The sequence below is a fragment of the Vanessa tameamea genome, chromosome 24 (genome assembly GCF_037043105.1).
Source record: "Vanessa tameamea isolate UH-Manoa-2023 chromosome 24, ilVanTame1 primary haplotype, whole genome shotgun sequence".
Classification (NCBI taxonomy): domain Eukaryota; kingdom Metazoa; phylum Arthropoda; class Insecta; order Lepidoptera; family Nymphalidae; genus Vanessa; species Vanessa tameamea.
This window is the reverse complement of record NC_087332.1, coordinates 5,803,981-5,948,159: the sequence shown is the minus strand read 5'-3', so window position 1 is coordinate 5,948,159 and position 144,179 is coordinate 5,803,981. Positions and strand designations below refer to the sequence as shown.

Below are 144,179 nucleotides of genomic sequence, written 5' to 3'. Positions count from 1 at the left end.
GCCGCTGTCGGCCCGAAAGACTCACGCTTCGTTTAAAGGAACCCGAATTTCTGCCAGCGTCTTTTGTGGTCATCTTGTTTCGGTTGTTTTGAAATAAGTTTCTAGTTGTTAACATTTTAGGAGAGCTGATAAAACGGTTATATTTTTAAAATAATCTGCAGGACAAGTTTCATAACGATTTTTTTTTGTTTTGAAGGCATTTTTGTGGAAAAAAAAAATTGAATGATATCTTTTTCCGTCTCGCATTTTTAAATTTGGACCGATAATTATTGTTTTAATATTGACAAATAACCAGTGTTTATTCGTTTTTATAAATGAGAAGAAAAAAATAGATTTTAATTGATACTTTTTTTTAAATAAATTTTTGAAGTTGCATTTTTGACTTATTTAAAAAAAATCTAAAAAACGTGATAACTCAAAAATGGTTCACTTTTGCATTATGCATATGGGGGTTAAAATTATCGCAAATAATCACCCCTATCACCACCTAACGGGAATACGTCGAATTACCAATAACCCTGTATATACAAAAGAGTATTTATTGTTTTCAAATAATATATATTCTTTTTGTAATTGATAATTTTACAAATATAATTTATATAAATTCTAAACTATAATATAATAAAATGTATCGTGTACAATACTTTTATGAATCATTAATTATACATTCTAGCACCCACATTTTAATACCAAAACAAGATTTATATTTATAAAAGACCGTTTATTTTTAAATAATATTTACGGACATAGAAATATTGAATCTGATATTGAAAATTACCACGTGAATGTAAGTAAAGTGTAATCATACTAATACACATGCACAAGCATGCACATATACACGCATCACGTATGTGTTTAGCATATACAACGCACACTTAAACGCACACACCCAAATGAATACGTTAAATTTTAATTTAATTAACTTCTTTAGGTTTTTTTTCTTTTATTTAATCTTAATTTTTGCGAAGGGTCCACACTTTAAATAACATCATTATCATATCATTATTTACTTATATCAATTTATATTGTGGATTTTGTTCAATAACGCTCAAATAAATTATGGTTCCTTTTTAAAATAAATAAAATACTTGAAATTCACTATTTAAGCAGTTAAAACGAACTCATAACTCACCAGAACCTATAGTGAAATAATAAAAATTTATAACGTGCAAAAGTATCTATAATAAGATAATTTTAACATTCGACGGATACGCACATCAAAATTGCGTATGATCAAAAGTTATGAATATTAATCTCGAGTGAGAAACGAGGTGAATTCGTACGAAATACTGGATTACAGATTCACTTCGGCTATATTATGTCTTTGTTATAGACAGATTGCTATCCGGTTGAAATCGTTCAATTAGAAATAATTCAATTTAAATCCAATTAGAAATCATTCCATGTAAATTATTTTTTAACAAGTGTTTTCTCTGCTTTATATCAAAATCCGATTGATGGTCTCATTAGAACGTTATTAACGTTATTTTATATAACTCGTTAGAATAAGTTTCCTATTATGAAGATTGTAATCAGCAGCGTGATTGGTTGACAACTCAAGTAGTGTTAGACGAAACGGATTTTTTGACTACCTACATTGAGAGTAGACGTCGTCTACACTATGCAATATTATCCTCTTTTAAATTGTGCTATCGATTTTTTTAAAAGATTATATTTTTCATGCAAAAAAACATCAATTTATTTACATAAGAATTATTAACATTAAGTCCTTAAAATGTATACAAATATGAATTAAAAAATTATCGTATAAAACCTCTATCATAAAATCAAACTTCAAAGTAAACTCTGATCATCACGGAAAATTCGGAGAAGATTACGCGGGTTTCAACCTGCAATTTTTGAATCACAAACAGATGTTCTAAGTCTTTATAAGTCAATTAGACTTATAAAGAAACCAAGTAGGGCCGACTATATTTTCTAACTAGAAAAAAGGCTATTGTTTTCTTATTAATCAATATAAATTGTACACAAATAAATATACGTTGATTAAATAACTTTGGTGTTTTATTATTAATAACAGACTATACTATCCAATAAGAATAAACCATTCGTCTTACTCGAACTCTTTCCAAAAACAATCTACGCATCATTTTCTTCACATAGTTTAAATTAAATGTATATTAGAAAATCAGAATTAAATAGAGATCACTGTAGTTTTATTTAGGGTGTTATTTTATATGAATAAATAAATAGATGTTTGTGTTACACCTGTGTAATAATTACAAGTAATAAACACTAATTAAAAATTAAAAGTGTTCCGTCTTAAAAGATTATATAGGGGTAAAAATCATATACCATAGAAAATCAACTCTAAATGTTGGTCACACACAAATTCGATCAATTTCAAATGCGAAACATATTGAATTTAAAATGTACATTAGTATGGGTTTATATATCGTGGTACGACACGTGACAGGTCACTCACACGCCGAAAATGACGCGGTATCCGGCCAAGTGACAAAGGTACTCGTATAAATCATCAACCAGAAGTAATCTGGGTCTTTCTGATTTCCTACCATTAAATGACATTAGAATAGGGACGTTATACATTCAATATTTCAGCGTTCTGTATTATACATTATATACTGAAGTTATAATGCATTATACGGTAAAATACAAGAGGTACACATTACAGGAGAACATGAGTATGTGGTTCACTCTCCGAGTTTGTACAAGCTTTTCAGATCTGATCAAGCTATGGCATTTGAGTTTGAATTCAAATTTCAAAGAAAATGGAATGAAATCTTTTTAAATCTTTTCTTTTCTTACAGTGCTATTGTCTATGGTTGGGAGTGACTTACCATCAGGTGGTCCACATTAAAGAAGAATTTCCTTGAAGAGAAGGTTTGGAGCATATTCCACCACGCTGTTCCAATGCGGGTTGGTGGATAATCAGGTGGTCCATTTGTGTGTAAACATATATATATTTGTTTATAAATAGGCTATTGTTGAAATGAAAAATATTCTCGTTGGAAAAACATTCAAAATTAATTAATTTTCAAATTTAAATTTGAATTTCAGCATTACCCAAGCCCCCTCAGCGTGTACCTTAAAGCGGCACTGAAAAGAATCTATTCATTGTTCAATAATGCATTATTGTTGTACATCATTTATAAATTCAAATAAGTGAAATCATGAAATGCAACCGTATTAAGTCAAACGGTCGTTACCTGAATCGCTAACGGTGTTTGTGAACATCCCGATCACGTGGACGAAAATGTGCTACAGAAGTTTCGACATCTTAGATTCCTTTTTGAGAAAACTTTATATTACTTTATAACTGATTGCTTAGAATGCATATATATTGTGACACGTGATTTTATATATATAATTAGTATATTTTTTTATTTATACCAGATAGACAAAGAGTCTAAATTAAAATGTTAATGCGTCCACAGTTATTTTAAAATAGGTCGATTAAAAAATTTAAAGCTCATGTCAATAAAAATATTGATAAATAAGGTATATTACTCAACACAAGACATATTTATGTATATAAATTTTATTGTACTTTATTGACATACTCGGTTATTACAATGATGGAAAAGAGTTCAGTCAGTAACTACTGAGTTTCATGCCGGTTCTTCTCAGTAGAAGTATTTTCCGAACAGGTAGCATTACCATTAAATCAACACAGTAACATGACGATTCAAGAGTACTCTACTTGAATAAATAATAATTAAAAGATTAAGAAAATTAAACCAGGAACCTTCTTGGATGTTTGCAGAAAAAATCCGTCAATTTTATCAATAGCGGAAAAATGGTTTAGGAACGCATAGACGACAGACATATTTCTCCTTTATATAGATAGATAGATGAAGATAAAGATATAGGTATATATCTATATTACATGCATGTACGGCTCGTAATGGTAATAAAAGTGTTTTTACTGAATATAAGTACATTTTCACGCGGATTGATTCGCTTGTACCTATTTGATGACTATATACATAGGATTTTTGTTTGTTGCCGGATAAAGTACAAGGAAAAGTCAGTAAGTAGGTAATCTGTATATAATCACATGGCCTAATAATTTTGTTTTTTGTATATATATATATATTTATATAATACTACCACATGATTAAAAATTTAATAGATAATTATTATGATTGCCTTCTCCACTTCCAAGATTCCTTATAATGTTTTTTTGCACCCGTATGAGATACATTATTAACTTAAGCCCAAATTAATAATTATAAAATTAATTGTGCTTGCCAGAGTTTGAACTTGCAATCCTAAGTTAAGGTTCACGTGCTCTAATCATCGGGTCATCTCGGCTCATATGAATATACATACACGAATATAGAAAAAAGTCAATAGAGAAAAAATGATTTCAAAAGGCCTTCCTTACTTATAAAATTTATATACCGGATAAATAGCTTTACAACGATTCACCTCTTTCTCTCGTAAGTAATTTGATATTGGAAAGAAAAAGACAAAGCCCTGTTTGTACACAACCACTATACAAAGTTTATTAATGAGAGGGTATATATCTATGTTCGCTGAAAATTCATATGAATGAGTGATCTTAATGTTTAGAAAAAAATATAAAAAAAGTGTTTTGAATATTTAAAAGAGACAATCGATTGCAAAAAAATTCTAAAGTTAAAGGTCACAAACTTTGAACCTTGCTCTAGATACGGATTTTATCGTGAATCATTAAGGTTACGATGCGCGTGAGCGAACTGCCCCCATTTCCTAACAAATTAGCAGACCAATCGTCTAATTGATATGAGACCGACCAGGAAGTATCTCCCGCCTAACCATGTCTGCCGACCGCGCCCTCGATAATGTACTCACTTCCAACGGAGTAAAACTCAAATTCCACTATCAAATAATAATCAACTTAGAACGTTTTACATTATTATATTAAATTGCTCCAAGCTCAATGATCCCACTTCCGTATTGTTTCGATTTGCGATTTTATTACATTCGTATAAGATATGTTTCCGTTTGGCAGGGACAAGTGTATATATGTCATTTTATGTGTATATTTTATGGTCTTGCAAAGTTCGACGGCCGTCCTAGCCCCCTCCTTATGGCACCTGCCAACCGGCAACGACTGCTTTTGGTAATTAGTGATAAAAAACAGTAATTATTAAGTGCATCACTCGAGGAAACAATCAAAGGCTAGTTGCCTAATTATACTTGGGTATTTTTTATTCCCGAAACACCTTGGTAATTAGTTTTTAATTTTTTGTGGGAATGATCTTCGATCCGAACGATTGACAATTTATTCACGCATATTAAACCGCTTGTAATATATAAGTACTTTATGCGTGTATATAATACATTTAAAAAACGCATAGCAAAACAATATTTAGTTGCAATGATTTAATTAGCATTATGTCCTTAGGATAACAATAACTTTTAACGTTTAAGTTAACATTTGAACAATGTAATATAACAATCAAAAGAAACTTAGATTACGTATAAACAATTCCAGTATTAGAAAATTATTTTGTAGAAAGTCAAAGCGAGGTGCGTATTTCGAATGAACACTGATTTATTTTTCTAGACATCAATTATCAATTCTATCGTCGTACCGACCAAAAACTAAAAGGTCGTTCAACCTGACACCCCTATTCTGAATTTCATTCGCATTCGCTTATCGTAGGAATCGCCTTTACATCGACTCGAGCATGTAATGGACGGATTATTCAGTTTAATATTGACACTTAGTTTTAATTTTTCACAATTATAATTGAATAACATTGTATAATAATAAGCAATATCTGTGAAAAAAATTACGTGCTGGTGTTACAATTTAATTTCGAAGTAATACATTTTTGTAATATGAAATATACATACACAGACAAATGTAGAAAATTACTTCATGTTTCTTTTTCAATTTTCCTTTTATAGAATGTTCCGTATAAATATTAGGTTTTAGTTATTACGTATTTTTCAGAATAAGGTTGTCAAATTTGTAATGCGAATCCCGACCAGTCAATAAAATAAACAAGATAATGCTCTCCTCTTAACTCGAGCAATTTAATTGCTTTATTATGACGAAACACTGAATATTATTTGAACTAAAGTACATTTTTTTTAAACTCACTACTCGAAGATAGATGGCGTTGTATTTTGTTGCGTTCAAAGATTTTTTTTGAATTAAAAATATTAATAATAGTTTGTTATGATCACCAAAAACAATAAAACAATGAAATTAATTAAAAATAATTCGTAATACAACCAATAAAAGATATATGTTACATATTTTAATTAATTTTACTCGATACTGAATAATATAATACTAATGTAAAACCAATACTATATAACAACATAATAAAACATTTTCTAATAATAATAATATAACGAATTGAGTTCATATTTAATTCCCCTTTCTTTAGGCGACAGTAAGGTATTGTACATTAAAACTGCATATAAATATAATAGTTAATTACATTAAATAATAATAGTTCTAGACAAATGCGACTAATCCCCGCGACTTCATTCGCATCAAATCTATTTTATCCAGTAGACTCCGTAACTTATCTCTATCATGTCTAGGTCCCAAGCTGTCTACATATTTAATTTCATCATAATCGGTTCAGTAATTTAGTCACGAGGAGGAAGGAGAGACACAGACTCATTTTTTCATCAATAATGATAATGATAATAACGTAAAGAAGATTTCATATATAAAAAAAAAATGTGACCAAAAGCTTACGTGACGGCTGTCACATTCGATTCTCGGAAGCGCCTACGCCTCTGGAAAAAAAAACAATTAATTCTGATTTTATTTTTATCGAACAATATTAGAATATCCCTTACATCCTTTGCGATCCTGGTACCTTTTTGCACGACATTTTGGTTTTGTCTTGATTTTTTTTTCCTGTGACAAAATATTTGGTTTCGATTTATGAAAAAGTTTTTGTTTCATATTTCAAATTAGACTCATATAGGTTCCGACGGGATAATTATGTTTTATTAATGTATCAAGATAGTTGGAGAAACTCCAGTAAATATATTTACATTTTATAATAATAAATTTAGTTAATAAACATTTTATTCCTTTATTTTTTATACTGAAGATTCAAATATTACTTATTAAATTCAACTAATGTCAGTTTTAATAAAAAATGATAATAGATAATCTTTTAACTTTGATACATAGAATTAACTGCTTGATTTAAAAAAAATATATATAATTTAAGACTTGAATAGAATACATATATAAATTATTTTCAACCTCATCATAAAGAAAGAAACGTAATGAAAGCAGCAGCTATTTATTAATTAAACGTCAGTGACAGTGTCATACAATATTCTAGATATATAATATACATCTGAGTTTACTAGGCCATAAGTTGAACGAACCTCAAGCTCGTCTCAGCGCACACACACAGGGCCAACGAGATAACACTCACACATAGACACGCACACTAATGGAAACTGAGCGTGAGAAATGTTGATAACTCACTTGCGTTAGTGAGCTCAATCGTCACTTCCGAGTTGCTTAGAAATGAAACATTTACCAGCTAAGATTACCATAAATATTTCATTAATACAAAGTAATAGAGTCCGTAACGATTTCATAAAACATAAAATTATAAATATTATATATTAATATTATAAATATTATTTAAGTCTTTTGGTAGCGAATATACAAGATGATTTTGTGAGGTCAAAAAGGCATTTAGAAAGAGATAGATTAACAATTAAATTATTTCTTAGTGTGAGTGACGTTTGCACGTATGTATTTAATGAGTGTAGCAGATGCAACTTGTATGACTGGGCTGACTTCTTCGTCTCATGTATTCCTGGTACTTCAAATCTCGTTTGCGCATACATTTTACTACAAGTTTTTTTTTACAAGCAGTTTTAAAATAAACACAACCGGACTGACGAGACCATTTCTTAAATCTTTGCATTTCCGCGTCAAGAAAAGTAAAAAAGGTCATTCGCGCTTAAAAACTACCTTGACTGGAATACAAATCCCCGGTTGGTTTTGACTTCTGAAGTTCTGAATACATTTACAATGAATTAAATTGTAAACTTTAACGCTTGTGTATGCGGAGCGTTGATTTTGCTCAGCTTACGTGATCGGCTTTCATGGTATCATATCAAATTAGTAGCTACAGAACTAAGATTACCTACGATAAGAAAATTAATTCTAAGATTTCCTACTTACTAGGCATGTACGAGTATACTCGTGTACAAGAGAGAGACCTGAAGATTGTTTACGGAAGTGAACACTTACACTGACTCCGCCGATTTCTATTAGCCAAAGGGCACTGTGAATATGAATTAACCAAGATAATAACTACAGGGGTCAATTCTAGGTCCTTTTCTATTTTTGATATATGTGTCGCAGTGTCATAATTATCAACTTATTCGATTGGACGATAATTTGTCAGTTACTCGGCGAAATTTATTATTTATTTATTTAACGAAACAATAAGAATACACTTTGTCACTACAATGACCACGAAAGATTAAATTGAATGTAATAAAAGCAATTTTCTTTATTGTAACTTGATTCGGGGACATGGCCACCGTTAAAAGCGTTGTAGAGGTTCGAAAAGCAAAATGGCTGAGCTGCAGCAGAAACGCTTATTGATGGACTTGTCCCTTTTATTTTTATATTGTTAATAACTGTATGATTAAGTAAACATAACATAGTTTAATTTTCATTTCTTATTATTCCAAATCACGCATGACCCAATGTGATAGAAAAGTCATTATGAGAATAAATCAGAAGTTGGAATATTCCGATAATTGACAAAACACTACCAATCTATTAATGTATATAAAATTAAAAATCTACTAACAATATTAATAATCAAATTTCGAAAATAAAATTTTCCAAAATTGATATAAGCTGTTGAATGTGTAATCATTCGTTATTATTTTATTACCCAATTATAGTTTAACCCAACGAATATATGCAACTGTAGGTTTCTTGTGCGACTGGACGGAGTGAGTTCGCTCATGTTCGTATTGATAAATATTTGGTTTGTAAGGTTTCTAGGCGACGATGAACAAAACCTCAAATCGAGACTGTCTGTCTGCTTCGGGACCTTACGCATCAAGGAGCAATCTTTCAAGTGGGGCCGTCAAAAGGCAGTTCATGTTTAGACCAGCAGCAGCCTTAGTTAAATAATACATTAATCTAAATTCAATATGAGGGAATATAATAATGAACGGATATTATTATTTCTAGAACGTTCGAATTATTAATCTTACTTTTCGATACTCAGTATAATGCAACTTTGAGGAATTCTATAAATTCAAAATACAAGTATGTCATCACAACTATCAGAAATGCGATTTTATTTAAAATACAGATATATTTATTACTTTTACATAAAAACATCAAGGAGGCAGAGTTTTTCATAAAACGCTGGGTCTGAATTTTAGACAAATGATTTGTACTTTATTTTAGGAATAGTTAGGCTAACTAAAGCTATATTAACTAACATTGAATAGACATAATAACTCATTTTCTTTTCGAAATGCCTAATGTTCGAAATGTAAAATAATTTCGTCACTTACGAAAATCTGTGAACTGTAATAACAGTTTATTTCCATTTACACGATAACTATTTTTAAGTGGTTTTAAGTAATATATTCTTCGATGTGTTTCAATTAAAAATTATTATTTATTACAACTAGCAAGTCTAGACCGCACCTTTAAATAAAATACATATATGGAAATCACACATAATTTAATGTATTTATTTTTATGCATCATCATCATCAGCTTGCATTCATCCACTGCTGAACATAGGCCTCTCCAAATGCACGCCACTGTGGTCTTTCTTCGGCAACTCGCATCCAGCTCCTGCCAGCCGTCCTGCGCAAATCGTCACTTCACCGTGCCTGAGGACGTCCTACACTACGTTTGCCGTGACGCGGTCTCCACTCTAGAACACGTTTTCCCCAACGGTTATCGGTTCTACGACAAATATGGCCGGCCCACTGCCACTTCAGCTTACTAATCCGGTGGGCTATGTCAATGACTTTGGTTCTCTGACGGATCACCTCATTTCTGATGCGATCTCTCAGAGATACTCCGAGTATAGCCCTTTCCATAGCACGCTGAGCGACTTTAACCCGGTGGACCAGCTTTGTCGTGAGTGTCCACGTTTCGGCTCCGTATGTCATGACGCGTAGGACGCACTGGTTGAAGACTTTCGTCTTAAGGCACTGTGAGATCGACGATGTGAAGATTCGTCGTAACTTCCCAAATGCTGCCCAACCTAGCTGAATTCTTCTATTCAACTCGTCTGTATGGATGCACTGTGTGGATGTGGTCTATGGTGCCGTATTCGCTCCGAAACCCGGCTTGTTCCGGGGGTTGGAATTCGTCGAATCTTCGCGCAAGACGGTTCGTGATCACTGTTGAAAACAGCTTATAGACGTGGCTCATTAGGGATATGGGTCGATAGTTCTTCAGCAGGGTCTTGTCTCCCTTTTTGAAGAACAAGACGACTACACTCTTACTCCACGCCTCCGGAGTTCTCCCTTCGAAGAGGACAGAGTTATAAAGCTTCTGGAGCTTTCTGGAGCTCCCTCAGTACGGGTTTACCTCCTGCTTTCAATAGGTGAAATGGCGTGTTAATGTAGCTCTAGGATCCTTATTTTCGGGATCAGGTCGAGATGCATGCGATGCGTATAACCGGCCGTAGAAAACCTCTACTTCCGAAAGAACTGCCGGCTTGGAAGAAACGACTTCTCCACTTGCTGTAGTCAACTTTGTCAGGTGGCTCCTTCCAAGAGATTGTACGAACACCTTAGACCCCCGATTCTGCTCGATGGCTCTTTCAATCGTAAGAGTATTGGAGCACCGAATGTCGTGTCGTACGCGCTTGCTGATCTCTTGGTTTAGTTGCCGTTTTTCTGACGAAGTGACAGGTGGGTTTTCACGTCGTTTCTTCATTAGCCTTAAAGTCTCTTCCGAAAGTTTGGACTTTCTACCCTTACGCTGCATGCTACAAAATCTCGTGCCTTCTTCCCTGAGAATTCTAACTACATTTTCGAGGTTCTGGTTTACGTCTGTTGTGGTTTTCACGGCAGCGAATCCGTTCTCCAGGTTTGACTGGAACGTTTCAGATCCCGCAATGGTTTGGAGTAGGGTTGGTCGGAGTGTAGACTTCATAAGTCGAACGCGCTCGGCCTTAAAATTAATATTCAGAGAGCTTCGGATAAGTCGGTGATCACTACCGGTATTGAACCTGTTGAGCACTGAGACGTCTCTGAATATGTGCCTTTTGTCCGTTATGATGAAATCGATCTCATTTTTGGTCATAGTGTCGGGGTATTGCCGCGTCCACTTCCTTTGGGGCTACTTCTTGAAGAAGGAGTTCACCAAGAAGAGGCCCTTCAATTCGAGGAAGTTGACAAGCATTTGCCCCCTATGATTTCTGCTTCCAAATCCATGGGGTCCTACTACCGATTCGCTACAATTCTCTACTCCCACTTTAGCGTTGAAGTCCCCCATGACAACGTTGTAGTGGGTTTTCGTGGTGGAGTGGAGGGGGTAGTGGGGGGATATGTCATCGGGGGCCGTGTCTTACGTATTTTCACCATTTGAAGGTATTGTCCATAATCGCCACGATGGACAGACGGGTTGGCGATCGCAGGACGCAACTTCTCGCACCGGTGACGCTGCTGCCCGTCACCGGCCTGTTCTATTTAGCTACTCCTATTTTTTTTTTATGGTTACACCGCCATCAGTCGATCACCAGAGCCTCGTTTGCTGGTCGGCAGGATGCACCACGGGCAGGTGAGGTTGGCTTGGGGCGCTAAGGTGTAGTTTGCGCCCCCTTACATCCATTTTATGCAATCGTACTTAATATATCAAAATATTAAATTATGCACAGAATAAAAAAAATTAAAAAAAAATTTTTTTTTTATTTTGCAACCGCAAGTCAGGTCACGCCCGACTACATTCGATAATTCACGTTTCATTATTATATTATATAATAAGGATTTTCTTACGTTTTTCATCGAGGAATACTCGATATGTTTCAGGAAGAGTGTACACTTTCCTTCCATTATCTCATCTTATCACTGCATTTACATATATACATAGATACATTTTTATTAAAAGTACTCGATAATTATTATTAAATCGTTTTAAAAGTTGCAACTCACCGATCATTTTATCTAAAATATGTTAATCGCGTAAATAATATCGCGTATGTAAATATAAACAGGTGGAAATGATCGGAAACTAGTTAACATAAATATTGAATGCATAAACATAACTTATTATCATACAAACCGGATTAACATGTGTTTTAAAATAAACATGCACATTTTGTAACATAAGATATACGACAATTTTTTTAATTTTATCAATAATAATCTTCGATTGCATTAAACACACACAGAACTACTGCAGATATCACGATGTGATTTTAAATTTCTTATCATGCTAATATAACTCACACCTCGATGTATATCAATTTATAATTAATCTATATTGAATAGACTAAACCTTACTAGTAAACATAGCAGGCACTACTGAGTTATCTCAATCCTAATTTAAGTAGTAATAAAACTTCTGACACGGCGCCATGATTATATTTTATTTACTTTAGGCCATGTCAATCACTAATGTCTGACATTATTTATTTTTAAACCTTATATAAGATTAGCTGTTACCCGCGGCTTTGCTCGCGTGGAAATTGATTATATTACAGAATAATTTATAATATTACGTTAATTTAAGACCTCATTTGTGGTTCGACATTCGTGGGCTAGATACACCAGACTGCTTACAGAGCTCACTCTCGAACATTTAGAACATTTTGAACTGATGATATCTACCCCGGCCATTTTAGAAATATGACCTTGTGCTTTATTAATTGTCATGGTGCAGCGAACTGTACTCTTTGGAAATTTAAGGGGTATTCTGATGGTATCAAATATATTCGTGGAATATACACTATTGCTCCTTTAGTACATTCAGTGATAACTGTAACCTATGACATTACGATAGAGAACCCTTACTATTAGTCTGGTACCGTTGCATAATTTAATTCCTAAGTAACATTATTGGCACGCCAATCTTTTGACATAAAAAAATGACGGGCTTCAAAAATAACCTATATATGAAATTTCAACCCCTATTTCAACCGTGAGGGGTAGAATATCTAGAAACGCTAAAATACATATCTACTCATTTCTCATCGGTAGCCCAAAAATAAAGATTAATACTTATAACTTCAAAAATGACGGACTTCCAGACTAATCTATAAACGAAATTTCAACCCCTAGTGGTAGAATATAGACACGCTTAAATACACACCTACTCATTTCTAATTAAAAATAAAAAAAACAAAAATAAAAAATCATATATCTAACTTAAAAATGACGGACGCCAAAATTCTTTGAAGAAGCGTAAGGAAATAAGTTCTGAGGGCCCATACGAGGAAAGAGGCTGCTCTGCCCAATCCAAGTCCGAGACATTTATGATTTTTTACGTAAATGATGAAACGTTTACTTGTTATTTGATTTTGTATTATGTGTAAAAACTATGTATAAAAACAGCATTATATCTATAAATTTCCTAAACGCCTTTATTAAAACTTTTTACGAAACGATATAATAAAACAAAACATACACATAATTACTTTGCAAATACATTAAACTATGCTTAATTGTATAAAAATGATATGCATCTCCAGGCACACATATATATACATATATAACAATATATATAAATAAATATCAAGCTTAAAACGAATTAGTTAATCTGAAAGACAATTTGATTCGTTAACGAATATCATTGTGCAATTTATCGCACAAATATATTGGACGTTAACCTCAAGAGAAGAATTCCAGCGTGCCCTCGTCTATACCATATTCGCAAATTGATTGATCTCTCACCCTAAGTCTGAACGACGAACAGGTGTGGCAGCATCATCCAAACGCAATTTGCAAATGCTTATGTAATGCTCCTCCTTTGCTCAATACTTAAAAAAAAAAACAGTCGTTTTTAATTTTACTTTCAACACACTTTATAATATTTGACGTATAGACTTGTTACAAAACGACTAAGCGGTCGTTAGCATATATTTCACCTGTAAAATTCATATCAAGCAGCGCTTTAAGTGACCTTGCCGTTATATTCGTGTAGTAAATTAAACGATTAATCGTTTAATTTACTACACGAATATAATTAACAAATCCGAATAACGAACCGGACTTCACAAGTATTAATTATGTATTTTATCAATATGATATCAGCATTGTTATTCTGTAAGTGTGTAGTGTACTTCGTATCTCACTCTTGATACGTTGACAACTGACTTATCCTATAATTGTTATTATTATTATTGTTAATGTCGCATATCACATTTTGACATTTCACACTCTCGTCAACTTTTCGTGTGACTTCCGACAAAATAAGAGCGTTTTCACATTATCCGATCAGATATCGGTGTCGGGCGCGGATCCGATATCGGAGGAAGTGAACTATATATGAAATTTGTATCTGTCTTTTATATTGTCCGATCTGACATCGGATATCGGAGCCGACATCGATGTGTTAGCGGCACCATCGGATGCCTGTGAGCCGTCGAACTATATTGTTTGTAAGTGTGCTATACGTGCATTTAAATTGTCTCTGAATGCGTAAAGCCCTATGCGCGGCGGCTATTATGCGTTTTTGTTTTGTTTACTTGTTTGTGAGATGAATTAGCAAATAATCGGACATGTATTCACTCGTACGTAAGTTATTAAAAAAACTTTTAAGGTGCGTTTTGTAGGTTGCTAAAAGAGTATAAAATGCTTTCTTTGAATATCTAGCTTTCACAATGGGGTGTATTCAATACTTTCTTTGTACGGAACTTTTTTTGCGTGTCAAATATAATCGATACAGTAAATAAAGTTTTCTACTATAGTATGCCATGACCTGTCCGCGCGAAGTTAGTGGCCGAATCGGAACGATTTTGTCGGAAATATATAAAATAATAATATTGTCCGACACCGACATCGGATCGGATAATGTGAAAGCACTGTAGCTCTACATCGATATATTGTAACATGTCAAATATAAAAAAATATTATAATTATGAATATATATTTACATATTCACAAAAAGTAGTATGTTTTGGTGGGCTTTCGTCTTGGTAGGTACCACTCATCAGATATTCTATCACCAAACAGCAATACTTAATATTGGTGTGTAAAGGGAGATTGAGTCAGTGTAACTATATCTTAGCTACCAAGATTGATGGCGCATTGGTGTGATGGAAGGAATGGCCATTATTTCTTACAGCGCCAATAGCTACGGACAGTGGTGACCACTTACCATCACGTGGTTCATTTGCCCATCCTGTCTATACCTATCCTACCTATTTATACCATATTCCTACATAAAGATAACAATATTAATAAATAACAAAGTCAATATGTAGTATAAAATATCTAAACATATGACGTGTTACATAACTACATATAACATACGAATATAATGGTTTTAACGAAATAATACAGATACGTACATTTTTGTTTAAATTTATTTAATAAAATATTTAAAATGAATGAATCTAAATTATGTTGGTATATGAAAAAGTTGAAATATATAAAATATAAATTTGTCTATGTAAAACGTTATTCGATTCGTTATACGGATATATGAATAACATTTTACTACTTTCAGATACAAAATTATGTCGGACTATCCGATTGCTTCGGATAATTTCAGTTACGGATATTCGATTAAGTTTCTAACCGGTTCTTCTCGGGACAATCTATATTTCGAACCGCCGCCGCCGCTTTCTTCCACTTAATTCAATAATGTAACAATTTAAAGATACTTTTATGAGCCTACTTGCATAAAGAATATTTCGATTTTATTCTAAATAAATATATAGTATAAAAAATTATTATTTTAAATTTAATGACTTATAAAAATAAAAATAAAAACATACGAATCCTGTTATTTCATTTCACATGCTAATTTGTAACAGCTACGCCCAAACTATAGATAGTTTAAAACAAAAGAGTATTCGTATTTTGAATAAGTGTACACGATTACAATGTTACGATGTCGATGACTTGACAATCCTGTTTTATGCCGTATCTTAGAAAATATTTAACTCAATCAACTCAGATTCAAAATTTTATAAAAAAAATTAAAGTATTTGCTTATTTGTATATGCTTATATGTATTTTCCTATAAAACTATGTTAAATAATAGGTTTCATAAGCATATACAGGTATAGGAAAGTATATTTATATAACTTACAGTACACAAAAACAGCAATCATAATTTAAAAATGAAAACCGATAAGTCAAATACCTATCTAAATTGATGTTCTAAAAACAAAATCTAACAATGTGCCTTCAATGTAAATATTAATTTTAATAAAATCTCAGATTTTTGCTTCTTCATAAAATAGTAATATTCTGAAATATATATCTTTTTATTCTCAGCTCCTCTAAATCCTCACTGACATTACTTTATGAGAATCCAAAGTCGCGTGCAATGTATTATAAATATATTTTATTATTTACCGATACTTCCTAGTAACAAGATGAAAGGAGGTGAATGACTGCCATGCAAATATATAGGACCAGTCCTCCAATTAATGCGATTCGACTCTTGCCCGGAAAATTGAAGGGAAAAATAGTGTTGCCTGATATAAAATCTATTTCTACCCAGATATACGTTTCGATTAAAGCAACATAAAACAATAAGCAAAAACATAATGATCTATTATGCAATATTAAAAAAATATAATACGTCTCCCTTCGCAAGTCAAGTTAACAAAAAGCGATAAATCGGTGTTTACCTATAAAGTTAATTTAATATGCTATATTTATTAGTAAAATAAATAAAGAACATATTCATTTGAAGCCAAAATGTAACAAAACGTTTGTTTATTCATTATAGGTTTTCAATTACGAAAACATGCTTACCTTATAAACGCTTAGGGTAAAAACCCTGTAGTTGGCAACACATGAGAAAATCTTAAGCTATTGCCGTCCGCCTCGTATCGGCTGTCAGTTTGTGCTGTATCTTGGTTTATCGACATTTTCAGCTATCGGGAACACCACAACTGGTCGGTGTAAAGGTCTGAAGACAGATTGTGATAGCTTGAAAGCAATAATGTGCATGGCCTACAGCTTTTGCTTGTGGTTTCGCTTGCATGGCTTTACTGTACTATAAATAAATAATAAGATACTAAATACAAATAAATAATCAAAATGAAGAGTTATGAAACTTACATTTAAGTATAAATTGAGAGAATTAATATTTCTTCTAGTTTAATTGATAAATTAGTCTAATACTTTAAAAATATTTTATTATTTGCTTTTATGCCACTTCGAGACCATGCTAGTAATTGTACATATCTCTAATACGTTTACTTTAGGTATATCAAATCAAAATATTCTTCATTCAAGTACGCTCATAAAAGCATTAGTCACATTACAATTTTGATATATTTTTATTATTAAGTAATCGTATAAGTATATTAATATTTTTATTTACCTTTATAAATAGTGTTTTATAATAACAATAAAAAGAAAATGCTTTATATTCCATTTTAATGGCTTCCTTCACAGTAAGTAAGACAAGTTGGTAAAAAATTATAAATTAATTACTAGGAATGCTATAATATTTTACGGTAGGTATCAGCCCTACCAGGATAGCATAGCTCGGGAACAAGTTACTTCCCGCAGGCCGGGCTCGTCTGAGCGCACTGGGCTAAAAGTTCAACGACCAGCCAATGAAGGTGACATGCTTCTTATCTCATTATTTATCGGTTCCGTACAACATTTCCTACTATTTTATTGCAATAAAATAATTATTATTTATAAACATAGAAAATAATGATGCAATGTCTTTGCTTTATAATCGATATAGAAGCGTTTGAATATAAAATATTGAAAAACATTATTGTAAATTAAAAAAAAATATAGAAAAACAATAATAAAAGTTTTTATTGCATTTCTATAGAAATATAGAATTGCAATAAAAACTTTTTTTTTTAATACAACACCTAAATATATGTAAATTAAATAAGTAATGAAAATGTGACATATCAAAATCTTTTGTATAAGTTAATTGCTTGCCAGCTATGGAAACAGCACAAGAACAGTCTGAAAGCCAAGTAAGTGTTCTCCTAAATTGGTCATGAAAGCTACTCTAAGAAACTAACACCACACAGCAAGGTACTAGGAATGCATAGGTCGGAGAGAGTTCGTTCTATACAAATCTAAAATACGTAGTGGCTTTTGATAGACCAAGTTTATTTTTATATTCGACTCATTTCTTGTCAATCCTAATATCCCGGTACTTTAATATTAAATGATTACCTAACCCTTCTACTAAAAAAAATATTATTTTTCTAAACACTTAACCAAGTTAAATTTTATAGATCAATCTTCTTTTTTTTTTAAATTAATTCCTATTGATATTTAAGCTACGAGCTACGATATTTTACATGAAATAAAAAAAAAATATTATATTATACTTATATTTTTAATACGAACAAGTTCTATAATTCCAAAATTTTGTAACCACATTTAAATTTTACTAAGAATGTAGTCGACAAACTAGAGGAATAACACCATAACCGGTGCTCCCACATGTAGACATAAAACAATGAGAAAGAAACACACATAGCCAACGTACGAAGACCGAACATAAATTCTCGCTTCCCATTATCAAAGGGGAATTATATAAATTTTAAAATTATGATGTTTTTCACCCTATTCGAAAGATAAACAATGATTTTTAGAGATCATTTCGGTCGTTACTATTTATAGCAAAAATATTAGGAAGAAACGAGACTAATGCGAAATATACTTTGTTCCTGTTCTTCTATTTTTAATAAGAACGTACTCCGTACCTCCAAGATAAGCTGGTATGACCAAATACGCTATTTGATAGAAGGTGACATTTAGCTATAGAGATTATCATAGGTTTTATGTTTCTAATGAGCTAATAGTTCAAAACCTAATAAACGCTGACTTATATTACGAAGTCATGTAACAACAATCAGAATAAATTAAAAGTCTCGTGGTAGAAAAGTGAGTATTCATAAGAAAAATACAGCCTTTGCCAGAACAAAACATTGCATGAAGAAGGTCTACGTTTCGTGGTTTTAGGATGGTAACTCATTTACGTGGGCGCCATGCTCGTGTGAACATTTTTCTAGTGAATGCTTAAAATCTTATTAGAATGTACAAAGCGTCTAATTTCGTAATCGTACGTGCGCGTGGGCATTGGCGATAGTGCTTTCGATTTTTTATTTTACTATTTATCAACGCAAAACAAATGGTTCATTGACATAAGGCTGTTAACATATCAAGTAACTTTATTAGAAGCTTATTTAAATCAGCCATTCGGCGTACATAATTAAATAAGGTAGACGAAATAATATTTTAAAAATCTGTTGTTTTTTTAAACAATTCGCATCTCCAATTCATTAAATGATTATATGTACATATATATCTCATTCAAAAAAAATCTACATATTTTTTATGTATATTCTAGCTATTAAATTTACAAACGGTATTTATTACCTTTAAAGGCATTTTATTAAAAATAAAAAAATACAGCCTTACACGCGTTGATGTCTATGCTTTATTGAAATCAAATGTCACGTCAAGGACTCGCTTCTCTAGTGGCCCAAGTCACAAATTACGAGTGTTAAAGTTCAAGATCAGAAAGAAGCTTGTATGCTGACAGTGCTTATTCTTTGCCTGGGAAAACAAATCTGTTGGCCCCGTTCCTCGCTGGTCGTGTTGGACTCCCCTTCAATCGGCGTAAGGGATTAAAGAGTGCAGACTATGTTTGCGCACACAATTGTGTACTAATATATCTTGCGTAGGCTAGTATCTATTCAGAATCAGCGCCGTGACCGAAATATGTCACATAATTATTATTATACAAATATTAAAAATATTTAACTACTCTTGAAATTACAACATAAATTGCTATATTATTTATTCGATAATCGATTCTTAATAGTAAGGAATATGATTAAAATACAAAAATTTATTACACCATAAATAATTTTTATTACTTTTACAAAAAAATCGCGGGATAAAATATATTTATGCAGTGAGAAAACTTGTAGTGAAATAACAATGAAGTATAAAGAAGTACAGCCATAGATTTGCTTGTGATCGATAAAAAAAATACATTACAATTTATCAAGCACTTATAAATAAATTCTCTCGAACACCAAGGTTTTTGTCGATATATCATGATACAGAGAAACGTCACGCAAACAATAGTCACGGTTTATCTATCGATATAGTCAACGTAAACAGTCAAAAGTACTAGGCGATCATAAGCCAGACAAAAGTAAACTATTTTGACTGTCGAACATTCAATAAAAACTTCTAAACTTGAACATAAGGCAAGAGGGGGACGCAACTATCTGTTTTATCTTCCCTCTCATTTTCTTACGTCAGTTGACAAGCAGTGGGTGAACGAACTTTGTGAGTTTACTGGGCTAAAAGTTGAATGTACCTCCGTTCGCGGACATTACGAACAAGATAGCAACTTTACCATACGCTGATGCTACGCGAATTGTAATAAACACTTCATCGGCGCCTTACGACTATAGATTATTTTGCGATGTAATTAAGGTCTATAATCATCTACTGTGGATATGATTTTTCGTCGTTACAGAATACACAGTCAAGTTTCTCACGACTACTCCCACATAGGCAGTAGCGTAGCGAGACGTTCGTGCCGATACGTTTTGCTTGGATGTGTGTTCGCTTGAGGTTGGTGTAGTCTTGAAAATAATTTCGCGGTCACACCGCGCCAGTGGGTTCACATAACTTGAACCACCTGCCTCTGTTGCACGCCTGGTTATTTATATCTATGCGCAAACCTATGTAACGTGTATACATATAAGGTTGTCTAGCAACTATGTGATAATAGCTATCTAGCATTCCTAATTGACGTTTAGAGGACGTTTATACTTCCTCTTAATATAATATCAAATTAGTTTAATGACAAACGGATGTTTTGGAGTAGTATATAGCATAATTGTAGCTATAATAAAAACATTATAATTATTAATTACGAATATTATTCGTTGATATTGGATTAATTAATATAAACGAACTTCGAATCATAATATTAGTCATTCAATAATCGAAAATGTTTGTTTTGTTTTTCATTTTTATATTTTCCTATCCACTGTATTTAGTGACTTTAAAATGTTTTCATAAATATATTAAAATGTCTATAAAATTACAATGTTATATTGTTTCTGGTTTATGATTCTCTGTACACAATAGAACTAAAATGATACTCGCTTAAACAAGTGTAGTACTGCAATATTTACAAAACATATAATGTTATAATAGATTAGTTCGTTTCTCCCTCGTTTATAGACAAAGTTGTATTTGTAAAGAAAGTCCTTCATGCTAAAATATCATTACGTATTAGAAAAATTGAATCTGTTTAAATACTAGCTTCCGCCTGCAGTTTGGCCTCCCTAAGTACTTTCTGCACCCATGACAATGTGTTTAAAAATATGATGTTCAGCTGAGCATTTCAGATTAAAAGTGTATCAAAAAAACGATTAAACCATTTGGCGTTAAACCATTTTGACAGAAAAGATTCAAAATTTTGATGCACTCTTAAAGAAAAATGTTGTCCATCCATGTCCATGTCAATAAATAATAAAGTGGAATTAATGGTTTTTTTTTATGTTAGAGATGGCAAACGAGCAGGAGGCAAATAACAAATAAATAGTGGTAACTATATTATCGCAGTCACATAAGATAAAATTACATATGTTGATAATATTTCCTGATACATATATTCTGACTGAGTCTGCTGGTTATTTTTGTTGGATATGTATATAAAATCAAAGAGGCAAAACTAATGTTCAATTGTAAGGATAGCGGAAATACTCTTATTTAAAGAACATAAAAATTAAAATAATTGTTAAAATTTAAAGTACAAAGACAAAGTTACAAATATACATCTACGAACCTTGTTGTTATTCATATTTCATAATATAAAAGTAGCAATTATTTTTGTATATGTAATGCGTCTTCGACTTTTAATATTTTATGAATATTACTTTGTATCTGCGATAATGTCACAGTTACAAATATCCATTTGTCAAATTAGATCACAATTGTCAAGGCGATAAGGTTCAACGTCCAACAAACACAATTTTCAGATATATAGAATAATTAAGCATCATTTGGATGAATAGAATACGCGGATTGCAAGCGAATCTGGTTATCGTTACTAAGTTTTTAATACGCTCAATTTGTTTCTAAATTGTGAGGAAACCTGCACACTTCGAATTAAATTCTACCACCTGTATTTCTAATTCTATTATTTTTACTGTTTTCGTTTACAATAAAGGATATTTTATTCTAGTTTATTCTAATTATTAAAATCCGAAACGAATTTAATCCCATTATATTACGAATATTTAAGTGGATAAAAGATATCATATTTTATTAAACTTTGTTTGAACTTACGGACATTCAACTCGTTATAAAGAAGTTTCACAATAACGTTGTTAAATTAACTCTCTATATTTTTATTTCATATTACGAAATATATTTTAAATAATCTTTATAAAATATGTATATTATTATGATATTATTATAATATTTATGTTTTAATGTCTTACAAAGAATACTAAGAGTCTAAATTATGAATTATCTGTTACTATAATCTGAAATATTCAAATAATAATTAAAAATAACTCAGATTGAGTTTTTAATCATGCAATATTTAACTTTATTATTTCTATTTCTTTTCACCCATTGCGTAATTATTATTTGAATTTAATTTTTCTTTTTCATTCTTTTTTAAATATATTTAAAAAAGTCCAACGATGGATTTGGGAATTTCGGAATATAAAAAAATAATTAAGCTTTATTTCTAATTATAAATATTTTATTATAACAACATTAACTAGACTATTTATAAAGAGGATTCCGATTTATTCCGATAGCATTAAAGTGCAATACTTTATAATACTAATCTGTTTTGTCATAAATATCGAAGTAAAACAAACAAATTACTAATAACAATTACATTTATTTTACACAAAAATTATAAATTATTTAACTTCGTACATACTACAAAATCTGTACATCTGCATACCTAGGTGGATATAAACTACAAATAAAATTTAAATAATTCGTTAGGATCAGAAGCATATCCTTTAACACTGTCACACTTGCGATATGTAAGCGTCTTTTCAGCGAGGGTATAAATAAAGTGAAGCAATAAGCTCACCACGACTGCATATAGATGTCGCTGCAACTGTTAACTATGTAAACGTGTTTCACGTAACAGGGTCTACGCCGGCCCTTACCGAGGCCGAATGAAAATTGCACCCTTTTAACTGAAAATATCAAAAATATATATTTTGTAAAAAAAATGTCTATCATACGTAAACCCTGACGTACACCTGTCGGGCCTCAATTATACCTGTTTCGATTTTGTTATGCTTTTACGTCACTTCAAAATATTGAAGAAGTAGTGACAAATAATAAAAATCAACAATTTTAATCTTAGTATAAAATAAATCTAAACAAATGCTTAATACAGAAGTGTCTGACAAAATTTGAAATTTTGACGTGAAAGTAACTACTTCCAAATTCAAGCACATAAACTGTCGCCAAATAATCCTATATGGACGAGCCGACCGGCCATGAGAATATCAAATATCAATGTCGGTATCAATAACGATACTGACTATTCTATACAGTAATTTGCGATACAAAGCGCGGAACTCCCGACTCAAGTTCGTTACGCATATGCGGCGAATACGTTGCGCATGCGCGAAAAGCACGCTACGAACACAGCGGATGCGTTGACCGATTGCCTCGCTCAAAGTGCATTCACACTCCACCAGTGTGATAACTGAAACTATATGAACAGATCCCACTTTTGTAAGCACTTATTCAAATCTTACCAACACTATAGTGCAAAATTTGGGTATTTTAACATATCTTAATTGATTAACAAACAACTGGGCGAATTCTCACCGAAGGTGTAAAAGTCTATCATGTTATAACAAGGTATTATATTTATTAAAAATAAAAAAAAACTAAGCCTAGCGCATCGGTGAACAAGTAGAAGAAAATTATTTATAACTCTTTGTGAATATATAATTCACATAGATGTTATAAATATTATTTTCTATTCAGATATTGATGTTAAAGAATATAATCATATTATTTCATTTTATTTAACCTTTCATCTTCATTGCTGAATTCAAGGATTCTGTTCAATTATATAAATAGTCTGTTTATTTTATTATTGTTTTTACAAAAAGTAAGTCTTATAATAAACAAATGATTCTCAAAGTCAGATGCATCAGAACAATTTTGACAAATTCTAATTATGTATATGAATTATTATTAAATCGATTTTTTATTTTATAGGCTTCTTAAATCGATTCTGATTTAGCAGTTGACTAAAACAACACATGTGAACGCGGTTTGATTACCTGCAGGAGTGCATCTATTTTATCCGATCATAAATTTAATTCAACATTGAAATATGGTCTCGCGCAACAATTTTTTAAATAAAAAAAGTCTCATCAAATAAGTAGAAACTGTTTTGTGCAAAAGTATTTATTTATATAATCAAAGACTTTTCAATTAGGTACATTTGTTCTCAATTCTTAATAAGTATAATTTTTAAGACTCCACTTCATTAATCAATGAATACATTATCTATATTTACATAAAATAGTTTATTATTATACATACTCTGCTATCTTCCCGTATGTATATAAATAACGCCAGTGAAAGATAACACATGACTAATAGAAAAAAAATCTTAGTTTTCGTTTTTGTATATTTTATAACTTCCAAAATCACTAGCAATATTTATTTGAAAGATATCAAAATTACACTAATAAACACTAGCAATAAACAAAAATATCAAAATTTTACAACTATGAATACACTAATTTCCCAAAATCACTAACGATTTTTTTTTTAAATAAATATCCGTCATAACTGTTTGTAAGCAAATAAACTGCTGATTTTACGATCGTTTTCATTAAACTATGAATTTATTATTTATTTACAAATTACGTTTCAATCAAAACGGTCACTGACCGTGGATGACCGCTGGCGGAGTTCAATTCAGCTGAGAAAGTTACTGTCATAAAAAAAATGGTCAAGTGCGAAAATTAGAAAAATATAATTTATATTTATTTTAGAAAATATATATTGTAGGCAACATAATTTAAGATTTAATTTAGTTTTGTGTACCTACTTATAGATAAAACAGTTAATTAAATGATATATTTCATGATTCGGCCCTTTGTAGCCATTGTTCGTCATTGCCGCGAATCTTAAGTGTATATGTATTTAATAGCTACTCTTCTAACGGTGATTTGAATTATACAATTGAATTTCTCAAAGAATACGTTAATTTTTAAAATTCTTATACACAATATAAATGATATTGCTACAATTTAAAAATCTACCCAAACAATGAGGCATATTATAAATGCAAATATTGTTTTTTAATATATTAATGAACAGTCGTAAAACTATACTAATTCTAGTTCACGCATAATCAGTTTTTAATAAATCCACATAATATTTTATTCGAATAAAACAAATATATGTATGTATATCTCAAGTAAATGTTTTGAACATTTATAATTAGTTTTTTAAATAACATTAAATACATCCGATGGACTATAATCTAAATTTAGATTCAATAAAAGCAATTTTTCACTCGATATTACTTACGGAAGTCGTAGCCGCCATTACTCGCTTTCACAGTGCTTTGACTCGGAACTGTCAAACTGTACACTTTTAACAGCATCGAACTCGATTGATCCGAGCAATAAATCAGAAATAAGCGTTTTATTGTCGCTACCCACCACGGAAACACGTTGATTAAACTTTGCAATTAATTGGTCGGGAATTAGCGATTTTAATTGATTCGAGGTTGATGACCCTCTGTTGTCATGTGAAACTCGATGTCTATGCAGTTCAGCGTAGTGTTTCACTAAAATGTTTCGATGTAATTTTCTCTTTTGAAATAAATAATAGTATTGATTTCGAAGAAATTTACGAGTACATTATTATTTTACAAGCTAGTAATGTTATATTGTCCTCTTATTACATTATTAATTATATTCTTAGTCATTAGAGAACCTTAAAATTGTATAGTCTATTACGATTATTCTATGAATAAGATTATGTTTAACAAACATAAGAAAAATAATAAATATATTAAAGACCATACGTTATCCAACTATAATATAATAGATTATATATTAACTTTGCATCAATACCACAAAATTATCGCTTTCATTCGTCAATTCGAGAGGCGCCAAGATAGTTTAATGACTTGTCGTCCGTTGTCTGTTTAAATACGTCATTATTTTGTGACCCGTTGGCACAGATGAAATATAAGGCTCTTAAAATTTTGCTTTGTTTTTTTTTACGCCAATGGCTAATAGTCTACTTTTCATTAGATACTTATGTTTACATCGCTTTAACCACCATTTTATCATAGGAAAGTGTCCGAATGCCCAAGATTTGAAATTATATCTAATATTTATTTATTTTCTGCGTTACAATTTTTTCATGAACTTAGCAACGATAACAGTTGCTCGCGTTTGATAAGGACTACACACAACCCTTATTTGATTTTGTAGTCATTCTGATGGCTGAAATTTAGGGGTAAGTAAAGCACATCATAATTGCGATCTCTTTAAATCAACATATTAGTAGTACCTCGCAGAAAAAAAATTCTGATGAAGAATTCATTTAAGATTATAAAAATTTTAGGGGATATTGCTTGGAGAGAAAATAAACGTTTGGGCATAATCGATATTTTTCATCATGTTTCTCCTACAACATAAATTTACACTTGCGTTTTGCTGGTGATCTCATCATCAATATTATAAGAAGAAAAAGTTATATAATTTTATATTGTTGCTCCGAGACTATTAAGAGCTTAGGAAATTTAGCACCGATTCGCATACAAAAAAACCGAAGTATTCGCTTACCAAGAATTATTATTAAGTACAAAAAATGGAGAAAGCTGTCGAGAAAAGTTATAACTTGCATTGGCAATATTTTATAATTCTTGCCGATTTTTTCCTCTGCATGTACCGCAATATCTAGAAACAAAAGTCATAACACAGTGCATCTTACTCGCTATGACTCACAGCGCCGAAACGTAGACACTTACGATGCAGCTAAGCCACAATTTGAAAGTTGCTCAACCTGCTGCGGAAAGAACGATACTTGGAATTTGTCTGAAAATCTGAAACTAAGTGATCGGGGAGAAAATCCGACATACCTTTTAAGGCTGCCATTAAAATAACTAGGTTAGATAAAGACAGAGATACAAAGGCCCGAATCATGAAAATAACTAGATCGAATAAGAACAATTGAGCAGAGACTGTGTTAATGCAAAAATAGTGTATAACAACATCCAATTAAAAAGTTATGACACTGTTTTTATTTTGTAAGTTTATGCTATGACGTCGTGATTAAAACACCGCAATAATATCAAAAAGGATAGCCATATTTTTACATATTCGTTTGGAAAAAGTAAAAGAAAAGAATGACATATTCTTTATCAATGTAATGTAAAATAATAATGATTTTTTTTTTTAAACATAAATACTTTGCTCCTTAGCCTGATGATTGCCGTCCCAACGGATGATGAGTGAGGGAATTGAGAGTGCACCTGTTGGCGAATATTCTTAAGCACTGTTCTTTTTTTGACGTAAAGTATTAGCCAAAACTAAAAATAGAAAATGTAGCATATAATAGTTGTAGTATTAAGTATTTGAATGTAAAAATTGTCCATGTAGGTACACGATAACATTATTCCGATTATTTAAAAAAAAAAAATTAGAGCAAATATGTAAATGAAAACAAAATGTAATCCAATGCACAGTCTGTGGAGAACAATACAATAAAAATAATACCTATAATTAGTAACAGGTAGGTATTTTCAAAGCGCTTCTACCATAACCCCATGTTCTAGCACTTGTTCCTGTATTAACTCTAATTAGGCCACCCTTCGACCGCTACACAGAACTTTAAAGCGTAACCGTTCAGCGTCAATAGCATAATCCAGCAAATTTTACAAATTATGACAAATTAAATGCGTCATACTCTCGAATCTTCTATTACTTTCTAGTAATTTTCGCTCTCGGCTTCGCGCGCGTAGCAGGGAGCGAAGCAGGGGGGCGGGGAGGCAGTCGTAGGTTTTAAGCATAAGTCGTTTCTTGGGATTTAAGCTTGCTGCATACCAAATATCATCAAATTCTGTTTAGTGGTTTATCCATTTAAGCGTAACAGACAGAGTTTCTTTCGCGTTCATAATATTAGTATAGATGTCTTCGGAAGGTCTCCTTGTACGAGGATTAAACAATCAAAACAAGCGCGTGTGAAAGACCTGTCCGAGGTACCTGTCTAATTAAATACAATTTCCTAGCATGCTAGAACAATTTAACGTGGGCTGACATGGTAAAAGTTGGCAATGTCATTGACCGTGCGCCGCGATTTTGACCTTACGGACTATATCGTGGAACGAGTGAAAGTACGAGAGAAAGCAAGGCACTCCCTTTTACGCACGTGGATATGTTTTTGAGGAAATCGATTCGAGAACTATCGAGAAATTGATTCGTGTGAATCGAGTTATTTTTTGTGATTGGGTATTTGTTACACGTATGTCTATATATTATATTAGTTTATCGTAGACGATATATTATATTGAATGGTACTATGTTGGTAAATAATTTTCACATAATTTTTAGCAAACAATATTTAAGTTTTAGTATTTATAGTTAACTCAATATTTCAGAATAATTTGTTTATTAAATAATAATAACATGTATATATTTTAGCATTCCTTTTTAGAATGTTTATTATAAGTAATAGGAAAACTTTTTGAAGATATTATGAAATATAAAAAAAAAATTGATCTGTATTACAAATAGTACTCTTTCGGCTCATATTAACTTTTATTAGCGTGTTAAATTAAAAAAAAAAAAACAAATAGTTATTGAAGTAAGACAAGACTGATACCAATCTTTAAGGAACAGATTAAATGCTATACATACATGTATAGCATATTTTGCTATCATATGGTAATACTAGTTTTAAAAAAAAAACTTCAACTATATGTTTACCCTTCACAATATCAGCCGCTAAGAAAAACAAAAGTCATATAACACTTGTGCCTTACTATACGAACCATGACCTAATTCCTACTTCCCTACAACGTCATAACTTTCTACCGCAACGTAGATTAATGAAAGTGACAGATAAAACCAAAAGTGGAGTCATCCTGAAGGCCAACGACTCGACCTACACCATCTAGGTTACAAAAACCAGGTCAGAGAAAGCAGCGAAAGTTTCTATTGGGCCAAGATCTGTTCTTGACATTCTCTTAGACATTTTTGTTAATTTATTAAACGAGGGAATGTATACTGTAGCATCCTTTCTATAAAGACCAAAGTGCTGTGAGAGTAGCGTCAAATGTAGGTCAAAGTAAATGCAACAATTCTGTTGATGATAATATATTTTTAATAAACTAAAATTTGTGTCACGCTGTGAAACAATGATTGAAATGTTTAAAGTTTTAAGTGGACTTTCCCTGAAATTACTTGAAGATGTTTTGCAGTGTTTTAATTGCATCTTATAATATACATTCTTCTTTGGTTTATTTTGATATAACCTTTTGGAATTAAAATATATTTCATATGATTACAACAAATAAAATACTGTTAGTACAACAAAGTAAGGAAAAGGGCTGTTAGGCTGGCTATAACCTTTTATTTATTATGCTTAAGTAGTATATTAAAAAATATAGCTGCGCCGATCTTCATGTAGAGGTAAATTTTATTTGATATATGATTAATATCTGACGTTATCAAAGCCTTGATTATATTGTTCAATGGCAACTAATGTTTGCAAAAAAAAATGTGGTGCACATAAAGATCGTCGTAAATATAAAATATTTTTACATGTTGTGAAATATAACATGCTTGATAATATGATTAAACATTAGTATATTAAACAAATCCACAATGAATAAATCAACAATAGACCGTTGATTATTATTATTAAGAAAAATATTATTACGTTTTAGCACTTATCAAAAAGAAACTAAAATATATTATACAATTTTAAGATAAAACTATTGAATGAAATATTTACGTAATAGTGTAGCGTAGTCGAACAATAAAAATAAGTGGTATTCATCATCGTGAAACTTTTCAAACATTCCATGAAACAGTTCACGCAAGAAGTAAACAAACTTAAGTGTTACTAAAAGGAAAAATGTGTGTAACGGAAATCTGTAAACATTGACTCAGCACACGGCGTGTTAGTCGTTTTGTCTGTAAAGTGAAAGTGCTTAGAAAGTAGAAAACGTCTCGTAGATTGCAACTATGCAGTTTGAATGAGCATTCACTGCGGATATTCCTAATTTTATGTTAATAGTTGCACGATTTCGGAAACATTTTAAAACATTGAAAATTCTAATTTAAAAAATATTACATGTTGTAAACTGTATTCATTAAAATATATTCTTTCTCGTCTTCAAATAGTAAATCTTTAAAGGAGCTGGGTTTAATGACATAATTTAGAAAAGCATCAATCTTCGGGGAATGTTCGGCGCGTGGACTTCTCCATTACTTTTTGTTTCCAAACAGAATTTCACATAAAAACTATGATTAACAGCATGTTAATGTCCTACTGCTGAGCTAAGGTCTCGTCTTCGTTTTAGGAGAAAATTAGGTGCTTCTTCCATACTGCGAAAATACAGGTCAGTGGATACACTCGTGGCCGAATTTCATTGAAATTAGACATATGCAACCGAGCAGTAGATGAGTTATAAATACAGATAAAGTACATGAATATTCAGTGGTGGTTGCCTGGGTTAAGATAAAAAACTATCAAATAATAATAATATCCTTGTTTATTTTTTCTATTACGAGAGAAGCAGAATCATTAGAATTGTTACATACAAAGCGAAAGAAATTGGTCAAGTTGTATTGTCTTAATTCTCAGAAACTCTTATAAAGCGACTTTAAACAAAAATCGGTTTCTTACGATTAATCAAATCAAATCAATTTTATTCAAGTAATCTTCACAATTAATCGTTTTTGTATCGTAGATTTTAAAATACTACCACCGTTTCGGAAAGCAGCTTCCAGCGAGAAGAAACGGCAAGAAACTCGCATAGTTGCTCTTTCAAATAAACATATTTACAATGCAGTTTTTTACAATAATTAGTGTCCTGTGATGGAACCCGAGCCTAAATCCAGGCGTTTTTATTCTAAAAAGCACTCCTTTAATGAATTATAAGATTTATATATTTATTTAGTCTTAATAAACTTTTTAAATTTTGTAAAAGGTAAATTGATTACATTTCCCGGTGTGTATCTTATTATATATGCGTATACCATTGCCCAAAAACGTTCTCTGTACCGTATGCAAACGGAAAGTAGGGGTTACAAGTTTATTCATGTTTCTTGTATTAATAGTATGTAAGTATATCAGCTTTTATGGAATACTTTTGTATATTCTTTATTCTATTGAAATAATAATTATAACTATTATCTCAAGAATCGAGTATCTGTTAGCAACGCCGATAACGACGATCTAATACATAGAATAAAAGTTGTTTCATTTTCTTTTAGGTGAAAAATTAAATTTTTTTGTACTCATTTGAGAACAGCCATTATTAAGTCTGGATTTGATGGAAAAGATAAATGGAATGGAACTGAACAACTCTCGAAATATCGACGCCAAATATGCTACGTGGTAGTCAGGGAATGTTTCAAAATTCGACATTTTCCGAGAAGTATTAACGTGGTCGGTGTATAAAACGTCTACGGAGATGTCGTCTGCATAGCAGTGAATATTTCTGATATGCCTCATTGATTTATAGAAGAAACAGAGTAGGTTAGTACATTTTTATGAATGATGATGATAATGATGAATTTTTCAGAAGGCGTGTACCGTCGAAAATAACCTTGATGCTCCGTTATATCAAAATTCTGGTGATCAGATAACATATTTTTCCACCCCCTTTCATAAGTCCCTAGCAAGGAAGCTTCGAATGAAGCGCTTTGTGTATTGCGGACATAGCGAAGCAGTTGATCCAAAATGCTTCGCTATGTCCGCAATACATGTCCAAACTGGCTACTAATGCCTACTAGATAGTATATATAGCCATAAAACTAACGAAGCATACATCTATATCGTGCATATTAATATACTAAGATTCCTAATCGCTTTGAGCAGTGATGAGAATTTTATCTAAGAACTAGTTTACCTCTTTGTCTTAGTACGTAATAATTAAAACTTAGTAATAAATAAATAATTTGCATGCTTCGTTGGTTTTATGGCTAGCTTATAGCTGCAAATCCCGAGGCCCTTGGTTATAATCTTACTTTTTTTGTTTTTCTTTCTTTATTTAAAGAGTTGTTTCGTTAAAACGAATATGCCACTCTGTAAAATTAACAATAGAGTAATTAAAGTTAAATTAGTTAGTACTACTTATAATATTACGTTATCCTTTCTATTGTTAAGGCCGATCTTAACTAATTTTATTAATTAAGAATCTTTTTCTGTACTGGGATCAGCTAAAATGCTATTTAAGTATCCCACACAAGATTTTAATTGTGATATAAATGACATATTTTGTCTATAGTCCTCGTTCCGGGCACATTCCATTATAATATGGAAGGCATCTTCTATCACGTTGCAAGATGTACAATTCGGGGAATTAACTTCTTCTCATTATCATATGCGAACTTAGTCAACGGAATATGTCCGGAACGAAGACGCATCATGATAGTAAAGTCTGATCTATCAAACCGACTGTTATCAATCCAAGATGATTTAGGGGGCTGGGGCTGGATCGTTTTATGCCAAATACCTTTCACTTTGGATCTTTCATCAAAGTATTCCTTCCACAAGTCACAGCAAGATTTATTAATTATGTATGTGTAATCTGAATAAGAAGGATGTAAATCTACTTCAATGCCATCATTACACGCTTCTCTTGCCAAACAATCCGCTCTTTGATTACCGCCTATACCTACATGTGACGGAATCCACTGTAATATAACTACCTTAGATGTAAAGTGCAATAGTAGTTTCAGTATAATATAGGCTATCGGGACGCCTCGAAAAGTCGAGGTACACCGAGCCAAGTGTTGAAGAGAAGTTTTCGAGTTCCACATGCATAATAGATAACTCATATTTAATTTTGAATTTAAAACCATATCCTAAATTATCGTCATAAAAGGCAGTCCCTGATCCATCTTTTTCTTTAGATCCACCTGTAAAAATTCGGTAATAAGTTTTATATTTATCCAAGGCTTGGGATCATATCGAATTTATTTCTGAAGAGTTATAATTACGTTTTGGTGTAGAAATTTCATTTATAAATTTAATATTATTTGATAAATCAATATTCGTAATCCAATTATCAAAAGAAAACATTTCTAATTGATTAGTACTCCTAGGTAAGATATCTTTAAATTTTTCATAAGTAACTGCAAGTAGAGGTTTTTTCTTATGTCTCCAGTAGTTATTGTTGAGAAGAATAACTAGTTATTTTAATACTTTATTTATTTTGTTGCACTGAAGAGATCTGCAAAATATATGCTTAGAGTCAAAACTCTAAGTATATATTTTGCAGCCAAGAATTGTCTTCCAATAAATAAAGGTTGTAAGCAGAATTCTGATTCCATTACATGTATAGGAGTTGACTTTACAAATCCACCTATAACACACAGACTGGTTTTGAATTTTATCGAGCTTATACAAATGTGACTTACAGCTATTATCGTAGAGGAAACTTGCGTAATCTAGTCTGCTTCGAATAATAGATATGTACAGGCGTCTAAGGTGTTTGGGGTGTATACCCCAACCGGGTCCAGATAAGTTATAATCTTCAATGAAGCTAATAAAAAGTTTTTAACTTTTTAGTTAAGAAATTCTCAATCAGAGTCAAGAGTTGGTTGTATAAAGTGTTACACTGCGATGCCACGTAAAGTCGTTGGTTTTGCGTCTGATCTCACAGACTCTCTCTTGTCGTGTTAGATTGCCTTATCGTCGCACTATTAAAATAAAAGATAATAAAGTGTATTTATGTTTGCGTATAAAACTTGAACATTTGATTTAAAAAATAAAAACATTAAACTATTTCATAGAATCTTGATGACTGGACATGTACCTAAGGCCTTTACAAAACTTCAATATCAGTATCCATACCTACCTTTTTAAATGGTGAGGATACAGAATTTCGATCTTCTATGTAAACTATATACATATATATATACTTGGTGGTAGGTACCACCCACTCATCATATATTCTACCGACAAGCAGTAATACTTATTAGTATTGTGTTCCGGTTTGAAGCGTGAGTGAGTCAGTGTAACTACAGGCACAAGGGACAACATCCTAGCTCATTTGCCCCTCTGTTAACCTATATCATAAAATACTATATGTATTACGATGGTGCAATCTATAATTACTTACTAAGACATAGGATTTACTATAAGAAGCCCATTGGAATGTCAAAGCATAGATGACGACTTCGTGTCATAGCGGAAATTAAATAAGTATATAACCTTATTTTCTTAAATGTACATATCTTCTGGCGGTTACAATTTAACTTATTATTTTAGCCACTGTACTCGTATCAGCATGAGCAGCTGTTGGTCTTTATTATTATAATTACTTACAGCTGATCAAAAACTTAAACAAAGTTATAAAAATTAAATAACACAATCAATTTACTTAAACTTCAATAAAAAGTAAAACTTGATATATATAAAAGTACGGTATACATTATTTTTAAAAAGACAAGACTTATGGAAGATGTCAAGCTAAATTTTGAATATTGAATTTTATTTTTTTAAATGGGAATGTAGTCGGCTGGGCGCACGGGCCACCTGATCTGAGAGATGAATTTTTAACCCTTTCTTACATAATAAATGCGCTTAGAAACTGACATATTATCTTCCTCGTGCCTTTAGTTAAACTGGCTCTACTCACCCTTCAAACTGGAACATATCAATATTTGGTGTTAGAATATATTAGTGGGTTGTACCTACCCATTGCCTAGCCCAAAAATCATCAAGTCGAAGTTAATTAATATCGGCTATTTGCTTACATTATTGTATGTAATTTAATCTTTCTTTCAAAATGTTATAAGTAAATAACTTATAACATTTTAGAATGACTGACTGACATACAACGCACAGCCGATGGGTGGGATGAAATTTTGCGCAGAAACTCTTTATAGAAAATTGGCGATCACTACAAGTTTCTTTAGAAAATCCTCTTTTCTAAAGTTTTAAATATGAAAATCGTTATTTAGGTGTAACTAAATTAGAGAAAAATTTTCAACTAAAGGGGTAGTGATTTCGGATGAAAGTATGTATGAAATTTAAAAATATGGAAATTGTGTGTTCAAGCCTGTGCTTATTAGTAAAAGACACTTTGTAGTATTGTTACAGCGTATATGTGTATAATATTAAAAATTCAACGTTAAAAGATTTAAGCTTTTCAACCCAAGATGGCGTAAATGTCAATACAGTTAAATATTACACGTTACAAAATAGTGACATCTCTGTTCTTAATGTAAAACTATAAACTGCTCACTTTTGTTTGAGCTACAAAGCTGGCGACACTGAACTAGAAAAAGCAACTGCTTTGCCGACCTACATGCGCTTTACTAGATCGAGTTGACAGCATAATAATGTTACTAGCTTAAATGAAAATGCCCATGTATGGTAATAAATTTATTAGTTTCTTAGTTAAGAAATTTAGATTAGTAGTTGAGAGACGGAGCCATCGCGAAAGAAACTGAAGCAAAAAAATGATCCAAATATTAGTTTTTATTCCAAATTATGTTTTTGTCCCATTTGAAACACTTATACCTTGGAATAGTAGTGCCAAAAACCTTAATTTAAAGTATAACATTTGGCCTTATTGTCTCCGCTGGTGATAGGAGGGCTGGTTTATTTTGCCTAGAGGGTCGAAATTGCGATTCAACGGGGAAATGCGGCTAGAATTCTTGACACCATTCCACGCGGTCATGATTTATCTAGTAACTATTTTTTATTCTTATTTGTGTATAGCTAAGGCCACCTGTATGTTAATAAATTTTTGGCTCAATAGTATGTTTATAGTCATTAATTTAGGATAAATATATTCAATTTCGTTAAATTTCGTATTGTCTTACATCCATTAAATAAGTAAATCCATATTAAAAACTATTTATTGTCTGTTTACTTGCTTTACTTATTTATTTTTCTTCTATACTTACTACTTATTATATCAAATAAATAAATAAACTATAGAGGTAAAGAAAACAATCTTGGAATATCAGGTATTATATACAAAAACATAAAATCCTTTATAGACACACTTTAATCCGTTAACTTTAACATAATATATAACTATGTATTTCAGAGGCTTATTGAACTGTTTTTTACTGCTTAGAGCTGGGTACTTTTTCAACATCTCCAACGTATATGATGACTCATCTTATCTTTATCTTCCACGAGCTAACCATAAGATATATATTATAATAAAAATACATAATTATTTAATAGCGACAGCAATGCATAAAATGGGTGATTTAAAAATATAGTGTGGTAACACAGTCAGCGACTGCCATGATTTGGCGATTGTCTTGTCACTAGGGTGCTAGAAGATAATTAATATAAATATAAAAATGTGTAAAAGTGTGCTTAGTAATATTTTTCTTTTACCCATATTATTAACCCCTATTGTAGCAGAATGGAATACGAGAGATTATATCCGAAGAGAGCATTCGTTAACAAAACCATACCAAGGTGAGTGACCTGTGCATTGACTTTGAACTAGAGGTTTTTTGCGAATAATAAAATGTAATGGCTTATTGCAGGGAGTGGAATGTCGGTACCATACTGGGACTTCTTAGGTAGCACAATAGTTACTTCGAATTATGTTCGCCTAACCCCCGATCAACAGTCAAAGGCCGGCGCAATTTGGAACACAGCGGTATGCAATTGTACTCTTTGTGTCATAGGCAATATATATCATACATTACTATGTGCGTAATCTAATTAAGAGCTTGCGAAGAAAATTGTAGCAACGCCAAAACATTTTTATAGTTTTAAATTACACATCGATTCCATGACTAAGATATAAAATATTCACTGCTATCAATTTACGTCATGTAATTCATAAATCTTCTTTAACATAGACCGTTTTTATAGAGCTAATAAAGCTGTAAAACAGTTAAAAAAATTTGGTTAGAAACTGAACTAACAACATATACCGAATAAAGAACTTTATGTTTATACATCTTACCAATTATTTTCATGGCTTCAGCTTGTGCCAATATATCGTAATATCCTAAATAAACACCTAGTAATTGTCTTAAATAGTTTGCCAATAAACATACAATGAAAGTATGCCATGTAATAAGGCCATTAATATAATCAAGGTTAATTTTTCTTTCATACGACACACTTGCAGTGTTATTTTAATATTTATTTTTTTATTGTATAGATAATATTTTATTATTATTACAAGTGTCTTCGCACACTTGCAAATTTTTAATAAATAATATTATATGATATAGATATCATTTATATTCTATAGCACTTGGAAATTATATAGCTTTTTACCAGTCTATCATTACATACAAACAAATATTACCTCTGTAATATTGTTATTATCAATTTCTTTATTTAATTTATTTTTAATAATACAAGACTATACAATGATGATATTTCTATGGGTTTTTACAGTAACTTAAATCCACTTCAACTTGATCAAATTTTTCCACTGATACTGTTTGCCAGATTGAATGAGTCACCATTTTCACAAGTTTCTTGTTAATTAATGAATATTGTCTCTTTCTGACATCCCCATTCCTTTAATTTCTATATCCTTTTTATAAGCTTATTGGAGATAATTTAAAACACAGATATAAAAGAAAAGGATTCCCTTATATAAATTATCTCTATATAAATATTAATTAAAAGTTTTTAATGAAATGGTTTGGAACTTCAACCACCATTGTACTCCATGTAATAATGAGATCATCTGAGCATGTGTTGGACAATAGCACTTGAATACTTAGTTGTGCTTGATGAAAAAGTAGTCTAGGGTTAAAGTCGATGTGTTCTTTCCATACAGACGATTATGACTATCATTAATTAGAAGATAATTTGTTTAGCAATAATCTCACCATTATTACACATCTATGCAATACAATTCTTATCTATTTATTATTAATGTTAACATGATATTTGTGTTGTATTGTCTAGGTGCCTCTTGTAACTACTATTCAATCATTGGTATGATGATGGTCTGTAATTCGATCATCATAATTATGAAATTTTGATGAAAAATATTAAGTAGGTTTCGAACATTTTTTATTCTTATTTCCTAATTATTTTTATTAATAACTCTAAACCCTTTTGCAAGCCAAAAAAAGGAAATCTGTTGAAAAACAGTAGAAAAGGGTATAGAACTGTCTTTGCCAATTAATAATGAGTAATATTGAAGTACAAGAATAGTTATTGTAATATTGACAGTGTTTAAATTATTCTTGGTCATTGTATTGTTTGCTCTTCTAATTCATATAGTTCATGTTTGCTTATTATTCTTACAACAATAACTAGTATCACAACAATCTAATTATACTCCAAACACAAATATTATCATTTGTCATATAAATGTACAACGTAGTTTAAAAACAATACTACAATAATTTGTTTTAAGTTAGTAACACATTAGCATCATTCTTAGATAAAATAGAATAGATGCAAATATGTTGTAGAATAATAATGATTTACTAACCTTATCAATTCATATATATATTTTAAGCAGTGTTAAAACTGCATAAAAAAAGATATTTGACAGTTTAACAGGCAGACAGACATCCAGTATGGTCAAGTATTACAAAGGAGGTCTAGAATTCGCCTTAGGAATAATTTTGTTGATGTTTTTGTTTTCATTGTATTATCAATGCATATAATGATAATGATTGATGATATAATAATGACACACAAAATATATTATTTAATGATATACACTAAGCACACAGAAAATAATGAATTTTAAGTAATTTATTTTAAAAAAAATACTTTTAGTATGCTAAGCGATTTCAACTCAAACTCAATTCAACATTATTTTTTAAGTATACTTATTATCATTCAGAGAGGTACAGATACTGGTCTCCCCTGAGTGTTATGGCCATGAAACCATTGTATTTAACAAGTGCAAATATACTTTATTTTTAAATGTGTTATGAGACATTGTAAACAAAACTTAAGTTATCTAAACATTAATAAAATATGCTAAAATATTAAGTTGATTTTTATGCAGAAAATTTAAATTTTATTGGTATATTTTTTATCGTCAATAGAGTTCACATTCCCAAATTTGCAACTTTTTATATGCAAAATGCTAATATAATTTAAACTTTAAAAATCTATTAAAAAAATTAAAAAATTATTTTTTTTCAGCCATGCCACACCAGAAACTGGGAGCTTCAAGTCCAATTCAAGGTACACGGCCGAGGAAAGGATTTATTCGGAGATGGGTTTGTCATCTGGTACGTCCGTGACCGTATGCAACCGGGACCAGTATTTGGAAGCAAGGATTACTTTCAAGGCCTTGCAATCATATTAGATACATATAGCAATCATAATGGAGCTCATAACGTAAGTTGATAGGTTTAATATTAGTAACCTTTAAGCATGCATTTTTCGTTATTAAAGAAGTGTATATAAATCTTCGGCTCATAATCCAATACTATAAAATTAATGGTGTGTCGATAATGCATTGATAGTGGTGGGGCTATGTACAAGCCCGTCTGCGTAGGTACCACCCACTCATTAAACATTCTACCGCCAAACAGCAGTACTCAGTATTGTCACAATATAAAAAATAATACAGTAGGACGACGCCTTTGATCTCGTGGAAAATGCCGACAACTTCTAGACGGCGGCGGCGTTAGGATGCCAGGGTTGTCACAAGTAAACAATATTTATAAAATTATTTTTTATTGCAAATCAACATCGTCAGCAATATTATAATTAAAACAATATTACAACTTAATATAACAATGAAAACAATTTCGAATTCTGTACTTACATCAGTATACTGGCCAGTGGTAATGTCAAAAAATCGAAATCATCTCACCGGTACAATATTGGGTCTGATTTATGACGTAATTATCACTGGCCAGTATACTGATATAATATAGTAATATAAATCAGCATGTATATTACGGAATACATCCTACATTTTTGATACAAAGTGAAAAAATAAAAAAACAGACACGCGTTAGCACTGAATGATGTGTCCCGAACTACTAAGTTACTAACATTGTTTTGTTTGCAGTTCGGGCTCGGCATTCCCGCCTCTCGCCCCTCACACCCCGCACGATTGCCATGTCTAAACGTCTTCGTTGAACGACTGTGTAACTACAAGCACAAGGGACATAACATCTTTGTTTCCAAGGTGGCGCAATGGCGATGTAAGAAATTATTAATATTTCTTATAGCGCCATTGTTTATGGGCGGTGGTGACCACTTACCATCAGGTCGCCCATTTGCTCATCCGCCAATCTATACCATAAACAGATAAAATCAAAAATATTTTTTCCAATATAAATCTATCTCAGAAAAAGAATGTGTTTAGACAAACATCAATTGTACCCACAGCACCAGCATCCTTTCATATCAGCCATGGTGAACAATGGCACACTGCACTACGACCACGACCGAGACGGCACACATACACAGCTCTCTGGCTGTGAAGCCAAGTTCAGAAATTACAACCATGACACGCATCTCTCCATCATTTACAAGGACGATACGCTTGTAGGTGAGTTAAAAGTATTGTATAAACATTATAATGTAAACAATATGTTTCACAAACATGAATAAATTACTACAGACAAGGTAAATTTGATGTTAAGGCCAAAAGTAGATTATAGTATTATGTATGGGATTAAAGTTTATCTTAATAAGTGCAATAATTATATTATAAAAAAGGTCATAAAAAAAAAGAAAGAATGACATAAATATTTAATGAAATTTATACATCAATTCATGAAATTTTTAAATGTATTTCATGTTTAATATATTACTAATGTACATATTCGCATTGTGTGGTATTTTTTTTATTTTGTAATTCTATTTAGCAATATAGTACTGCAGCATTATTTGTTGCCTTGTTAATTCAAAAAATAAAAATATTCATATTGAAAGGTCTCTTGCATTACATTAAAAATGATTTCTTCATTACTCTTTTTCATCTTTCAACAGTATCTACAGACTTAGAAGGCAAGAATGCATGGAAAGAATGTCTAAGAGTAGAGAATGTTCTACTACCCACTGGATATTTCTTTGGTGCCACGGCCACTACGGGTGACTTGAGCGACAACCATGACATAATAGCAATCAAAATGTACGAATTGGATCTGCTTGAATCTGTAAGTTTTTTATTCACAGTAATTTTATATTATTATTGTAAGATTTAATTATTTAATACCCAAATGGAAACCTTTATTTAAAATTGATTGTAATATACTAGAATTATTAAAGATGCTATATTATATATATCAAAAGAGAACTTACCAATTTATATTTGTATATATTTACCAGGGTTGGCATAAATAAAACATTTTGATTTAAATCATGATTTAAATAGCGATTTAAATCAAATGATTTTTTCAATAAAAATCTATGATTTAATCATAAATGTTTAATTTCACTTTCACAGAAATCACGATAAAAAACAGATATTGAAATTATAATTAAGTTACTAACTAGGGTCGTTTAAATCTGAGAAATCAATATCATTATTATAATATTTGAATAAAAAATATCCCAATTGGCTTCTTAATTTGCTGTGAACAATTCCAAAGGTGGAAAACTATCCTGATTTTTTCCAACCCTGATATTTACTGACACAATAAGCAATATATATATTATATAAACTATCAAAAGAATATGTCTTTATAAAAATGTATACTTCCTATGCATGTGTGAGGAATGACCTGCAATTAATATTATATTATAAACAAAATAAATATTATAAACTTTAAGAAGATATTGGTAAAATAAGCGAAATTTTTTCATGTATTAAAAAAATATTGTTATTATACTTTACTTCCATAATGTATTTAAATTTAAAATTTATATTTCATTTCAGCAAAACAAAGATGAAGACAGGTCCAACATAATTCCATCCGCGGCGACTTTCGAAGCTCCTCGAGAGAGAGTTGAGGACTCAAAGCCAGCAATGTCGGGAATTAAAACTTTCCTTTGGATGATGTGTATTGCTATCGTTATAATTGTTTTAGTTGTAGTAGGAATTATGTGGTATCAGAAACGACAGGAAACTTCAAGGAAGAGACTGTATTAAATTATAGATACATTTTTAAAGGGTTTACAAATGTTGCCGTTGCAAATTAGGTTGAGAAAGAAATTTTGAAGTACAATATTTTAATTAATATTTTTTTCCAGCGATAACGCGAATCATATTTTAGAGACCAATTGAATTCTAAAACGAATAGTTTTGTATTTAAGTAAAATTTAACAAGTAAATGTGGATTTATAGTAATAAATAGTTGATTGAAATATCAAGAATACCAGTAATAGTCCATTAATACCTAAATATTGGGAAAAAGCCTTCTCCTATAGCAGAAGGCTTGGAAATCTAATCGAACATTGCTTCAATTTATTGGAAGTATATGTAGAAGAATTTGATAAAACAATTAAAGTTTTATTCACCAATCTGAATATTGGATTATGAAAAATGTAGATTTAAAATTTTGATTAAGTAATTTCATTTTTATATATTAAATAAATCTTACAAAACTTGTCATTTAATAAGTAAGTATTATACATAAAATAAATAGTAATAAAAATCGTCTCTATGGTTAATTTACCAAACATACAGATGAAATAAAATCTCCATTCCACAAAACAAACTCCCAAAGGATATTGCCCTTGGAAATATGCACGTCAGCTTCATTGGCCAAATCTTTTCTTAGGTTTCTAGTCTTAAATGTCGGATTTTTAGTAGCTATCCACCACTTACCCAGGCATATACACCAATGAGGTGTTAGTTCCCTAGGAACTCCCTCATTGGTCTATAGTTAGGAGGTCGACTTGTGGAATGAATAGAATATTTACTATTATTTTGTGTAATAAAATCAATTGTAGTAAAGACTGTTTGAAATAAGCCAACATATAATAACATCCATATAATCTTGAATATCATTTTCTTGATATTGTTTTATTTTCCTAACATCAATATTTTTTATATTGATGTATAATATTAAAAATAATTATAGTATATAATACTTTTCAACCATCACAATATATTTTTTCATTATAGTCTTTCAAGAATATAAAATAAAAAATATTTCACATAAAAACTCAACCTTTTTATATAACTAAGTGGCGGTTATAGCTAGGCTTATAGAAGCATCTTATTATAAGTAGGGTGTCAGGTTGATATTTATTGAATTGGACAATATGGTTTGGCAACTAGTAGTAAAGTTGCATGAATGTTATGAGAAGTATTTTTTTGTAAATCAATGTGTTATAGAAAAATATATCATATAATCTGAAAAATTAATCTAGAAACCATAATGAAGCTGTGTTCAATTAAATTAAATATCAAATAATTCATTTAATAAATATATGTACCGCAATTATATTAAAAATTAATATAACTTGTAATATTGTTGACAAAATATCTATTCTTAGCAAGAACTAAACGAAAATTAACGAAATTGTTATTTTCATCGATTATCTATAAGACAATAAACATTATTTTTTATTTCGTAACAAATATTGTATATATATATATTTTTTTATAATACAGCTTCCTGCATACCTTTTTTTCCTAAATTTATCTTTATTAGAACTAATTACTATATATGTTAACTGTTAACCATGCACTGTTTGTGCGATTTATTTTCTTCAAATCTACTAAATAAACATAAGTCGCCCAATCTATGAAGTAAATTTTATATTATTAATGACGTATGTGTGTTGAATGTTCTGCGTGTTTTGAAATAAAATAATTTATAATCTTGTATATTGATTTTTTATATTCTTATTTCCTAATCTGTGCCGTCGAACTTCTTTTATCGTCATTAATTACAAATGACAATGTTATCGCATAGACATATTTATATTCAAAACTAAATTCATTTCATGCAACATCTATTAATAATATGCCGATATTATTAATACAAATTTTACAAAAGACAAAATTTGTAAGAAATAAAAATATAATATCCATTTAAGCGGGATAAATACATTCTTCTTACAGTGCGTACAGACAGATCTGCTATTGGAATAAACAATATAATTTAATTTGCAATTTACACGACACGTCTTAGAAGTTAGAATAACTTATACTACTACCATGAAAGAAGTATACAATTAATATGCAATAAAGCACCGTATTAAGTCAAAATCTTACCGGTAGAGTTTATTATTAATTATTTCTGACAATAATAAATTAATTATTTTACTAAGTTACTTAAGCCAAGCCAAGAGTAACAAAAGTTTTTGAAAACACGCTATTCTCTCCTCCCATAGACCAAGCTCGAATTTCCATAGATAACTACATACAATATTCTCGATTCTACTATTTATGAATATTTTGACAGATCAATATATTCTGAACTTTGAAACAAAGATCGGGAGAGATTTTGGAAATATACTACCTTACCAATTATATTGTAGTCAGACAACAATTAAAAATATATCCTTTGTAAGGCTCTTCAAGAGCGGAGAGTGGAGACTCGTGTAAAGAGCCGACCGGCGACTACCGAGCTGAACCAGTGTCCCTTTTATTTAGATTTAGGTTTTATTTATTTGCTGGGCATTGCGTTCATTTAAGAAATATAATAAATGTTTATGTTATCTTTCATTATCTTCGTTTAAAGTTTACGATGGATGTGAAATCTTATTTGTTCTCGTGGGCATCAAAGAAAAGCTTAACACCGGCTTTTGACATTCGCGCTACTGGTAAGACATAGTTTTTATATGAAGTTCTGATTTCATTTATGAAAAAAATTAAATTAATAGATATCGGCAACTTTTACGCAACTACATGTCATAAATTAATTCAACATTTAATGTACAAGTAATATAAATTTTTATTTGATATAACCCCTTAATCATATGTGACAAGCTTCGTTTAAAAAAAATAATGATAAATAAAACTACAGCGTAAATGACTTGAGACGCTAGGAAATATACAACAATAATAACATAACCTATAGATACATATAGACATTAAAATATGTACTGTATAATGAATAAAGAACAATAATTAATTTACAAAATATGCTTTGTTTGAAGGTCCCAAGCATCGTCAAAGGTTTCTTTGTGAAGTACGTGTTGATGGCTATACTTATGTCGGAGCTGGTAATTCCGTGACAAAAAAGGAAGCTCAAAAGAATGCTTCACGGGATTTTCTCAACTTCTTAGTAAGAACTCGAGAGGTAGCTGCCAATGATGTCCCTGCAGATGTCCAAGTAAAAGTTGATAATGAGGATCTGAGTCAAGGAAATTTAATTAACGAACAACAGAAAAGACCTGTTTTTCAGGTAAAATATACTGTTTTCTTATTAAACTGTTTAATTTTTAAAAATAATAAAGCTTTTTGATAAAATTAATTATGTAACAACTAAAAAAAGAAATAATACTCATAAACAACTTTTTTTTTGCGATTTAGGATGGCAAGGGTCCTGAAAGCATGGGTCAAGCGTATCAAGCTTATGGTGGTGAAAGAGAAAATTTCACCTACATTGATCGACTCCAACAGCAGAAGAATGTTGAGGAAGCGGAAGATCTAGATGTCAATGCCAGTCTTCATGGTAACTGGACAATGGAAAATGCAAAATCAAAACTACATCAATTTATGCAAATAAATAAAATGAATGCAGATTATGTGTATAAAGCAGTGGGTCCCGATCATACGAGGTATGTGTCATAAATTTTATGTGTTAATTACAATCAAATAAATTTTTAAGTATATTATGATGTGCTTTTGTCAATATATTTTTTTAATTCATGTAAATTAACCGTAGCTGTAATATTTGTCTATATAAATATTTTTTAATTAATTGAATTAAAAAAATATATGAATTAATGCCATTATTGTCAAATAAACTTAAGCTCAAAATGGCAGAGTAGATAAAATACCATTGCTTACTATTAGTGAAGGCTTGCAGTAAAAATAAGCAAGTCGTAGAGCACATGTAACAGGGTTGGGGCTGGGGTCACAGCAATATTAATAATCCTTCTGTTATTAGTCATTTAATACATACTTGAAAAATAGATCTTTAAATAACATTAAGTTTAGAAGAATGATTGTTTGTAGATAGATAGGTACCTAATGGGCAACATGAGATCTTGCTTATTTATACTCAATACTTAAAGCGTATAATTTATTAAAATTCATATTTATAATTTAAAGCCTTATTCATATTATCATTCATTCCTATTAAATGGCTATAATAATCAAGAAATGATCCTTGCTTTTTTATTTAAAATAAGAAAAGATACATCCCATATGTAATCCTCGGATAATAATTATTCATTTGTTTTTATTTTCCACAGAGTATATTATTAAGATACCTTTGTGGAAATGTTGACTCATTTTAATGTCTGTTTATTCATGCTTTTATGCTGTATGCTTGCTAAATATATATAGTGATGTAGAATATGGCAAATCAATGTTTAATAGTTTTATCTTTTGGAGTTATTGTTTTGTAACTATACCTTATCTGCTAATATGGTTTAATTTATGAGCAATAATTATGATATTTAATTAATGTTTCTTAACATCTAAATATGATGTTTAATTCTATGGAGCTGCTAATATGCGATGTATTTGTGATCATGTCATTTATAGTTGATTCAGTTTTATAATATACAAAGATAAAATTTGAAGGCAACTTGTAAATTGTCTTAGAAATTTGCAATTTCTAATGTTTATCTATTGTCTTTTGAGTTTTATAAAGATAAGTTTAACTGTTCTCAAACTAATATTACAAAAATTTCGTTTACTTGTGACTTTTAAATTGCTATTTGTTATTATATAACAGAAATATATATAATTAATAAATATGCAATATATATAATTAATAAATAAACAAAGATAAATAAGTTGAGTACCTTTTGCTACGAATTTCAGTCTAATTAAAAAATAATTTAAAATAGAGTAGAAAAAAAAATAGTTTGAAACATGCAATTTCATATATGTTTAACTCATATTTGGCTCAATAATAATTACTTTTCAATTATTGAACATCGGGCGAACGCATGTTTAAAAAAAAATCAATTAGAAGTTGCTCTGGCTCAAATGTTTATCTTGTATATACAATTATCGTACAATTATAAATATCATATTTGCGATCTGTGTTGTTCCCGCAATTCATATTCTTTGTATGATTTTTTTTACTGCCACTGTTTATTCAGAATTTGAGTAAACAATGGCTGGAATACTTTTGTTATCAGTCTGGGAGTGAGGTTGAAATTATGAGTTATATGTGCTTTTATTGATCAATTCAACAGCGAATTTTAGTGCAGTTCTGCAGTGAAATTCGTTGAGAACAATAAATATAATTTAGATAATAACTTTAAAAGTAGTTTAATTCAAACAAATTTCTTACATATAAATTTAAATGTCTAGAATAGAAGCCAAAATTGCAAATAAAACGCAAAGTTGGCCTCAAAGATATCATCTCTACCGTAAGTGGCATTCAAAACACATCTAAGACGGATTAACATAACGGAAACGCAATGTGAGTATTGAGTGATGTTTACTCGGTAAACTCACCCAGTACTACAAGTAAGAGTTATGATTGGAGATTTCGTTGATATTATAAACATATTAAGTCTTAGATTGTTTTGGGTGCAGGTACTCGGTCTGTGTACTGGCGCCCATTCGGCCGCACTCCCAGACATATACCTTCTTCATCTTCATTTATTAACGGTAAGTAATGTACAAAAAATGTACACACTATTAATAGTTCTTTTAAACGTTTTTTTTTTTTTTTTAATGTATCCAATAGTAGTTTAATATACAATACTACTAATGAAAATATGCGTAATTTGTGTTTTGATTTTTGTTATTAATTTTATACATAAAATAAAAAGAAGTATTTTTTAGCTTCACTTGTGTATGTGAAACCTTGCAACAGAATTTTATACCAGTTTCTCCCAAACACTTGAGGCCGGTTCGTATACAAAGGCATTTTTAATTAAAAATTAAAGTATACTAAATTAAATTAGGATCGCTCTTGATTTAAATAAGACTTATTTAAATTTTTAATAACTCCATAATCCATCAACAGGAGTTTTTGCTGTGAGATGTCTATATACGTTCGTCAATTGGGCCGCAATGTGACCGGTCGTGAAACTGCTTCGAATAAACAAACCGCCAGCAAGTCTTGTGCTCTGTCACTAGTACGTCAGCTGTACCATCTCGGTGTGATTGAAGCCTTCAGTGGAACATTGAAGAAGGACCGGTAAGTGTGGAACTAGCTTATAATTTTCGATTATTTCCATACCTTGTCGGAATTGTATGTAAATTAATATGTCATGTACATATAAAAGGACTACTTGTTGTTTTAAGTACATAAATAATTTCTATTCGTTAGCACAGTAAAAAAAATAAACAAACAATTTTTTTTCTTAAAATTATATCTTAATTTTTTTTATAATAAAAATTAATTCGTGCTGAAATTTTAGATCTTCCGAAGGTATTATGAAGCCATATAAAGTGGCTATTAGTCCCGAACTCGAAAATCAATTAGAAGATGCATTACAAGGTATTTTGTTAATTGGTTATTTTTACAAATTTTAAAATAACGAAGAAACTTATACAAATAAATGAAAACAAAAAATTTCAGCATTAAACATAGAACCGGTGGATGTAACTGCTCCGCAGCCAGAACAAGCCGAGGGTCAGGGAGTTACGTTGCTACAGGTCGATAGAGTGAAAGCAATGAGGGAGGTGCGGCCCACGCCCTCGGGGGTGGTGTCCTGGTCGCCGCCGCAGCCTAATTGGAACGCTTGGACCGGTTGCAATATCGGTAAGTGCGTATTTTATGATCAGAAATAGAACTGACCATATATTTTTTTTAAATTTATTTATGTGGGCTGAAATTAGACATCATTTTCTACATAATAATTGCTACCTATTCGAGTTTTGCTCAGGTGAAAGCAAGATTTAATCTGCCGCAGCCCTAACCATCGTCAAATTATGTTTTACGAATCGTCAATGGCGGTCAAAAATAAGTTTTACGACTCTCTTTAATTGAAGATGTTTAATTTTGGTCCAGTGAATATGGCGGTCAAAAATGTTGATTGACAGCGGAATGCGTAAAACCTTACTTCCAATTGATAAGGGGGCGTTATCGTGACGAATAAACGTACCCAATAACAGTATTTCAGGACGTTTTTCTTTTATCGCGTTTGCTTACTAAGATCCAGTATCAGTTTTGCCATTTTATGAGAGCCGTCTCAAGCTATGCTGGGACCTTTGGGCATCCATGAATTTGGGGCCCTTTTGGTAGATATTTACTAGCACGTACAAATAATTTTCTCATAGTCAGGCCTTAAGTATAGCTTCAAATAAACGGTGGGAACATTCGTAGGAATCTGATTGGTTGTACAATCTTATGGCTATAGTATATATATTTCTATCGTGAAGTGCACGTCTATAGCTTTCTACTTTTAATATCGACTGTCGTCACTAGCCTTTTGATAAATATGTTCGTTATTTCTTACAAATATGGCAATTTCGAAAATACACATAGCAGTTAACGTGGGGCCAACTTCTTCGGGGCCCTTACACGATGGGGGTACCCTACACGGGGCACATGCCCAGGACCATGGTAAAGACGGTAATGCATTTTATCAATGCCACGTCATCATTGGCAAGGATTCTTCACTAAACTAGAACACGGAGTCCTCGAAACTCGAAATTACTTTATAAATTGCAAATAAATTAGTTAGTTTCTGGATCGAAATGGACGAATCACCCTGGAATAGAAATTCGCTCTGGAATATTTAGAGATAATGCAGAGAAATTTCCAAACATCGGTGTGTCTTCCAAAAAAAATATATTTATATTCCATAACCCAAATTGATAGGCGATCCAGAATAAGGTTCATAGAATAAAACTGTATAATTGGGTAAATTATCATATTCTAATGTATTTTAAGCGCTCCATCTACCATTACCTAATAAACTATATTTTAAAAAAAGGTATGTCATAGAAATGTTCTATATAGCCGCATACATATAATCTCACGCTGTTTTGAAATTCCATAATAATCTATAAAAATCAAACAAGCAAACTTACCTATTTAAAATATTCATAATATAATATATATCTACCGTGGGATATATTTTAATTTTAGATGAGGGACCTTTGGCTACTACTAATTTGGATGACATCAGCAGGGATTTGGAGAAACATCATCGTAATATCTGTCAGAACAGTGAGCTTTACCAGGTTAATGTTTTATTCAAAATACGCATGATTTTCTGTATCTTATACTGTAATACACACACACACACACACACACACACACACACACACACACACACACACACACACACACACAATCACATACAAACAGACACACTCTCACCCATATATACAAACAAACACATACACACAAATGAATTAATTTGTCTTTACAGGAGAGTGTGTGCGAAAGAGAACAGTTACCGGTTTATGCGATGCGTTCACAAATCATGGAGGCGATAAACGAGAATCCGGTCATCATCATCCGTGGTAACACTGGATGCGGTAAAACAACTCAGGTTCGTGAAGTGTCGTTTTCATATGATCACTATCGGCTTAAATCATTAAGTTCAGGCTCGAATGCTATCATGTTTGGAGTGTAGAACCTTACATTGATTACGCTCGCTGCGCCCTGCAGGTGTGTCAGTTTATCCTGGACGACTACATCGCGAGCGGGCAGGGCGCGTGGGCGAACGTGTGCGTGACGCAGCCGCGACGCATCTCCGCCGTCAGCGTGGCCGAGCGCGTCGCCGCCGAGCGCTGCGAGGAGCTCGGCGGCAGCGTGGGGTGAGCGGTGCTGCCTGAGCGTGTGTGCGGGTGTGCGTGCGTGCGTGTGTGAGAATATACGTGAGCGTGCGTGCATACATATTGTGATCTGTGTGTTGGTTGTGTGCTTGCCTATGTACTTGTCGGTGAATGCATATTTTCCCAATGATTATATCGGAATATTTGAATTGGTCTAACTGTATTGAGGTCTATTCATCCATGTGTAGATGTAAAATTTACAAGTTCATTGATACAACAGATTATAAGTGTAAAATAGTATATTATTTACTAATTCCCCCTACTCGTCCCTTCAGGTATTCCGTGCGCTTCGAGTCAGTGCAGCCGCGACCATACGGGTCCATTATGTTCTGCACTGTCGGCGTGTTATTACGAAAACTGGAAGGTGGGCTGAGAGGCGTCAGCCATGTGTTAGTTGACGAGGTTTGTTACTATAGCGAAATTTTATGTTATACTAAGCCAAACGACGGTCATTTATCTAAAGAAGGATATGACATACAAACATATATAGATCTATACACTCACGTAGGCGCGCCACTCCACTATATCTATATCTATAGTGTGATATATATACATTTAAAAATAACGTAATATAAAAAAATCTATATTAATATAATTTTGTTTATGTTACAGGTCCACGAACGTGACGCGGACACGGACTTCGCTCTGATTTTACTACGAGACATGGCCCACACTTACCCTGACTTGCGTATAATTCTCATGTCAGCTACCGTCGATACTACTCTTTTCGTCAATTATTTCGGGAATTGTCCAGTTATTGAGGTAAATATTATCATTCAAATATTACACCGATATCTACTGAAACTATACTATATTTAAATTGCAGAAGGAATTAAGGTAAACAAATCTTAGAATTACCTATTCCAAGCAATGAGCTAAAAATATATTATATACTAAAAATTGGTCGCATCTATTTTATTATTTATAGTGCAACACTATTTTATTATTATTTTCTAACAGGTTACTTTTAAATATACATTTATTTTTACTTTGAAAGTTACGATTACAACATGGATGAAACCCAAAACGTCATTTACTACAGATCCACAACAAATACCACAAATGTCAGATTTATTTATCTTTACCTTCCTATCAGTGATATCATATTTTTAACTGTATGTGAGTCTAATTGTGTGCATACGTATGTTAGTATTATTATTGGTCAATATTATTTAATTTTCGGGATGACAAATTATCATTGACAACCTAACCATCGGATCTAAGATTATTTTGTAAATGTAATGGTCAATACATAATACAAGTATCTATGGCTATTGTCTTAAGAAAAAATATATACTGAACGTAACCATAGACAAAAGGCCACAGATATAAAAACCTTGATAATGAAGAATGATAGATGATTATTGATATTGATTGATGATTATTATTAGGATTGTATTTCTGTTACAGGTCCCGGGTCGTACTTATCCAGTCAAACAATATTTCCTCGAAGATTGTGTGGAACTGACCAAATTCATGCCATCGCCCGATACCAGGAAAAGGAAATCATCAGGGAAGAAGGCGTCTAAAGATGACGAGGACGATGACGATGAAGGTGTGATTTGACAACTTTACCTTAAAACAATAATGAAATGGCAAATCATTATATTATGTAGTGTCGAATTCAAATATCTACTAATATTATAGATGCGAAAGTAACTGTGCGTTTGCTTGTCTGTTTGTTTATCTGTCAGTCTTGCTCTTTCACGGCCAAACCAATGTAACGAATTAAAAAAAATTTGGTATGATATACATAGGCTTCTTTTTTGCCTGACACCAGATGACCATTCCTTAAATCCGAGCATAGTCGCGGGCATCAACTAGTCCTATATAAATGTTATATGAGTTGTTGTTGGATACAAATGTGCTAGATATTCACCCACACATGTTTTTCTTTGAACACTAAGCAGAACTGCGACTGAGATGAACTGCAAACACAATCTAGTAGATGGAAATTGTTTGGTGCTTGTTTGAGTTTAAACCAGTATTCTTAGTTTAAGATATGTTCTAACCAATGAGCTATCTCAGCTCCAAATAATAATCTATTCATTAATATGTTGAAATTAATTAAATTCAGGTGATGGTATTGAGGAAGAAGAAGATTTTAATAAAAACTGCAAAATTGATAGCAACTATTCGACTCATACCGTCGAAGCCATGGCAAAATTATCTGAAAAAGATGTAAGTATTATTGATAAATATAAATTTTTATAATAGTCCTATTAGCTTTGTCCTGTTAACTTCTCGAGCCGAGATGGCCCAGTGGTTTGAACGCGTGCATCTTAACCGATGATTTCGGGTTCAAACCCAGGCAGGCACCACTCAATTTACATGTGCTTAATTTGTTTATAATTCATCTCGTGCTCGGCGGTGAAGGAAAACATCGTGAGGAAACCTGCATGTGTCTAATTTCAACGAAATTCTGCCACATGTGTATTCCACCAACCCGCATTGGAGCAGCGTGGTGGAATATGCTCCATACCTTCTCCTCAACGGGAGAGGAGGCCTTAGCCCAACAGTGGGAAATTTACAGGCTGATTATGTATGTTTATTATGTTAACTTCTCTACTAATATTATAAATGCGGAACTCTCTGTCTGTTACTCTTTTACGGTAAAACCTATATGAAGATATCTTGAACACCAATAAAGGACGTAGGCCTTTTAAAGTTAAAACGTGACGACCAATCCCTAAAACACTAATGTTGACGAGGACTACACCTTATCTGATTCATCAAATAGACTATTTGATCGGACTGTTTTCCTTTTTTAAATTCAATAAAAATGTATTTAGCAATTTAAAAAAAATATGTACCGTGAAAAAGATTTTCTTTTCAGCTAAGCTTCGAACTGATTGAAGCCATCCTACTTTACATAAACAATTTGGGTGAGGAAGGTGCAATTTTAGTATTTCTGCCGGGCTGGAACCTCATATTTGCACTGATGAAACACTTGTCTCAGAATAGAATATTCGGAAATACCGATAGATATGTGATACTACCCTTGCATAGTCAAATACCAAGAGATGATCAGAAGAAAGTGTTTATAACTCCACCACAAGGACTTACCAAGGTAATTTTTGCTTTTTAATTTAGCCGGTTTACTTGGTGGAGAGGGCTTTATGCAAGTCTGTTTGGCTAACCAACCACTATCGAAGATTAATCCTCCAGCTTCTAAGGTTGGTGGCGCATTGGCAATGTAAGGCATAATTTGTAGTATATTGGCATGTAGTCTGTGGGCAGTGTTGATCTCTTACCGATATCATCATATTATTAAAAAAGAGTACAATGAAAAGTATTATAACCCCTTTATAAGGATATAAAAGTAGTTAATATTTTGTTAAAATTAAGTATTAATGTACCTTATAGAACAAACTTTGGTAAAACATTGTATTTCACCAATTTTTACATAGTTAAAATATTACTGCTTATCCGGTTTTCGTAATCAATAACGTATAATTAGTAATAATTTTTTTACAAGTTAAATTCAATAAAAAAACATAAAAATTATTATATAATATATTTCAGGTGATTCTATCGACAAATATCGCGGAAACATCGATAACAATCAACGACGTGGTCTACGTGATTGACTCCTGTAAGGCTAAGATGAAGCTTTTTACATCACACAACAATATGACGTCATACGCTACAGTCTGGGCCAGCCGGACTAACCTTGAACAGGTATATGCTTATCTATAAAACATAAGATTATATTCATACTTAAAATTGATAGTAATGATCATGAAATATCAATATTTAAAAAATACTTTCTCAGTGTTTCATTTTTAACAATATACTGCTCTATAGTATCTATGTGCATCTTCTGCAATTAAAGGAGATGGCTTGGAGTTTATTCCTAATATATTATTGCTAAATGTAATGTTGTGTATTTCAGCGTAAAGGCAGAGCCGGTCGAGTCAGTCCTGGGGTATGTTTCACGTTATGTTCGAAAGCGCGTTTTAATCGCCTCGACGAGCACCAAACCGCTGAAATGTTCAGGACACCATTACACGAACTCGCTCTGAGGTATTATTAATATATTATTTATTTTCTAATATAATATTTATATGTATTATAAAGATCATTTACATTAACTTATCTATTACTTACTATTACAATCTGAATATATTATGATAAACTTTGCCATTGTAGAATATTACTTAGCATTTTCCATATGTTTCATTACACGCAAAAACACTTTGATTTTACTGAATAATGTCTTAACTAATTTAAGTATAATTAAGTTATTAGTATGAGTTCGCTGCCGGTTCTTCTCATTGGAATCTCCAGTGGCCTTATATTAAATTTTCATACAGTTGATAATCCTGTAACTTCACAAATGTGCTTGTACTCGAAAAAAAGTTTTTTTCTCACTAAAGAAACTTGCGAGATCCCTAAAAATTATTTTAGTATCTTGTCTAATATATTCAAAAGTGGCGAGAGAGAATCTGCATTTCTCCCATGGTTCTTTTATGATATCAGTAGGCAGAATAGCAAATATGGAAAGGCCATGATGAAACAGCAATAGTTAATTGTTGTGTTCCAGTTTGAAGAGTGAGGGTGTACATATTAGTTATGGATGTAAGGAATGGTTAATATTTCTTACGGCACCATTAACAATGGGTGGTGGAGAATACTTAACGATAGGCAGCCCATTTGGCTATCTGTCTACCTATTACCATATCTTAACTAATGTATAGAATCTATAGACAAAACGGGAAATATGATTTATTTCTTAGAGTGTTAATGTCTATGGGCGGTGGTGACCCCTTACCATCAGTTAGACTATTTGCCCTTCCGTCAAGAAATATTTAAAAAAATGTACAAAATTTAATTTTGTAATAATTATATTTTTTTATCTAGCATTAAGTTGTTACGTCTCGGGAACATCGGTCACTTCCTATCCAAGGCGCCTGAGCCTCCACCACTGGATGCTGTCATTGAAGCCGAAGCATTACTTCGTGACTTGGGCTGTTTGGATAATAATGACGCACTTACTCCCTTGGGAACAATCCTCGCTAAACTACCTATAGGTAAGATTGCCGTTTTGATTATGTGTATAATGTTTGTGTCTGTTTGGTAACCGACCGAGCCCGTACAGAACAATGAAAGTAATTTGGTTTTTATGCTGAGAAATTCTACACATACGTCGTCATAGCAGCAGACAAAGGAAGTAAGTATCCTGTATAAGTAAAATTTCTGTCAGCCCATCCGACTGTAAAAGTAACCGAGAATAATGACATTTATAAATCACAAATGGTGTTTTTTCCAGAACCTCGTTTGGGTAAAATGATGGTACTGGGTTTCATGCTGGGAGTGGGTGACGCTCTTACCACCATGGCAGCCAACTCTACTACGTTCCCTGAGATCTTCGTCGTGGAAGGCAGGAGGAGGCTCAGTGTACACCAGCGAGCACTCGCCGGTGAAAGGGCTTCAGACCATGTGGCTATGCTTAACGCTTTCCAGGTGACTCAATCATTTGGCATGTAATTATAATCTATACTAATATTATAAATGCTAAACTAATTCTGTCTGTCTGTAAAGATTTCCCGGCAAAATCACTGAACCAAATTTCATAAAATTTGGTATGAAGCAAGCATGAGCCCCAAGTAAGGATATGGCTTATTTTTTATACCTAACACCTGACGACCCCCTAAAACACGAGCGAGGACACGGGCGATAATTAGTTTAAAATAAAACTGGTTACGATGACAATATTGAACGTAAAACGTAAGATGTTCACGTCTGTGCAATGTATGTTAAAGATGTGGGAGAGAGAACGGGCGAAAGGCGACGACGCTGAAATACAGTGGTGTGATTGGAAAGGTGTTCAACAGACAACGCTTCATGTCACCTGTGAGGCTAAATATCAGCTAATAAGTAAGTTTTATTGAAAATCAATTCATTTCTGCATATTTGGATTTACAACAAGAGGCAATTATTTAACAAATAATATAAACGAAACGAAAATCAACTGAGTTGTTACATATCGATAGGATGCTCATATAATCCTCCACTTTTTACTAATAGTAATTTTAGTCTAGTAATTTTTACATACATTTAATAACTAAGCCTTAAATATAAGTAAAGTAAGTAGTAAGTTATAAGATAATAAGTTGTAATTACTATTTAAATTTATAAAATATTATTAATAGTGCGAAGGTTGAACCAAAAATTTTTATAAAATGATGTTTTTAAACAATTTCAGATATACTGACAATAGCAGTAGGATTCTCAGAGGAATGTTGTATACCTCAGAGATGGAATCCAAACGTACAAGACCCAGTATTGGACTCGGTTATTGCACTTCTTTGTATGGGCCTGTACCCTAATGTGTGCTTGCATCAAGGGAAAAGAAAGGTTGGTGAATCACTTTTAAAAGTTAAGGTTACAAATTCTTACACAAGTCTATGAGCAAGATTGGCAGGTGGCGTATTTCCTTTTTTTTTATTAATTCTCTGCTAATTATTTAAAGAGGTAAAGTTTGTTAGTTTGTTTGTACGGGTAATCTCAGCCAATAATAACCAAAACCAAAAAAAAAAAAATAATTACATTATCTGGTAGAAAGCTACATTATTCCCGAGTACATAGTTAGTAATATATAAAAATCAAATAAAAACAATTGGCTCCTGTTAAGTTAAAAGTATATGCCATATTAATCTGACTATTCATTATTTCTAGGTACTTACAACTGAAGGCAAACCGGCTTTGATTCACAAAACATCAGTAAACTGTAGCAATCAAGAACAGAAATTCCAATCACCGCTGTTTGTGTTTGGTGAGAAAGTAAGGACCAGGGCGATTAGCTGTAAGCAGACCACTATGGTAGCACCACTTCACATCTTGCTGTTTGGTAGCAGGAAAGTCGAATGGGTGAGTAACGGCAATTTAGTTTTATGAAAAATGTGAACCATGAGCTTTCACCGAGGGAGAGCCGATTGACTAAAAGAAGTTGATGATAATAGAAAATGTTTAAATGCTACTAGGGATAAATATCGATTTCTGAAAAAATAATTACTACGCATGATGACGGTTCTTGTTAGAATCCACATTCTGAACTAGTTTCTTTTAATTTATTAAGACTCGCTAACTTTGAATTATATTTCTTTCTTTAAGCATAATGTTGTGTGCTCCTGTTACAAAGGAACTCGTGTTCGCGTATCTCTCATCCCATTAAAAAAAATTGTAGTTAACGTTGAATTATCAAAAATTATAAAAGCGTATTCCAATTATTATCAGTCAATAAGCAATATCTGAATGAATTATAACATTCCCCGGTTTAATACTAAGCTTTGTATTTTCTAGATTGATAACATGGTCCGAGTGGACAATTGGCTCAATTTCGAAATGTCACCGCGAACAGCCGCACTGGTGACCGCCCTACGGCCCGCTATAGAGAAGTTGGTAGAACGAGCGGCGGCCGAGCCGGATGCTGCCTTGAACTTCTCGCCAGCGGAACAGAAAGTAAGTCGGAAATCACATATTTATCCTTTCTGAATTCATTAAGTTCAATGCTTTGGGCCTAATTCTATAATTATATAAAATACAGTAGCTCATAATGAATAAAATGCATAATCACCTGTACTTTTAAATTTGTCAACAGAATAGAGCTAACATATCTTTGAGCTCTATTTCGTCTTAATCAAATCATCCGTGTTGATTTAAAGTCATATGGCGGAGAGAAATGTATAGTTTAAGAAAGGCAGCAATGATAAATAAACCTTAGGTTCAAATTTTGCGATTATCCTTTTCTATGCGGTTTTCTAATAGCTATGAAATTATGCATTATAAACAAAATGCATCGATATTTAAAATACAACACTATTCCTCATAGCTACTGACATACACTTTAATTGAAAGTTAAAAAAGCCATAGATTATTAAGATCTCGTCCAACAATATCATGTCCAGGTTCAGGTCACGTCAAGGTCAGCGTTGTTTGTTCATCTTAACTCCTAACATCGAAATCGATTGTAAATAAGTTCTCTACATCATTTTCATCACAGAAAGAGTTTCAAATTATCTTAAATTTATTTTATTTTATTACAGGTCATAAATTGCTTAAAAGCACTTTGCATTATGGACGCCGGTGATTATAATATACCGCGAGACGCACCGACATTTTCATTCAGACCTGACGGAGCTAAAAGAGGAGGTTGGGCACGAGGCTGGGCAACAAATGTTCCAAGACATCAGGGAGGATATGGCAATCAAGGTGGCTTTGGGAATACCGGCGGTTTTAGTAACAGAGGTTTCGGATCTAGCGGCGGTTTTAGTAACAGAGGCTTCGGATCTAGCGGTGGGTTTGCAAGAGGTAGTGGAAATAACGGGTTTGGCAGTAGAGGCGATTTTGGGAATCGAGGTGGCTTTGGAAGTAGAGGTGGCTTTGGAAGTAGAGGCGGTTTTGAAGGTAGAGGGGGCTTTGGGGGAGATAGAAGTGGTTATGATAATGACTTTGGGAACAGAAGAGGTTACGGACGTCGAGGTGGTTTTGGAAATAGAGGTTGGTAAAATCATTCCAAAGTTCTAGTTTAAATATAGGAAAAGTGTCACTGTGACTAAGAAATAAAATGTTTCATTGTATTCAAATGTAGTTTATTTTATTCACTCCTATGACAACAATTTAAGAAACAATACAATAACACACACGACAATGAATAATAAATAAGTTGAAAAATCGCATATTCTATTGAGCATTTTCATTTACAAATAGAATATACGAAATATTCGTCAATCAGCTGGGTTTTGAACTACTATTAAAATAAAATCTTTATCTGGTGCCACCATAACTTCGCTTTTCATGCTTCTAATACGGAGAAATGTTAAATCGTTTGAAGGATCTAGATCTCGTACTACAGCCTTCGCTTTATCTATTAGAGCACTCATTAAACCCGCATATTGGACGGATACATGATTATCTAACGTTGTTTTGATTGGTATTCCTTCTCCGTTAACAACAATGACTCCTACTACGCCTCTATGCAGGGACAGTTTGCGAACAGTTTCCTCTGCTTCATTCGCCATGATATCACTTGTTTTAATCAATCACCAAATACCACTCAAATATTTAGAAAAATATTCTAATGCGTTAGTGACAACTTAAAGGAATAAATATTTTGACTTGAATGACATAAATTTAATTTTGGAATTACAATTAACAAGTCAAAAATCAAATTGCTTTTTTGCTTACTTTTCTTATAAGGACGAAAATTTAAAATGTTTATATTTTAAAATAAAAAAAAATCAAAATGAAACTCTTATGCAGTTGCAGTTTTGTTAACTCTACTCACAATTTTACATATTACTTAATGATATAAAAAAGACTAAATGGTAATATGTAAAAGCTTTCTTCAAGGCTAAAAGAAGCAAAGTGTGCGCCGTCCACCGTTTTAAGCAAAAATATTTTTGTTATAAGTTTAACGCTACACGTATTAAGCTTATCTGTATTGCAAGGTAGCTCCAAAATGAATGAATCAATTTTGATTTTGATTTTTATTGTCAGTTTAATCGAGATTGTTCTATAATTATAGAAAATCTGTTTAAAGTTCTATTAACTTGATTAAAAATTTAATATACTGTGACTTTATATTACAATAACATGATAACTATGACCTGATGCTGCAACGTATATAATCTGAAATCAGCGAGATATCCAACTCTTCGCCACATAGGTCCAAGATATCGTGCTTGATCTCATTGGAATGGTCTCTCAACTTATTAATATTATAAATACGAATGTTTGCATTGATGAATATCCGCATAAAATTAGACTCCAAAATAAATTAGTCTGAACGAACATAGGCTACTTTTTATCCCGGAAGATGATTTTTTGCTTTATAGGTGTAGTTAGAAAAATGAACGGTTCTTATAAAATTGCATAAAGAGGAAGAAATTGCTTGATTATAATTAACAGAATGAAATTACTCAATTTTAATAATTCTTTCACCATCAGAAACCCAACTTATTTACGGGGTAACAGAGGCTATTATTTCAGGAATTCTTGGTAATAAAAATATACTGTATCTATAATTTAAATATGCATTATCATTAAAAAAGAGTAATAGCTAAATTTAAAGTTTACTTATTATTATTAATTTGGCACGATGGCAGATTTCGGATCGTCGTCACAAACTGAAAGCTACGCGGGCAAAGCCGCGGCTTCAGCTATGATTAATATTTTGGAGGTTTTTTTTTGAGTTGACAATATTTATATATTTTTAATTTAAGGTTTATTTATTGGTACCGAAATGTCCTTTTTTCTATATTTGTGTAAACTAATGAACCATAGTGGATATGCTATATTTATGGACATTTCTTTAATTTCTAAAAAATATATGTTTTTACTTAGATTCTGTTATGTATACACTCAGCCAGGTATGTTTAAAGCTATATAATTTATTAATAATAAGTTTTAATATCAGCTACTTTTTTAATTCACCTAATTTAAGATTTTTTTTATCACTTTGCTTTGGGAATGCAGCATAGAGCTCTTTTCACACAGAGGGATTCATAACTTGATGACTAAAATACCTGATCTGAAATAAGAAGGTGGAGAAAAGAGTTTTGGTGAACATTGACTATCATTGGCTTTTGTGTTAATTATGGTTTACCACTTCACAGCCTAGTTAAAATGTAAGAGAAGATTATTGCCAAACATGGAAAATAAATAATATTATATACCACATCAAATCAGTTTATATGAGATAGATAGTTTTTATTATAGATAAATAATTATGTCATCTCAATTGCTTTTATCAATAATACAAATCCTCAGCTATTAAACTACTATATATATATACATTATATATATATATGATGTACTATAGATGTATAACATGTTAGCTACTGAAATTAAATCATTCAGATATATCTTTCTTAGACTCATACTGCAAATATAAAGGCATTCTTCCACTTCTAAATTTCTCCCTTTTATGGACTTTAAGCTGATGTTTCATCATCTGTTTCCTATACCCAAAAGCCTTCCCACAAATATTACAGATATGATCTTTTATACCAGTATGATCTACTTTGAAGTGCAAATCCAAATCTCTTTTAGTATAAAATCCTCTACCACATGATTCACATTTGTAGTCGTGATCCCCTTTATGCGTTAATATGTGTTTGTTAAGGTTACTTTTATTAACAAAACGTGCCGGACACTGACTGCATTGATATGGCTTCTCCCCAGTGTGTGAGCGCATGTGCATTTTCAATGATTCTTTAAACCTCCCCCTATAAGGACACAATGAACATTCAAATGGGAGATTGTAGAAATGAGTCATTCGATGTCTTGTGAACTGGCCTTGGACAATAAACTTCTTCCCACATATATCACACATGTACGGTGTATCCACTTTGTGTAGAGCCATATGTCTCCTGAAATACAATGTGGCATAGGAGTTCTTACAAATTGGACAAGTTTGTCTCATGTTTTCATGTTCTTCAGATAATCTATGTCCACTGTATTCTTCAAATGTATCAAAATTTAAGTCACATTTTCTACAATAGTATTGGGTTGATTGATTTTTAATCCCACTATCCTCGAAGCAGCCAAAGTCGTCATTTCTCATCAAATTGTCGTCATTATCGTTTCCCAGTGGCTGACGTAGAATCTTATCCGATTGTTGTGCTGTTTTTCTAAGTAATAATGCATTTTGCAGAAGCGTATTGCATGCTTGGCAAATGAATTTAGGATAATTGTCGTCAGCAGCAACTTCAATTTCTCCAATCATGCATAGGTCTTTTGAAATATCTTCCGCTATCGCATTACCGTAAATAGGGATGTCTCCTTCTTTTAAGCAAACTCTACAAATAGTTTGCATGTCATCATCGTTAATTTCTTTTTTAATATACGGTGCTTTAGTTTCAGAAGAAGTCTGACTGATTTCTAAGTTTCCGTTATTTCTTGTTCTTCTTTTTCCATGTAATTTGTAATGTAATATTTTTAACAACATTAGATGTCCTACCATTTTGATTTGATTACAAATGCCTATGTATATATAATAATAATTAAATAAAGTTATTTCCAATTTAATAACCAATACTCCGCAACTATTTACATTTATTTATATTTACATGACAAAATGTTTAAAAAGTCAAAATTACGTCAAAATGACACTTGAACAACGTTGCTAGACGCCCGATTGTAATCAAAAATGTATGCGTGATCAGGAACGCATACATTGAAGCTAAAATCACATTGATATCATCGCGATTAAAATGTACATATTGGTTAATTATATATAATGGGTCAATTTAAATTATTATATAGATAACAAAAACATATTCTCGTTAAAAGTTAATCATATAATTGACAATTAAAAGTAGTTTGTTTGATAATAAACGTTTAAGTAAAATTAATTAATCATGTAATAATATAGTCATTTTCTTTGCCATCTTAATTTATACCTAATTTAAATACACGGAAGGTGTTCCAGAGGCCAAAATTCAGAAGTGCCAGAACCCAGAAGTTAGTCAAGTGTCAGTTATCACTGACAGACATACGACAATTATGACATTTGGAATTATAAAAATGGTACCTATTTACTAAGAAATATAGGTTATTTTTAAGAAAACTAAACATAAATATAACCAGAAAAGCATTTAAACAACAATTAAGCACATCGCATATTCAAAAAATATACAATGAATGCTATAAGAGTAAGTCCCTTAAAACTTCATTTTACGATTTAATAATTGAAAAGGTTATTCAACAAATTGTTTTAATTTTTTCAGGGTTTATGGCGATCTGCGCCACTAGTACGAAATGTAATACTTAATAAAAGTACCTTGACCAGGCCTTTTGCCACAGCGACTATAACTCCTATAAAGCCCATAGAAGATGTACCGAGTGCAATCGAATTAGATAAACTATACAAGAGAGTAGAGTTGGAGATGCGGGGTATTGATCCTGCTGTACTTTTGAGTTATTCCTGGTTTTGTATTGCTGCTGCATCTCATTTAGGCATTGAGGTTACGAAAAGGTAATATTGTTTAATAAATATTTCTTTTTTTTTGTCACCTAATTTTACTTTATTAAAGCATTCGTTTTTTAATTTAATTATTAGCTTTTATTCTAATAATAGAATAATAACGGTTTATGTTTCATTGAGTAACCATGTTAATAAATTAACATACAAGCTAGGTAAATGTATGGGTTTAATGGCTTCGGCAACTTAACATTAATGGTTATCTATAATTTCATCTCCAAATATAATTTATGATCTACTAGTTATAGATTATTATATAGGATACTTCTTTTTATTTTGAGAGTTAGTAATATTCTAATATCAACTGATTTATATATCAAATGAAATGTTCCAAGTATGGTAATGATTGTATCCTGAATAATTCTGGCCGTGGCCATTCACAACAAATATACCAACTTCAATCATATATAGTTTAAATATAAGCTCTAACACAGATGCATTCTCTATTCTATTTCTTTCAAAGTCTGATAAGACCACTGCCATGCCCAGCAAAGATCAGATGTAGGTTGCTTTACATGCATTTCAAGGCACTTTAATATAACCTTCATTGTATAATAATAATCATCTTCTATTATTTATTTATTTTTAGCTGGGCCTTAAGAAAAGCAGAAAAGGAAAGACACACATTATTACGATGTGTCCATATTTATAAAAAGCATAGAGTGCAATATGAAATTAGGACATACTTCAGATTTATTCATTTGCAAAGGCTCACTGGATCTACATGTGATACTTTTTTGGAATACATTGAACGAAATCTTCCAGAAGGATGTGCTCTTAAAGTCACAAAAGTAGAATGCCAAAAAATACCTGATCATATAACACCACCTCAAGAATAATTAGTGTATAAGTTGTGTAGTTTAAGAATATAGAATGCGAATATAAACACTTTTTTATTTCCCCTAATAACTGTACATTACAAATAAGTTTATTGAGTATATATTATACTATTTAACAGGACGATAAATATATGGCCATTCACTTAAATTACATAATTAAAGCTTCTAAGTACAAAAGCGGATTAATTACAATTGCATATTATTAACAAGCGTACAATAATTTAACAGTCATTTTAATTAAACATTTTGTTTCTTATAACATTATTGAATAAATACCACACTATAAAAGCAGTTATAATAGAATTTTAAATGTCTATCTATAAAAATAGATTATTAAATGTCTTTGTAAAGTACTCTCCTCTGAATAAGAATGTAAATGTTTTAGATTGTGTATAAATGCATTACAATCTGGTAAACAATTTGGCAATCAGTATTTCTTTGGCAAGGAGGTACTTTTAAACCTGTTCTATTCAAACTGTTGGTCTTTACACACCGTAAAAATGAATAAAATGGCAAAAGTAAGTTCCAAAGCATGGAACATTAACATCACAGCACACCATATGTATTCTAGTCTTAGTATATATGTTTGGTATATGAGGAAATAACACACACCAACTGCACAAGGTATTGTCAACAACACAGAAAAAAATACAGGAACTTCTGAAAATGAAAAATGGGAATAAGTCAATTTGTTTAACATCTTTAGTATTATCCAAACTATCTACAAAAGTTTATTCATTTAAATATTTCTATATTTTTGCAAGTATTTTTAAAAATAGATTTTTCTCTAAGGTTTTCATTTTAATTGCAACTTACTTTTACTAGCTAAATTCCCACGCCTTCCTAGAAAAATACGTATTACTTCAACAAGACAAAGTACACAAAATATTCCTGCCTCAGTCCATAGGGCATTTTCTGGATAAGACACATTTATCGCCTTTAATATACCCATAGCGATTTCACATACGAAAAACATTCCCAAATAGAAGGAATTTAGATAAAGCAATATTTCATACGCCAGACTCGAGTTTACGTTAGTCATTTTAGACATTTATTACTGATAAAACAAACTAAATCTATAGAAATACTGATTAAAATTTCAACACTTTGACGTTGCAGATGTAGGATAGCGGAAGTAAATATATATAAATATAGGGGAGGATCGATGGCGCAAACAGCTATTAAAGTCAACTAACCTTCTAAGTTAATGCGTATGTATTGATTTTTAAAATCAAAATTGATTTAATATAAATACTCTGCTTCTTTGATAACTTATTTTATTACAGGATTTAATTAACTTCACACCATATTTTAAAACCACATTTTATGCAATTTCGAAAGTTCAAGAATAATATATAATATATAGATTTGCGGTTGCAGTCTGTCAGACTTTCTTAGTACGCGGAAACATTGAGGAAATATTTAGCTGTACTTTCCATTATTATAACACACTGTAGTAAATATTGTTTATGTATTTTATGTACAGGTTACTAACCTAACCTTATGATCAGTATTATATATATATTTTATATATTATTATTTACATTTTGTATGAAGTATTTAGTAGAAGTAGAAGGGACAAGTCATATTATATACTTACGGGTTTTACTTTCATCTGGGTTTAAAACCTTTAACATTACATTTACATTACATTAACTGCTGGACTAAGGCCTTCTCTCCCTTTTGGGGAGAAGGTATGGACCATATTCCACCACGCTGCTCCAACCTTTAAATACTATTATTTTTTTAAATTTAAAGTATTTTAATTACTCAGTAACACATTTTATAACAATGAGAGGGGCACATCCTTAGCACATCAGTGGGATATTTCTGTAAATATCTGTTACTAATTACTACTAGTGTAAATAAAATATATATTATATCTAGTAGTAGGTACCTGCCACATTGTTAAGTTTATTCCTGTGTTTTTTTTAATGCAAATATTCAATTACAGCAAGTTATTTTAATAAATCATCGGATACTTTACGGATATACAAATATGTTGTGTAACCGCTTCGTTGGACTTTTCAACGCATAGGCTTAGCTTGAAATACTTGCTGGACAGGAAGCGCCCGCGGAAGCGATAGGCAAATATACAGGGTCTTATAATTTACCGTGATATTTTAAACATAGATTTATGAACGTTTTAATTTTTTTAACATGTTTTATTGTAAGAAGCTAATATTTTACTTGTTACACAACTTAATTTCTGTTTCTTTATAGTGTTTTTGTATACATGTCTTTCTTTGAATTAATAAAGTATGTATATTATTATTATTACATTACAGGATTATAATAATTTTATATAATATTAAATAAAAATGAAACGGTAAGTTTATTGATAACGGTTTATGGTTTAGTGCGTGCAATGTTTATAACTCCTAGAAAATACGAAAGTGAACACTCCTGTCTAGTGAGAGTTGAGGAAAATACACGATGCAATACATTGCACGCGATCATACCACTTTCCTAACTGGCAGGAATCAGACGTCTTTTCCTCTTCATGAAATATCACACAAATGTTTTTTTAGTTTAAATAATATTTGAAATTCAATCGCTGAAAATGAGAACTATACCCAAGTTAACGTTTTCGAAGCTCGATGATGAGACAGGGAATAAACTGGACCAGATGTTCGAGAAACAGGACTGTATGGTCGAGATTAACCCTGGACGGGTTATACTGCCAGCGGATTACATGACTATCGGTCAGGATATACTGGATATGGAGGTGTTGGAAAGCGATGTTTGGATGCTCTCTTATCCAAGAACTGGTAAGCATGTTGTTACTAAACCAACTTACTTAAACTTCAATGAAAAATAAACAATAGTACTTATATCATTAATGTACATAGGTAGATAAACCTCACATTCTCAAAGCTTTTAATAATAATATTTTTTTATAATTTCGTTTTTATTCTAAGAAATTACGTGATATATTGCAGTAATATTTCATTTATATAAGAATTCCTGTGTTATCGTCTTCTTGCTTTCTTACGTATATTTATTGTTAAAAGGTTAGAATATTATAATTATATTTATTAATACACAACAGTATATACTTATAGAGCAGTATATATATTGTTGTTGGTAAAAGTTTCCAACGCTCTGTAATAAAATGTTACCACGTAATTATTATTTTAAGGGTCGACATGGGCTCAAGAAATGGTTTGGTTGATTGGTCACAATTTAGATTACGAAGGCGCGCAATCTCTTCAGCAGGTTCGTTATAGTAATTACTTTTTTATTATTATGTTCGTCAAATATATAATTTAAAATATTATATACTATTTTTTAATCTTATGTGTGTCATAATATCACATAAAATAAATATGTACCTATATAGTATCTTGTCATGTTTTGTATATACATATAACTCAGCACTACAAAATGACTAAAACAAACGAGTCATCGGTCAACTTAATTATTTTTGTGTGCGTGACAGTTACGCTTGACACTAGTTAAACGTCATACTACTTTACTAGTGTGCGTGTATTTAGGGGCCAATAGTTAGTCACTATTTCTTTTCGACGCGGTCTTAATTTTGACAGTCTAGACGTATACATAATCAAAGGTACATAAGTTCATTTAAGTTCCTTTATTCAATATTAATTAAAAACTACGATTGTTATAAATACACATTATATGGATGCCAAAATTCTTATAATATCAATGGAATGCTCATTTCTTAAGTTCTCTATATAATAAATCAAATCAAAATACTCTTTATTGTACAACAATAAACACATACATTAGTCACTTTCAAGAAGGTAGAGAAGCTTAAGGTAGAGGAAAGAAACAGAGATAAAAAGAGGTTGTGGTGTAGATAGCAGAGATAAACATAATATATCAATACATTACAGTGTAATAATAATATATTTAAAATAAAATAATGTACAGTACTTGATATATAGGTACACGTGCATACATATATATATATATTAAATTCTAGCAAAATAAACAGCATTAAAGTGTTAATATTATTGTTTCAAGATATTAATAATATTGTTATTATAGATTTCACGTAGTTTTCATTTCCTAGATACGATGCCCTCTGGTGGAACTGTCGTGTATTATGGTGGACGGTCATGCTGAGTGGCACGACGAATCAGTGAGAGGTACATCGGTGGACCTCGTGAAATATCGTTTACCACATCCTCGCTACATTCGGAGTCATCTACCCTGGGATCTGTTGCCCATTGACATATTGAATGAGGACGGCTCCGTTAAGCCGAAGGTAAGAAATATTTTCAATTAACAAATAACTAGGTTCTTAGTACAAGTTGCAGTGCCTAGTGGCCTGATCCGGTTTTAAAACTTTTTTTTTTTATTTTATGTACGTAGTTCCACAAAAAAAAATTACAATCAAAACGTATATACCATAAAATTTCTTTTGATATAGACAAAACACATGCGCTTATTATTAAGTATAGAGCGTCTAGCCTATAACAGCAACAGAGACCAAGATTACAATTGTCATATTGCAAGCACAAATAGCTTGACATGATATTATTTAATCTATGGTTGGTTTGAATTGGATATTTTTTAAATGCTAGTGGACACTGGACAACACAGTACATTTACACTCTTAATTTAAAAACAAAAATAGTTCAAAAAGATACAAGTTATCATAGTACTTTTTTACGGTGTATTACGGAAATAAAATGAATTGGGTTAGGATAAAAAACAATTGATGTAGAATGGCACAATTTCAGAATGTATTTCTTATAAAATGAACCAACGCCATTATTTCATTTATTTATCTATACTAAAATTGTAAAATCGAAAATAACTCTATGTGTCTGTTCGTCTGACTATCTTTTGCTCTTTCACGACCAAACCGCTGAACCGAAGATTGAACCCTAAGGAAGGACATTGGCTATTTGTTATGCCTAATACCTCGACTGCCGACCAACCTCGAAAACGCGAGCGAAGCCGCGTGTGACAACTAGTTATTTATAATATGCATATGTAATACGTACAAATAAAAATACATTATAAATGTACCTACTATTTTAAAGTATGTACTTTATTATTTTTCTCCAGGTTATTTACACGTCCCGTAATCCCAAAGACATGGTTGTCTCGTACTACCACTACTGCACTCTGGTTCACGGATTAAAGGGCACTTTCGAGGAATTTTGCGACCTCTTTATGAGGGACCGAGCGCCATTCGGGCCTGTGTGGAATCATATACTTGGTATGGTTTTTATAACTCATTTTAATAATCGTTGTATGCAATTTTACTTTTTTTTTTTTATATTCGAAATAAGAAATAATGAGTCTCTAGAAAAAATATATATTTAAAATAAGGCTTTCAAATATTTTGATTTGTTTTTTTTTATAGGGTTTTGGAATAGACGCGACGATCCGAATATCCTCTTCATCAAATTTGAGGAAATGAAGCGCGATTTAGCAAACGTCGTCAGAAGGACCGCTAAATTCTTAAACAAAACAATGTCTGATGAAGATGTTTACAAGTTATGTGACCATCTCTCCTTCCAGAACATGAAAACTAACCGTGCCGTTAACTTAGAAGCGATTCTAGAAAAGTCCTTTGGCAAAAATTATCTAGAACAAACCTCGCTGAGATTTATAAGGAAGGGTGAAATCGGCGATTGGAAAAACTATATGTCGGACGATCTGTCGAGGAGATTTGATGATTGGGCCGAGCAAAATCTCAAGGGCAGCGAATTGAGTTTCGAATAAGCTTTTTTATATCATATTTATGCTAAACGTATGCTTATTGTTTTTTATAAATAGCACTAGATAATTATTAAAGGGTTAATTTAGACATGGAAGAGAACAGATACACTTGTTAAATAATTGTTATCGATTAATGAAATCAGTAGCGTAGTGTGTAATATTTATTACAAAAAAAAACTATCAAAATAAAATTATATTCATTGTAAAATAAGCATATAACATGATGTATTTTAATTTTTTTTTGTATTTTAGGACAAATAAAAATAAAAATTGATTTTTAACTTTTTTATTTTCACAATAGTGAGAGTGTGAAATAATTTCACTCGATAAGCCAAATTGTATAAGAGTGAGCTTAAAGTAAAGATTTATTTAAAACTTTGGCTTTACAATAACTCTATCGATTCTTTAATTAGGTTTAGCTTATACTTGTAAAATTTTTCAATAATTTCATACTTATTACATAACTTTTAAATCGAATACAGAAAATACGAAACATTATCTGTCGTATTCTTTTTTTTTTTAAATAGAATAGTCAAAGATATACACAAAACATGTTGGCCGAATTTCGTTAAAGTAAAACATTTAGGTGAAAAGCTGAACAACTTCGATTAGGCATCTTTTTTTTGTAATGATCCATAATGTTATTAATACGTTTCAAATAAAAAAAAATCACAAGTATAAGTTCTACCCTATATTATGTGCAGAATGTATTCGTATATCTTTAAACATTTACGTACGTGTAAAATGGATTGCGACTTTTTATATTATACATAATAATAATAATATTTTCCTTAAATCATCTCCATTTATAAATATTTATAAATTACAGACCTTCATACTCTTTTAACAATTATAGATAAAATTATAAATTATCGTATATATTCGTAAACCAATAACAATTTTATGATGAATTCACGTATATATTTAAATAACATATAATAACATTCGAAATATATACTAACTCAATATATATCAATATATTTCGTGAACTCATACATACGTAATTCTATATGTGCAAGTTCGTGATTTCGTTGTTATTACATTTCTAAATAGACTGTTGGAATCATAAATATATTATATCGACAGTAGAACATATGATGACTTACCTACACGGACACAAACTATAGAGCCTTACCACCAAGTGGCAAATGTATTGATGTTTTCTTTGTTCGCAAAACCAATGATGTTAGCTCATACGAAAATCTTTTTTGAATTATGGGTCTAAATTATGCACTATATTTTTTTCGGTAAGTGATGAAATAACAATCTTTTTTATATTTAATAAAACACATAAACATGATATATGATTTTTTATAAGTTTTTGTAATCTGCTAAATTCAAAAAAGTTGAAGTAATCTGTGGTAAAAAAGGAGGCCTATGGAATAACATAATATTATGCACAAACGTAAAATATTATAATTACGGCGCAATCCATTCTACACGTGAATGTATTATTAACAATAAATAATATTAAGTACAACATGTAATCTCAAAACGACTAGATTCTCAATTGACTCACAACATTTACTGATGCGGTGAACGGTGACTTGTGAACTATCAACTAACATTAGAATTAACATCTATAAAGTATACAACATTATATCTATTTTTACATTTAATATATCTAATTAAATAAAATCTTAAATTGCTTTGTCTGTGCATCTTGAAAAACAATTTTTTTTTAAATTCTTTTTAAGGGAAATAAAAGGGATATTTTTATGACGGCGTAAGGATGGGAAGTCAGTAAATTAAGTTTTTTTTTTTCAGTTACAGCTAGCTAGTAATTGTTTCTTTATAATCTGTGTAATAAATGTATGCTATTTCTTTTATATTCATATGAAATTAATATTATTTGATTTTGGCTATTTTATGTTAAAGAGATACCATTTTAATATTTGCTTACGGTGCATAAATTACTAAAATATGATGTAATTAATTATTCTTCATATTTCAATAATATATTTTTTACTTGAAGTAGCTCATCCTTAAGAACAATTAAATAAAAAGTAATTATATAAATCAAACTAAGCCAGTAAAGTATGGAATTTAGTTCCTAAATAATTTTTCAATTGTTTCTCAAACTTTCTGTAGCTGTTAGGAAAACATTTCAATGAAACCAGTATATTTTGTAACAAATTAAATAAGTATCCACTTAGAACAAATCAACAATAGTATAGCGTAGCCATTTAAGATTTTTGTCTTTCTCCTTAGTAATAGTAATCATTTTTTTTCTTTTGTTTATTGCATTTTATATGACAAAAGCGATTTTAATATTTATGACTGAATAATCAAATTATAAAATAAATAATATTTGCTTATTATGTATGCATTTAATTTATATAGTCAAATATTAATTTTAGTTTCTTTTCCAAATGGCTAAAGATATTACCTAATATTCTTTTTATATAGCACTGTTTAACAGCGTCGAGATAAAAATATTTTAATAGAAATTTCTATTGTCAATTCCTAAAGCTCTTTTCCAAACATAAATGTGTTACAAGAAAAACGTATCATTTCTCTAACATTATGTACTAAAAATATGTAAACAAATTATAAACAACTTTTTAAAATGGTTCAAAAATTCTTAAAAAAATAATGAGAGGTACGTTCAACAATTTTATCACAATGATTGATAAATATTTAAGTAATTAACTATTATTTTGACACAAGTAAAATAATTTTTTTTCTTTATACTAAAATCTGCTTCTCTATACTAACAATTTATGTTATTGACTTTATGGAGCCAACTCTGGGAAAACTTTAAATGTTCCTTAATCTAAAATAATACTTGAATTAAATTTAGAAAATAGTTTGAAACCGTATAGCTTCGGATTCACACCACGATTTGTACAAATAGAAAAATATTTTGTCTATGACATATAAACATTCAATTGAATAGAGAGAAAACTTTTAGGCCGAAAAATACTTCTACATAGGTATAATAATAATGTAAATAGACCTTGTCTATATTTGAAATGTTTTTAATAAAATCTTTTATTATGATAAAAAGTTTTCAGATCCTTACACGCATTTTTATTTATAAACTTATATATGGATGAAGGAAGTCAAAGCTCGTGTTTTTTTTATTAATTGAATTCTCATACATGTGTGTATTAAGTATGCGTGACATTTTGGTTCATTTGATTCTTAAAAATTAAAGAGGAAAGAAAACTATACCCCCTTTGCTCACTCATTTAGTTGTGTAATTACGAGCCTGATTGATGAAAAGGTTTTTCACCTTTTTGAATCATAACAACAACAGGTGATTGCAATAAACCCGTCCCTCTCTCACTCATTGAATTACAATATGTGTGATAGTGACAAAACATACGTAATTTTTCTACTTTGCTTTTAATAAAACGTGTCTTTCTGAGAATAATAAATTACTAACAACAGATAATAAAACTTATATTAAGTGACAGCTAGAGCTGCTCGACTTGTGTCTTACATGAGGGTTACCGAATGCTCCACAACATTGGTGGTGGTTGACGTTCTTAGTATGGTGATGACCGTGTGGTTGAACGTTTCCCGCCGGTATGTGTTTCTCTTTTATGGAATCTTTGTTGGCCTGTTTGTGAGCTGTACACGTTTTATGGTGCCCTGGTGCTATTCTTGCTCGGAATCGCCCAACTTTCCCTTGTTTTGTGGGTGGTTCGACGTTTTCCGATATCGTACATATGTGTGTATCTGTGTTCGCATCTTGATACTCTGTGTCTGTTTCTGAAAATAAATAAATATTATCTAGATTAAATTTATATTTACCAAATATCTGTCAAGCTAAAATCATAACGGAAAAATAGCGATATAATTAGCGAAAATACAATAGGCTATTTGACTGGTTTTTAAATCAATTTTATATTATTTAGTAGAGGTTAAGGAACTCAGTAAAAGTTGTGTTTTTTCTAGTCCATATTTGCTGAAAAATATCAAATTACAAATTCAATATTTAAATAGTGCGCGAAAACGCTACTTTGACAATATGGTGCTGCAATCGTGTCGGTTACATCACTTGCCTGTGTTGTAATCTGTGGCACATATAACCCACATACAGTAGGCAAACGAGGTTAACAAGCAAGTGACATCATCATTAACCGGACCAATCAGGAGCGAGGAGCGAGGAGGAGGAGGAGGAGGAGGATTTTTGAATAAATTAATTATTATTTTCAACTTTCGTTAATAAATAACCATTTTTAAACTCATAATGTATACTGATTACAATAATTGACACTTTATTTTTCGCATTGTCAAATAGCCTATTGCGAGGCGATTTTCCATTTTTAAATGCAGAACATTGAGGCAGATGGTCTAGACAGGTACCTGTTGGTATATATTCACTAAATTCAATAACAATGGCAATGTAAGAAACATGAAACATTCCTTACACAGGCCATGCGATGCCAAGCGTGGAAAATACGATGTTATGTCCCTCTAGCTTGTAATCATTACGGTTAACTCACCCTTCAAACTGGAACACCGTAAATGCTCATAGGCAGTTCAATAAATGATAAAGGTACCTATCTATCGATCCATATATTATATAGTTGTTATTATTATTAAGCAGTACCGAGCCAAATCCAACGCAAACCAAGTATTATAGAACTAAAAAGCATACGGTCTGTTCAGTAAAACCTCGATTATCCGAACGCTGACGCAGTTTATCCGAACGTTGGCTCGTTGCAGCAGTTCGTTTAATGTTTCGTTTTCAATTAATTAAAAATAATATATTCAAATCATTTCATTAATTAGGTGTTTTTATATTACAACGTTTTATATTTTAATATGTATGCCAAATTTTAATAGACTGTACTGTTATGTGAAAATGTGTTGTTTTTGTTTGATCTTGCCCCAAAGTTAGGTACTTTACATACATTACATTTCAATTATCCGAACAAGTCTCGGTTCCAATTAGTTCGGATAATCGAGGTTCTACTGTATTTAGGTACATTCCAAAGTGTTATTTTAAGCTACCATTAATAAATACTATATATTAATAAGCATATAATAACACATCACCACGTCAAATAAAATTATTTTCTAATGTAATTTTAAAATATGAAATAGGCCACACGCATCTATTAGTTGTTCTAGTTTGTCATAGTTTTTACAGCTTATCTACATAATGGCTTAGAGTATCATCAACTGATCGGTCAGATGGCCCAGCGATGGATGGGAAATACCGCCTTGACTGGTTAATTAACCGTTGATGTGCAGGCGAAAATTCAACATCGACATCATAATAACCAAGCCATCGTACACCACTAGGAAGGTCCACGGTGTAGACGTGCTACTACGTTACCGATATCGTCGGCGCTGTGGCGCGGCGGCGCGGGCGAGGCGCTGCGCGGACGCGCCGGCGCCGACGCGGCGGGCGCCGAGTGTGCGGGCGACATGCGCGCTACGCACTGATGACAAGTATCATACATAAAAGTACGTGAACGATAAGCTTGGGGCCAATGGCTTCAGGTCCCATTTGAATCCGACCTTACCTGGTTTGGGATCTATTAACTACACTTTACTATTATTTATGGTGATGTGATCCAGCGTCATTTTTTGTACTTGTATACCAATATTTATGAAAATATGTCGAATGTATATGATATTTAAGAGAGCATTCTAACATAACCCCTTTTCTGATTTCGATAGGATTCTTTAAACTTCATTTTATCTTCACAGTAGCGATTAGTATTAATAAGAAACATGGAATAGATTAAAGCGGGTAAGAGGTAGAAAACAAGATTAACTTAGATTCTTCTGTTATCCTGTTAGAATCTACATTTTCACATAACCACCGATATCACCATTCTTAGCTTAGATCAATATTATTTTAATTACTTTTATAGGTAAATTCGTAGCCCTTTGATTAATTAATAAAATAAAATTGCTTATTTCTTAGTTAGTGTTCCTTTACCATTTAAATGCATTCATAAATTTAAATATGAATATATTTACAACAAAATTTAAAGCGATAAATTATGCTTTACACAAAAAGTTACATATTTCAAAATAAAAGAAACTCACCACCGATTCTGTGAAGAAGTTATTATCGCGGTCTTTTGAAACCGGTGCAGTGCCGACTCTGCAAGGGGACGTGGAACTGTAACTTAAGATTTACGACAGTATTGATGAAACCTTTTATCATATCATGCTGAAATCAGGATTACACATAAGGCACTGGGGCTAACAAGTTAGACAGTTTTAATCTTGAGTTCGGCAACACCTAAACTGCAGCTCCACAATAGATTAACAGTAATAAGTCTATTTAATTATCCGCAAATAATACATCCGCAAATGCAAACGACCTCTTAAACGGAAGGTTGATATGTTGTTGAAATATAAAAAAGGAAAGGTAAGGTAAGTAGTACCAGAATGATGAATTTAAGCTGTCAAGAGTCCTCTGTGGCTCGAGAGATTCAGCATCTGTCCATGCTCCTCCCATACTCGCTGAGTTTGATCTCGACTCTGGGAAAGGTCGAAAATCTTTAAAAACGATATCAAGAATTCTTTTCACACGCACATAAATTTGAATTATTTCTTAAAAAGTGAATTACCGTTATCCTTATCGGTTCTATTAGGAGAATTTGCAATACTCCGCCTAGCGACATCTTGGAAAGTGACTGGAGAATACATCCGTCTTTCTTCTACAGGAGATGTAACCGTCGGTGCGTTTGGGCTCTTCATAGTTGGTGTTGAAGGTTGGAATGTCACAGCATTATTAGTGTTATTTGCTAAAGAATTAGGACCAGAATTGATAGCATTTGGGAGGTGGAAGTTACTTAGAACTTCTTTGTTATTCATTTGTTGAGCTGAATGTTCAGCGATGCTGTCTCTAGCATCAGCGGCTCTTTCCCATTCTAGTTCCGAGACTGGTTGGATCTGTGATGATATCATTTTTGTAAGAGATGGTCTTGACTCTCGATCTTCTAGCCAATATGTTTTCATTGCACCTGTAAATACATCATTCGTGTTACTGATGCATATTTTAAGCACAGGAAAGTGTTTAACAAAACCTTAATATGTTAAAGCTACTATGTCCTATTTTTACCTCTTCGATTTTGTGAATTACCTTTTCCTTTGACTTGAATTTCCCCTCGTTCAGTTACTATATAAGACGGTGATAGCAATTCCTGAGTGGTTTGTGATATGTGAATCCTCATAGCCTCTGACGTAGACTCCATGCGAGATGCCGTATTGACGGAGTCTCCAAACAGACAGTAGCGGGGCATTTTGAGGCCAACGATACCAGCAACTACCGCACCAGAGTGAACACCAACTCTTATTGATAAATGAGATCCTGAAACCGTTGATAATAATTTTTATTGCATGTAATGACCCCCGTTTAAAAGATCGCTTTACAAAAATGGACCATAAATAGCTAACTCGATATATTATGTATTTATTAATATATATAGTGTAATTTATTTACCTGTACTAGGATCTTTAAGATCAGTAATCGCTTCCACCATATCAAGGGCCATATCACAAACCTTCTCTGCGTGATTGTCTTCTTTTTCTGGTGCACCAGATACCACCATGTAAGCGTCACCTATAGTTTCTACCTAAAATGAAACAATTATTATCTTTATGTAAGATATATAAAAAAAATGTAAGACTACATTCTTATTGGCTTCATATGAGATTGTTAAAGTAATTTTTTAAATACCTTATATACTCGGTTCCTCTCAGTGAGGGTATCAAATATGGAGTACATAGCGTTGAGCATTGATACCACTTCCATGGGAGTGATGCGGGAACAGATTTCGGTGAACGTGACGACGTCAGAGAACAGTATCGACACACTGTCGAACATCTGTAATGTACCGGAATAATATTATTATAGACGACTATTACAAGATGTGTCGGTAAATATGGATCTATGCAAAATTTGTATGTTAACTACAGGTAGACAGATATAATAAATACAGGACTCATAAGAGTGAATCTCCTTTTTCTGCGATCTTAAACTTTATTTTAATCAAAAAAATTATCGTACCATGCACATTGCACAATGTATTTTACTTTACACTTTACGTGTTCAATTAGATTTGTTTTTTACGCGCCTTTCCGGGCTTTATAATTAAGGTTTAATAATTGCTTTATGAAATGCTATAAATATAAACTGTGCACTTTTTTATTTATATTTTGTTTTTAAATGTTAATTGTACTTATGTACAAAATGTAAAACCATTACTTATATTTGAGGTTTAATATGTAAACTTATATTCGTTGAAATAAAACCAGGTAGTACATAGGGGTCAATTAGGAATTAAATTTATATTTTATAACAAATAATCAATAAACCAGTACATTTAAGTCTGAAACTTAAACTGAGAAAACAACCAGTACTTATTGGACGTAGAATCAATTATTTGACCCAAATTTAATCTGTATGTATATTTTTAATCATTATTATATTAAAAATGTTAACCTCGCAAGTGTCAATCGGGTTTTCTCCATTGCGCAGTCTATCAGCAACCTGCTTCGGTATCATCTGGTACAGCAGTTCATCTGTTCTTTTCATTTCCTCGTCCAACTTCCGCATGGATTCTTCTAACTTCTTGCTCTTTTGCTGCTCTTGATCCAAGGCTAGTTTTAGCTCGACTGATTGTTGAGTACCAGCTAACATGAGATCTCTAAAAAAATATTTTTTATTTAGATTACGTGACGAACTTTACTTACCTGCTATCTTCAATATAATGACAGAGTTATGTATGTTTCAAATCATAGAATATAATTTATTATACCATTTTTATTTGTTTTTTTTTAATTCAATTAAGTAAACTTATAATTTCGAAAATGTTCATTTATTTTTTAGCTTTATTTTTAGTTTTTTAGTTTTCTTTTTTCACTTTAGTCGAAGACAAAATCGTTGGTCCACGAACCAAAAGTCAAAATAAAAATTCGTTATATCAACAAATTCAAAAGTGAATCATGGAAAAACGACAAAGTTAATGTATAATAATTAGAAGTTCATAACTACTAGATATCTATCTTAAAATCCCTTTTTTTGTTCGCCTAGTAACTACGATCAACGTGGTATATTGAAGCCTAGTTGAAGATTGGAAATTTTAGTTAAATGACACAATATCTAAGCGACAGTAAAAGTTATTAGTCCAGGATTCATGGTCCATTTTTGCACTTGAATACTATCAAGCTAATGTTTCGTGTGAATGTGTAGGACCGGGATAAAGTACCACGAAATTTTTAGGACAACGTGACAATTAAATTATACATTTTATCGCCAAACAGCAGTACTCTGTATTGTTGTGTTCCGGTTTAAAGGGTGAGTGAGCCAGTGTAACTACAGGCACAAGGGACGTAACATCTTAGTTCCCGAGGTTGTTGGCGCATTTGTGATGTAAAGAATAGTTAATATTTCTTACAGCGCCTTTGTCTATGGGCGGTAGTGACCACTTACCATCAGGTGGCCTATTTGCTCGCCCGCCTACCGAAATCATAAAAAAAAAAATAGCTTGATCAAGTGCAAAACCTGACCATGGATCCTGGACTATATAAGACATAACGACGCTGAAAGGATTGTGCAATCCTACAAGCGTCGATATAATGACGTGACTTTTATTTTAAAAGAATGAAGTCACCCTGCGTTCATTCAATGTTTCTAAAAGTAGTTATTTGTTTTTAGACTAAAATCATATAATAAAGTCAAATAAATAAATAAATTATTGCGAATGATGTGACTTCGTCATACCCATTCGGTGAAGGTTGGATTAATATCACGTAATGATAAAAAAATTGAAAAATTACTGATATACTCGATTAAGTAACAAAATTAATTCAAAGTTCGTCATTTTATTGCCTCTAAAGTAAGCAGCTATAAAGAAGCTCGCACAAAGTAGTGAAACTTGCCATAAAATTCAGAGCGAAGTCAAATATTGTTTAGTTTTAGGATGCTGTAAAATATGGACAGTAACAGAGTCCAGAGAGTTTCGTAAATCATCAATTTGATATTCACTTAGACTTTGTAAGTATAATTGTTTGTCCTTCGCGCGAGAACTTTTAACCAGTGATAATAATTTGATCTAGCAGAAAAAACAAGATTGAAATTATGTTTATTGTGAAAATGATGAAAATATCGCATCGTAGAAACGATATTATGATTACAAGTATTTAAAACGCGAACAAGACATTCGTAGATAGTGTCGAAATATCGAGCTCCACCAAATAAAGATAAAAAACTCGGTAAATATCCCGTTTTAAATACTTTTAGTAATAAAAATAATCATGTTAATTTAAAATCTGATATTATGATTATTTTATACTTATTTCTGATTGGTCGAAAAAGGGGAAGGGGTACTTTTCATGTCCAAAATTAAAATTTCAAGAAAAAACTTAGTTAACAAAAAAACTGTTACGATTGGTCAAAGAACTCATAAATTTTCAATATGCCTCATATATTTTTGAGACGTTCTCTTCGTTGGTCTAGTTTATATAAGGCAGTAGAACTCGTTGTTGTTGGATCTTTGGGTAGAAAAAATAGCAAATCGGAGTTTGGAAGATAGAATCGTGTATACTTCCGTGCCTTGAAAGCACATAAAGCCGTTGGTCTCTCATTCTTCGCCTGAACTCTTTCCGGTTGTGACAAATTTCCCTTCCAATCGGGCTATGAGAGTGACGGAATAGGACGCGTTTGCACACACATTTGTGTACTATATTATGTCCTGTAGTTGGTAAGTTCTTTTGACATTGGTCAGAAAGATATTATCATCATCATGTACATATACACGAATAATAATTACCTGCTAAAATCGTGCATGGAGAGATCGTTGATATAGAGGCCGGTCGACACCAACGCCGCGAGGTCTGGCATCACTGGCGTCCCGAGGTACATCATCATACGCCAATTGTCCATGTAGATCATTTGACCTAAAGATATGCAATATGATTAATCAACATACACTAGCAAGTATTAACGGACATGTAAAGGAAACGATTCTATCTACTATCCGTACACGAGAAATATATATTTTACAACATAAATAACATAAAATTATTGAAGTTACACATCATGCATAGATTTTTATTTTATTTTATTAATTTAATTAAATATACATTTTATTTTATGTTCTACTGTACCTATTTAAAACTTTTTTAACAAAAACCCTATTGGTTTTATCTATACATAGGTTTTCGTTGTCAACATTTATGACATTAAAACTATACAATAACAACAAGTTAAAATATTAAAGAAACAAAAAAAGCAGGTATTATTTCAATGTTTTTTTTATATTTTTTCCACAAAAATTAGAACAAAAAAAATCGTTACGAAACTTGTCCTGCAGATTATTTTAAAAAAATAACCGTTTTATCGTTACCGTTTTTGAGAGCTGATAAAACGGTTATGTTTTAAAAATGATGTATGTTATGTTTTAGAAATAATATCTTTTTCCGTCTCGCATTTTTAAATTTGGACCGATAATGATTGTTTTAATATAGACAAATAACCAGTGTTTATTCGTTTTTATAAATCAGAAGAAAAAAATAGATTTTAATTGATACTTTTTTTTAAATAAATTTTTGAAGTTGCATTTTTGACTTATTTTGAAAAAATCTAAAAAAACGTGATAACTCAAAAATGGTTCACTTTTGCATCATGCATATGGGGGTTAAAATTATCGCAAATAATCACCCCTATCACCTCCTAACGGGAATACGTCGAATTACCAATAACCCTGTAGAATTAAGATTTTTCTAAAACAGCAATGACTTTGAAAAAGTCACTTAAATAATCAATATTAAAAGGAAAAGTCTGCAAATGTCTCCGCTAGGCTAAGGTTTCATCTTTTTATAAGGAAGGTTCGGAACTTATCTGCCCGCTTGTTTTGTTTTTGGTTTGGTACATTTAGCAGATTTTCATTCGACAAATGCCATTTACCTCAATATATTTTTCTTACCGCCGAGCACGAGATAATAAATGCAAAATAAGGGTATGAAAAATCAGTAGTGTGTACAATCGCTAAATCTAGCTTTAAATAGTGGATACTAAAAGTATCGTGAGTGCTTTCCCCCGCGCAGAGTGATAAAGTAGTAGGAATGGCTATACATTATCATGAACTATGCATATAAAATGTTATATTATTATAATAGTTTTTATTACAACAGAAAAGCGGAAATCAACATTAAATTAGTTCGTAAATTAGTACTGTTGAATCGTCGATGTAGCCTGCGGGCTTTGCGTATGACTGTTTTATACGGAGTGTAATTACTTAAAATGAGTAACAAAAACCGAACACGTAAACATTTGACGAGACCAGACCAAATATGTCCGGTTAAAAACGTACAAATAGCACTTTACTCTACTTTCTATTGTTTTTCTTCCAATGACAATGACAGACACATGAAATTCTTTCTTCCTTGGAAAGTTTTTATTTACTGCAGTGGACATTATGAATTGCAAACACGACTGACGCCTTAAAACCATTCGATCTACTCCGTTGTAATGTATTTCATAAAATTAATTGGATAGTAAGAAATACAGCAATCATGAAGAAATCAAGTAACATGTGTATAGTAAACATTAATTTTTTTTTATTTAAACAAAGGACATGTAAGTACATGTCCTTTGTTTAAATTATTTAAAAAAAAAAAATCCGTGATTGTAAAAATTTCAAGAATTAAAAGGACTTTAACAGGAACAAAAAAATAAAAAAATGTAACGAAGGAAAGCATTTTCATTTAAAATGTTTACATTAAATCAATTGATGTTATCGTAAAGTCTTTTGAAATTTATTTTATAAGTACCTACTACGAATTTGAAACGAAGTACTACTATTTTTTGAAATCAGATTGCATTTCATACACGTTAGACAAACATCGACAAGAGTAATTAAATGTTTATAACATTATACTTTTAAATAAAAAAATATTAAAGTAGACATTGATCTACGAAGGTGATATTTACAGTGCACATAAATTAAATTATATTATATGCCTATTAAAATAAATTAGGGTGGAAGTACAGAGTTTCATCGGAAGTAATTTGAAATCGTCTTAGGAAATAAATAATATAAATCCATCAAGAAGAGATTTAAAATAAAAGATGTTTAATTTCTATTTAAGTGCATTTCTACCGTGAGATATTCACTATAGACGAACCAAATAATGTGAGATGTGGAATATCACGTAGAATACCTTTGAGATGTAAATTTATAACATCGGGTAAACGTCTTCCGTCATACGCATAACGCTTCTTTGGGGTAACTCCTGAAAAGTTTATATTAGAATAATCATAATCTCTGACGATGTTGGTTACAAACCAAGAATCCTCTCGGCTCTTAAGTTAGTTTTTATTTCGAAAGCGATTCAAAAATGATAATAATTCGATACGCTTATGTTTAGCTTACATAGAAAAAGCGAAGAAACAGCTATTAAACTTATATCTAAGGGATTATTTTATCAATACATTCTGAAAGCTGGGAGTTTATAAATTGGAAACCTAACATTCCTAGTACAAGTGAGCACGGCACGTTAAGCATTTAAGTAAAGTATTTGGTGCTGCGGTTATTTCTATATTAATTTACTATATACAATGTCATGTTGTATATAACTATTTTATTATAACAATTGTTCAAAAACTTTACCTATCAGACACTACAATGCATTTTTAGTAATTATTTTTATGAAACAGGTAAGCGAACGAAGCAACTGTCATAGTAGTTGGGGATCTAAGCTGTGCTACTGTAACTGTAACTGTGATGTACAAAATGAAAAAGATATATATAAAAAATATTTACAGACTATTTAAAGCACAATAATAATTACGTAAATGTCATTTAGTTTGTAAGTACGCAATGTCTTCTCAAATCCGAGTTATTTCTTTCCGAACTGATAGTTGACTTTTTACAGTTTACGAAGGCTTCTATATTTAATATTATTTATCTTTTGAAATGGCCTCAACCATAGTGATGTACCTACGCTAGTCGCACAAGCTTGTAAAATATAAGATGTTAATTTATCATATTCAATGAAATTTACAATCCACCTCGATATTTACAAATGGTAAAAACAACAATCAACTGTGCTAACAACAGTTTACAGGAATAAAACCGTAAGCTCAGGGATTATATGATTAGCAAGTTTTCAAAGCGTCGTATAATCCATTGTCCAATCCAAAATCCGTCCTTATTGAATACATACAACAGAGAATGTCTGTTTTATATTCAGTAAAATTGAATGAAAAATATTGTGTTATTCGGCGAGGGCTTTTGAGTATTGTTTATTACTGAATAATGGCGGTCTTACAATATTAATAATTAATCACTTACAACATACAAATGTAAATAATCACACAGATAACGTTATTTTTATTAATTCCCAATACATACCTACCTACTAATTATCTGCATTGTCCGGTTCCATATATTAAAGAAACGTTTAGTTTTTCTTACGGACGGTAGAACTGTCTAAGGGTCGTTATGCAAAAACTTCACAATAATTATGTTTGCTAAATTTTTAAAGCGCATGTACGATTTGACGTAAAAACACATAAGAACGAATTTAACAACTCGTAATTCAAACAACCAGTAACTGATAGACATTAGAGATTCGTTACAAAGATTATATTGTTGATATTTCGTCTAAAAAATGCTCACCGCTGTCACTTTGAGAAGGGTTTCCGTTTTAAAGGAAATGGTGTTAAAAGATAAGGGACTTGATATTTTCTTCATTTCTTTTTACTGACTTCATATGATTTGGTAATTACTAATTTGGAAATTTTTTAAATATTATCCTTGGTGTGTGTGTACTTAAGGCGTTATTTTAGCATAAAACAGTGTTATTACAACTTTTTGTTTAAATGTAATTTTTTGATAGATTGTTTAGGTCAAATATTCAAGTAAAGTTGATCAGTACTATTTCCTCTTATCTTACGGCACTGAAAATAGTGAACTGATTTTACATCCAGTATTGACTCCAGGAAAAGAAACCCCTCAAAGCTCGAGAGCTTAGACATATAAATTATTGTTTTAAAATATATTCTATATCATTCATTTATTATCCTCCATACACGTTGACAATAATCCATATTGAATAATAAAAAGTATACTCCGTTTCCCTTTTAAAAAAATATCTCGTTTCAAATTCTATCGTAAAAAGGACATCATAATAAAAAAGGCTTGTTCCATTGCCGTTATTTGAAAGGATCTTTTGTCGTTGTATTTATTTTTTAGGTAGGATATAAATATTTATATTGTACTTAATTATTAATATAATTGTATAAATTGATAAAAAATATTACGAGGAAAAACTAATGTTATAAATTTTAGTTTTTATTTTTAATGATAAAAGACGTTTCGACTATATTAAAAATTAATGATCTTTGTAAATGTAAATATCTAACCACGAAATTGTCCGCATGAAATAAGAATTTTAATTAACACAAATTTCGGATCTTTATATAAATCTTCTGTACGTTACTGAACTCCTTCTAAACGCGTGGACTCATTTCGATGACTTTTTGTGTGATCACGTTAGGTCGCATTCATTTTAATATTCAATCAAAATTTTTGTTAATAATTTGGATAATATCATTTAATTTATAAATGCCTAATATTATCTATTACAGTTTGTTGTCAACAATTTTTTTATTGATTTTACCTAATTTTTGAAGTTAAGGGAACAGCTGAAAATCAGAACTGTGTTTCGACTCAGCTGACTTCTCTTGCCATTTAAATTGTCATTAGTAATTTTTAGTTTGTGTGGCCAAGACTTTCTCTCTCTATTAAAGTATCATTTTAAGCATAAATTTACCTTTCAAACGTAAGTTTTTGTCAGTAGCGCAATCCGATTCATCGGACAGTCGGATGAGCTCGTTCCGTTTGTCCGGCGCCTTCTCGTGCATCACAGCTTCCACTGTCACCAGCTCGAAGATGTTGTTAGTGCGATTTAAGATCTAATAATAAAGTTAACATTTATATTGTGTGCATGATAGAAAGATAGATAATCTTATGGTGGAAATTGTCCAGCTATTACTTCGGAGTAAATGGTGATTATCTAAATCCAAGTGAGCCGAGATCATCTGATGGTAAGTGGTCACTACCGCCCATAGATAATGGCGTTGTAAGAAATATTAACCATTCCTTACGTCACCAACGCGCCACCAACCTCGGGAACCAAGATGTTATGTCCCTTGTGCCTGTAGTTACACTGACTCACTCACCCTTCAAACCGGAACACAGCAATACTGAGTACTGCTGTTTGGCGGTAGAATATCTGATGAGTGGGTAGTGTCTACCCAGACGAACTTGCACAAAGTCCTACCACCAAGTAGGTATAACATTTAGCATTCAAAATTGATCAATTCAAAAACATCGGAATATAACATTCAAAATTATTTACTTACCTGCTAAATAGAATTGAATAAATGTTATGTATAAATCAGTTAAGATTGTTTTAGAGTGGATAATCCAAGTTGTATACTCACTGTTTGAAACTTGAAAGCGATTAGCGGTCGTACAAGATCGAACCAGTTGGTTATTTTTTTACCGACTAAGTCCGGTAAGATGACCATCAGGGAATTACCAATACTCCTCACTACCATGTCCGAACTAGAATGAAAAAAATAAGTTAGAAAAAAAAGTATTTTACAAGATAAATCGCATTAGATTTGTTGGAATTTTTTTTTTTTTTAACTTAGTATTTAATATAAAGAGACTATACCTATTATCCAGACAAAAGTTTTAAAATATCTCATTCAAGTATAAGTACGTATTTCGTATTTATTATTATGATAATATTGTCACATTATTTATACCTATGTACATAATATGTACCTAACATATTGTAATAAATAACTGTAAAACGAATACGCTAGTAATATAAAATATAAATTCTTGAATAAAGCATAATTTAGGGAGTACGGTCGGTACGGTCTACGGATAATAACCACAAAACTCGAATTTTTACTCCGACGAGGGGGAAAAGTTGTGCTCATTCACCAGCAGATTGTTACGGCGGTTTTATTAAGCTTGATATTAAGGAAGTCATGTAATGAAATACCTACTCAGGTAATTGGATTTTTGAATAATAATAAGTTATCCCAACAAACTTTTTACAGAGTAAGACGTACGTACATAAGTATAATATAAAAGTAAGTACGATATAAATATTAAGTGTTTAAAACAGTTAACAAATGGTGTCGTTATATAGTGCTTGAATGTATAATTTAAATTCTTACCCAAAAACTATACAAAAAGGAAATATCTCGAACAGCACAGATGCGCTTATAGGCAGATGTTTTTCTTCTCTTGTCATTGCCAATGATGCCAATGTAAAAGCGCGGTTATCAAATGTTAGCTGAAAGGTCACATGCACGGTGTCGAACAAAAGTTCCTCTCGAAGTAACTCTATTCGCATTTCCTTGTGGTAGAAATGACGAGCGACCTAAAAACAATAGACGTAATGATTTTGGAGTAAATGGTATAAAACTTTTAAATACTGCCACCTAGTGATAAGTTCTATAACGAAGTGAATTTAAATAGTAAATAATAGTTGAAAGAACGCCATCTAGTGTAAAAATAAATAACTAAATTGTATATCAACCGACAGTATGCTCTTAAACTCATTTTTCAATACCTTCATATATCGGGGGCGTAGCTCAGATGGTAGAGCGCTCGCTTAGCATGCGAGAGGTACCGGGATCGATACCCGGCGCCTCCAATCCTTTTTATTTATTTTTTATTTCATTGTTTGATATTTTATCTTACCAGAGTATATAAAATTAAGTTCTACGAAGTACACTTTTGTCAGTAATTAATAATGGTCGCGGATTAAAGTTACAATTTTAGAAAATACAATTTATCACTGACAACAAGTTTAACACTGACACTTTGTAACACATAAATTACTTTGTTTAAAACATTCGTTTCTAATGGTAGTTGTATTTCCATAATGTGATTTTATAACGTCAAATATCAAACGAGATTTATGAAACTCATATAATTTACTTAAATAGAATATGTAACTACTATATTAAAAAAATAGGTATTTGAATGAATATAAATAATATTTATATATATATAGAAATAACATTAGATAAAAGGATATACTTTCTTTTAATTAGTTAAAGCAACAAATATTATTTAATATTCTATGACCTTACCTCTCTTATTTGACCCATTGCGTAATAAACGAAACCTCTTCGCTTCGACCTATAATGTAATGTCAAACCTTGACGAGTCTCATTTTCACAGATAAAACTTGGCGCTCTCATTCTTGGGTAACTGAATTTTAGATACTCGTGTAAATTGTCCAGTCCGTTCAAAAAATCGCGCATGTGACGGCCCAGGACTGATAAAACTCTATCGTAGCCGTATTGTGACACGAAGCCGACGAAGTAAACTCCCATTTGATCCATAAACTCGCGTTCGGTTATGCCCAGTACCTGAAAAACAAAAAAAAATAATTAAAAATTCAACGTACGCAATGGCATTTCAATATTCTGTTTTTATTTCGTTGACTATTTCATAATACATATATCAAAAAATTTAATATCAAAAATCGTTATCATTTTATTAAAATTATATAGACAATTTCAATGTTATTCGCACGGGGGGTGTAACTCAGTGGTAGAGTGTCTGCTTCGCATGCTGAAAGTCCTGGGTTCAAATCCCAGCACCTCCAGAGCATAATTTTTTTTATCTAATCAGACTAAAAAAATAATAATAATATCTGTTGTGTATCTGGTATGTGTATAGTATAGTTATATATGTGTATAGTTGTAGTACTGTAATTTTATACATATTTATATTACAATAAAGAGATAATAAATAACTGTTTATTTTATAATTTTTTTTAAAAAGTTTACTATTTTTTTAATAGGTGATTAAAATATTATAATTTAGAAAAATATTGTTTTTTTGGAATATCTTGGCCTCGTGTTGATATTTTGTTATAATAAGTAGATATTAATGTATGTGAGTAATAATTCTATAAATTTGATGTGAGTAGAATTTAAAAAAAAGTGGCCCATGAGGGGATCGAACCCGCGACCTTCGCGTTATTAGCACGACGCTCTAACCAACTGAGCTAATGGGCCGATACGGAAAAGTGCGAAATTATAAAACATTTTCATACAAATAGTATATTGTTATTTTTAATATATTTTTATGAAAATTGTCTGAAATACAATGAGATGTAAGTTAAAATTGATATATCTAGTTTAAAATATGACGACACAGAAAAATATAAACAACATGTAGTAAAAACAGGGTTCGAAAAAATCCGATTTTTGTAATGAATATCAAAAATCCGATTTTTTTATATATATCCGATATATATCCAGCCTAAGGAAACGAAGCGAATTTCATTCTGTGAACACTTAAAAATGTGAAAGGAATTTGTAAAATAATACAAGTGTCGAAATACCACATTTTTATTTAAAAAAAAGTAACAAAGGAAAGTGTCTATGTATTTGAGAAAGAAATTTTTAATTAATACTTAAAAACAAGTACCTTTTATTATTATATCTTCATTTGTTTGTGAGATAAATCAACTAATTTTATTTTAATATTACTTTGTAATCGACTAATCATAAAAAGTAATCATTCGAAGTAAGGCCTTAAGCATAGATCTATGAGTGTTGTTCAGAAGTTAGGAAAAAATCAATTGATATATATCCACTGATATATATCCGCGAACCCTGAGTAAAAATATATAAATACTAGGTACTTGTGTTTTTACTATGTAAAGTTTTGTTTGAATAAACCTACGTTTATACGTTTATCTTTTATAAATAACATACAGTAATCATTTTTATATTAAAAAAAACATTAACAAAAAGTCATACACAGATTTACAGATTTACAGTTTAATTTAACTGGCAAACTTTTAATCAAATAACAATATAATTATGAATACTTAAAAAAAAACCGATACAAATAAATAGCGCTAATTTTAACCAGTATTTTTAAACGAGATACTTAAGTAGGGGTAATTTGATCGATGGCGTATAACAGTACATAAAACGTACGGATGATATATTGTCATCCTATTAAATTAGGTTATATTACATATTGGCCCCGTCTCTGATCAAGGATATGTTAAAGACCGGAGCCGCTTCAGAAAACGATCTAACAACACCGAATATCCGTGTCGTTATTCAAATAATATATCTGTACCGTTTGCAGTCACACACTTGGTCCTTGGAGTTATAGTTGAAAAACTTTTATTAAATATAAAGATGTAATATCACTATAGTGATAAAATATAGGAGAGGGGGTTATTTTTTAGACCAGATGATCGCAATTGCAATTTAACGGTGTAGAGTAGTTTGCATTCTTGTCACCATTCGACGCGGTCATTATTTTACACAGTAGCAATTATTCATTTTCATTTGTATTTAATCATATTATTTATAATATTATTATGCAAATAAAATGATGCAATAATATAATTTTGTTATAGTTATAAATTTACTTTTGTATTTCTGGCGTGTACCTAAGACAGTTGTAAGCAAAATATTCAGATATAAGAGACGAGATACTATCATATATTTATTTATAGTATGTATATTATTTATGTGATGCTGCTTGACAATAAAAGGTAGACACATTAAAATAACATACATTTTGAAATTAATGTGATATCACAACGGCACGGATATAAAAAGTAAGTATATATTATGTAATTATATACTTAATTCTGTAAAGGTATTCTATAAGACGAAATTCGTAATTCACCGCAGAATTAACGTGAAATGTAAGCCATCTTAGGCCGGTTGTCAACATTTTACGTTTTTACGCGAGATATGAAATGAATTCTGACAGAATCGCAGTGCAGCTTCGATATTTCAAAGTCCAAGACACATTTAAGCTGCTTTTCTTTGAATTTTTCCTGTTTATAAACATTATATTCTAACCTAAGGTTCTAACTTTTTTATGATATTTGTAGGCGAACGCGCAAATGGGCCACCTGATGCTAAGCGGTCACCATCGCCCATAGAAATTAGCTGTAATAAATATTAACAATTATATACATCGCCAATGTATGTATATCAACCTTGGGAGCTAAGATGTTATGTGCTTGGCAGTAGAATAATTAATAAATTAATGAGTGAGTGGTACCTATCCAGGCGGGCCAGGTGGGATATATAGAAACAAAAAGAGGTTCTAAAATATTTGATATAAAAATCTATCCGAATCCGTAATCGAATCCTATATAAATATTGTTTACTAAGTATAATTTTATTTTTGCATAATAATAATATCAAATTTGTTTATTATATTATAGTTTATAATAAATATATGTAGTTATCCGTCCTGGCTTTGCACGGGTAGACTAAGGGCCAATATAAAACGTTTTTATCCCAGTAGGTAGGTATAATTTCTTTTGTTTTTGACATTGGCGCTGCTAGAAATATTAACCATCCCTTACTTCGCCAATGCGCCACCAACGTTGGGAACTAAGATGTTATATCACTTGTGCCTGTAGTTACACTGGCTGACTCACTCTTCAAACCGGAACACAATAATACTAAGTATTGCTGCTTGGCGGCAGAATATCTGATGAGTGGGTGGTATCTACCCAGAGGGGTTTGCATTTATTAGTTTACGCAACGCAAGCCGTTAAAGTTCCCGGTTGGCATGTTTTTTCCGATATCTTCAAAAATCATCAACCGTTTTAACCAAAAATGGTAACCGCTGGTAAAAGCTGTTTGAAAATACGTTCCGTAGATTTTGAGTTTATCGTGTTCAAACACAGACAGACAGAAAGGTAGACAAATGCAAGGGAGGATTATTTTGTACTACGTGGTAATTCAATATGGAAGGCAAATTAATGTAAACTATTTTAGATGTGGGGTGGGATCGTAATAATTATGTTAATAAAGCAAATATTATGATTTCATATGCTTAATACGATACGCTTAAGTTAATTAAGCATTTTGAAATTTGGAACTAAGGATAGAAAATGAATCGTATATTGCTCATTTTAGGATTCCGTGCCCAAAGGGTAAAACGGGACCATATTACTAAAACTCCGTTGTCGGTAACTCGGTTGTCGGTATATAATATGTTAAATCTCTTGTACTACTTAACCTCAAACCGAAATTATTCTGTATAACGGACTGTATAAGCGGACGGTATCTGTCCAGGTGAACCTGTACGAAGTAGTACATTGTAAAAATATATTATCATATATAAATACTTCGTATGTGCGGCACCTACTTAAATTTAAATTAAGAATATCGTTAGGAAACCGTCACATCAAAGTATCGAATCAGTGAAAGATAAATATTATAAAAACGTCCACACCGCCAACCATGAATTTATTAATAGGCACCTAATTTCATTGAATGTGAGTGAGTAGTCTGATTTATTTTAATGTTACCTATTCAATGTTCCGATAGGTCTATATAATTGATATAAATTTTTAGTAAATATATAGTCGTGTAAGATCCCTTTTTATGGAAAACCATTATGTTCGTGAACGTTATGTTTTGATGTCATAGTCATTGATACTTATTTAAAAAAAAAAAAGATATATTGAATAATTGTTGTTGTCTTTGGTATACACATTTTCAAAGGAAAGTTGAATTCTGACATTGGACAGAAAAATAATAATTGCTGTCCATAACCATAACATTATTATTCGTTTAGAAATTGCATTCAACAAAGCAATACCTTTGCTTAGTGCATTATATATATATATATATAAACGAAATACCACTCACTGATTAATCAGGAAATCTCAGAAACTTTAAAACGTACAAGCTTCAAATTTGGCACGTAGGTTCCTTATAGGGTGTAGACATCTGATAAGAATGTTACGATGTTGCGAAATGTGAATGTTACGGGAGTTGGAAGTTTGTGTTTTATAAATTTCGCGCGGGTAAAGACGCAGGTTCAGCTAGTACTTAATAAATATACTTGCCTCTTGTGCCTTCTTCGCGAGTCTTGTGATCAAATTCTCTGGATATACTTGGTGAACCGAAAATGATGGCTGTTCCACTCCCGCTTGGCGTCGTATGTCCTCCCATCGCTCTTCACCGTAGGTCTGGCGGATGTACTCCGCCATATTTTCCAATAACAGCCCGTACATCGTGTCCGCTGTAAAAGATAATAAATATTTTTGTAAATAAAAAGAGATAAAAAAAATTAAAAAAATAACTACAATTCTCTAACAGCCTGTAAATTTCCCACTGCTGGGCTAAGGCTTCCTCTTCTTTTGAGGAGAAGTTTAGAAGCATATGTTCACCACGCTTCTCCAATGCGGGTTGATGGATTTACATGTGGCAGAATTTCGTTGAAATTTGACATGTGCAGGTTTCCTCACGATGTTTTCCTTCACCGACAAGCTCGAGATAAATTATAAACACAAATTAAGCACATGAAAATCCAATGGTGCCGCCTGGGTTTGAACCCGCAATGATCCGTTAAGATCCTCGCGTCCTAATCGATATGCCATCTCGGCTCTTTAAAAAAAAACCAGAAATTTCCAGATAAAAACTTCAAATAAAAACTTGACAACGGCTTAAACCGACGAAATTGAAACGGGAACTTCTACTTCGTAAAAGTATTTCTACGAAGTCATATCATTGGAAAAGTTTAAAGATCGTTTTATCATACTGGGAAAGTAATGCACCCGATTGGCAAGTTAATCTTTAGTCATAGTTTAATCCCTATATATCTTAAATTCAAGCTCTCGAGAAGTTAGAACTAAAACTATATACTTCTTAAAACTAAATGGAAAATAGTAGCGGAGACATTTTTAATGCCTGACCCTAAAAATACTAAACCTTTAGATTGCTCAATGCAATCTATATATGTTTTATGTATATATATATATGCCATGTTCATATTAGTATATGCAGCTCGTTTTTTTACTACATAATATTACATACTGCTGCGCTTTATAATATTACCCGTTTTAGTTTAAATATATTAATGACGCGACAGGCGTGAATTTCATGTTGTTGTAATTATTAAGTAAAAAGTCATCTACTTCAAACAAATAAATGGTAAACGCAATCCCTAACGTCACACTTAAAAATCTTTATTTAATATAGAATCATAAATGAAATTTCTACTACGGGTTCCGGGGTCAACACCTAAGAAGACCTGAGAAATACCGCAAGAAACTGAACGGGACTTTATTTTTTTATTTTTTTTTCGACAATGAACAATGCAATGCTTTAACAAATATATATACATATATATATATACCTACGTAAATTTCGAAATTTTCAATGGAATAATTTTGAATGTTTGAAATTGAAACGTTATTTTGTTTACATTATAGGTAAAACTTATTGGTCCTGCTTTTTTTAAATGTCAAAATATTATTAAAAACAAGACCTGTAACGACAAACTCGAATCTCACCGCAGAACACGATATGTGACATTGACTATTATAATTATAAAATTTATAAGATACACGTATCAAAATGCCAATTCACTTTAAGTCAGTCAACATTTCACGAGTGAGATGCGAAGTGAATTCTTACGGAATCGCACTGCTGGTTCTGATCACATTTGCATTAAAGAACAGGCCTCATAGAGGACATGTATTTCTTAAGCTTATATAAAAAAAAAACAATTGTTAGGTATAACCCATTCGTTAGGTATTCTACTGCTAATCGAGCACAAATACAAATACACTGACTTACTAATGGTGTGTTTAAGCAATTATATCTCAAATCCTCTGAAATTTCATCGGAGCGTAAGGAGAGACTTCAAGCAGACTTAGTGTCTATTGACGCAGATACTACATACGATCAGTGGGCTAATTTGATTGTCGACTTTCCTATAATAATGACTTAAATATTATCAAAAGTCCATTTCAATATGACAAAAATCGATGATACAGCATGACTGTGGCTAGTGCGAGCTCCACAAAAGTATGTCATTCGAATACTTTTGTGGTTTTCACCGTCACGTTGATCGAGTTAGCGTCAAGCGCAAAAACGAGAAATACAGAATAAAATACAAGACCGAGCTTACTCACTAAAGAGTGGACAGATACAATAGAACGAATACAGGAAATATTCAACAGACGTAAAATCCTAAAAATCTGCAACGGCTTAACTTTATACTCTGAATATGGTCAAAATTATAATTTTTATTTTGAATAATTTGTATGTATGTTCATGGCAATGATATTTTCTTCGTATCTGAATATTCAAAACACCGAAAGTGGAATTATTTATATCTCATATAACAAGTTAATTATTAAGTACTTTACTATCTTATATTTCCGACAACCCCGTTAAGAGTAAGGTAACATATATTACGTTATATAGAAATAATTGTCCTCATACGTCAATAACTACGGTAAACTTAAACTCAAAAAGTATTTATGTTATGTATTATCAATAATGTATATAAAATGGTTTGAAATAATAAAACATTTATAAAGAGTTAATTGAAACATAAACATTGAAATCGTACCGTCTGGCCAATGTGAACGTAACCTTTATGGCTAACCAATTTAATTAAAGGACCGATTTTGTTTTTAGTTCTACGATATTATGTCTGTATTAATATGGCAGTATTACAGTCTATATGTATTATCTATGATAACAGGGCAATGAACAGGAAAATTGAAAAAATACAACTATATATATAAGTATATAAAACACAATTTTATGAACAAAGACTTCAGAAAGTACGACTCAACTTAGAATCAAAATCAAGATTTTATCGCATGCTTTTTCAAACCAATGGGATATTTAAACATTCGCCAACCGATTTATTCACCCGTATTCTGCAAATGCAATCTTTCACGCCTCTGCAACAACTGGTTTAAATTGCAAAATGTAAATAAATGTATTTATGTATATAACGTTTTTAATTAATGTGTTATTTATTTCGATAACGTTTTATGATTTGTTAATATCTAACATTGGATATTATATAAAATAAGGTTGATTTAATAAGTTATACTAAAATTTATTCATTTTTAAACATAAAAATGTTTCATATCAATCAGATTAGTAGATTTTACGTCATTCGCTAAAAAACAAACACACAAAACTTCACTATTTATTCCACTACCAGTATGATTTTTCGTTACGCAAATGTTTAAAATAACTTGCGATTTTTACATTACGAGACGGTCTTTGTAGTGTTTGTTGAATTTTAGCAATTTATTTTCTTAAAAGGATCAAATGTTTGAAATTGTTTTACCACCTAGTGTACAGACGTTGTAATATTAAACAGCTAACTACCTAACTTTTCTACGCTTTTAATATCTATTAGACTTTTGACGAACAGTAACCCATTTTTTGTGTAAGTATATAAGTTTTTGTTAAAAATTATTTAAAATATTAGAAACAGTTCTAAAACGCAATTTATATATATTTATTTGAAACGATCTTGAGGCAATTGCTTCATTCCCAAGGTGTGTTATCATCTAAGGAATAATTAGTTTTGCAATATTCTTTATCATAAAAACACTTCTTAATAATTATATATACATTTTGACGTTATCAATTGAATAATTTTGAATGTTTGAAACATTAAACATTATAGGTAAAGCTTAAAATGTCAAAAATAATTACAAACAAGACGTAGTTTTAATTTCCTTTGCATAAAAGATCTCTCACAGATCTTATGGATATTTGTGTAACGTTAAAATAAAAAAATATTACTTAAAGTCACTCACACGAAACAGATGCTCTACTACATCAGTGTATAATGTTTATGTATGTATTTACAAAAGAAGAAATGTATGCTTAATTTATTTTATATGTACATTATTTCTTTTTTGAATAAAGTGTTGCCAAATAATTGACTTAATTAAATAAATTCAGCCATGAAAATGTTTCCACGTGAAATGCAATTATTAATTGTCAATTTTCGTTTTGTAATAATTACTGCTCAATATGGCGAATGCGTGTTTCCTTTGAAGTTCATATTAAAATTATAGTAGCGGCACGCTATGATGGCCGTTTTGACGTTTGCCCGCTCATGAAGTTTCGTATTTAATAAATAATTACATCAAAGGAGCAAATTGTTGTTCTTTATTGTCAATAGTGACATGCAGTTAGTCATAAAATTTATCGAATGTGATTTCTAAACTACAAATATTAGGGTACCGCGAAGATAATTTTTTATTTATTTTTTTGCGTAAACGTTTACGTCACACTCTCACACTCGACCTCGTAGTCGGTGTTATATTTGTGTTGACAGTAAATATTTTATCTATTTTATTAATTATTTATTTTATTTTATTTTATTTATATATGTTTATTGTAGAAAATGATAATAGAAATAATATTAGTATTCAGAACAGGCAACAGAACGTACCTACATCATTACATGGGAAAGACGATATGGGATTTCCGGTCATTAGATTTATATTATATTATATTAGATTTATATGAGTGACGATAGCAGTGAGAGTGAAAGCAGCAGTATGGACGACTCCGATTAAATATAGCCACTAGTGTTTTTGGTTTCTTTTTTTGTATCAATTTATTTCTTGTATGTAATGTGTTTATAAAGTTATTCATTCTAATTCCAATTTTTGATTTAAATTGATTTCGTTCGAATATATTACTTAAACTTATTTTATATTTTTTTATTAAACCTTTTTAATCAGATACTAGTTGCAACAAAAACTTGAATTAAATTACTTGCAAAAAAACAAAGATTTGAATATATTATATCGATAATAAATTTACATTTCACATCACTTTTTTAATGTGTCAAAACGGCCATCGTATCTTGCCGCTAGTTATAACTTCATATCTGGTTGAAAAGACAAATTAAAATAATATTTTATATGTTTCTCGTACTCTGTAATGAAGATAATTAATTGATCTAATTTGATGCAATTTTATGTCAAATGTAATACTCTTTATTATATAATATTATCAGCATACCTCAATAATTTGAATAGGTTGCTGTGACGTCATACAACAGCAACTATAAAAATAGTTGCCTACCCGCTCAGTGACCTTTTGCTCCTCGGCTTTTGTAACGTATAGACGTCGTTTCATGACGAGCGTATTAACCATTTTTGCATTGAAATTAACGGTTGATTGTTTGGTCAAATTAATTTGGTTAAATTAATTTTTGTTTGATTTTAATGTTGTAATTTGTTAGATTGTTAAAAAATATAAGTCAAGGGTTTGCCTTTTTTTTTAAATAAATAAGTTTAATTTCTCCTAAAAATATATTTAAGAATAATAGTTATAAACGCTGAAACAAGAAAATATTTACAATGGCATATCGCTAAGAAATCTTTTCCACACAACCTTTGGGCATAGGTCTCCACGTAGTAGAATCGGCGATGTAAACAATACAACAGTATTGATTTGATAAATATTATGTAATACTAAAATAGGAAGGTATATGGAGTGTACATAAATACATACATAAATGTCAATAAATATATATCGCACATTGGCAAAAATATATTAATATAAAAGTCAAATTATGAATTTAGAGTTTATTTTGAAACATAGCCTGCAAAGAAATCTTTATAGTTGATTAGTTTTCACCCGCGGCTCCACTCGCGTGTTCGGTAAAGTTATATGTATCAAATGTTTCCTTTCCTTGGAGTTTAAGTTTACTGCATACCAAATTGCATCAAAATCGAATAATTGGCTTAGCCGTGAAAGCGTAACAGACAGAGTTACTTTCGCATTTATAATTAATATATAAAATCAAAATCAAAATATACTTTATTCAAGTAGGCTTTTACAAGCACTTTTGAATCGTCATTTAACAAACTATTTTAAGTAAAGCTACTACCGTTTTGGAATGTAGATTCTACCGAGAAGAACCGGCAAGAAACTCAGTAGTTACTCTTTTTCAACATCTAAAAATACAGTTATGTTAGTTAAATACAATTATATATGTATGTCATGTCTCCTGCCTGGAAGTCAACAAGCATTAACTCCACGCTTTTTTATCATCGATATAATCTTGTATTGAATAATATGCCTCCTTAAATGCGATATACCACTTACTGATTAATCATGAAATCTCAGTAAATTAACTTAACCTACAAACTTGAAATTTGGGAGGTAGGTACGAAACTCCACCCTAAGAGGATAGAACAGGGGTAAGAAGTCTTGTAAATTTCGCGCGGGTAAAGCCGCAGGTTTAGATAGTATTAGTATAGATTCAACTATGTATATCATTTTAAACCATATTATCAATGAAATAATGAATAAATTTAGATATAAAATATGAAACTGGTATTTATAGAAAATAAAAAATTTCTGACCGCTTTAATTGCAGTCAGAAATATTCCGTGTCAGATTAATGACCATCCGGGGTCAGATTGTATGACCATAACTCGTAATTGATAGTACGGGTTCGAATTGAATAATAAATCTTAGGAGGTATCGTAGCTGAAATTCGATTTTGTGAAATCAGATACATCAGCTGTCGATGAAAGTAATAAATAATCATAAAGCGCTTTAAGATTGCTTAAATAAATCCTTATATGTAAGTATTGTTTTTTCTTAGCAATCATTTTATTTTTTGTTAGCACATGATTCAGCGCATTTGGGTTCAACTCCCTGTATAGGCTGAGCCGAGCCGAGATGGCCCAGTGGTTAGAACGCGTGCATCTTAACAGATGATTTCGGGTTCAAACCCAGGAATTTCATGTGCTTAATTTGTGTTTATAATTCATCTCGTGCTCAGTGCTGAAGGAAAACATTGTGAGGAAACCGCCATGTTATTTCAACGAAATTCTGCCACATTTGTATTCCACCAACCCGCATTGGAGCAGCGTGGTGGAATATGCTCCAAACCTTCTCCTCAAGGGAGAGGAGGCCTTAGCTCAGCAGTGAGAAATTTACAGGCTGCTAATGTAAACTGTAAACCTGTATAGGTACGTTAAATAAATCCAGAAGATAATCATTAAAGTAAAGTTGCCATAATTTGAGGTTATTTTGCGGTTCAATTTACACATTGCTGACTCAAAATAAATGAATTAAGGATAAGCGAAAGATGATAAAACTACAGAGGTAATAAATAAAGCTACTAATCTTCAGGATCGTATTATTCAGGGGATAAAATAGTGACTATTCTAAACAGAACTTGCAATTTTCGCATAGTATGCGAAATTTCATCATCAAAAACAAATTATGTATATTAAATATGTAAATATTTAGTGTAATTTTGTTCTGAATTTTACAAGTAGAAATGATTCAAATTTCGTGCCGCTTGGATTATCGATCATAAATTTGGTTTTAAACGTTCTGTTGCGGTGCAGTGGGACCGTTTATTCCTTGAAAATTATGGTTGCAAGTGTCTTTTCAAAGCCTATATCTTCCAAATCTAGATTCTTAACGATAATCTATATTTCCTTGAGCAAAAACTCACGCGAACATAAGTCAACTACATTAACAATTTCATAATACAAATATTAATTGCTGGTTAATATCGGATATGGTAAGGTGCAGCGAAATATATGCAAATATCCTTTTATATTCTCAGGTTGACTTCGATTATACACGATGCTGACAGGTCTAGCGTGTTGTGGTTTGTCCCCGTATTTCCGAGAACGTTAAGCCTTTGTTATCAGCTATGGTCACACTCCGATAATACGCCTTAAAATTAAACCTGGAAGGATTATTCTACGAAATATGCTTATAGAACTAGCTGTAACAAATGAAAGACCCCAGTTAAGACGAGGGAGAACAGGCGGAGTTGCATAATACATGTTATATTATCTAGTTAGACTAGCTACCCGTCTTGGTTTCGTACGGGTAGAATAAGGGTAAAACTTTATAGAACGTTATAAACGTTGAAGAAGAATAGAAAGAAAAAACTCACAAATTTTCATCACGATCTGATAAATGATTTAGAAGCACATAAAGAACTAACATACAAACGTTCATTTTGATTTATATATAGATATACCTTGACAAAGTTTTTTTTTTATCTTATTGTAACTTATTTAGATGGCATTTATTTGAATAGATTAATTTATATATGAGTTTTGTAAATGAACTTGTGGTCAGATTTAATGGTAAACATCGAGAGGAAAACTGCATGTATCACTTGTAATGTGGACGAAAAACACATTCTCTTTTATCCTAAAAGAATGCCTTTGCTCAGCACTGGGACTTTTATATGCTTTTATTTTGTATGTTATCATCTTCTAAATTGTTTTTATATTAACGACACTTTCCATCATCAGCTTGGTAATTATTATATGATAATAAAAATTACAGAATAAATACTCTTTGGTTTAATCATCTCTACAAACTCGTCGGTTCATAGTCGTAAGCAGAATGTGACCTAACCAATTTCGTTACCTTATTTTCGCTGGAAAAACGCATTTACATGATTTTAGTACACGGTGTGGGATATGTGGGACTCCCCGGAACGAGTGCGCTGGAATACCAACCCACAAAGTACCAGTACCTTTGCGGTACACAGAGGTAAACAGCGGTACTCTGTCACTTCGGGGGCGTCACAGGATCGCTTGCACATGAATCCGTGGCAACCCGACGGACGGCTCGCCTTTAGGGTTTACTTATCCCATTTTGTTTCCTAGATAGATATAAAGATCGTACAGTACTTAAAAAAAAAAAACATAAATGAAGCTCTTTGATCTACGATAATGCACTCTATATAAAAGCGATAGAGTTAAAAATTGCACTAGTATAATTTGTTTTAAGAGTTGAATTTTACGTTCCATAGTTTACGAGCCTATTGTGGTATCGTAAAACCATTGAAGCATTGAAAGCAATAGTATGCAACAATTCAATGAGAAACTTGTTTACATTTTGTTTTAGCTTTTCGTATTATTCAAACCTATTTGAAATTGATATTTTATTCATATTTAGCTTGTGTGGAAAGTATTAAGAATACAAATTAAAATGTATCTTTGTGAGTCAGTAAACGATCCGCAGGCGGTCATGTCTTCCCCGCACGGTATTCTACTCGGTGTAAAAAACAGTAGAATGTAATTTTATTAACAAGTTTTTATCATTTTACAAAGATTCGTTTCGATTTAAAACCATTAAATATAAGATTAATATACTGTACACAATTTTATAGAGGTAGTATTCGTTGATTTCAATAATTATACAGTGTAAACTCTACATAATGACATTCAAAGGACTGTCTGTATTTGGACGTTATAGAGAGTTGTCGTTAAATGGAGAGAAGAAAAATCTGTATTAGAAAAAGGAAAAGTTTATTTCAGACCAGTTTAGTAATTAAATAAAACAATTCTTATTTGAAGGCTATTGCGTATAGTCTGTTATTTTCGTCTGATGTCTTTTGCTGCACCGGAAATTTTGTTGTATTTTTTTACTTACACATAACGGTTGTGGCATCTTGGTGATAAACAAGTACTTTTTTAATAATTTTGCTGCTTCCAGAGCTTCTTTATGCGTGCAAGCAATCACAATTTGTAAAGTAAAGGAAGGATTTCTTAGAAAGTTCGGTATGTATGATGCCGAAAGTATATTACGGGCTAGGAAAATAAAGCGACAAAAGAACGTACACATCGGCGCAGTTTTTACTAATTTTGGCAACTAAAAAAGAACTTTCTATTATATAATGTGTCGTTATTGAGAGTGGGTGTACGCTATATAGTGTATAATTGTATGGAAGACGAGCTGAACCAACGATAGTCGAGTAATTTCGACGCTTTAGGGAATTTTTCGATTAATCGATTGACGTTACATGGAGTTTGGACTACATATATTATATCATCAATACATGAAATAGACTAACTTTCCGCCTTCCTGCTGGTTTTTTTCAGTATACTCTTTGTTACTATCCAGTAGTAGTTTTATATATAACTTTGTAAAATCATGAAACAAAAATACGTGAGCTCACTTGAATAAAATGTATTTATGATATTTATTATTTTGTTAACACAGATACATAAGCATAGATAATATATCCTTCAGACAGGCATTAATAGTAAGCTATAAAACTACTAAGTATTTTGTAGGCTCCAAGATTATATATCTGGCCTAATACGTGACACAGGTAATGGCAGATTTTAAATGAACGAATAAGCACTCGATTCACGTAACAGACCGTACTTTTAAGGAACGATTGACGTAAAATAACAATCCATCAGGTGAATGGTGAGCAATGAATGAATGACAACGAGCATTCAGTGATTTAATGCTATTGGAAATCAAAGTCGTATTAATAAAACATTGCTTAGGATATTTGATCGTACAAAGTTTTATAAGTAGGTGAATTGTTTCGAAGTTTAAAATTGAATTATGTTTAAAATTCTGAAAGTATTTCGACATATGATATATATATATATAATATGTCGAAATACTTAATAATCCTAATCCTAAGCCTCGGCTTAGGACGCGCGTACTCTGAGCCCTTCAGTGGGCTCTCAACATTCGGCAGAGTCTTCCACGACTGGCCTACCCGCTCGGTGACGCTGTAGAGGCACTCTGGCCAACAGTAACTGTCCATTCGAAAAAAAAAAACTAAATATGGCGATCCGAACACTGTCTGTTCGACTTAACTGACCCGTGAAATTTCTGGCGCTTGCAACGTTTTGGCCGCAAGAAAACTATTATCTGTAAGCGTTCTAACGCTGTGTATTATAATAGTTTGATTAGATGACATAATGAAGATTTATCGCTGTAGCGAGCTTAAGTTCAAGCTCTTATTAGTATTTCCTGGCTATACTCTATGTATTTATCCGATACTTCTCATTCGGCATTTATCTCATTTTGCCTACCTAGTTAGTCTAGTGGATAGCTTATATGGCTCCAGATCATAAGATCCTGGGTTCAGGTATGAGCCAATGTAATTTATTATTTAGTATCGTATTAAATTCTCCGTATCTATCCTGTCTGTACGTTCATGACTATACAAGAAGTGTACATAAAATTTGCAAAAACAACTTTTTAATAATTATTTCATCACAATCAGATAAATTATTAGTAAAGTTTTAAGAATATGAACATAAGACAAATTATTATATTTAAGCGTCATATTTGTTTAAGAATATACCAATTTTCATTGAATTTGGAGACTGACAATTTTTCTTTGAATTTTAGTACTATTTTAAGAAGGATACGTAATTTCGTTTTTTATTATTCAATCTATACTAATATGCTAATTATTATTAACAATAATATTATAAAGAGTTATTTTTAGTTTCTATATGTGTAGGGGGTAATTTTCAGAACTAATGATTCAATTAAAAAAAGTACTGGCAGATAGGTATATTTTTTCCGATTCCTAATAATATTTATATAATTTAATTTTCTTTATGAATGAACTAGCGCGACCGCCCACGCCCGCCCGCGCACGCTCGCCTCAGCTTCGCACGAGTGAAATGTGGGTTATCCCTAAGAGATATACCATCGTGGACTTTTTTTGAAGGTCGTTTTAAGGTGTATAATACTGTAGTACATTATTTTGATCTATCTCGTAGGGTTCAGCCCACGTTTGCAATTTAAGTGCAAATTATGTGTTTATTTGCGACATCACATTTCAAACCTCTAAAATGATCAGTATTACTCAAGTATATATTGTATGTGTTATATATATAAACCTTTCTCTCGAATCACTCTATCAATAAAAAAACGCATCAAAATTCGCTGCGTAGTTTTTAAGATATAAGCATACATAGGGACAGACAGCGGGAAGCGACTTTGTTTTATTGCACGAAGCCGGGGCGGGTCGCTAGCACGGAATAAAGCAAAGCTCCTCTAGCTCTTCTCAGACTAATCTCCTTATTAAGTTTTACTTAGCTCTAAAAGCACAATAGATTTAGAACTAACAACAGTGCTTTAAATCATTTTGTACTAATACAGTTGATATAAAGTTGATATGCTCTCACGCTATCTGGTGGTTTGCGTAATATAAAAATCTTCTCCATGAATCAGAGAGCCACAGGCACATATCTGATTTTGGCCTTTAAGGACTCTTTGGGTCTGAAAGGATTGACGCGGTAGAATCGGTGAGAACCGTACCCGGACTGGGTACTACAGACCAGACAGGAAGAATCATATACTCTCTCTTCTCCATGAAAAAAAAATACGTGAGAATTTCATGTTGATCGGTCAAATAGTGTCTAAGTCTATCATTATATTAACATCCACTTTAATATATAAGATATATTATATTACTTTTATGAACACGGCTCAATTACGATTTCAACATGGTATAAAATAATTATTGCAATTAAATTGATCAAAAGTACGAATCTATTTGATCAAAATATTTAATGTAAATAAATCGAATGAAATTAAACAATGTCGAACGTTAGTTCTACATAAATATGTAATTAAAACCTTTTTCGTGGTTGGCTATCAGTATACACCGACTAGGATAATATAAATACAAGGAGAATGTTGTGTTCAATTGTTACCAATTAAATTTTCGAATCTTAACCTATTTGCAAACTTAAGGCTTGTATTTTTTAGATATGTATGCGTATCGTATATATTAAGATTTACTTAATAAAAGCTTGATCGTGTTGTCTTATATCTTTAGCACCTCATAAATCTCGGGCGGGTCGCAAAGTTATTGGAAAAACGTGGGATTCACGTTAACTACGGTAAAAGTAACTCGCTATATTCAGTGAACTTTTATCTTGCTTGAAAACGCGATTGTATTTATTTAATAACAATGCACAAGGTTTTTTTTTAAAGTGACTTTTGTTTTTATGTTTATATTTTGGTCGTGCGAGTGGATCTTATTATAGTTTTTTTTTTTTTAATTTATTTTATTTTCGTGTTTTTAGCCAGCAAGTTTTTATTCGTGAGAAATAGGATTTTTTTTATCAAGATATTATATTCGTTTGCAATATAAATATGAGTATGAATGTGTCTTGAAACTAAAAGTGACTATATTATAAAAAAAAATAATTACAATATTTTCAACATATTTATTGTAAATAAAAATAATAATACATACACATTAATATTTAGAAACATAATTAAAATCACTCGCGTACACACAATACAAATAAAGAGTAAACGCAGAGAACCTACCGTGGGTTCTCTGTGAAATTAATTAGATTAAATTGAATGATCCCGTTTCATTTGTGGTTTTGTATATTCTTCACGTAATTTAGACCATATATGTTCCATGAGGATTATTTAGATGTATAATTTATGAAAATTTTGTGTGAACAAGTTAATGATATTTGTCAATTGTGTCTGAAAATGGCCCAGTGGTTAGAACGCGTGCATCTTATCCGATGATTTCGGGTTCAAACCCAGGCAAGCACCACTGAATTTTCATATGCTTAATTTGTGTTTATAATTCATCTCGTCCTCGGCGATGAAGGAAAACATCGTGAGGAAATCTGCAAGTGTCTTATTCTAACGAAATTCTGCCACATGTGTATACCAACCAACCCGCATTGGAGCAGCGTGATGAAATATGCTCCAAGCCTTCTCCTCAAAGGGAGAGGAGGCCTTAGCCTAGCAGTGGGAAATTTACAGGCTGCTAATGTAAGTCTGAAAAATGCCTCCTGAAAACTACCACATACATTGCAACACAAATTGATAAAATTATATGAAAATAATGTGTAGCAGAATTGTTTCTTTTTATCAGATGAATGAATTAATCAATATTTTTGTATATATGATCTTCGTTTTAAGTATTCAAATCTACATAAAAATATTTTACCTCAATCCTTTTGGACAATTTTTTTTTTATTCTACAAGTGCTTTTCGTATGCAAAATATTATCCTTCGAGTCTATATTCGAGAATACCCAATTTTAGGAATAAATAACGGTATTTATTTTCCCAATGGTATACTTAAATTAGATGATATAGTGACTCCACAAGAATCTTATTTTTTACACACAAGAGTCTACTGAGAAACCGAAAAAATATTTTAACCTTTTCTCAAAGAAAGTAAATGTTTAGCTTTTGTTTTATACACAAAACACACATTACTATGTTAAACGGCAACCCTTTAACATTCTCACGTAATAAAAGGGAAGGTTTTATTGAAATTGGCAACACTTTCTCCGTTTTTTATATAAAGTGTATAAAACAATAAATTATTTATAACCGTTGTCTATTCATTATCAATGCGACAGACATTCGTAATGTGTGTAATTACACTGGCTCACTAGCTCATCGGAATACAAATACATTGCGTACTATGAAACACTTAGAATATATTTTATTGTTTGATTATCGTAACTAACATATATATAAAAATTGTTTTTGTTTGTTTTTTACGCTTTCACGTCTTATGTTTAGTAAAAATTTTGCTTATATACTTACAATAGGAAAACGCTATAGGGTACCTAACATGATTGATGTTTTTAGGTGATTTTTTAAATAAAATGTATTCTAGTGAGTACATTGAATTAAAAAAATTAAATGTTAAAAGTTAGGAGCAATTTCTCCTAGGAGTATATAATTTTTTTTTTTAATTTGGAGTCAGCTTTATGAGACACACCTTTATTTATTCTTATAAAATATAAAAAAAAGAACAACCTGATGAAATTTCAAGATTCATTTAGCCTTAGCAACGAACATAACGCTATTATTATTAAAAACAATGACGTCTAAAATTAGCCACACAATAGGGACATTGTACCGAATCGGGCGCGCCAAAAATTAAGTCGATTGAAATGGCGGTCGTAAAAATTGATTATAAGGTTTCCGCATTACTAGGATTATAATTTAATCTTTAATGATTTAAGTTTCATTGATTTACGTCACAATGAGTAAGGTCAAACTAATAAATAACACTTGGTGGCAGGGCTTTGAGACCTCCCGTCTGGGTAGTTAACACCCAATCATTATATATTCTAACGCCAAGCAGGAATGTGTGTTCCGGTTTGAAGGGTGAGTGAGCGTAACTACGGGCGTAGGGAACATAACATGCCAGTTCCAAAGGTTGGCACATTGGTAATGTAAGGAATGGTTAATATTTTGTACAGCGTCACCGACTGGGTGGTGGTGACAACTTACCACCAGGTGGCCCATTTGCTCGTCGGCCGACCGATATATATATGTGTATATAAAATGGTTCTATGGTGGTTTCCATTGACGATATAAAGAATATGTAGTTATATTTTTAACGGCGTCTATGTCGATGGTCCGTGGTGATGGTGTCAGGCTACCCATATATAATAATATATATTATTTTTATATCCTGTGTACAATATTATTTTTTATATCATAGGTACAAAAACCTTTTTTTATCCTTGTTTACTTTTAACTAAACATTGTACTTGTTATGGAAGGGTGTCAGCATCTAATCAAATCGAATTGTTAAGTAAACACAGTTAAACTGCAGTACATTAACAGCCCGTTAAAGTATTACTGGGCTTTTATTAGGGAGAAGGTTTGGTGCTTGTGTCCACAACACTGCCAATAATGAGCTGATAGTATTACATGTAACAGTATTTTATACCACACGTGCAGGTTTCTCACGATGTTTTCCCTCACCGTCGACTACGCGAGGACACGTGAAATTTCGGATTCAAATCCAACCAGTTTGTTTAAGATACACGTGGTCAATCCACTGCGCAATCTCGTCTCACATAACTTACTTTTAAGCTTTTGAACGACGTTTTCCACAAGACTGTGACGACACTTTCATAGTTGCACGGTAGTTGAGTCTAGCTATCGTAACGATACTTTAATCGTTGCACGGAAGTAGGCTTTAGTTGCCGTAAAGGGACAGCTTTGCCTTTTAACAAGATTGTGTTGGATTTTACCGTCTCAGTTCTGGCTTGATATAAATTTAAGATTGTATTAATTTAAAAACTATGACGTTTTGAATTATTGTCGAGCAATAATACAGACACTTTAAAATAAGATAAATCAAAATTGTAAATAAAATTAAATAAAGACAATTACGATAATCTGTAGAAATACAATTATAAAAAAAAACACAACTATTTTAAAACCACAATGAAGATTAGTAATAATATATTGCTATCGATCTAATATTACGGATGCGAAAATAACTCCAGTTAATTTCTATCTCATGAGGACCAAGTCACTAAAACTACCATATTGAAATTATACATAAACCTACATTATACTATAGATTAAAATTACAGGATTAAAGGAACAGCTATGACAATCTAAAGATACAAAATAAAGTATTATACTCCTTATGATCGATGGTTAGCGATCATTGTCATGATTTTAATATTTGATAGAACAGCGGACACTAATCTCAACTCATCACTCACACATGCTGACACTCTGAATAGTGCTATGACACTCATGACTTGATAATTACTTTTGCTAAGATAGATTAAGAAGCATTTATAACAGAGATAAAAATATCAATTTTAGATATAAAAGAAAAGGACAGAAAACGAGTAGATAGCTCTGGTTATGTTAGTAAAAGGTCAATGCTTTTGGAAGTCGCTATTGAAAAAGATACGATAAGTTTTAGTGGTTATGCTCTTTTGTACCTGTGTCAGTCATCTTTCACGAATAAATACGTTGGTCGCATAAGATATTTTGGATGTTAATTTTGTACATACACAAACATTGTTGAGCTATAAATAATTATGATAACGTAAATAACACATTCGAAATTCTGTTACCGTGGCGTGTAACAATGACAGGTTCACATAACGAAAAAGTATTTATTTTTTCTATCAATCAAAATCGTCACGTTCTGTGGCCTTTTTGAGACAATAGCGAAAGTGTTGCGGAATAATAAGCAGTGTTTTGGAGGTCAGGTCTAAAAATATCGAAGGACAGCGGATAACGGGGGTCTATAGCTCTGCGATTAAATTCTGTATTTTTTATCGTTACATAACTGAATTGAATTCTAATATCCATCGCTATACTTTCAGAAAATGTGTTTCACGTTTAATTTAAAAATAAAAGAACACCTTGTGACCACTAAAATTCAAATCTACCTAACTATAAATGAATATTTGTATGTTTGCCATATTTACGTTCCTAAATCAATCAATTCATTCACTCGTTCAATTGTGATGAAAGTTTACGTTGTTCTGCGTACACCGGGATTGCTTTCTGACCCAAAATATCAAGATGTTTTTCTTATCTTATAATAGAAACCTATATAAAAGTATGTAGAAAATTATTCTAGCTGTGCGATGATGAGTAGCTAGTTAATCTATAATAATGTTGTAAAACACTTTTTAAAAGAATAAACGAACATTGATACAAGATATAAGACAAAGTTACCTATTGAACGATTATTATGCTTCTCAAAGTTGAATATCGTGTGTGGGTTATACACGATATTCAACTTTGAGAGGCTACAAAAACCAAAATAATTCATGCTAAAGCATAATAAAGTAATATATACAACTTTCTTGTGTCGTTTGTGTTGGATGGCATGAATACTTTTTAAACATTGCCTCGTATTACTAAATAAAAGAAAAAAAAAAACACAAATATTTTATATCTGTGAACTTCGTTTATGATATATTTCATAGGTTTCTAATCCTCCTTTTAAGTACGATGATAACAAAAGATCACATTTAATAACATTGAACATACACATGCACATGTACATGCCTTTTTGATTAATAAAAAACTCTAATTTTGAAAAGGAGGGCTTATTCCACGCACATTAACAGCCTGTAATTTTCCCACTGCTGGGCTAAGATCTCCTCTTCCTTTGAGTATGTTTGGGGCATATTCCACCACGCTGTTCCAGTACGAGTTGGTGGATAGACATGTGGCAGAATTTCGTAAGAATTAGACACATGCAGGTTTCCTCACGATGATTTCGTTCACCGACGAGCAGATGAATTATAAACACAAATTAAGCACATGAAAATTAAGTGGTGCTTGCCTGGGTTTGAACCCGCAATCATCGGTTAAGATAACCGCTTATTCCACAGATTCCATAATGTTCGTGATATACAAAATGTTCGTGTATCGGTAACAGATTTGCATTCGCTCACAAAAAAAAACGCCTGCACTGATTTTATTTTTATTTTCAATACATTGTTGTAACTATTTACGAGTAGATAACATGACATATACGGTACAGCACCGTATATAAAAATTAAATGATACTTTGCTCACATACTTTGACTTTAATTAAAAGTTTGCAAAATAGTTACTACTTAGTTTCTTGACGGTTCATCCGAACCGGCTTTACAATTATTCAAAACTGCAACAAGACAATTCAAAAGTGCTTTTGATTTGATTTTAATTTTTTAAGTATGTAATTCGATATAAATTTAGTTTCGCGTCGATACAAAAAAATCTCTATAAACTTCCAGAAGTTAATACTAATTTAGAATTACCGTAAATATGAAATTTTCTTCGTACAGAAGAGTATTGTTTTGTTTAGCAGATTGACATTCAAGGGCCTTCGAGAACTGTCGAAGGACAGAGAACAGTTTATCTTTATTTAGACAAAAACCCAGTCGCAATAGTTAGTTTAATCCTCTTAATATGTCATGTATTTTATCTCAAACGGAGGTTGATTTAAAAATAAAATGTGATCAGGAAAACAAATAGTACAAAATAAATAGTTGAATTATTTCTCGTTTGTGGTGAAGCCTTTGAAACGTTTTATATTGATACAATGTTTTTTTTTTTATATATATATAAAAATCGAACGCAACTACAATGTTAATAAAATATTAGTGATTCTCTATTAAATATAACTACTTAAACGTAACTAAACGAACTGTTAATATATAAAATTATTATTATTAATGTATAGTATTTTTTCATAATTTCTAATACAAAGGTAAATTTGTATTCGTGCGAACGTAGTTACAATTTTTTAAATTGTTTTGTTCATCTAAAATCTAGTTTGTACGATTATAGATCTGAAGATAGATTAGTAGTCCGGAATTTTCTCTTTTGAATTTCTTAACTATAAAATAAGAAATTAGCATTATGCTTCTATGAAAACATGTAAAGCCGATGCATGTAATCCTTATATACATTATCTTATGTAATGTATCTATATTAATGTATAATAACTTGCACAGTTGGTGTTCTTGAACTTAAAATCAGTCAGGAGGACGTTATCATTAAAAAGTTGGTGTTTCAATGTTTATTATTCAATCACGCTCGAACGACTTTACGGATTCACGGGTGCTTGCCCGCGCTTAAATCCGAAATTGTCGATCAGAAATCACCGAGTGTTTAGCCTCTAAGCCTCTACTCTCGGCTGTCATTACGTTGCACATTACTTGTACGTCTAAATCCTAATCAAAAAGACTGCGATGATTTTTGTCGAACTTTAAAACGTGCTTGTAATTGCTCTATTAGATTTGTCCAGTGTATTTATAACTATTTATTTAAAAAATCCTTGATGTTATTGTAGAATCAGTCAATGAGTTTTTAAGTACTACTTGCAGTTTTAGTTCATACCTTAATATCCGCAATGTTCAAGCTCGAAAGCTGTCCGCTGACTGATTCTCCTGTTCTTACTGGTGTCCCTCAGGATGATGCTCTATCTTTCTAATTAAATTTTTGTAGCTTACTTTATTTACTAGATTTTTATTAATTTATTAATACCCTAAATAAAAACGACTCATGATTTTTCACTTTCGTTCTTTTCTTTCAAAATCCTAGAAGTCCTGCGCCTGAACTCTTTGCGGTATCTCATCCGATATAGGATAGAGAAATAGTGCACTTGTGTTAGCGCATACACTTTTGTTTTCTCGAGAACTTTCTTGTGAACGTACACAGTGGTTGAAATCGGCTAAGAAAACCAACGACTTGCAAGTTTATAACTCTAACCTCGATGCAATTTACAGGAGGAGCAAATCGTATGGGTCGTTTATCGTTCCATCAATGCTTGCAAATCTCCGGCGTCAATCTAGTTGCAAACAAGTTTCCCGTTTAGATTATGTGCTTCTAGCATCGGTTATTCCTTACAGAAACACTGTTAAGAACCTCGACTTAATACATTTTAACTGGAAGTCACATAAATACCTAAATCGTCAGTAAGTCAAAGATGGAAAAATTGGCTACCAAATTTTGTCACACCCTTCCTCTATTTTTCTTGCTCTTAGATATTGCTAATACTTGTTGAATTATCAGAAAGGTTACTGGATAGAAATGGTAAAATGTGTACAAAACTAATTTGTACATTTCATATTCGGGTTAGGAACCAAGTAACCAATTTTGTAACTTATAAAATATTAATTTAACCTGTTTTAGTAATTCACAATATTGCATATTACGCTTTCTCTCCTCTAATGAATTTTCTGCTCCCCTTTAACTCTTATATTTAAGATCGATATTTAAAATTATGATTCTGATTTTAACCACCAGATTAATGTCCAATACTGTAACATCTGTGACATTAAACTCACGGTAACTCAATTCTTTAACAAATCTTTCATAGTTCCCTGGAAAGCAGTTTTATAGGATATCCGATACTATATTTCAACAGTCACATTAAAAAAAGTCATTATATATCCTTGTGTATTTATTGCTATAATAAAATACTTCGACCAAAGATAAGACATTTGTGAGAAAAACTTATCTATGAGAATTATTTCCAAGCGAAAGAGATCAGTGGAGCGTTGAGACTCCCTTTGCAAACATTTAGCTCATTGTTTATCCTGTTCTTTTAAATGAAGTGATAAACTAAACTTTTCTTTTTATTGTAAGACTTTTAAATAAATAGAAAAGTGTCTTTAAATAGATTTACTTTTAGTAATTATATACCCAATATCTAGTTTTTAAGAATCTTTTAGTACGATATACAACATTTCGTTTACTTTTATTTTAGTTGCCAGGACGGGTGGATAGGGTTTTATAAATATGTAATATATACGCGTCTTCACATTGTAGCATATAGTTTATATGTACTTAATATGTGTTGACATTTTAAGTACTTATAAACTTTATAATCTCTTGAACATGTTGAATAAGCTGCTTACTTTGTTAACATAGTATTCGTTTATAAAGAAATAACTTTTCATAATTACTGAAATATTCATTATTACTTTTGTAAGATTTAAGCTCGACTTAGTTTAGTCTGATACAGTGTCCACCATACAAAATTAATTTCACTCACCAAATTGTTAGTCTTTCTTACGAGACGTCGTATAAACGTCGCGTGTTCTAAGCACTGGGCTTTAGACCACGACAATAGTAAGCGAACATTGTGAAAAAAAACTTTAGCCCAGCAGTGGTATATTTACAGACTCTTATTTACTTTTAACTTCCTGATCATTTAAAATATATTTTGTAACGTCATCTTAAAAACAAGCCGAGAGAAAGAGAGAAAAATATTGAAAAACAATTTTAATAAACGTATCATTAAATAGCTACTTTAAATAAATTATTTGCAAACACTTTGATTTAATTATTAATGGAACGGGTTCATCCGTTCTGATATAAAGGCTATATCAGAATCATATCTATATATAGCCGCTTAATTAATTGTAATTAAAACACTGGATAATGTTACATGTTGATATATTTTGATTATATATTTTATAGCGTTTTGTATATTTTTATACTTTCAACGACATGTTATACGATCGTATTTTCCTCTCCGATATTTGTTTGCAGGCCATACAGTGAGCCGTAACATGGATACGGCATTATGGTACGATGTATTATGAGGAATATTTCGTTTCACTGAAATTTGTTATGAATTTATTGCTTTAGCGACGAAACTTTTAATTCTTTTGGACTTTTATAATAATATGATATCTATGTATGATATTTATATAATGAACCAAAGACAAAACATTGAACTACCCTCCTTGAAGTTATTCAAGGTTAAATAGTATAGTTCAATCTTTTCTCTTTCTTCCCTGTTTGTCAACTAATTAAGTAGATTTTTAACTACAGTTAAAAATATGTTCGACGTTATGTTTACTAGTTGGTACGGCTTTGTGCAAGCACGTCTAGGTAAGTATCACCCACTCATCACAAATTCTACCACCATGCAACAATACTTAGTATTGTTGTTTATCGGTTTGAAAAGTGAGTAACCCAGTGTAACTACACAAACGATATAACATCTCAGCTTCTTAAATTGGTGGCGCATTGGCTTGTAAGGAATGGTTACATTTTTTTACAGCAGTAATGCCTGTAGGCAGTGGTCCATTGTCCGTAGTCCATTTTTCCGTTCGTCTATTAATGCTATGAAGAAAATGAAAATTTCATCTCCTTATTTAGTGTTAATAAAATCTCTTTTAGAGCAGGGAAGAACATATTGCGATTGCTGTATGAGGCGGATGAAAGTCTGCCATATGTTTATCTACTTCACCATATTCGAGCAGCTTGGTAGTGAAATAAGCCCCTAAGTATATTTTTAAGAGGAGAAGAGGAACGGCTGTGGTACATTTACTGGCTGTTACTAATTTAATTAATGCGTTTTTTAATTATTCTAAGAAACGCTTAGATGCCAAAATGGCACTTTTTGAAAATGTAGTATTAACTAAACCTTAAACTCCATTTTCCAAAAATGCCATTTGACGCTTTAAATTTTCTTTCTTTTCGCTGACTTTGTTTATTAACGATAAAGATTCTCAAATTTATATATTATTTCTGAATTTAAAAGATCACGAAAAACAATGGCTACATAGGTGTGATTTATAAGTTACATATTATTAAAACAAAGTTATTTTTTTCCAAATGATGTTTTAGTCCCATTTGCTGTTGAAACACTTGGACCTTGAAGTAGTAGTGCAAAAAGATTCATTAAAAGTATAACAACTTGCCTTATTGCCTCCACTATTGCTGACTGGAGGCCTGGTTCGTTTTTTGCCCAGAGGATCGGAATTGCGATTCAATGGGGAAATGTTGCGAGCATTCTTGCCACCATTTCACGCGGCCATGATTTATACAGTAACTAATTTTAATTCATATTTGTATATTTTTAAGGACTTAATGTCAATAACTCTATTATTCAAGTTTTTATAAGATTTTTCAACGCATTAAAATACTTATACGTTTTTACTTCGACTTTACTTTAAAATTACTATAACTAAAGATATCAGCACCGAGGTTGTGCAGTGATCATAAATTTCGTATTATGTGAAAAAAATACATAGTTTATTTGTTATTCGAATGACTTGACACGAACTTGCCTTAATTTTTGTTATCTTCGACACTTTCTACAAGGCTTGGCCTGTCGTACGTAATATGGCGGTTTTTATGTTCTCCTTTTTTAACAAGCGAGATTTGTACTTGTAGTGACTTTGTTTGAACTTGGAAATGTATGTATGGGTCATACAAACAGTCTGATATATATATATATATATATATATATTGTTGGGGAAAATTTTTATATCATGATTTCAGTTATACTTTTTTCATTTATTCAGAATCATTATTTTGTTTGACAATTTGTAATTTAGAAAAAGAAAATGGAGTGAAAAACGTCATCACCACCGCTGGCACTTTATGTTAACTAGTATGATATATTCGTTGCATAAATCTGTAATTGTTTTCTTAAAAAATATATCTTATTATTTTTGCAATCTTGTAAACGTTTAATATTTGAACCATATAACTTTATACGTGGATAATTCTCTTAGAGAGTCTGGACTCAGGTGTAACAGTCTCAAGTGTATGATATGGTTCGTATAAATGTCGAAGTTAATAGCGTCATTTTTTCAGGTGGTCAACAACAGTGTAAATGGTCAGGAGGACATCCCTCATCCAACGTACCAATATGTGTACCTACCATTTGAAAGTTTACATTCCTTAGCTCTTAACGCCTCAATTGTACTAACATTTAAGTATTCTTGGAAACCTGAAATATTACCATCAACCCATAAATATATCATAACAGAAATAGGCAATAAAATGAATTGATGTAACCGCTACATCGTCTAAATCAAAAATCAATATGAATTTTATTGGTATAATGTGTTTATTACAATCAATATAGTATTTATTCAATCATAAAAGGAATTGATGTTTTGTCTGTATATACAGAATTTATTGAATATTGTTTATATAAAATATATTTGATCTGTAAAATATTATTAATTATTATTTTCGTTATAACGTTTTGTTTTATCTTGCTAGTGCTTTTTATAGTACTTCATATTACGTATTTGAAATAACATTATATATCTTATAAAAAATACCTAAGTGGAAAGTAGCCGTGTTTACATGTTTATTGCAGGGTTCTTGTTTAATTAAACATAATTAGATGTCCCGGTGAACTTCGTAAAACCTACAATTTATATTTATACACTGTAAATGCGACCCAGAGCGTCTGAAGCAAATATATTAGGATGTCCTTCAACTAGTGTTCCTAGATTCTATGAATATTAGCTTGGCATTTATAACTACCACAAAGTGCGAGCGAAAGCATCCGATTGATAAACGTCGTTGACCGTGTCGTGTCTGCTGCGTATTCTTGATTGAAAATTTGCATGATGTTCTGCCAAATAGTCTAGTGTAATGTATCTTTCATGAATCACCAAATCGCCTACCTGCTGCTGACATAGCACCTTATATATTTTATCACTTTAAGTTTTTTTTAGCGTAAAGGTCATTTTGCTTTCGTTGCTTATAAATATACATATGTATTTAATCAAGGAGTAATATTCAACGTTAATGTGAGCCTCGACAACTTACAATCAACAATACACAATATTAGACAATATTGGCGAGAATGATCAACCATTGTCAACATAACATTAACAGCCTATAAATTTCCCACTGCTGGGGTAATGCCACTTCTCCCTTTAATGAGGAGGTTTGGAGTATATTCCACCACTCTGCTCCAATGCGGGTTGGTGGATACACATGCGGCAGAATTTCGTTGAAATTAAAAACATGCAGGTTTCCTCGCGATGTTTTCCTTCACCGCCGAGCACGAGATGAATGATTGTATTTCAATTGTTTGCCAAATAATCGTGGCATCCTCTCCTACTGAACTAATGGATCTGGTGGTGAGATCAATTATGACAATATCGCTTTTTCGACACAACACAATTCGTGAGATTCAGCCTGGTACTTCAACGCCGTACAATATGGACAAACGAATAACATTTCCTCAATTGTTTCACAGGAGCACTGCGCCGACGCAATTGTTCTTGGTTATTGTGTCGTATTCGCTATTGTTATGTTTGATGTGCAGAAATTCATTGCATTCCTTACCTATCCGCTTGTCGTCACTCTCGAATGCGTTTCGGGCACACTAATATAACTGTTATCTATTGGTTGATCATCAGTGCGGTTTGCACGGGAGGTAGCTCGACTCACATCCGATTGATTTTGACCTATGTCAGCTCGTCGTCTCCTCGGCATTTTTTTACAGTGAAACAATCAAGCGATTTTTTTTGGTTATAAGTCTAAACACAGAAAGTCAATATGGGGAATAGATTAACATAAATTCTCTTTAACAAAAAACAAAAAGGATGTAAAATATATTCTATATAGCCGCAGAGAAAAAATGAGTGTTTTGTGCATACAGTACATGCGAACGCTTTCTATTAAAAGTATAGTAGAGTAAGTGTCGGAAATGATGATTTCACTACAAAATTACCAATTTTAATTCTCATATTTTTGAGCTTTCGTGATTTTTTTTTATAACCTCCATTTTTATTTCATTTTAAACCACCGCTGTATAAAAGCGAACAAAATAAAACAAAAATTATTCATATGGGTAGCCGGTTTTGAGTTTTATCAAGACTAACGAACAGCTATTGTTATTTATATAAATAGATAGATATCAAAAATAGCGAAATATGTATATCTTAATATCAGCCATTGCTAAACTTGATACTTGACTTTCAATTGGACACCTCATTCTTGTAACATTCGTTACAAGAACTAAAAAGAAAAGTAATGAACAATGGATAATTTTGTCAATGTAGCGAAATGGCCAAGGTCATATTGACTAAGTTTGTGAAGATAGGCCTTGTAGAGTTAGAAGCTTGGCTCTACATCTGATAACTTTTTGACAGTGCGTTTTTACATAAAAATGTTTTTGATGGGATTTATTACATCTGAAAATAAAAGGATCACAGTACATAGATAAAGTGGGTAATTATTACCAAATTTACACATGAATGACTTTCTTAAGACGCTCGCTAAATCCGGTTTAATAAAATCTTGGAACTCTCTACATATTTTTTTTCTACGTGTAACTAAAAAACAAAGTTTTCAATATCTATAACTATTAATATATTCGATATTTAATATTAATATTTTTATCATAGAAGTCAGACGACAGAGAGTGACATTCTTAAGATCTACAAATCGACGATACAAAGTTTTCGAACATCTGTTACAGTTATGTCAGTGTTTACCAAATAAGCGCTTGAAGCGTTTGTTTTTTTATTGATTTTTCACTCCAACTTCATTGTATTTAGCTAAGAATATTAATGTATAACTGCACGTCCCGACTTCATTCGGATGTAATAATTTATATTTTGATTTTTGATTTATTTCCCGATCGCTGCGCCATCTACTGGATCTAAACCATTTAGATACCTACTCAAAATTTTAATCGAAATCGGTCCAGCCAACTAACGGAGGTCAGTTACATACACACGTACAGAAGATTTATATATTTAAAGTTAGTCAAAGTAGTGTCTTGTAGTGTGTTCTTCATGGTATTTGGATTGCTTGCTGGTAGGACTTTGTGCAAGCTTCAGATATTCTACCGCCAAACATCAATACTTAGTATTGTTGTGTTCCGGTTGGAAGGGTGAGCGAGCCAGTGTAATTACAGGTATAAGGATATAACATCTTAACTACCAAGCTTCGTGGCGCAGGATGTCTATGGACGGTGATGACTACTTACCACGAGGTGTTCCATATGTCCGTCCGCCTGACAGTTACATTAAAATAAAAGATTTCTGCCTCTATTTGCGAGCAGACAATAATTCTTTTTTTTTGTATATAACCATTGGAAACAGAACATTATTTATTCTTGATAAACATTCGACCCTTATAACATAATAGCATATTATTATTACAATGTAGATAAACAAAAATTACATAAAATATTAGTATGATTAAACACATGCTGTTTTATATCGATACGTATTTGTGAATTTAACCTGTTTCCGCAGCTGGACCGATACAGCCCGATATATTGTCACGATAATTAAATCAAGAGCTTTACGACACTTAAATGTGAATCCATTAAAACCGATAGGGATCCGTATTAAATAGAGTCATTAATTTCGCATTAACATCTCTTCGATTTTTTAAATAATTTAACCCGGTGCTTGTGACTTATGTAGAGCAAGTAATATTTTAATAGCTTACTTAAAATAACTTGAGTTTCTTTCAAGGCTAACGTATTATTCTGAAATCTGTATAAATCTGTACTAATATTATAAATGCGAAAGTAATTGGGTCTGTTACGTCTTAAAGCTTAAACCAATTTAGATTAAATTTAGTATGGAAATAGTTTGAGTCAATGAGAAGGAAATAAAGTACTCTTTTTTCATTTTCATTCACCCCTCGAGGGAGTGAGATTATAAAGTTTTATAAATCTCGCGCGAGTAAAGTCGCAGGTTCAGCTAGTTCATATCACAATAATCAATACAATAAATCAATTTGTTTTTTTTTCTGTCTAAATATGTTACTATGGAGGATTTAAAATTAAAAAAATAACATTATTTTCTAAAGTTATCCTTGGATCTATCATTTACCGTTCACATAACGCGCTTATGAACTCATATAAAGTTTCTAAACTACTTAATGAAGTTAACTTCACTCTTTAGAGTTTGAACATTTTGGGTATACATATATCATCCTTATTAAAATATAAACAGATAGTCGAGAAATATCGACGTTCCTAAATCAACCGAAAAACCGCTTTGATTTCGAAGGTTGAAACAAATTTTGAACTTACATTATACCGAAATAATATATTTATAAATAGAAGCCCATCATCGGACTATATAATAGCAATACAAATTATTTAAATAACACTTTTCATATAATGTCTTGCTATCCGGTAGAATAAAATACGGGTAGAAAAAAGTATATACATAAAAAGTTCCTATTTACTCAATGCACGCACGCCACTAAAACTGTCTGTCGGCATGATTTTTGCAACATATTTAACAATTTCAGCCATTTTACACAAAATCTTAAAGAATTATACAGTTAAACCATCTTCATGAATCACCCCGTCCCTTAGTTAAAACCTTCACAATCCGTTTGGTTGTTTTTGAGTTCATCGTTTTCACAGATAGACAGACAAAAATGGCGAGGGGACTAGTTTTTATAATATGTAGTATACACACTAAATGTAATGTATAAGATGCAATATCAAACTGGTGCAGCAATGGGGCAAACTTATTTTAATAAATAGATTGTTACGTAATCATGTAAATCAGCGACTACCGCAATTATAGTATACTACTGCAATTATGACTCGTTAGAATTTATGACGCTTTTTTAGAATCAATAGATACTGTGCAGTATGGGTTTTGCTAATCGCCAAGACCTTCAGAAGTAAGTGCCTCGGTTACCGCTGTGTTTCAAGTTTTTATAGCCATTTTGATATTGTTTAAGAGCATCTTCATCACGAGATAATAGTCATAGTAAGCCCGTCTGGGTAGGTACCACGCTCATCAGATATTCTACCGCCAAACAACAGTACTCTGTATTGTTGTGTTCCGGTTTGATGGGTGAGTGAGCCAGTGTAACTACAGGAACAAGGGACATAACATCTTAGTTCCCAAGGTTGGTGGCGCATTGGCTATGTAAGGAATGGTTAATATTTCTTACAGCGCCATTGTCTATGGCGGTGGTAACCACTTACCATCAGATGGCCCATTTGCTCGTCCGTCTACCTAAACGAATCGCACGCGAAACTTTATTTAACAGATTTCGAGCGTTTATTTAACATATTTTGATGAATTTCGAAACCTATGAAAGGTTTTGTTTTAATTTAATTTAATTGTAAATGACGACGTCTTTTCGCACGTTTTGCATATTTTTATTTATACATCCATAACCCGGCCAGTAACTTTTTTCCATTCCCTAAAATTAATTATTGTTAAATCATAACAATTTATTAAATTGCAATCAAACAATCCTCTTTAATTTTCTGCACATCTACGACAAGAATTCGTCAAAATAAGAACACAACCGATCTTCTACGTGCTGATATCGTCCCATAATAATCAATGGGACAAAAATCGGCTAATTATAATTATAAGAACAAGAGTAATTATAAGAATAAGAACAGAATAAATAAATCACGTGACACTGTAAGAATGCCTTACAACATCAAATCGCCATCAATTATACGAGTTTTTTTTATGTTATAGGGGGCAAACGAGCAGGAGGCTCAACTGATGGAAAGTGATTACCACCGCCCATGGACACCTGCAACACCAGGAGGGTTGCAGGTGCGTTGCCGGCCTTTAAGGAATAAGTACGCTCTTTTCTTGAAGGTTCCCAAGTCGTATCGGTTCGGAAAAACCGCCGGCGACTGCTGGTTCTACAGAGTGGTTGTGCGAGGCAGAAAATGCCTTAAAAATCGCGCTGTTATGGATTTTCGGACATCTAAGTGGTGCGGGTGAAATTTAGAATTTTGACGAGATGTCCGAAGGTGAAATTCAGCTGCCGGGATTAATCCAAACAATTCCTCGGAACATTCCCCGTGGAAAATTCGGTAGAAGATGCAGAGTGATCCAACATCCCTACGCAGAGCCAAAGGATCGAGCAGATCAGAAAGGACTTGATCGTTGATAATTCGTGCCGCTCTACGTTGGATAGGGTCAAAAGGAAGGAGCTGGTACTGTGGAGCACCCGCCCAGAGGTGAGAGCAGTATTCCATGTGAGGCCGAATTTGCGCCTTGTATAGTCTTGGGCGATGGGCCGACGTGAAAAAACCAAGCTTTTTTGATGCCAATTTGGCTTTGCCTTCCAATTGACCGCGGAACTGAACGAGGGTCGAAATATCAACGCCAAGTATTCCGATACTAGCTGTGGCGGCTATCGGAATGTTCTCAAATCGTGGAGATACGACGAATGGTGTTTTTTGGCGGTTAACGCTAACGGTTTTTTGGGATTGAAATGGACTAGGTTTAGCCGGCCCCTGTTCGAGACTTTGTTTAACGAAGACTCGATTTCAGACACAAGTTTGTTCTGGTTTTCTTCGACGTTTTCCCGAGAAATATTAGCACGGCCGGTGTATGAGGTGTCAACGGTACTGTCGTCTGTATAGCAGTGAATGTTCCTGATTTGCAACAAGTCATTGATATGAAGAAGAAACAGAGTGGATGATAGAACGCAGCCTTGTGGACCACCAGCATTGACGAATTTTTGGTCGGAGCATGCACCGTCGACAACGACCTTGATGCTCCGATCTGCCAAAAAGCTGGTAATACAATTGCATAATTTCCCGGGAAGCCCATAGGAAGGTAGCTTCGAAAGAAGCGCTTTGTGCCACACGTGATCGAAGGCCTTCGCTATGTCCAGACTGGCTGCTAATGCCTCCCCCTTGCTCTCAACTGCTTCCGCCCATTTATGAGTAAGGTAAACTAGAAGATCACCGGCTGAGCGACCCCGACGGAAACCGTACTGGCGGTCACTAATCAGCTGGCACTCCTCTAGATACCGCAGGAGCTGGCAGTTTGCAATGGACTCCATTACCTTGGAGAGCAAGGGGGTGATGGCTAATAACATAATAACATAATCAGCCTGTAAATTTCCCACTGCTGGGCTAAGGCCTCCTCTCCCGTTGAGGAGAAGGTATGGAGCATATTCCACCACGCTGCTCCAATGCGGGTTGGTGGAATACACATGTGGCAGAATTTCGTTGAAATTAGACACATGCAGGTTTCCTCACGATGTTTTCCTTCACCGCCGAGCACGAGATGAATTATAAACAAATTAAGCACATGATAATTCAGTGGTGCCTGCCTGGGTTTGAACCCGAAATCATCGGTTAAGATGCACGCGTTCTAACCACTGGGCCATCTCGGCTCTCGGGTGATGGCTATAGGCCTATAATTGGACGGGTCTGAGCGGTTACCCTTTTTAGGAATCGGATGCACCAAAGCAGTCTTCCAGGAGATCGGGACGACGCAAATGGACGAAATGCCGGTAAAGACGCGTTAAGACCCGTGCCAACTCGGAAGCACATGTCCGTAGCACGATTAAAGTAAGATGTTATGTTATTTGTGTCGATGTTTTTAGAGATATGTTTTTGACTTGCTTGACATACAATATTGTCAACAAAATATCTAATGAATTGAACGTAACATATCTATTCAAAGTTTCCGTAATAGTCTCTTATAGCCAATTTACTGAGAATATGCGTATCGCTCTAACTTACAACTTGGCATATATCACAAATCTCCCATCTCTTTCTAACTTGTAGAACTATCTTACGCTAATATTTTAAATTCTGGTAGCATAAAGTCACAGCGTTTCAAATCTAATTGTTCATTACTTTGCTTGAAAGACCAAAATTACTTTTTAAATTGCATTTAAAATCCTATAATGGAATCGAGTGATAGATATCATGAATATTTATTATTATGAAACGTGTCCAATGAAATCGACTCTTCTTCTTCATTCCTAGATCATCTTTATTCACAGATTCTTAACATTCACGACAGTCTACAAATAGTATATTAATTATTCGTTAACTAGCTGTTGTACGATTACGTCCGCAACAATTATTTCCCAAATTTAATACGCCCATATATTCAAATAGATGATATCCCAATGTTATATTTCATTACGATCGCTTTAGTGGTTTAATCGTGATGAGTTAAGGAACAGACTGAAAGATTTACCTTCAAATTTATAATATTAGTGTAGTGTAGTATAGTGTCATAATATTTACTTTTATTCATAAAATGATAATTATGTTCTTTATATTGAAATGACATTTCTTTAGTAAGCTTTTAATGGAAATATTTTCAACACATGAAATTTTAACTACTCAATCGTTCGTCATAACATTTTCTTCATATTTCCAGGGCTAAAAAAAGGACATAGGGTAACCTAACACCTGACTCTCTTATTCGAAGGACTTCTCCTCCAAATAAGAGTGAACGGAAACTAACTAACTACTGAGTTTGTTACCGGTTCTTCTCGGTAGAATCTACTTCCCGAACCGGTGGTAGCTCTACATTTAATTCGACACTAACATGACATACAAAAGTCCTTCTATAACCCTACCTGAATAAAGAATATTTTGATTTTGACCTGAAAAACACTTATGATCAAATTGTGTCCAATTGAGATGATATATTTATATGTAGCTATAAGATCTTGTTTTCCGATCTTATGCAAGTCGATTGATAATTCCTGCAATATAATGGAAATAAAAAAAATTCAGAAATCGGTACTTACATATTGCTGTAAGATAACAGAGTAAGATAGTTAGAGTTACAATTCTGAGTCTTGCTATCTATAGTAGAGTATAAACTATTCCATTTACAGGGTTAATGGTTCCATTAAATTAAATAAATACATTAAATTGGCGTGATATCATTGGTCAAGGTTTTGAATTGATGGTATTCATTACAGATTCTTGAAAATGGATTGAAAATTTTGATATAAAATTAATGTATATATGATATTAATAATAGTAAAATTAATTAGTCAGGAACTATTTGTAGTACACAGCAGCAGAGATCAGGGAAATAAGTAAATAAGTAGTACTAGATTTGCCTTTGAATGAATGCCTTAACGGTGACACGTGACAATGACAGAGAGATAAGTTATTAAAACATCGCAAGTGATATATATTCTGTATTTCGGTTTTACCCGGAGTCAAACCTTTTTCAAAGTTAGCTGCACAGGAGAGTATCGCAGATGCAACTCGAGAAAATAAAGTAAAAGATAAATGGATTTGACTGTCGCTGAATTGTTTTTATAAATTTGTTTTAAGTCGTATCTAATATCACCGTAGAAGAAAATATTAAAAACTTTTTTAAAATATCGTGTAAAACTATTTGTAGAATAATTTACAGAGACCTGGCGAGTTCCGTACATTTATGAAACATATCCTTTGTGTGTATATTTCAGTGCCATGGAAAACAAAATCAGGAACCTTGCATGAAAGAATTATACTCTAAGGCTGATTTACACGTATTAAGTTGTTAAGTAGTAACTAAATTTTGCGTTACAAACAGATTATAGAATAATTGTAGTTTTTAAAGAATTTTATTTACCTATTAACATATTTACCGAACTTTCTAATCGTGGAAATCTAATAAAGTAAAAAATTGATTTTGATCGCGTTTTACACGAAAGGCGCAAAGAAAAGTTGTAATCATTTTTAAATATTACAAAATTGTAATAAGATTGGGTTTATATATTAAATTTAATTGAATAAAATCTTCCTCGTTGGTCAAGAGGCTACTCGATTAAAAGGCAAAGACAAATCCCTCGGGTCAGGCCTTTAAAAGTTGTTAAGTTTTTTTTTCAGAAAATTCCTAGGAGTAACCCGGTGTTACAAAGTTTACATTACATTTCAGTCCCTTGGGGACTACGTAAACCCTTTGGTTCTACGTCTGAACTTACTTCATTCGTGTAGGATTGTCATCCCATCGGATCAAAAGAGTACGGGAACAGATAATGCATCTGTATTTGAGCACACACACTGTGATACGTTATATTCGTTTTTTTTTTCAGAAAACTTATTTTAAATTAATCAGATATTTATAAAATTTTAACAAAACAACCGACTTATTTCGAAGTCGGTTCAAAATACTAGATCATACCTGTGGACGTTTTTAAAGACAACACAAAAGACAGACAAAATATTAATATCGTTCTTAATGCATACAATATACCTCCACAAACAACATAACATATAACATCCACAAATATAAATGAATAGATTAATAATAATAATATTATAATAATAAATACTGGACAACATCACATACATTACCCTGATCCCTATGTAAGTAGGTAAAACATTTGTGTTATAGAACTCAGAAGTAACGACGGTACCACAAACACCCAGACCCAAGACAACATAGAAAACTAATGAACTTTTTCTACATCGACTCGGCCGGGAATCGAGCCCGGGACCTCGGAGTGGCGTACTCATGAAAACCAGTGTACACACTATTCGACCACGGAGGTCGTCATATGCTTATAACATCAACATTGAAATAAATTTAAACAAAAATAAAATCATTGCTATCTACAAAGGCGGTCTCATCGCTGAGAGAGCGATCTCTTCCAGACAACATCAGATTGACAAAGCGAAGGAACACCTCCTTTCCACAATTCGATACTATGTCTTGATTTTAAGCGTATTGATCGATAACACTTTAAGTGACGCGGCAAGGAGTTCCATATACTAACCAAACAGCTTTGACGGAACAAGATTTGGTATGAAAAACAGAAGAGAAAAGGAGTGTTAAAATTTCATCAGAGTCCAGAGGGTTATGTTAATAGTTACATAATGTTGTTTAATGCAGTAAGGGATATTTTGATTATACTGAATTATACAGTTCATGGAATATATTATATGTATAATATAATAGATTGACTCAATGATTGTATTTTAATTGTATTAAGTCAATTTATACAATATCATTCTACGTTATTATTTCGTAAAAACAGGAGTTGAAGGTAATATTTATTTTTGAATTATTTTTTAAATATCATAATTTTATAAAATCATTTCTTCTTACTATCAGTATTTAAAACGAGACTGATCTTTGTCTCGTGAACAAGACATTCGTAGATAATGTCGAAATATCGAGCTCCACCAAATAAAAATAAAAAACATGGTAAATATCCCGTATTAAATACTGATAGTAATAAAAATTACCATGTTAATTTAAAATCTTATATCATTTCTTCTTTTATATTAATACAGCATCAAATATTTTTTAATCAAGTACGCTCTTAGAAGCATTTTTATATCATTATTTTACAATTCAATTAAGCGTAGGGTAATCTAAGGGGGCAGGCGGAGTGCATTCGACAATTGTCGTAGCGATTTTGAACTTCAGTTTCATCCAAATTAATCGTAGATCGAAAGACAAAGAGTACAATTTCACGTGATATATTATACTTATTTATGTAATTTATATATTGGTGCTTTCTTTGAACAAATCGTTGACAATATGATTATGTCTGAGTCTGCTGATCTAATACAATGCGAGTAAATAATCTTTTCGTTTTTGTTTATTAATTTAAAAAAAACTTATCTGTCCGGAACGTTAGATGAATATCGAAATATATAGTTATTGAAAGAATTTATATAAAAGAAAAATGGATTAAAATTAATAATTTAATATAATAATTATTATAAAATATATACACATTCATACCATACTATATGTATATGGCTCCAACACACATGAAGTAGAAAGCGTCGTCAAGACATACAAGTCAAACTTACCCCCAAAGTGCGCCAATAAATTCACATCAAAAAGGTAAATATATTTTATAATATCACATACATATCTATAAGAAAACGCTTAACTTTATAATAACAGCCCTAATGTAACAATTTTTCACGCTCAATTTCCAATATTCGTTACCTAGACGCCTTGTTAGTGTCACATAAATTGAAAGAAATGTCTCCTAAATCCAACCATTGTCGCACATCGACAGTCATTTATGAAATAACAAAATAACGGCTTCATATAGAAATATCAACTAGGTAATTTGTGTAGAAGTTCAAGTTTCAAGCTGTATTTTGTTTATTTGGTGGTAGGGCTTTGTGCTCGCCCGTCTGGGTAGATACCACCAACTCAGATATTCTACCGTCCGACATATAATTACCGACATATAATTTTAGTAAATAACAAAATTGTTTCTTTGGGAATGGCGACGGGCCCTTGTGTGGAACACTATATGCGTTGACACATCGATCCGTTCCATATCAGAAAAACAATGTTAAAGGAAAAAACCGCCGCGGAAAATGTTTGGCCAAAATAACGACGACAAGGAAAGCCGGTTAATTTTTCGCCAAGGAATTTGCGATTCAACAGGAAAATGCTCCTAGCATTCTTGCCGCGATTAAATGCGGTCATGCTTAATCCAATACTATTATATAATGTACAATTTTATATTAATTAATATTTAATGTGTTATCCATTATGTCACCTTTACTTAATAAATTAAAAACAAAAGAAGGGAAACTGGGGGTGGAGGAAGCAGAGAGACATTTTATAATTCAGACGAATAACTTAAATTATTTATTTCTCTTGGGCAGAAGCAATTAAGCGTCATGAAAATATTTTGTAACTTTCAAAGCTGCCTCCCCCACGCCATTAAAAACACCGCCCACCCTAGAATATAAAACTCTCGTGTATGTGAGAACAAATGTGATAAGCTAATCAAAATATCCTATTTCAATTGTAGATCCTTTGAAATATTATACTGGTTATTATTATTATTTATGGTTTACAGTTATCTCTTGTTATTTATTTGTTTCATAATACGTTTTACTTGGATCTGACTTATATAAAACAAATTTAAGAATAACGTGTAACATGTTTATATTTTAAGGAATAGTTTTTACTCTGTGATTTCATTCTGGCAACCGATTTTAAAGATTTTTAAAAAAGGAATGTTTGACGCAATCGTCTTTTGTAATGTAGGGACTTCTTACAAAGATATTGCAAAAAATTTATTTTATGTTGTTAATTACTAGAACTTTATTTAATTAAACCGTTGAAGTTTTTATTATTTATTGCGTTCCAAGAAAAACGTATTCATATTTTTTAAAGCTACGCAATTAGAAAACTGAAGCGCTAAAAACACACAAACATAATGATTAATATTTTTATTCGAGTGTTGCCCGTTTTAATATATTTTACAAACAATGTCTTTGTTCCCGAAACCTAAATTAAAAGTTTTCTACGCAGTCCACGCAATTTGTGAATTCGTAATTCAGACTAATTAATATCACTCGTCACTAATATCAATGGCGAGTCAATATTTATTATTTACAATGGCACCGCGTCTGAAGCGATCAGCTCAAATAAACACAAGCGAGACGGATGTTGCAAGGATTATCTTTCTCTTTCGTTCACTAATATATTTTTGTCCGATAGATTCACATTAAATACTTTTTTCACTTTTATCTTTGTTTAAGTTTCGATTCAAATACTGTTTTATATTTAAGGTCAATGATTATTTGGGAAATCTATAAACAGTTTGGTTAATATAACCATTTATCATCACATAGAAATATTTGCCAATCCGAATATGGAAAATCTCAATGGCATGTAAAGGAGGCATATTCCCAGCTGTGGGAAATTTACAGGCAGTTACATACTAATTAAATATATAACATAAACATAATCAGCCTGTAAATTTCCCACTGCTGGGCTAAGGCTTCCTCTCCCGTTGAGGAAAAGGTATGAGCATATTCCACCACGCTGCTCCAATGCGGGTTGGTGGACTAATTAAATGAGTGCCGCTAAATAAATTTACTTTTATTCATTCGTAAAGTATTTTTTTGTTTAATAAAGTACATTTATCTTCGTAATTTATTTAATAATATCTAAATTTTCAAATCAACATTTTAAAATATGAGTCGGTATCAAATTTGATATTCAAGAAACTTTATTTATAGCTACAACTCGTAGACACTAAACTAGTTCTATAATAATTTAAGTTTGTTGAAATTGTAAGAGTTTTTACTTTATATATCTCAAAATTTTAAAACTCCGATACCTCAATTCTTTCCAATTCTTGTTTTAATTTGTTAAAACTAATATTTTCATTTTTTGAAATATATACATATTATTGGTTGATTTTTTACTTGAGCTTTCACCGCCGGTGATTTTTTTATTTAATTTTAGACAGATCATGAATCATACTAAAAATACGGTTCATATTGTAAACTGTCGATTATAAATCTTATGAAGATGTTTAAAGCTATAAATAACTATTTGGTATGAAACACTTTTAAGATATGCCGATAAACCGTAGAATTGTAGCTTGTGTTATATTGTTTTAGAAATTATTCTTCCGTTCAAATGTGTGGCGTAAGAATGTGCGCACACTACAAAACACCGGTCAATCATTTTGCCTACACTTTCATGATATAATAGAATGGCAATTAGTCGAGGGCTCGATCGTAGTAACTAAAAATATACAAATGACGTCAGAATACTACGTCTCTATCGAATCTTTATATAGATGACCATAAACAAACCAGTACATTTTTTCCTCTTTTTGTGAACGATTGATGACCAAGAGTCGGTGTTAACGATAAAAATATTCGTAACAGGCAAACTCATATATGAGTTTCTCAAATATTCAATAATAGTTCTGGTCGTATTCGATCACCGGCCAAACACTAGTTTATATAAATATGTATGTGTAATAATAAGTACATACATCAACAACTGTTTCTATTAACAACTCGCTACGTAGCGGCAAGTTGTCGGTTTTATATTTATCTTTCTCGTCCTGCTGTTACATACATATACAAATCATCATACAAGTATATATTCCCTGAGAAGAGACACATTATGTTGAAAGTCATCTAAGGCGGCCTTATCGTTTACAACGACCTCTCCATCCAATCTTTGTAACTCAAACTTAATTAACGAATATGAAAATTTAGTCAAACAAAAGAAAACACAATAATAAATGAAAATTTAATTATAATTCAAATAAATAAACACCTTTATTGATATATATTAATTTACATTATACATAATTCAACTTGCTAGTAGTATTTGCAAGTCTGCCTGGTTGATGGTGGTGAGTAGGTGGTACCTACTAGGTACCGTACTGGTGAAACCATTGTTTCATAATACATACCTGATCACAACAATACTATTAACAATTTTGAATTACAGTAATTACAGGCACAACGGACATAACATCTTAGTTCCCGAGTTGAGTGTCACATTGGTTATGTAGGGAATCATTACATAGTATAAAACAAAGTCGCTCACTGCTGTCTGTCCCTGTGTATGCTTAGATCTTTAAAATTACATAACGGATTTTGATGCGGTTTTTGATTCAAGAGGAAAGTTTATATGTATAATAAATGCACAATATAGTTGAGAAACACTGATACATTTAGAGGTTTCTGAAGTGATGTCGTAAACAGATATTACCGTTTTAAAACGAAGAGACATAGCGGTTTGTATTGTCTAACGACTGAAAAATTGTGAACGTTGTAAGATATTTTATAGTATATTTAGTATCAGCATTGCACCCGTGCGAAGCCGGGGCGGGTCGTTAGTAGTTAATATTTCTTACAGTGCCGATCTTTGTGGGCGGTAGTCTCAGTCTCAATCTGCCTACCTGTCATTTAAAAACGAAATGGAAATAACTCATTATATTTTATTGTAGGTCTAAAATATATATTGCTTAATGTATAAATATACATTAATATTATTATACATTAGCATAAATATACATTACGTTACAAATGATGTTAAAAGATTTCTTCAAGTTAAAGTGTGACTAATATGAGTTTATAATTATATCAGTGAAAATAATAAATGAATATTATGATATGCAACAAAATTCACACATTCAGACATTATCTCTTAATCCTTACAACTCTGGAGTAAATTAAATTAATCCTTGTTACTCAGTTAATTAAGCTCCGACACCAACATCGCGCCAGAGTTATCCTTACATTTGCGCCACAAATATTGATTAAAATCTATTCTACTTTAGTTATCGCTAGCGACTTTTAAGCGAAGTTTATAATTAGCTTTTATCCATTCTAATGTATCATTATTCAAGCATTAGAATTGCCTCGATGATCTAATGCGAGTGAACTTGACGAATAATTGTCCAGCAGATCAGAATTCAACGTGAGTTATGTTAGTATACAGCAGTTTCACAGTTCTTGATAGTTTTTAGAAATAGTTTGTGTTTATAAATCATCTCGTGCTCGGCGGTGAAGGAAGAGATCGTGATGAAATCTTTTTAAATAATTAAAATAATTTAAATTAAATTCTGCCACATGAGTATCGACCAATCCCCATTGGAGTACCGTGGTGGAATAAGCTCCATACAATCTCCTCAAAGAGAGAGGCTTTTAGCCCAGTAGTGGGGAATTTATGGACTGTTACTATAAATAATTATTAAAACCAAATGTTTGGATCGATCATGTCAAATGTAGAATATGATAATGTATGTATAATCGAATGTCATTATGTTTGTTTATTGTCTGCTACTGAAACTAAACCCAAGTCAACTAACCAATGATTGATTATTTTATATTCTTTACAGGAATAATATTATACTATATATATCACGGTTTGTATTGTCAACTAAGTTTACCTCTATTATAATAAACTAGTGTTCGCCCGCGGCTTGTCGGTTGTTGGTGTTCTTGTCGGTTCTTCTCGGTAGAATCTACATTCCGAACCGGTGGTAGCTGCACTTCAAATAATTTATTAAATGACGATTCAAAAGTGCTTATAAAAGCCTACTTGAATAAAGTATATTTTGATTTTGAATGCATAACTAATAAACAAATTCAATTTTATGTATGTATGTTTGGAAGGTGATACGCTCATTTTACTCAAATTTATAACTCTTCTATATGCTCCATTCTAACTTCAACTATATATCATACGCCGCCAAATTTGGGAGCTATGTTATGTATACTTTTTGTCTGTAGTTACACTAGCTCACTCGCCCTTCAAACCAGAACACAATCGTACTAAATATTGCTGTTTCAAGGTAGGATTTGTAATAGGTTGCTGGGTACAAGAAAGGCTCGAACGGAACCCTGATACCAAATGAAATATTTTGCTAAACTTTGTATTTTTTACATCAAGATTCTCTTAAATTTCTTGGATATTGTTTAACCATACCATACGATTAGATGACCATACAAAAATGTAGACTTCAAATACATATTGCTCTGTATGGTTTCATATTTTCATGCCAAGGTTCTATCTACAAGTTGTATGATTTATACGTGAGCAGATTAAAACTAATTATATTCGTATATATTATAGCTAGCTGAACCTAGGTTAATCAAAAGTCTTCAACCCAATAAGAGTAACAGAACAAAACAGAACAGAAGCAAAAGAGTGCCTTACTATGCTATCACGAAAATATGGAAAAGTCCTGAAAGTGAATTTAATAGAGGGGCTTAAAAATGGTACACAGCACAAATAAGTTTAGTTAAATTTCGATAAAAAAAATATAATAAAATAAAACGACTTTAAAAGCTAGAGCTAGAATGCTAGAGAACACGAAAAATGAAAAATAATTTTATTTTAGGACTTGTGGAAAGGAAAACGAAATTCAAAAACAGATTTGTCTAAGATATACCTAATTCAGTAATTAAGTATTTATTGTAATGACACACACCGACAATTTTTTTGAGTATAAAATTAAATACAATATTAATAATAATGACAGATGTTTATTTATTTAAAGGAACGCTGATTAACAAATGGGCTGCCTGAGACTGGTACCATCGCCCACAGACATTGGCAATGCTACAAATATTAACAATTTCTTACAATGCGCCGCTAGCTTTGTGAGCGAAGATTTTATTTACCTTATATATTTAAACTGGCTCACTCGTGCTTCAAAACTAAATACACTACACGATACTTAGTATTACCTTTTGGCGGTAGAATATATTATGCAAAACGACCCACTAGCACAAAGCCCTAAAACCAAGTTAATTTATTATCAACTCGCATAAGTGTTGAGATGTATTTCACTACAAATGTAACCATTTCGACAACGACTATCTTATATATAAATATAAATTATATTTATATATAAGATAGTCAATTTATAGTATATATAAGATAGTCAATATATTGGACAACATCACATACATTACTCTGACCCCAATGTAAGTAGCTAAAGCACTTGTGTTATGGAAAATCAGAAGTAACGACGGTACCACAAACACCCAGACCCAAGACAACATAGAAAACTAATGAACTTTTTCTACATCGACTCGGCCGGGAATCGAACCCGAGACCTCGGAGTGGCGTACCCATGAAAACCGGTGTACACACTACTCGACCACGGAGGTCGTCAATAGCGTAAACCGATTTTTGTCCCAGTGATTATGGCATGATAACTGCACATAAAAAAGGTCATGGACTTATTTTGAAGAGCTTCACCCTTAGATGTGCAGGAAATTAAAGAGGATTCTTGATTGCAATTTACTAAATTGTAACGATTTAACAAATAATTAATTTTAGAGAGCGGAGAAAAGTTACTGACTGGTTAGAGAGCGGTACTACGACTGTATGAGAAAAAAAAATGAAAACGTAAACATTCGAACTGAACTAATGTATACTATTTGATATTAAAAAATTCATTTAAAAGAGGTTTAATCATTTTGGCGCCAAATGAGAACAAAACCTGTCATAGGTTTTGAAATTCTTTAAAAATATTTTTTAATAAAAGCGAAGTTTCGCGGGATGCCCACTAATTTTAATTACTATCCTTATTCATGTTTTAAAGTATTTCTGATATTAATTATTTCCATTTTGAGAAGTCCCTGTGTTACACGGATTAAAAGCCAGGTAAGCACTGACTGAGCGGTGAGTCCAACAACAGCCCAAGCGTGCTGAATCAAATGTGCGGATTTGATATCCCAAAGCAGCTTTGAGGTTATGAAATAGTAAATTGGATCGAACGCTTGAGCTTAAATCATTGCATATAGTAAGATATAAGGCTATGGCTATGTGGTGTACATAGTTCGAGGGCCCTAGTCACTTCATTAACTACATAACTATAATTCTTCTTAACGGAAATAATTAGTTTTTGCGTTATTGTTGATTGATAATGAAATATAGTTTTTCTGGCTGAATTTCAACGACCGCAATCAATCTCAATGAGTGCCAGATATTTTAGTAGGTAGTGTCTAAGCGGGTTACTCTCCTGCGAGTAACACTGGCCCTTACTCACATAATTCGATGGAACTATAGTCCAGACTTTATAGAATTCATGTGAATTGAGAACGACGATATTATATAACATTCGATTAATTTTACGTTTTTTTATGGGTATGCGGAGGGGCAAATGGGCCACCTGATAGTAAGTGGTCACCGCTGCCCTAAGACATTGGCGCTTTAAGATATGTTCCTAAGATAACGAATACGCCAACAATCTGGGGAACTAAGATGTCCCTGATGCCTGTAGTTGTACCCTAGCTCATTCAATACTAGGGATTGCTGTTTGGTGGTATAGAATATCTGATGATGGGTGCTAACTACCTAGACAGTCTACCACAAAGCCCTGCCAGCAAGAGGTCGTCTTAAAAACAGAAACGAAAAATGATTTGATTTCGATTGCCGACCTGCACAGAAAGTTTGATAATAGATATTATTGACAATTTTTACCAGTAGAAAGAAAGCAACAAAGCAGCAAAAAAGAAAAATTCATACGACCTAAATAGTAGAAAGTTCAATAGCAAATAAAAGTAAACAATCGCCGTATCATAACGAGATGATCCGAGTTATGGCAGAAAAGCAATACATACCCGCTTTTTCAAAATCTGTAAAAGCTTATAGAAAATCTTGGTCGACAATTTAAAATTAATAAAAATTATCTAAGTAACCCCTACAAGATATCCAAAAATCGTCCATCTGGGTTCACACGCATTTATATATTTTTATGACCGCAGATTTGCAGTAAGCTAGACACGGCATGCTTATTAATTAATATCAAAACCAATCGTGTAATTTTACCGCCCCTTATGACGACATACAACTCGTTTAGTGCCGACGCACAAAGTAAAAATATCGTTTTCATTAATTAAAATGTACACGGTATTAATTTACTAGCGACGACTATTCATTCCCAATATGCAGTCTTTAATTTAATTCAATTCTTAGTTTAGTGGCCTTTAGTTGTGCCGACAGGGCACAGATTATTGCAGTGTTTAAATTATTTTTTAAAAACTAAATGACTTTTATTTGAAACAGAACCTCGGGATCTTCAACTTTAAAACTACCCACTAAACCGACGAGCTGAGCGGCTCCTACACTTTCCCTTATCTGTATGGAGATCGTGAAAGCAACAAACATTTGTCAATTAAGATTGGCGCATTCTTTAACTGATAGAACAATTAGCTATAAAAACTAATGTGTACTGGGACCGGTCTCCATGTCACTGAGGAATTTAATTTATTTATTAGTCCCATTGCTTTTACGGAATTGTAGTGTGTTACTATTGTAACGAGTTTTATTGCTTCTATTTATCAAATGTCAACATTTTTAATACAAGACACGTGTAAGATATTGACGTGAGACGTAAAAATAATAATTATATAATGGAACGAAGGTGACCGAGAATGTCGGATTTAATATAGCGTGGATTAAACTACAGGTTTGATACGTCATATATCCGAAACAATAAATATGTCAAAATGAAACTTTTTTGAGGCTTAAAATCTTATCTTAGATCTTAGATTACTTGTCAATAATATTCATGAGGTTGACTTGATTTTTTATATATATTTTTTATATTTTCACTAAGTTATTAATAAAAAAAATTGTTTACTCTATGATTATGTAGGTGAATTATTATTGTTTATATAATTAGTTTATTAATTTATGATATTTATTTATTACACTATACAATTACACAAATACGATATAATATTCTACTTAATATTTATTTATGCAATAATATAATATACATACACAATACACACCGACATTACACTTCATATATTTATTTTCATAGCAATATTAACACAACACATTAATACACAAGCATACTCGGGCGAAACCCGTAGTATGCGGCGGATCGGCCGAGTGACGCTTTTGTTCCGCGTCTACCCGCCACCGCTTAATATCGTAAGTCGCCAAAGAGTGCATAGCTAATTAGTTAGTCGATCTCTCAGGCTCGATGCGATTCGTTTACTAGCCTTTAATATCAAATTGTTTTCGTATTTAGTTTTAGTGATTTATATGTGTTATCGATTCTATCAGAACTGTGGCTTTCTTCTTCCGTACTCCCTGTTACCTTCTGACTTTTTCTTTCTGTGTTCATTGTGTGCGTATTATACGAGTTACTATCAAGTTGTGGACATTGTTATTTCTTCCCGCTTCACACTACGCACACACCTATAATTACATCATTATTTTATTCAGCCATTTAAGGATGTGTAGCAAAAAAAACCAGACGTTTAGGTACCGCTAATATTTAATTTGCTTAAACCTTAGACAAAAGTAGCATGATCATTTTGGGGCAAGCATCACTAAGATTTCAAATTGATCAAAAAAAAAAAATCATTTTTCGAAATTGAACTCATGTTGGGAAGTAAACGCCTGTACATATGTGATCTATACACAATACCTATAAGACTTTACAATTACTCTGCTCTTGTCTAGTTTTACTTAAAAAGATAATGATGTATGTTGTAGTAATAACAGATGTGATATTATCATAACGTAGGACACAAACCGTCAGAACTGAACGTTTAGTATATCGTTTAAAGTTCCAAAAATTATGTTAGTTCCAAAAAGCAAAGCTAAAAAGTAAAGCGGAGTATTTCGCTTTTGTTATAACGCACTATAACGTATAAGAAATTAAAAGTTCGATTAGAAAAAAACTTTTTCATTTGCATTTTGCATGAAAAATTAAAGATACACTACCACGTTACGTTCCACGGGAGCGGAGCAGAGCAGCTTGTAATGTAATAAGGACTGACTTACACAAGCGTTTAAATCTTAATTTATTTAACCACTTATGTTCGATATTATAAAAATAAAAAACAAACCACGTATGATAAAAAATATCAATTATATCAAAAAACCAGATATTATAGATTGATTTCCCTAATCCAACAATAACTGTTCAAGAAAAAGAAAACTGATCCACACGTCAGTTGTAGTACAGCTGTAGATAAGACGAAGGGCAATTGATTAACTGAGGATGTATTCTGTGTGGCAATGGATAGTCCAACTTACACCGAATTAGATCGATAATCGGTCAAGGAGGTATAAAACAGATATATTATAACAACAGTGCTGATTGGTTAGAATACGCGAATCTTAACCGAAGTTTGCGGATTCAACCTGGGAAAGTACCGCTGATTTTTCAATAACAATGTGTGTGTTTATAATGTAGTGCTTGGCGATGAAAGAAAATATCGCAAGGAAATTTAGCGCGAAATTAAAACTAAAATGATAACATGTGCTGTGTTCTCTTTTTGAGTCACTATTCATCGATTATAAAAATAAGATGATAGAGATGACGGATAATCTTCGATTTCCACAAATTGCTACAAATCCTTATGTCAAATTTAATAATTGACACAAGTCAGTGACAGTTTTTGGAACGAAGTTACAGTACGCGGTTACAGTAGAGTGAACTGGGAGAAATCGTAACGAATGGAAAGAACGATGGGGCATCCCTCCAGACGAACTTGTAATTAAATTTTTCTCACGCTTAGTTAATTCATTTTATTGTGCCTGATAATTCATATGTAATATATTGCGAAAGCTACTTCGTTGCAATCGGGTGTCTCGTGACACGTATCGTTTTTATTTTTTGTAGTTTTGTTTTATTAATTTTAATAGCCGAGATGGCCCAGTGGTTAGAACGCGTGCATCTTAACCGCTGATTTCGGGTTCAAACCCAGGCAAGTACCACTGAATTTTCATGTGCTTAATTTGTATTTATAATTCATCGCGTGCTCGGCGGTGAAGGAAAACATCGTGAGGAAACCTGCATGTGTCTAATTTCAACGAAATTCTGCCACATGTGTATTCCACCAACCCGCATTGGAGCAGCGTGGTGAAATATACTCCAAACCTTCTCCTCAAGGGGAAAGGAGACCTTAGCCCAGCAGGGAGAAATTTACAGGCTGCTAATGTATGTAATGTAATGTAATATATGTCATTTTAATATTTTAACGTTTGTTCCATTAAATATAGTTTGTAAGAACTTTAAACATTGTTGAATTTTTACGAATTTATGATCTCAATTGAAAGGCTGTACAAGAGATAAATATGTGGTAATAAGTTTGAATAAAGTCAATCTACTGTAAAATAATTTTGATTAAAATAAATCCAATGAACCTTACTTGAAAGCCCCTTTTATATCAGTGTAGTCGAAACGACACAAGTTGAAGTATGAAGCGTTGAAAATAAGGTTCGAGTTAAAGGGTATAAAATATTTCAAATTTTTTGTTGATAAATATTAAACTTGTTTTATTATATTGTCTGGGAGTCCATCTGTTTTCTTGTTCTTTTGACCTTGGTTGAAATTTGTAGATTCAGTTTCACGCAATAACTCCCAACAACAAAACAACTTAATTTTTATGAAACTGTCAAGTTTTTATATGACTTGTTCAACTAGCCTGTTTAAATCAATAATAATATATATTTTTTAAAAATAGTCATTTTTTTATATGTTTCATGTAGTATGAACACATATATTCAATGTATCACGTAGATTTTCAACTTTGAGTCATAACTATCACATATTCTATACGGGTACAAAATTCTAATATGTAAATACATAAATTTAGTAAATAAATTATTTGAATGAGGAAAACCCTATTCAATTGTTTAATTATTTTACAAAAAAAAAAAAACATATTTACAAATAGTTTTTATTGATTTAAACAATAAAATACACACTCTAAATTTGAAAGTTTCTCAAAGAACATTTTAATTTAAGACGTTGATATTATATGAAAATAATTTATAAAACGAATGTAAAGTACATAAGTACATCTATTTTCAACTGTTTCTTATTTCCGGTCAATTTCAAGCGCAGTTTCAATGTATGATATGTTTACATTCATCGCCCGTGACCGAATTCTACGTTCATTTAAATGTTATTTTGCTAGTGAAAAGAATCTGTGAGGAAAATATCAATTACTTTTAATCGTATTTATCTGAAAACTCCATTTTAATTGCGTCTCTGCTTACGATATCATTATAGCAATCATCGAATATTTTATTCCATACATGTATCGAACACCTCACGTCTTATGAAATGAGAATTTTGAAACAGAATTATAGACTTTATTAATGAGATTATTTATAGTAATTATGCCTGCTTAACGAAGACTTGTGATCATAAATAATAATAATGTTATAATTATAAGCTATAAATATATAGCTGAACCTGCGGCTCTACCCGCGCGAAATTTATAAAACGCATACTTAACCCCTTAGAGGTCGATTTTCTAAAATACGTTCATAGCGGATACACAAAAACCTACCTGCTAGATTTCAAGTTTGTAGTTGATAAGATTTCTTGAAATAATCAGTGAGTGGCATTTTGCTATTATACATATTTATAGATTATATTATAAGAATTAAAATAATAAAGTTTTACTTAAATATTAGAAGGCCAAATAAACTAATCAAATAACCTTGGTGTAAGGTTTAAATCTAATTCGTATCGAGTTTTTGAAATCGCATCGAAAATACTCTGATTTGTCAAATAGCCTAGAGCCATGAATACGTCTATAAAGAGGAAATATTTGTTGTTTTCTATTCGATAAATTCTAAAACTACTGAACTTATTTTAACAATTAGAAAAATCCTTTATTTAGAAGAAACATAGGCTATTTTTTATTCGAGCAATAATAAGATTTTAGTATATTTTATGTGTTTTTATTGGCATAAACAAAATAAGGTTGTATTTCAAATTTACGACTAACAATACATAATATCAATAAAATTTAATGATTTGTTAATAATCGTCGCTGCGGAGGAGAATTGTATCAGATTGAACCAATAACAGGATCCAGGTATGATAGATGATCTAATATTACATCTATATTGCAATGATTAGCATTCTCGTATATGATATAGTATGTGTAAGTATTCCTATGTATATAATAGCAATTAAGTCTCATGGGGAGTTAAATGAGGTTATAACTATACGACGTATTATATTAATTATCTTAATTATATGTTACACATTATTAACATACGTTTCTATGTATATTACACATAGAAATGTATGTTGGAGATCCATAGGCTTCGTCCGTCTTGAAATTTATCATGAAAGTAAATACATATATCTATGCATTTTTAAAATATTTTATTTAACTTTAAATTTTTCTTCGTTTTTGTTAAATCTTGCAAGCTGAATTAGAACCAGTTCCACCTATCCTAAGGAGCTCAAACGTTCCATATTGATTTCGTTCCGACGACAGTACATTTTTATTTATTAAGTATGGTCCGATTATACTACCCAAATTATGTACTAGAGATTATAGCCAGTATAGCTAGGACCCTAGATTAAGTATAGCCAATATAGTTTCAGACGAAAGAACTACCATATTATATGTATGTATAAATAATCTTGTTTTTTTTTCAAAGGTTGAGTATATTGGTGATATGCCGTAATTCGATGCTAAAGTTAAATTATACATTTATCAATTTCAAAAAAAAAATACTTCAAAAGCTTAACCAACAAAAGTCGAGCCCAGAAGGCCTATCTCTTCGATACGAGCCTTGTTGACGTCAGGGTTTACATAAACATAACATAACATAATCAGCCTGTAAATTTCCCACTGCTGGGCTAAGGCCTCCTCTCCCGTTGAGGAGAAGGTATGGAGCATATTCCACCACGCTGCTCCAATGCGGGTTGGTGGAATACACATGTGGCAGAATTTCGTTGAAATTAGACACATGCAGGTTTCCTCACGATGTTTTCCTTCACCGCCGAGCACGAGATGAATTATAAACAAATTAAGCACATGTAAATTCAGTGGTGCCTGCCTGGGTTTGAACCCGAAATCATCGGTTAAGATGCACGCGTTCTAACCACTGGGCCATCTCGGCTCATCAGGGTTTACAAGACATTAATCTTAACCGAGGATTCTAAGTTCAAACCCGGGGCAAGCACCATTGAAATTTAATTTGTATTTATAATTGATCTCGTCTCGTGTCACGGTGGTGAAGGATAACGTCGTAAGGAAACCTGCTGGTCCCAACCTTCTTAAAAGGGAGAGGGGGAGTTTACTCAACTGTAAATAATATAATAGATAATTATATATATAGTTTTACATGACGCAATTACAACTACAACTACATCGTCATTATATACGAAATCGTATCTCTCGTATCTGTTAACCAATTTATTTCAGACAGAATGAAGCTCATATAACATCATTATATAAATCTTATAAGGGATATTGTTGTTACGGCTGTAGGCATTTTCACCTAATAACGGGTAAAATACATTCATATTATTTTGACAAGATAACCTCTACCTGTCACTCTCAACTTTGATGATAATTTCATGTGTTTGTAATGAATCTATTTTATGAAATGACAATTTAAATGTCATGTCAACAAATAGTAGTAAACAACTGCCCTCTCGGCACAGATAAAAGTAAAATAAAAAAAAAAAAAATATATATATAGACATTCTATTGGCAACATCAGGATTGTTCATGATAAGCGGGCGTATGTTCAAACGATTTTATATTTGAACGATCCACAAATTCAGTAAGTTTTTTTATTAAACAAATCAATTACACCGATGTCACATTAGTCATAAATATCGTTTCGTTAAAATATCTTATACACAAACACATATAAATTACTGAATCAAAATAATATAGATAATGACGGAAATTAGCGATTCGCCGAATACGTGGTGCGCGGGAAATCTTGAATGTAACCGTCCAAGATGGCCGCCCCGCTACCATTGACGCGACACTCTTTTCCAACTAGAATAAATAAACAAGATGGCGCATAATGCGCCGTCATATATTATATAGTAGTAAATAAGACTTATCACTACCAACATTGTAAAAAGGTAAAACACTGGTCAAAAGCTTTATTATTCCTGA

The 144,179-nt window shown here is 31.8% G+C and overlaps 8 protein-coding genes and 3 non-coding genes across 12 annotated transcripts; 6 read left to right on the top strand and 5 right to left on the bottom strand.

Moving 5' to 3' along the window:
- Positions 1 to 36,627: 36,627 nt before the first annotated feature.
- On the top strand, positions 36,628 to 44,089 carry LOC113402650 (vesicular integral-membrane protein VIP36). The gene is made up of 6 exons (XM_026642953.2): positions 36,628 to 36,825; positions 36,897 to 37,012; positions 39,493 to 39,690; positions 40,696 to 40,858; positions 41,302 to 41,468; positions 42,191 to 44,089. The coding sequence occupies exons 1-6, from the start codon at positions 36,705 to 36,707 to the stop codon at positions 42,401 to 42,403; spliced, it is 978 nt and encodes a 325-aa protein (XP_026498738.1). The 5' UTR covers positions 36,628 to 36,704; the 3' UTR covers positions 42,404 to 44,089.
- Positions 44,090 to 44,825: 736 nt separating this feature from the next.
- Positions 44,826 to 59,718, top strand: LOC113402640 (dosage compensation regulator). Of its 2 annotated transcripts, XM_026642940.2 has the most exons (24): positions 44,827 to 45,030; positions 45,367 to 45,614; positions 45,743 to 45,990; positions 48,369 to 48,542; positions 48,766 to 48,845; positions 48,927 to 49,109; positions 50,442 to 50,536; positions 50,728 to 50,850; positions 50,970 to 51,118; positions 51,412 to 51,538; positions 51,749 to 51,898; positions 52,547 to 52,691; positions 53,214 to 53,317; positions 53,973 to 54,206; positions 54,662 to 54,817; positions 55,032 to 55,162; positions 56,000 to 56,169; positions 56,409 to 56,602; positions 56,902 to 57,016; positions 57,345 to 57,496; positions 57,818 to 58,009; positions 58,442 to 58,600; positions 59,185 to 59,386; positions 59,420 to 59,718. In XM_026642940.2, the coding sequence occupies exons 1-24, from the start codon at positions 44,955 to 44,957 to the stop codon at positions 59,644 to 59,646; spliced, it is 3,834 nt and encodes a 1,277-aa protein (XP_026498725.1). In that variant the 5' UTR covers positions 44,827 to 44,954; the 3' UTR covers positions 59,647 to 59,718. The 2 variants fall into 2 exon arrangements, with proteins under 2 accessions (XP_026498724.1, XP_026498725.1); XM_026642939.2 differs by having other exon boundaries at positions 44,826 to 45,030; positions 59,185 to 59,718.
- Positions 59,719 to 59,729: 11 nt separating this feature from the next.
- LOC113402641 (dynein light chain roadblock-type 2) lies at positions 59,730 to 60,251 on the bottom strand. Its single transcript, XM_026642942.2, has one exon. The coding sequence runs from the start codon at positions 60,157 to 60,159 to the stop codon at positions 59,866 to 59,868; it is 294 nt and encodes a 97-aa protein (XP_026498727.1). The 5' UTR covers positions 60,160 to 60,251; the 3' UTR covers positions 59,730 to 59,865.
- A 1,700-nt stretch (positions 60,252 to 61,951) lies between these two features.
- Positions 61,952 to 63,114, bottom strand: LOC113402677 (gastrula zinc finger protein XlCGF17.1-like). The gene has a single exon (XM_026642985.2). The coding sequence runs from the start codon at positions 63,102 to 63,104 to the stop codon at positions 61,992 to 61,994; it is 1,113 nt and encodes a 370-aa protein (XP_026498770.2). The 5' UTR covers positions 63,105 to 63,114; the 3' UTR covers positions 61,952 to 61,991.
- A 507-nt stretch (positions 63,115 to 63,621) lies between these two features.
- Positions 63,622 to 65,010, top strand: LOC113402674 (small ribosomal subunit protein uS10m). The gene is made up of 3 exons (XM_026642982.2): positions 63,622 to 63,795; positions 63,871 to 64,118; positions 64,714 to 65,010. The coding sequence occupies exons 1-3, from the start codon at positions 63,781 to 63,783 to the stop codon at positions 64,961 to 64,963; spliced, it is 513 nt and encodes a 170-aa protein (XP_026498767.1). The 5' UTR covers positions 63,622 to 63,780; the 3' UTR covers positions 64,964 to 65,010.
- Positions 65,005 to 66,106, bottom strand: LOC113402675 (transmembrane protein 216-like). The gene is made up of 2 exons (XM_026642983.2): positions 65,780 to 66,106; positions 65,005 to 65,623 (listed from the first exon to the last, which is right to left on the bottom strand). The coding sequence occupies exons 1-2, from the start codon at positions 66,012 to 66,014 to the stop codon at positions 65,430 to 65,432; spliced, it is 429 nt and encodes a 142-aa protein (XP_026498768.1). The 5' UTR covers positions 66,015 to 66,106; the 3' UTR covers positions 65,005 to 65,429.
- A 1,304-nt stretch (positions 66,107 to 67,410) lies between these two features.
- Positions 67,411 to 70,864, top strand: LOC113402673 (luciferin sulfotransferase). The gene is made up of 5 exons (XM_026642980.2): positions 67,411 to 67,734; positions 68,106 to 68,182; positions 69,003 to 69,197; positions 70,007 to 70,160; positions 70,308 to 70,864. Exons 1-5 carry the CDS (start codon positions 67,527 to 67,529, stop codon positions 70,667 to 70,669), a joined length of 996 nt encoding a protein of 331 aa, XP_026498765.1. The 5' UTR covers positions 67,411 to 67,526; the 3' UTR covers positions 70,670 to 70,864.
- Positions 70,865 to 73,403: 2,539 nt separating this feature from the next.
- LOC113402678 (soluble guanylate cyclase 88E) lies at positions 73,404 to 93,719 on the bottom strand. The gene is made up of 15 exons (XM_064218816.1): positions 93,548 to 93,719; positions 88,779 to 89,060; positions 87,855 to 88,060; positions 87,102 to 87,225; positions 86,429 to 86,570; positions 81,421 to 81,547; positions 79,092 to 79,296; positions 78,327 to 78,473; positions 78,090 to 78,222; positions 77,730 to 77,957; positions 77,215 to 77,610; positions 77,029 to 77,143; positions 76,685 to 76,766; positions 75,963 to 76,068; positions 73,404 to 74,386 (listed from the first exon to the last, which is right to left on the bottom strand). The coding sequence occupies exons 1-15, from the start codon at positions 93,713 to 93,715 to the stop codon at positions 74,073 to 74,075; spliced, it is 2,775 nt and encodes a 924-aa protein (XP_064074886.1). The 5' UTR covers positions 93,716 to 93,719; the 3' UTR covers positions 73,404 to 74,072.
- Trnaa-agc (transfer RNA alanine (anticodon AGC)) lies at positions 88,264 to 88,336 on the top strand. Its single transcript has one exon. It is a non-coding gene; the product is annotated as a tRNA-Ala (tRNA).
- On the top strand, positions 89,228 to 89,299 carry Trnaa-cgc (transfer RNA alanine (anticodon CGC)). Its single transcript has one exon. It is a non-coding gene; the product is annotated as a tRNA-Ala (tRNA).
- Positions 89,641 to 89,714, bottom strand: Trnai-aau (transfer RNA isoleucine (anticodon AAU)). The gene has a single exon. It is a non-coding gene; the product is annotated as a tRNA-Ile (tRNA).
- Positions 93,720 to 144,179: the final 50,460 nt, after the last annotated feature.

What these genes read in the sequence shown, in the direction of transcription:
- LOC113402650 (XM_026642953.2), top strand. Translation starts at nt 36,705, where the DNA reads ATGTGTAAAAGTGTGCTTAGTAATATTTTTCTTTTACCCATATTATTA. An exon ending in GTTAACAAAACCATACCAAG is followed by an intron (nt 36,826 to 36,896) that starts GTGAGTGACCTG and finishes GGCTTATTGCAG; the next exon opens with GGAGTGGAATGTCGGTACCA. An exon ending in GCGCAATTTGGAACACAGCG is followed by an intron (nt 37,013 to 39,492) that starts GTATGCAATTGT and finishes ATTTTTTTTCAG; the next exon opens with CCATGCCACACCAGAAACTG.
- LOC113402640 (XM_026642939.2), top strand. Translation starts at nt 44,955, where the DNA reads ATGGATGTGAAATCTTATTTGTTCTCGTGGGCATCAAAGAAAAGCTTA. An exon ending in CGAGGACGATGACGATGAAG is followed by an intron (nt 52,692 to 53,213) that starts GTGTGATTTGAC and finishes AATTAAATTCAG; the next exon opens with GTGATGGTATTGAGGAAGAA. An exon ending in GTAGCAGGAAAGTCGAATGG is followed by an intron (nt 58,010 to 58,441) that starts GTGAGTAACGGC and finishes TGTATTTTCTAG; the next exon opens with ATTGATAACATGGTCCGAGT.
- LOC113402641 (XM_026642942.2), bottom strand. Translation starts at nt 60,159, where the DNA reads ATGGCGAATGAAGCAGAGGAAACTGTTCGCAAACTGTCCCTGCATAGA.
- LOC113402677 (XM_026642985.2), bottom strand. Translation starts at nt 63,104, where the DNA reads ATGGTAGGACATCTAATGTTGTTAAAAATATTACATTACAAATTACAT.
- LOC113402674 (XM_026642982.2), top strand. An exon ending in GGCATTGAGGTTACGAAAAG is followed by an intron (nt 64,119 to 64,713) that starts GTAATATTGTTT and finishes ATTTATTTTTAG; the next exon opens with CTGGGCCTTAAGAAAAGCAG.
- LOC113402675 (XM_026642983.2), bottom strand. Translation starts at nt 66,014, where the DNA reads ATGTCTAAAATGACTAACGTAAACTCGAGTCTGGCGTATGAAATATTG. An exon ending in TGGGAATTTAGCTAGTAAAA is followed by an intron (nt 65,624 to 65,779) that starts GTAAGTTGCAAT and finishes TTTCATTTTCAG; the next exon opens with AAGTTCCTGTATTTTTTTCT.
- LOC113402673 (XM_026642980.2), top strand. Translation starts at nt 67,527, where the DNA reads ATGAGAACTATACCCAAGTTAACGTTTTCGAAGCTCGATGATGAGACA. An exon ending in ACGGCTCCGTTAAGCCGAAG is followed by an intron (nt 69,198 to 70,006) that starts GTAAGAAATATT and finishes ATTTTTCTCCAG; the next exon opens with GTTATTTACACGTCCCGTAA. An exon ending in TGTGTGGAATCATATACTTG is followed by an intron (nt 70,161 to 70,307) that starts GTATGGTTTTTA and finishes TTTTTTTTATAG; the next exon opens with GGTTTTGGAATAGACGCGAC.
- LOC113402678 (XM_064218816.1), bottom strand. Translation starts at nt 93,715, where the DNA reads ATGTACGGGCTGTTATTGGAAAATATGGCGGAGTACATCCGCCAGACC. An exon ending in AGAGGAACCGAGTATATAAG is followed by an intron (nt 78,223 to 78,326) that starts GTATTTAAAAAA and finishes GTTTCATTTTAG; the next exon opens with GTAGAAACTATAGGTGACGC. An exon ending in AATTCAAGTCAAAGGAAAAG is followed by an intron (nt 77,611 to 77,729) that starts GTAATTCACAAA and finishes ATGTATTTACAG; the next exon opens with GTGCAATGAAAACATATTGG.